Genomic DNA, 121,896 nt, shown 5'->3' with positions numbered 1-121,896 from the left:
GTTTGTGCTTGCTTGTCTGGCAAGTTCTAAGTATTATGAACTAAAATTAAACATCTAATTATATGTCTGTCAAGTTGGTGAAATCAAATTTTTCACTAGTAACGTGAATACAGAAAATAACTAACTTCCTTTGTAAGCTGTAACAATGCCAATTTTCCACAGTCCAATCTTCACATCAGCATCAATGAACCAGAAACAGCCTTCAAGGCAACTTTTTTTATTTTTTGGACCTAAAAGCATCTAAAGAAAGTAGAAAGAGGAAAATACCATGTCACTAGTTACAAAAAAGTTAGGACACAATTCTGTACAGATAGAAAACAATTAAATACCACTGCTATTTATAGTTCATTTGTACTGATTTAACATTAGTAAGGGGTCTTAGGAACTATAACTAATCCCAGTTTCAGATTTTCAGATGAAAAGTGCCATATAAGTACAAAATATTTCTTTCTATGAACCACCAAATCTGCTGGATAAAACTAAACTACAGAGTCATTAGTAAATCCCAGAGCTTTCATTGAGCCCTTGCTTGCCAAAATCTAATTTGTGTCCGAATCAGTAGATATATAAAGAGATCCAACATATTTATTAAAAAAAAAATACAAAGCATAAAAATTAGCCACACTCTTTGTCTTGCACAAATTGTGTGTCCATTGAAAAATATAGTCAGCTTTCAATTCACATGCCAGGTCCTAGTCTTCTGCAATACTACTATTTTAAACTATGTAATTTCATATAATTGTAATTAACTCTTTTGTTAGATGTTTGCTTTGAGATTGACTGCATGGCCATAATCATAATGGAAGTGTCAATGTACTCAAACTGACAAAGGGAGGTGTGGCTTCCATTTGCACTAGACTGCACCACAGACTGTCAGCAGAGATAGGACTAAGGAAGTTGCCATAAGGATCTCTGGAATACATCCAGAGGACTTCCAGGATTCGAGTCAGACCAAGGCTATGTGCATACAGGAAAGCAATAGGGTTCGGACACTAGATCTCAGCTTAACATAGGCTCAGACCCTCCAGCCCTGCAGAGTCCTGGGACACTAGGTTTGAGCCCTAGGTTAACACAATTAGTGTGTGGATGCAAGGGGGTGAGACTTAAGCTCGGGCTTACATTGCTGTGTAGACATAGCCTTACTGTCAGACATTCAGCATGCCCAATTTATATGCAAGGTATAAGTATGTTTTTTGGGGTCTATATAAAGCTAATGTTTGCATTGTTAATGCTGTATATTAATAATGTAGATAACAGTCTAGTGTAAATGGAAGCTGGATCTCTATTAAAATACAGAGGGTCACGTTCCACACACATCCATACTGTATTTGAAAAGTAGAAACTGTTCCAAAACAAAGTGATACGGTGAATGCATGGGGTATGCAATGTTATACACTTCACTCAATTTTAACTATAATCCTTTATTAGGTATTAAAATAAAGTAATAAATTAATCCTAATGATTCTCTTTAGTATTTCAGAATCCCTGGAAAAAAACATAAAAAGAAATTATAATCAATAGAAGATGGGCCACCTGGTGGTCTAGTTACAGTGCAATACACAGTCATGCAGGGATCTGAGCTGGATGCTGAATTGAAGCCTGAGCTCTTGGACCAGCAGAGGCCACACATATACAGGTCTTGAAAAGAGTGTGTGGGATAGGGGATAAGAAAGAACTGCCATCTTCATAACGCATCCACGCTGGAAGAAAAACAGAAGGCAATGGATATTGTTTCATTAGGTTGCAACTTTATTCACTTAATATATCTGGCAGTACCTGGTAACAATTTGTACAGTCCAGGTCATCATTTCCATATAACCTTCAACCTTGTCCCAGTATTCCCATTGCTGGAACCCTTCCACCCTCCCCTTATGAGGTGAAAGTGGGGGGGTGGGGGAGAGAGGCTAGAAAACAGTGGTTCTCAAACATTTGTACTGGTGACCCCTTTCACATAGCAAGACTCTGAGTGCAACCCCCCCGCCCATAAAATTAAAAACACTTTTTATATATTTAACACTATTATAAATGCTGGAGGTGGACATCTCACAACCCCCCATGTAATAACCTCATGACTCCTTGAGGAGTCCTGACCCCCAGTTTGAGAAACCCTGCTATAAAAGAAGGGGAGTCAGCTTTTCACTGTTCCAGACGTAGGAGCCCCAAGCCCCCATTCCTTGGCTTCCTTAAAGAGGCCTAGGAAAAGGAGAAGCATCAGTTCCCCACTGTAGAAGACGTAGGAGTCCCCAAAACCCCTTTACAGGATGCTCTCCTTCCAATGTTTTTCCAAACCATTTTATCTGATAATAGTATCCGTTCCATAATGAGTACTTGCACAGCACATTCACAATTAGTTTTACATACTAAGTTGTGACATTATAACCTAACCCCTCCGCTTCCCCTCACTGGGAACCAGACCAGTTGTGGAAAGACAACCCCCACCACCACCTCACTTTAGCCAATCTAGTGGAGAGGGAAAAATTCCTTCCCAGGCCCCGAGGAAAGGGGCAACTACTGTAATGCTCACAGAGAGTTAAGAGGTTTGCTAAGCTCAAGGGTGGATGGGTGCTGTCAGCCATGGCTGTATAGGGAATAAATACCCCTCCCTCCAATGCCGCTCTTCCCATCAGCAGAAAGGACAGTGCAGTGTCCTTCTCCAAACCTGGCCCTGCTCTCTGCCCTTTTCCTGTCCATCCCTGTAAGCTTCCCCCCTCCACCACATCCATTATAAGGGATTCCTTAAAGGTGCAAGTCCCTTTTTTTCCCCAGTTAGCCAACTCCATATGGAAGGTTGTGATGAGCGCATTCTCCTGCAACTGCTTTGGCTCACCTAAAGCCAGGCTTTGACAAGTTCTAGAGGAAGCTATATCCAGTTTTTCGCAAGGCAAGACTCTTAGGCACTTTTCAAACTCTCATCCTTTGATACTTAGTGATAGACATCTAGAAAGGCTGTGGGGGATCAATAGATTAAAAAGAAATAAGTAAAATGGTGAAGAACACGAAGAGGACTCCTGGAAAACAGAAACTGAACAGAAGCATTTCTGATTTCTCCTAGGAAATGACATAAAAAGTTCCCAAAAGTTAAAGCACATCTTCAAGTGTTACTGTACTCTTGAGTTGACAGTCTTGTAGTGGGGGCTTGAATAAGTAATAATCAGATGAAAAACAGTTTTTTCCAATCTGATATTAGTGGATCTGTTACGGCACTCATAATAGATCAAGAATTTAACGCATTACCTTTGTTTTATTGCATTTTATACATTGATTTGTGTTATTAATATGCACAAGTAATGATTCTCATACCTTATCAGTTATATCTATTGCTGTTATGTTGAAATACAGCAGCATGCAAATGCACAGGTTAGAGTGTAAAGTTATTATTCTATATGTAGAAAAACTTACACTTAACTGTAAAGAGAACATGATCTGTAAGTGACATATACATACAGTCTAATTTGGTTTTATGCAGACGTTGCATAGTTCATTATTAGTTTCTAATGAAAGACTGGATGTGCCGAGTCAGTGACCTTGAAGCAGATCAAGTGACAGTGGCAAACAGGAAGATCTGAAGAAGAGGCATAACCTTCAAGGTTGAAAGGTCAGCAAGTACAGCCTGGGAAAAAGAACAAAAAGGATTTGCTAAAATTGAATCAAATTTCTCTAAAGTAGTACCTAAGAAATCAGAAAAAGCTGCAGCAAACTGCAGAATATGATATTGACAATAATTGACTGCTGAATATGATACTGACAATAATTACTTTCTAAACTTTGCTAAATCATAATAGTCTGTGGCGGTTCCTTTTCTCCAGATTTTTCAATTTAACCTTTCAATGAGCAAAAACAAACAAAAAAAAGTGCACCTATATGTACAGACAGCAAGTAAAGTCACTTTATTTTACCCTTTAGACTTACTTCAAATATAAACCCATGATACTATGCACAAGAGATCTAACATTTCAACTTGCTTCTAAAAATAATTGTACATTATGAATCTTTATCCTGCGTCTTGGGTAGCACTTGTAAGATAAGTCTGTAACTTTAATGATGACTTAAAGTGAATCATCATCTGATGGAAGTATATATTTTTTAAAAAATGTAACTAGTCATCACCAACATTCCATAATATATAACAGAATTTTATCAGCTTCTTGGGGGGGAAAAATGAACAAAAATACTAATTAGTAACAATAACCTTCGCTCTGGCCAGTTTTCACATATGTAGCATGATGACATTTATGAAGATGAAATTTCAAATTTATTATTTAATAAAAGCAACCTTTTAAAATCTATATAATATAAAAAGGCATAGAAGCAATTATCTTTTTACATTAATAAAAATGTGTGCAAACCTCCACAATTTTTAAGTGTAATATTCTTTAAATCATATGAGTAGAATAAATTTAGACCATATACTAAAATAGTGAAAAAGAACTCATTTCAGATACACAAAGAACAAGATGAAATAAAGAAAAAATAATGGATATATATCTATCTCCTAAAACTGGAAAGGACCCTGAATCACTATCTGATTTTGCCCCTGATCCCTAAATGGCTCCCTCAAGGATTGAACTCACAACCCTGGGTTTAGCAGGCCAATGCTCAAACCATTGAGCTATCCCTCCCCGCTACAGAGTACAATGAGAGTATGTTGTTTATAACATTTTATATGCTTTCGTCAAATGTACCAAAAAAGGAATTTTATGTACTATATTCTTGTAACTTCCTCTGAGTTTTTACCTAAGGTAAGAATTTAAGCAGAGAGCTTTGTATTGCATACCATGTACTTCCAAAGCTTAAATTGCTCTGGTTGGCAATGCATCAAGAACTATTTCAATCTCCTCTAACTGAAACTTATCCTTACTTCAGCTGCAGCCAGTGATGTCACCTCCATCAGGTTCACTGCTCGGAAAGCAAACACAGCAGCTGCCAGGACTGAAAAAGAATGCACAATAATTAAACTGCTGACCTATTAATTAATTGTTAGAATTAATCTTGATCTAAAATTATTGATACTCTCTCTTTCTTTAGCAATCATCCTGTTTTTGAAGGATAGTAAGTAGTGGATTTCAGTGCTCTAGTTCTTGCCATGTGGCTACTCCTTCATAAAAATGAATAAGTATGTTACTGTGTTCTTTGGAAAAAGTTGAGTAATAATATGTTCAAGGTGACTGGGCTTTAACTATGTGAAAGACATGATTAAAAATAACATTTTAAATTGGTTCTTTAACTTAATTAATGATGTTACTAAAAAAAAGTAAATAAAGTTCACATTTCTGAAGAGCAGGGGTATAGAGTAGTAGAAAATAAGGAGAATTTTTAGGACTCCTATTGTTAGTAAAGGAGTCATCTTTCCCGGGGTGGGGGGCAAGGAGAACAACATCTTTTGTATAGCAGTGACAAACTAACGTAAACTAGACTATGCACTATGCTATCTTTGGGGCAGGGAACATACAGGCCTTCTTTTATGTTCACGAAGCAGCTAGCATTTTATCAATGCTATCAAAAGAAACTACTACTACTACTAATATTGAGAAGTAGTCACAATAAAAACCAGTTTAACTCTCTGACAATTCCTGTAAGAACTGAAAAATGCATGAATTACTGCTTTACCTATTTAATATATATTGACTTTCAACAAATCTGTTTTCAGCAGTCAGATAAAAGGAATTGAATTTTCCTCTCTTGGTAACATCTATTTTAATTTGGCATATGTTATCCTTAAAATTATTGACAAATATAATTTTCCATTACCAGCGAGAATTTCTAGAGAATTGTATCCTAGGATTCTGTCCCACAAAAGCAGAAGCTGGTCTGTAGCTAAGTAACCAGAGAATGCTCGTACCATCCATTTAAACGATATTCGCAGTCTGTAAACAAATGGAAAACAAGAAAGTATTATATTTCTCACAAATTAAAGACACACCATTTCAAAAGGAATTCCATGACCTGCAAGTCTTCGTATTTATTATTATTATTATTAATATTTATGCTCCAGTAGTGTCCTGAAACCCTAATCAAGACTTGTAGAGAAATACAGCAAAGAATCCTGTGGCACCTTATAGACTAACAGACGTTTTGGAGCATGAGCTTTCGTGGGTGAATACCCACTTCGTCAGATGCATGTAGTGGAAATGTCCAGCGGCAGGTATATATATGCAGGCAAGCTAGAGATAATGAGGTAGTTCAATCAGGGAGGATGAGGCCCTGTTCTAGCAGTTGAGATGTGAAAACCAAGGGAGGAGAAACTGGTTTTGTAATTGGTAAGCCATTCACAGTCTTTGTTTAATCCTGAGCTGATGGTGTCAAATTTGCAGATGAACTGAAGCTCAGCAATTTCTCTTTGAAGTCTGGTCCTGAAGTGTTTTTGCTGCAGGATGGCCACCTTAAGGTCTGCTATAGTGTGGCCAGGGAGGTTGAAGTGGACAGTCATGCGTTCTGCATGACTTAGGTTATGAGGCAAGCGATGTTGTTTTTCCACAATTTCTGCCTGTGCAGACTACCAAAAAGGAGGCTGCCAGACAACTCTCCAACACCAAATTCTACAGGCCACTTCCCTCAGATCCCACTGAGGAATACACTAAGAAACTGCAACATCTACTCAGGACACTCCCTACACTAACACTGGAACAAATCAACATACCCTTAGAGCCCCGACCAGGGTTATTCTATCTACTACCCAAGATCCACAAACCCGGAAATCCTGGACGCCCCATCATCTCGGGCATTGGCACTCTCACTGAAGGACTGTCTGGATATGTGGACTCTCTACTCAGACCCTATGCCACCAGCACTCCCAGCTATCTCCGTGACACCATTGATTTCCTGAGGAAACTACAATGCACTGGTGACCTTCCAGAAAACACCATCCTAGCCACCATGGATGTAGAGGCTCTCTATATGAACATCCCACACACAGATGCAATACAAGCTGTCAGGAACAGTATCCCTGATGATGCCACAGCATAATTGGCTGCTGAGCTCTGTGCCTTTATCCTCACACACAACTATTTCAAATTTGATGACAATATATATCTCCAGATCAGTGGCACAGCTATCGGCACCCGCATGCCAATATTTTTATGGCTGACCTGGAACAAGGCTTCCTCAGCTCTCGTCCACTCACGCCCCTTCTCTACCTACGCTACATTGATGACATCTTCATCATCTGGACCCATGGGAAGGAGACTCTGGAAAAATTCCACCACGAGTTCAACAGCTTCCACCCCACCATCAACCTCAGCCTGGACCCATCTACATGGGAGGTCCACTTCTTAGACACCACAGTGCAAATAAGTGATGGTCACATTACCACCACCCTATACCGAAAACCTACCGACCGCTGTGCCTATCTTCATGCCTCCAGCTTCCATCCCGGGCACATCACACGATCCATTGTCTATAGCCAAACACTGAGGTACAACCGCATCTGCTCTAACCCCTCAGACAAAGACCAACACCTACAAAATCTCCACCAAGCATTCTCAAAACTACAATAAGGAAACAGATCAACAGAGCCAGACGTATACCCAGAAGCCTCCTACTGCAAGACAAACCCGAGAAAGAAACCAACAGGACTCCACTGGCCATCACATACAGTCCCCAGCTAAAACCTCTCCGACGCATCATCAGGGATCTACAACCCATCCTGGACAATGATCCCACACTTTCACAGGCCTTGGGTGGCAGGCCAGTCCTCGCCCACAGGCAACCTGCCAACCTGAAACATATTCTCACCAGTAACTGCATATCGCACCATAGTAACTCTAGCTCAGGAACCAATCCATGCAACAAACCTCAATGCCAACTCTGCCCACACATCTACACCAGCGACACCCTCACAAGACCTGACCAGATCAGCCACACCATCACCGGTTCATTCACCTGCCCGTCCACCAATGTAATATATGCCATCATATGTCAGCAATGCCCCTCTGCTATGTACATCGGCCAAACTGGACAGTCGCTACGGAAAAGGATAAACGGACACAAATCAGATATTAGGAATGACATTATACAGAAACCTGTAGGAGAACACTTCAACCTCCCTGGCCACACTATAGCAGACCTTAAGGTGGCCATCCTGCAGCAAAAAAATTTCAGGACCAGACTTCAAAGAGAAACTGATGAGCTTCAGTTCATCTGCAAATTTGACACCATCAGCTATAAGCAGCCCTCGCTGTGGAAAAACAGGTTAAGGACTATTTAGAAAAGCTGGACATGCACAAGTTCATGGGGCCAGATGCAATGCATCCAAGGCTGCTGAGGGAGTTGGCTGATGTGATTGCAGAGCCATTGGCCATTATCTTTGAAAACGCATGGCAATCTGGGGAGGTCCCAGACAATTGGAAAAAGGCAAATATAGTGCCCATCTTTTAAAAAGGGAAGAAGGAGAATCCGGGGAAGCCTCACCTGAGTCCCCTGAAAAATCATGTAGCAGGTCCTCAAGAAATCCATTTTGAAGTACTTGGAGGGGAGGAAGGTGATCAGGAACAGTCAACATGGATTCACCAAGGGCAAGTCATGCCTGACCAACCTGAAGTACTTACGGTTGCGCCCCAATTTCTCGAAGATGATAGAAGAGTTGAGGGAGATGGGTTTGAAGAAGTGTCTCAAACAGCAAACATAGTGACACAATGCCCTAGCAAAAACAACAACACCACACCCTGAAAACATATATTCACTATTACTCATATATTCAAATTTAAATATGAATATAGTTTTAATTTAAGCATTAAGACAAACTATTAATACACCAGTGATACACAACTAGAGTAACGTGAGCAAACCAGATACCTTCAACCTCTCAGGCCTTGATCCTACAAGCACCTCCATCCTGAGTAACTGTATATATAATGAGTAATCACATTCAACTCCATGTCACTCACATGTAGTATCTGCAGAGTTAAGGTCTAAAGACCAGATTTTTATACGTATATGGGCACTGAAAGATACAGATAGGTGCCTAAGTAGGATTTTCAAAAGCACTTAAATGACTAAGTTCCATTGCCTTCAATAGTAGTCAGGTGACTAGGTACTTTTGAAAATCCCACCTAGGCACTTATCTATATTTTAGGTGCCTAAATCTCTTTTAAAAATCTGTCTTTAAGTCTATTAAAGGCCCAGTAGTACACAACCTACGTGGTCTTAGTTTTAGTCTGATAAATTAGACTACACCTGATCACTGACAAAAACATGGCTTTTTGAATTATCTTTTGTAATCAGAAAAAGCGACAAATTGAATTATTACAAACAAGGACAAGTTAAGTGATCTAAACTGTGGAAATAACATTTAAAAATTTTCTCCTTTTTAAAAATTCCTTTTAAAAATCATGAAACCAGCATACATTCCCGCACACTGGGGTACTATGCTGCTAATATCCCAAAGCATAGGCCCAATCCTGTAAATGTTTGTTACCAAACAGAATATTTACCACTGTGGTGTTTGTTTATTTATTTGAACATCAATGTGACTATTCACAGTACTAAGTGGTATTCCCAAGCATTTGCAGGATCAGCTCTAAGTCACTTTTTAACAAAATCTGTATTACAATGGACTCTTAATGGCCCTCATATTTTAATTTTATAGGACATTCTTCTGTGCTGTTCACATAATTCATAATACATTGTTACATAACTGGAAATATGATTGCGTTCTTCATTTATAAAACCTCTTAATGGAAAAAACACCTGTCAGTTTAAAACATTTTCTATAGCTTATGTAGGGCAAGAAGAACTTGTAATCATGGGAATTTTCAAAATCGTATGCTTAAATAAATGAAAACCATTTTCTTTTAAATAAAAGTATTTTATCAAAATGCAATTAACAACCAGATTTTATAAGAAAAAAAGAAAAATGTTATACTTTAATACTGTTAATACTGTGAACAGCATAAACAAAAAATAAGGCAACCAAAACTTTATACAAATGCAAGTCAATTTTTGAAACAACTCTGCATGCACAAACACTTGCATATGCAAGTGATGGAATTTGTGTGAATTCTATCACCTGCATATGACAGTGGTTAAAAAAGTGCATTCAAATAAGTTTATACATGAAAATACAGGAGTAAATAGGGGCTAAGCTGAGACTCCTTTTAAAATGACTAGTAATGACTAAACCTATAAATTATAGTGCTCAAGTCTCATAAGAGTCTTAATAATAGAGGTATCCAAAGTAATTCTAGAATAGAGTAACTCAAAGAACACTGAAGTCCATCCTCTACTACCTCTGTATCACACACACAACTAACTGGCCTCCTTCAGGAAGGCACTTAAAACATGCATAAATGCTGTTTGGAATTGAGGCTTATATTATATAAAAGCTCTGGCTCCTCCCAAAGCCTGACAGCATGACCACTGTATTATTAAATATGTCTTTGCCAGAGAAATTTACTATTATTGAGGTATAAATTATAGGATTTCAAATACAGCTATATAATGTTACTTCAGCCGTGTGACATTTTTCTCACAGTTAAAAGGGACATAACTCAGCCATGTATACTTAAGAAAACAAAATCATGCTACTATGCATTATTGTTCAATAACAAATAGAAATATAGACTGATTAGGTGTTATTTCCTAATGAACTTACAGAAGGATGAGAAGAGATGGAATGGAGTCTGAAGAAAAAACGCACATACATCTCACGGAATATCTGATACAATTTGGAAGGTTCATGGTACAGAAAACAAAGTGGAGCAACTGAAATGATAAAAGAATTTAATTGACCCAATGCTGTAAACTGTTAAAATAGTTCAATGAGCAAGCGCATGAAGTAAGAGGAAAAACAAGCCAATAATCTCTTTAGAATAATAAATTTATAAATTAGTTCTGATTTATGTAGAAAGGTATATTTATTTTTAAATATTAGATCCTATAATTAAAAGAAATGACAAGCAAAGGTGAATGTTGTAGTCCATGTTACAACCCTATAGATTTCAAGAGGCAGAACGAACTGGATCCAGCCTATTCCATAGACCTAGCCCTGCACTTAGCATCAAAAATATGTTTTGAGGATGGATAGTCCAGTGGTTTGGGTGCTAGACTTAGACTCAGGAGACCTGGATTCAATTTCGTACTCCATTACAGACTTCCTGTGTACGCTGGAAAGTTACTTTGTCTCTCTCGGACTCAGTTCCCCATCTGTAAAACGGGAATAATAGCACTGCCCTACCTCACAGGGGTGCTGTGAGGGTAAATGCACAAAAGACAATGAGGTACTCAGGTATTTCAGTAATGGAGACCGTAAAAGTATGATCAGTCAAAGGATACATAGACAATTGTATACTCACTCTAAGATATGGATGAAAAATTTACATTTACTGGGCAATCATTATGAAGTCCTTTAAATACCAGCTGATTCAAAAAATTGCTACCTAATTAAACTAAGATTTCTAAAGGGTAGCTTCAACTCTAAACATTAAGTCATTTTAAGAGCCAGTTTTAAAAACAAACCTCCAGTTTGGTAGAGAAAGTGAAGGACTCCTGGCTGTGACTTCAACATTATCAACTGTGAGGAGGTTAGGAGGAGTTTGTAACCCAGCAGTTCAGTACTTAGAAGACCCAGATTCTCTATGCCAACCAGGGTTCAAACTGGATTCCATACTCAAGTGACACTCCATCTTTTGTAGCTCAAACAGTGGAGAGAATAATGATTAAATCTGTATTGTTAATGGTAGGGAATGCAAGTTACTAAGCAGGAGTGGTACTTCTTGTGGCTTTCTCCTATTCTGACTGCCCAGGCTACCTATACTCTTCACAAAAGAAAAGCTATTGAAAGTTATCAGAAAAAGCAGAAACTTAACCAAACAAAAACATTCCATCATCATCTGAGGCAGGACTAGTTTTAAGTAGTACATTTGTACCAGCTGCCTTGTCAGTTCTGAGTGTTAAAGAATTTTTCACAAAATACAGAATTCATTTGTTTCTGGAATTCTTGTTGGCATAATGACGTTCATTTAATCTAAACTTTTTTTTTTAAATCAGGATTTCCAGAGAAGACATACTAATGCAGTAAAGGTAAAGAGCCCAAACCATCCAGTATGAACAAGCTGCTAATATTTTGTGAATTATTCATTGTATTCACAAAAGACATTTTTGTAATTTTCCTCTTAGCAGTAAGTGATCAACATTCTATTCTATGATGCCACTCACTACCTGTCCCAGCCACGTGCTTATGCCAGTGGGCCTTTTACATACAATTCATTTTTATAAGAAACACTCTTCACACACATTTCCTGCCTATTTGCAGCACAAAGATAACGCAGTCTGGCAAGACATCCTCTCTCCCCATTTGTGTACACTGAAATTCAATTACCATGAATGAAGCTAGCTTCCGACCTAGAGATTAGCTGCTCCAATAATAGTTCTCTGTATAGGAACTCCCATGTTAGCAAGTTACAACAAGAGCAAATGAGATCAGTCTGGACATTTTTCTAATTATGCATACACACCTTGGATACACAAACACGTGGAATACATAAATATTTAAAATGCATAAAAGAATAGTTTACAGTTTACCAAAAATATGTGGATGGTGTGATATAAACTGTGGTTTATTTACAAAAACTATGTGGAATTATTACTTAAAATAGTAATATTTGAAAGTCATACTTACCATACATTGAAAAGCCATGAAAAGGAATTACACCTACAAAATAAGGAAGGTTCTTTTATCCTTTTATTTTTATCTATTTATCCATATAAGTATTAATATTTATTGCTTTTACAAATTCCTAAACTGAGCTTCGTGCTTCACAGTAACAACTAAAGGCATATTCCATATCCTGAGGACATTAGAGTCTTAGACCCTGATCCTGCAAACACACACATGCTTAATTTAAACAGGGGTATTGCCACTGATTTCAGTGGAACTACTCACATGGTTAAAGTTAAGCATGTCCTTACACACCTGTAAAATCAGATTAAGGACCTGATTTAGCAAAGAACATAAGCACATATTTAACTTTAAGCATGTGTTTATGTGCTTTCATGAAATCAGGACCCAACTACAGATAAGACACAACCAGCAAGGACCATACACTGACAAGGATAGAACAGGGAAAGAAAGAAAGAGAGAGGGTTACAGTGAGTTCATGCAGTACCCAGTAAAGACATGCAGACATCTTGGCAGTTCTGTTGTCTGTTTTTCTCTCTTTACCAAATCATCTCACTTCCCATAGGTGACATGGCTGAAATGAGTGTTCAGAGAGGATTTGAATGAGGAGAGGGGAGTGTTTGGCAAATGGTCTAAGGAGGATGCTTCATTCTTAGGGGACTGCCTAAAAGAATACATGGAGACAGAGGTGGGAGAATGGGACAGAGGATGTGCTAAGACTGGCATCATTGCTGGAATGGAGAAGACGCAAAAGGAGACAAGGTTAGAGATACAGACCCAAGATCAGTGACGTAGGACCTTGAAAGCAATCACAAAGAGCATGAACTTGATATAAAAGGGCAATGAAAAGCCAGCAGCAGGGGTCAAAAGAGAGGGCAGTTGATATGGACAAAATGACCAATAAGAAAAAAAGATTATAACAGCAGCAATAAGGGGAACATTAATGCTATTAATGTGATAAATATATTCATACATTCGTGCCTAAAAATCAAGACTAAATGTTCAAAAGCGGAAGCCTAAAATTGGCATCTCAATAGCATGCTTTCTAGAGGTGCTGAGCAGCTGGGGAGTAGCTGGATTAAGCGGTGTTCCAGTCTGGTCCCCTAAGCAAGAATCAAGAATACTGAAATATGAGCTGCTATCCCGACCCTACGCCATTAGAATATTCCTTCACATAGAGAATGCTCAAGTGGCTAATAAAGCTGGAATTAACCTGGTTTTGCAGTGGTGCAAAGCAACATAACCCAGTATGAGGTTCTAGCCCAATAACTCTAATTTCATTACACTACTGGCTAAGGTTCACTCTTATTCTGCTTATTTGTTAAGTTTAGCTTATTTTTGCATTGCAAAAAGTAGTAATTTTCCCATCTTCCACTAGAGGAGGCAATAGTATAACTCATACCATTTGGTGGATAAAAAACTGCATATTCTTCCATGCCAAGTTTTCCTGTGAATGAGCAGACATGGGTTTAAACACACTCAAATGGTAAAAAGTCTATTTAGAAACATGAACTTAACTTACTTTTCAGTAATATCATAAAAAACGTTCATTAATGATGATTTTTTTTTATTATTTTCTATTGACCACAAGCATGCAAATCTTTTCACACGAGTCAAAGAGTAAAAGAAGATAAAAAGTGTTCCTCAGATGTAAAACGTAGACGTGACACAACAAAGGAGATTGACAAACAATAGAAGGGAGATGAGGGAGAAGGAGGAGTTCAATAATAGGACTGTTACATTTTGTTTCGTTACATAAAAATTAATAAAAGAGTATAACTGACTCACTCATTGTGGGCCTTGCAGACAAAAGTGAGTTTTCAGAAGGGATTTAAATGAAAAGGAGAGTGCCTCGGCAGACCAGAAGAGGGAGAATGTTCTATGCATAGGAACAGCACTTAGTAAGGTGCAGAAATGTTAGTGAGAGGAAAAGGAAATTGTTGCATTAAGGCTGAATCACTGGAAGAGTGGAGGGCCACCATAACTGATTTACCTATTTTTCTTTCAAATCTTAAAATCCCTATTGCTCCAACAAACCCTTTTTTCAAATCTAATATCAGTGCCAACAACAAAAAAATGAACACACTTTCTTCTATTTCTTTGAAAATGAGCATGTGCTAATACTATATAAAATTATTTGTAGACCCACAATAAAAATATCTACCATCAATTTTGAGGCATATTTCAGTGCTTTTCTTAAACACAACTGCACCTATTTTAAAAGATGTTTTTAATTTCTTTTCTATAGTTTTAAGATAACAGAGAACATTCAACTAGAACAGATATTTAAATTCATGGTTTAAAAATCTTAATAAATGATTACTTGTTATGATAAGAAAAAGGATCTCTTTGAATATTATAAGTTTTCATCTCTTGTTCTTCGCATTTTGCAAATGTTATAAAGTAGGATCCTCTGTAGCGAGAGAGAGAGAGATTGCCAAATCCAGCAGGAAACCAAGAAAATCTGTATCACATTATATACTTTCCTGTACAGTAGAACCTCAGAATTACGAACACCTTGAGAAAGGAGGTTGTTCATAACTCTGAAACGCTTGTAACTCTGAACAAAATGTTATGGTTGTTCTTTCAAAAGTTTACAACTGAACATTGATTTAATACAACTTTGAAACTTTACTATGCAGAAGAAAAATGCTGCTTTTAGCCATCTTAATTCAAATGAAACAAGCACAGAAACAGTTTCCTTACTTTGTCAAAAAAATGTTTTTAAACTTTCCCTTTATTTTTTTAGTTGTTTACGTTTAACACAGTGTATGTACTGTATTTTCTTTTCTTTTCTTTTTTTTTTTTTGGTGGTCTCTGCTACTGCCTGATTGCATAGTTCCAGTTCCAAATGAGGTGCGCGGTTAACCTGTCAGTTTGTAACTCTGGTGTTCGTAATTCTGAGATTCTAATGTACAAGGGAACCAATAGAACTGGATCAAAAACTTCCCTGTTTATCTGTGGCCAACTGTATATACACACGCATAAACCTTGTGGGAAGAGAAAGTTTGTCTACTTAATGGAGGACTTAGTAACAATTAATCTGATTTTTAGATTTAATACTATCATATGAAGAGGAAATTTAAACACAAATACATTAAAATATGGCTATTTGAATATACTGAGATTATATACACATATATATAAAATATACAATCATACATAACACATACATAGTGGTGATATACATGGGATAACTTTCAGGGATTTATTATAAGCTGCAGTATCATGAACATTCTGTCCACTAATTCACTGGAACCAGAACCTGTTCTAAACTTTTAAGTAGGTTCAAACAAATGCCATTTTTTAAAATGACTCTGCTAAGAAACTATCTCATCCTTTACCAAACTGTGGAGTTTCTCAATAAAATTACACTGAATGGAAATCCAAAATGGTCAACATTCAGTTTTGCTCCAATGGTAACTTTAATCTAGTATCTCATGAATTTACTAGCCATGAGAGTATACGATTGTAAAGGGAAGAGTCCCAGCTTTCCAAGACTACATACACCACTTGCTCCGGGCCCTCCTGGCACGTGATGGCCTAGAGATATTTGGACTAAAGTTTCATAGGTTTATAAAATTTATTTGTTATATTCTTCTGTCCTTTCAAGTACCATGCAGTTAAACTCAAGCGGTGAAATCATGGCTCTATTAAAGTCAATGGGAGTTTTTCTTTTATAAAGTAAGCAGCATATACAGAATACATGATAGTTTCATAGGGTAGGATTTTATTGGCACTCATTCAGAGTATCTAAAGTAACTTGCTCATGACTTCTCCATTCATGAGTAATATAGCTAATTATCCCAAACGTATGTCAATAAAACTTTACACCATTTATTGTCTGTATACAGTAAAAGCTTTTTTATCTGGCATGTTGGAGGAATGGGGGGAGGGGGCGACAGTAAGAGAAAAATTCTGGTTAACTAACAGGGAGGGAGTTTGGGTGTGGCAGGGGGTGCCAGCCCACCCCACACCAAGTGCTGGCTCTGAGCTCCCATTGGCAAAGAGGCAGCATACAGAGCTGCCTAACTGCACCTCCACCTAGGAACAGCAGGGACAGGTCCCTGCTTGCAGGGAGCCGCTAGAGGGGAGCGCCCCCCATATCCGGCACCCCAAAATCCTCATGCACCCCAACCCCCTGCCCTGAGCCCCCTCCCACACCCAAACTCCCTGCCAGAGCCCACACCCCACATATTAGATGAAGAGCTGGACAAGAGACTGAGTGGGACAGAAAGTGCAGAAAGTAAGGGTAGGATATGATGGACTAAGAGATTGGGACAGGGACAAGAAGCCAGGGGTGGGGAAGAGATAGGCTGGAGGGGATGAGGCAAGGGGTCAAGTGTGGGGTGGGGAAACGGATAGAAGAACACACTCCTCTCCAGAGCCTGGAATGGGCTCTGTTGTCAGCAAATATTTGTGAAAACGCTGACAAAATGTCCCATCTCCTATAGTATTTGTCCACACAGAGGATGACAACCTGCTACTACAATCAGTTACTCCATTAGCTCAAGTGGCAGAGGTCTGTATAGTGAATCTCAAGGTTCCAACCCTGCTGATGGCCCCTGTAAGTGTCAATATGACGACACATGATGGAATTTGTTTTTTCAGTTTGCTTTTTAAAAGAACCTAGGAAATTACACATAAAAAAAACCCTAAGTTAAAATAATATTAAGGTCAAGAACTCCCAAATCAGAAAACACGAGAATTAAGATTGCCCGTGCATATGTGTATTCATTATTAGATAATCTTCAATTACACGATCATATATTTCATGCTTTCTCTAATTTCTCACGCCTGGGAAGAATTCCCTGTAAACATCTTCAAAACTAACATGAGCTTCCTCCAGAACCCTCCATAAAACTCTCCTTTGTTAATAGGCCTATGTAAAATTGACAAAAGCTACACTGCTGGTATGCTGAGACTGCAGACTATCCTGCTGACCAATATTGTCTCACTAGAAATCTTTGTACTCACCCTTTGGTCTGCCTGTAGCCATCTGTTGTCTGTCAGACAGTAAACTCATTGGGACAGAGACTGTCTTTTCGTTCTGTGTTCGTACAGCACCTAGCACAATGGTGTCATGGTCCACAACTGGGGACCCTCTGTGCTAATACCAGTAAAATAAACAAACAAATACCCCGATATAAAACGCGACCTGATATAACTTGGGTTCACATATAACATGCTAAAGCTCTGACACACTGCTCTGAGCAGCGTGCTAAGGGTGCCGGACCAGGCCGGGGATGAAGGGTTTGATAAGGGGCAGAGGGTCTCAGGGGCAGTCAGGGCTTCCGGGCGGAGTCTGGGGGTCAGGAGCTGTGGGAGGGCACTTTTGGGGACCCCGCAGTCCCAGAGTGGCCCAGGGGATTAGCAAGGGGCTGGGAGCAGCCCGCTCTGCTTCCCTCTCCCCGGCCCCAGCCATGTTGCTTGGGGGAGGAGGCTTGGGGGAAGGGATCCCCCCACACTCACCAGCAGCAGCAGAAGCAGAGCAGCCTGGCCCCAGCCCACTCCGCTCCACTTCCTGACGCAGGTGAGTAAGGGGGGGGGGCGTGTCCTTTCCCCAACCTATTCGCACTCACCTGCCCGGCAGGAAGTGGAGCACCACGGCTGGGAGCTAGCGGAGTGGAGCTGGCTGAGGCTGGGCTGCTCCACTTCCCACCGCCAGTGAGTGAGGGGAGGTTAGGGAAAGGACGCCCCCCGACACTCACTGACGGCGGGAAGTGGAGCACCCCAGCCCTAGCCAGCTCCACTCCGCCAGCTCCCAGCTGTGGCGCTCCACTTCCTGCCAGGCAGGTGAGTGCAGGACCTTTCTCCATCCACCCCCACACAGCGACACAGCTGGGGCCGGGGCAAGGAAAGCGGAGCGGATTGGGGCCACGTCGCTCAGCTTCCCGCCGCAGGTGAGTGTGAGGGGCATCCTTTCCCCAATCTCCCTTCACTCACCGACGGCAGGAAATGGAGCGCTGCGGCTGGGATCTGGCGGAGTGGAGCGGACTAGGGCTGCACCGCTCTGCTTCCCGCCACTGCCGGTGAGTGGCTATCAGGGGGCAGGAGGGTGGATAAGGGTCAGAGCAGTCAGGGGACAGGGGGGTTGGGTAGGAGGTCCTGGGGATGATTACGGAGGGGGATCTCTGGAGGGGGCAGTCAGAGAATAAGGAACGGGGGGGCAAAGCAAGTTTGATATAACGTGGTCTCACCTATAACACGGTGAGATTTTTTGTCTCCCAAGGACTGTGTTTTATCGGGGTAGAGGTATAATTATAGTATTTTCCCTGCCTCAGTTGGCTCATTCTGTGCACTGAATAAGGCAGGGCTTCTGTGGAAAAAACAGTATATGATCATGTAATTAAAGACTGTTTCATAATGCACATACATAGGCAACTTTAATTCTGGCATTTCCTAACTTTTGAGTTAACTTTGTGATCTTAACTATGTTCATCTAATGTACTTTGTGTGTGCATATGTAATATATATAAATTAAGTCCATAGAGAGATTTGCTTTTTTGGTATACTACATGCAGCAATCAACACTACTCTTCATATTATGTTACACAATACTTTTTCTTTACCTCGTATGTATGATTTGGGTGGAGTAGCGCTATTGTAAGAAAAGTGCTCCAGTACTGATGTATCTCGGGAAAAACAGAGCAGCACCTGCAGAAAGCAAAGTAAAAAAACATCAGCTGACTTGCTCGATGAACAAAAAACAGTGTCAAACACAAAATTATGCACTGCCTGTTTCAATTTAAGATCTTCCGTATCAAATGCTATAGAGTTAATAGCGAAAAAACTCTTATGAGACTATTTTAATTATTGAAACACATTATGGTCCAAGATTTCTAGGTTAGTATTTTCAGACCAGTGTATGCCGAGGTGTGTGTGTAAACTATTTGTGTATGCAGTTATATGTATGCATGTAACTGACCACTTACATGTCCAGCAGGCCATTTCAATACCCCATTACCATGATTGACGGCCATTATACTAACTGCATAAACAAATGAAGCATGTGCATTTTTGTGTACGTGCAGTTCCTAACATTCTCTATCAGATACAGAGCCTTTACAGAACATCTTAATATTGTATATTCTCAACATTCACTTTATTATGAAACAGTACAATGAGAAAATACCAGATTAGGAAGACAGCACTATACCAGCCACTGTCAAAAAGCATATTTAGTGTTTAATAGTTGAGGATAAGAACACAAATATATCTGTACATGGGAAATTATTCTAGATTCTGAAGAAGGAAATCCTGGAAAAGTATAACTAAGGTGACAAAATGTCCTGATTTTATAGGAACAGTCCTGATATTTGGGGCTTTTTATTATATAGTCAATTGCCCCCTACCCCCATCCTGATTTTTCACACTTGCTCTCTGGTCACCCTAGGTATAACAATAATAAAAGATGAAATATATGAATCTGAAGTTACAGAAAAATTGTGTCACATTGTTATATATTTCAAGATCTGAATGTTATCATGCAATCAAAGATTGAACCATCATAAACATACACAAGGTGGCAGAGTTAAAGTTGAGTCTGCTGTTTCCCGACTTGAGTGTTTCTCTCTGCAACTTTAAACATTCTTTAATATAGTTTCTAATAGGGGAATATATTTAATCTGGACTACAATTTTAAAAAAAGGTCAAAAATGTTTTAAATGTTGTAGTGCTGTTTCATTACATATTTTCTGTTTAACAAAATAAATTGTTTTTTTCTTTGAAAAAATTATTGTGACTAGTTTTCAAATAATAAATTGGTTAAAAATAAAATATGCAAAATTGTGACTTTTGTAAACCCCTTGCACTTCTATTTGAAAACAGATAATATTCTTTTTGTGATAACGTTTTACCTTTTTTGAATCTCAAACTATTTCTCATATTTAAACATCTTTTTAAAAATAAACAATCTATCTTAAATACTCTAAATTAAATATTATTATTGAATAATTCACAATCATCTTCAAACTGTAACCATACACAGGCAAAATTAATACTCAGTATATGTTAATTGCTGTGGGAGAGACTAATCGAAAAAAGAAATAAACAATGTTCCCCAGTAGGAAAAAGAATCTAACATTTATCTACAGCCTTGTCTTAGGAATTCTCGTGTCTGGAAATTTTTAAATCAAGACTGGATATCTTTCAAAAAAGTATGCAATAGCTCAAACAAAGTTATGGCTTGATATGGAAATTACTAGGTGGGGTACTTTGGGCTCTGTTCTGCAGGGAGTTAGACCAGATGATCATAATGGCCCCTTCTGGCCTTAAAATCTATTAATAGAAATAAAGCCAAAAGAAAACCATGATAACACAAGCTCTTTTTAAAGTATACAAATATTTGAAAAACTAATGAGGGGTGTTTAATTTTCTTCTTAATTTTGGACTGATAGTATAACCACTGAATTCAAAAGGATAAACCTAAAGCAATAAAATCATAGGGCATGGGATAAAGAGGAATTTTACAATGGATGTCAATGGAGCTGAATTATAATGTAGGAGAGTTATAAAGTGGTAAAAATGTAATACAGAAATCACACTAATGCAAACAACTGAAAATGATCAACTTTATCTCACTGTATTCTTCACACAAAGGATTATTTATGACTAGGGGGTCTACCAAATTCGTGGCTGTGAAAATCAGGTCATGGACTGTGAAATCTGGTCTCCCTTGTGAAACTGGTATCTGGCCACCCAGTTCTGAAGGCAGAGTGGAGAGCGATGGCTGCTGGCCAGGCACCCAGCTCTGAAGGCAGCACCACTGCCAACAGCTGCACAGAAGTAATATGCAATCCTACACTTCTGTGCTGCTGCTGCTGCTGGTGGTGAGCTGGGCACCTGGCCAGCAGCCTCCACTCTCCGGCCACCCCGCTCTGAAAACAGAGCGGATAGCAGCTTCTCCCATGGCCCAGCTTGAGGCAGTGCCAGCGTCAGCAACAGCAGAAAAGGAAGGATGGCAATACCACGACCCCAAATAGTCTTGCCATCCCCTTTTGGGTCAGGGTCCCCAGTCTGAGAAATGCTGCAGAGAATTCACACATTTTTTGTAGGCTGGTCACAGCATAAATAGCAAATGCCTGTTTATACTGTTACCAACCTGCGAAAAATATGTGATTGCACCACAATTTAAGTAGACCCCTATTTATGACTAAATGAGAACCAATGGTACAACTCAATATTATAAAGTATGATGATGATGATGATTATTATTACACCTGTACCCCAATAGAACGCGACCTGATAGAACACGAATTCGGATATAACGTGGTAAAGCAGCGGTGAGCCCCAGGCTCTTTAAAGCGCCACCTGAGCCCCACTGCTTTACCACGTTATATCCAAATTCATGTGGAGCCCTAGGCCCTTTAAATCAACACCTGAGCCCCACTGCCAGAGCTCTGGTGGTGATTTAAAGGGCCAGAAGTGCCAGCTGCTGCGGGGAGCCCAGGACCCTTTAAATCCACATCCGAGCCCTGCTGCCGGAGCTCTGGCGGTGATTTCAAGAGCCTGGGGCTCCTCGCAGTGGCTGGAGCACCAGGCCCTTTAAATCACTGCCGGGGAAGCCGGTCCAGTCCGGCACGCCATACCGGACCAAACCCGATATAATATGGTTTCACCTACACCTCTACCTCGATATAAAGCTGTCTGCGGGAGCCAAAAGTATCTTACCACCTTATAGGTGAAACTGTGTTATACTGAAGTTGCTTTGATCTACCGGAGTGTGCAGCTCCGCCCCTCCGAGCACGGCTTTACTATTATATCCGAATTCGTGTTATATCGGGTTGCGTTATATCGAGGTAGAGGTGGATAAAGTGGTGAGATTTCTTGGCTCCTGAGGACAGTGTATCGGGGTAGAGGTGTATTTAATCTTAATATTATCATAAGCCCAGATGCTCCAGACAGGATCAGGGTCCCACTTTGAGTGTTGCACAAACCTAAGCAGTAGACGGCATCCTTTTCCCAAAGAGTCTGCAATCTCAGAATAACTAATTCTGCCAAAAAATGAAGTACTAGACAGACAACTGATTCCTATATCCCTTTTAAGCTGTAATTTTCAGTGTTCAAATTCTCTTATTTAACCACTTATCCCTCTCACTTATTTGGAATCAGCAAATAATATGCCACAGCAGAGTGATTCTTAAACTGTGGACCATGGAGCCCCTTCTTGGTGGTCCACAGAATGAAACAATTTGAGAACTTGTTGAAGCTGAAGATTAGGTAGGAAATGAAGGCTGTCTTTAGGAGATATACTTCTTTTACAAACCATTTTGCAGAATGGAATAAAGTACTAAATGGAATTAGACAGAAGAAAGAGTGATCAGAAGTTTAGCGTTGTTTTTCGAATCTTAGAATCAAATTTAGCTCTGCACTTTTCAAAAGAGCACACATGGATTTAGCTAGGTGACTGTTGTTGAAGTCACTGGAGATTGTGCGGCTAAAATCAAATACTTAAGAGGTTTTTGTTTCTTTGAATTCCTACAGTCCCATTCATCTTTATTACTCAAGACTTAAATGTTGAAAGGGAAACCTTCAAATGTGATGATATACTGAGAAATGACTATGCAAAAATGTCATCAGATTTAGCATATCTGCTGTCCTATGTCACTGAGTGACAAACTTCCCAGCACTGATAGAGACAAGTTTTTATGTCTGTCATCACTGTAGAGCCAATATAAAAAATTATTCTTTCTTCATGACTGTCAGATAACTACTAACTGTAACATATTTATTGAGCCAAACGAACAGTTTGATTTCAGCTCCCAACCTGAGATGCTAAGACTGACAGAAAAATTATCTTCTATGTATATTTTTCTCTGTTTAGGAGTCAGAAGTATTTGAGACTGAATAAATAAGGATACCTGGGATGTCATTTTTATGAAGTCTCTTTTCAGAGTATAAATCACATTTTAATTCAGATATATTTTTATTTGAAAACTGTAATTGTACTTTTAATTGAGATGAAATAGAGATATAATTTCAAATGGACACGTAAAAGAAATGTGTAAAGTTGTATATATACAGATATATTTAAATAAATATATTTAATGACAAACGTATATATTTTCTACAAGCAGCACAGTTTCTTGGTTAATTTTTCCTCCAAACCCTAAGCACAGATTTATATAGGGCACACACTTCAAAAAGGCACATATTTAGTTTCATGTAACTATAAAAAACAAAATTAAACAAGCCCACCCTAACAACTGTGACTAATCAAGCTGAAAGTGCTGTGAAAATGGTAAGTTTGCTCCATGACATTTATGTTGACACTGCAATCAAATACACATTAGGAAATTCATGAATGTAATCTCTTTCCATTTAAAAAGATTTAAAGGGAAGTAATGTAGATAATTCCATGTAAATTAACTAGAAATTATTTGCTAGAAATAAATAATGTTAGATATGATGAAAATGACATTGCTACACCCACACAATACTATATTTATAATTACTGTTTTTTATTTTTTAAATATTTTACCATTTCATTACCCATTACAGTAGGCCATTGTCAAGCAACATTTTTATTTTTAAACTAAGATTTTGACTATTCTTCTCAAGACTTAGTCAATTTGTGTGTCCTTCAACTCTACTTAAAAAAAAACAACCACTAACTTATAACTACTGGAAAAATAAAGAACAGGCTGACTTCATCCCTTTTATGTTATTATATTGTAAAAACAAAAGGTAGAATCATTTCTAATTTGGGGGCTTCTCAATAAGTCTTTGTCTCCTCCAACACACTCCCATCCAAGTGTCTTGCTCAGCTTCTAAACTAGTCTTGTTCAAATTCAGAAATATTCTATTTGATAATACAAGGGACTTAAAAAAGTCAAGGGCATTGACACAGGAGAGTGAGTGACCCTGGTCTTTCAACAGCATAAAGGTTACTTTATATAACTTATATCCAGAAAGTGATATTATTTATTCTTTGTATTGCAATAGCATCTACAGCCCTCAGTTAGGGGCCCCATTATGCTAGGTGCAGTTCAAACGTGCAAAAACACAGTTTGTTCCTCCTCCAAAGATGTTATAGTCCAACAAATACATACTTTCATCTTTTCTAAAGCTGAACTACCCACTTACCTGATATAAATAATCCTCAAATACAAAATAGTAGTCATCATTGCTTGCTGTCAGCTTTACATCCTAAAATTAAAAAAACATAGCAGTTTGGCACTGAAAGATAATTTTTTCATTCGGGTGATGCCTGCAGAATCTAGACCCAGCATAGCGGTTAAGGACATTGTTTCAGCATTAGTGAGTTTCCTGTCACTTATCAGCTGACGTCATCCTCAGACACAGACTTCATATTTATAATTACAACACAAAAACACTACAATGGTTTAATTACAGTCATATTCTGGACTAAAATTCGGAGACCAAAAGCTCTGCCCTTGGTGTTTATTCAGACCAGCAGCAAACAAAAAGCATCCTTGAGTCATCATTAACTACCCACCCCAAACACCAGCAGTTTAGGGCTCAATCCTGCAGACAAATCCTCTGTGTTCTTCAAATAACGACTGGATTCTACAACTGTCATTCATGCAAAAAGGAGGTTACTTACTTATAACGGGAATACCTGAAGATGGACTTCACACATTCACACTCATGGGATGCATTGGCTGGTGCAGCTTGGACTGTGGAAACTTCTCACACCAGTGCCTGTTAGGGGGCTCACCCATCCCTACTGCTGCTCCTGCTCCTACCCCTCCTCTCAATGTTTGTGAACATTCTGAGAGCAAGGCTATAAAAGGGGGCATGGTGTACCGTCTCAGTTCCTTCTAGCCTGCCGCAGAGTCAATATTTCTTTAGCACTCTGAAGAAGAGGGGAAGGTGGGCAGGGAGTGGGAATGTGCAGCGTCCCTCTCAAAGAATTCCAGTTACAAGTAAGTAATCACCATTTCTTCTTCAAGTGTCCTCTGCATATCCTGAGTCATGGGATAGTTTGGCAAGCAGCACCCCATGACTGGATGGTGGGATTCAGTGTCCTAACTGAATAAGGATTGTATGGCCCTGCTGAACTGAGCATCCAATCTAGGTGCTGGATCTAATGAATAGTATTCTGGAAAGGCGTGACTAGAGCCTAAAAGTAGCAACCTTACATATTTCACTAATCAGAACATTTCTGGACATGCTAGAGAAGTAACCACTGTGCAAGTCAAGTACGTCTATAAAAGATGTGTGCCATGCCTGTGTGGCTCCTTGTGTCCAGGCGCAGCAGTGCAGGTGCACCCTGCCTTAATTTCCCAGATTAGGTTATCAATAAATTAATTAGGTTCACAGTGCCTCCATCCACCCCTGTCCCCGCACACCTTCTGAGGGTCTGATTTAGTAATAGAAAGTTCAGCAAACACACAAAATAGACTTTCACTCAAGCTTCTTAGCAGGGAGGCAAACTCCATCTGAGTTTATTAGTCCCACCTGAGTCTAGCAAACCCATGCTCAGGCTCATTACCCACAAGGCACTCTAGATGATGCCTTCCCTGTAACTAAGTCCTCTGCAGAGCTTTTGTATTCAATACAAATCCTCACCTGGCAGCATGCAGCTCATCACAGGCTGGGCCTTCTGCAGCTATCTAGGAAGTGCCTCCATAAATTCCTTTTCCTGAGGATTCTATTGCTGTGTTCCCTGGGAGCACCTCTCCCTTAAAAGCCTCCTAGCAGCACCCTCCTCCAGCTGAGCATTGGTAGCTCTGCCAGAGCTGGCAGACTAAAAATAACAGCATGATTATGGAGGAAGGTCAGCAGCTTGTGCTAGCTTCCCAAATAAGTATCCAGGGGGTCAGGCAGGATAGTCATATCTAAAACTGGGAGACACACCTTACTCTGAATTAGAACTAAAAATATCAAAAACTAGGTGAGAAGTCTCCTCTAAAACAACTGACAGAAGCATTAATATTGTAACCATTCTACTCATGAGATAATTAAATTGCAAATCCTCCAAAGGTGAAGAGACTGCAGCATTACGAACATTTGCATCAGGAGAAGAATCATTCTCAAGCTCTGGTTATAACTGCTGATGTTTCATTTGAATTACAGGCTTCTCTTCTTCAGATAAAGCATCCAGTACTATAGTGGGAAAGTGCTCTCTGTAAGTAGATACAAAAACTGGATCCAAGAGTCTCGGATCTGAGGTCTGAACCTTTTCCTATCTCTAGTCTGAGATGAGTGCCTATGCTGGTAAGGCGGAAGAAGGTCTCTGTGATGCCTAGGCAATGGGCAATATGGCCACACAGCACCAGGTGGCACTTGCCAATCCTGCCACTAACCCAAATGTGGCAACATCTCATAGGACAAGATTATCCACACAGATCATATCTAGTTGTATAGTCAGGTTTTTATGACCGAAAGCTCAGTGGAACATCAGTAACCCTAATGTGATCCAATTCTTCTTTGGATTGTGGATCTGATCTCAGATGTGACAATCACACTATTGGCAAAATAACTGATCCTGGCATCTATTCTAAACAATGGAGTACAATGGTGCGGAGGGGAACCTGGCTAACTCTTAGGGAAGCAGCCAGGGAATACCAAGATAGATCCCTCCATCTCTTCCTCTCATCTGGTGTAGAAGGATGACTCACAATAGCTTTCTTCTTCCCTCCCATAAGAGATGAATCATTCAGATCTGGGAAACACTCCAACTGCAGCTCTGTGCGCACCTGAGCCACAGGAACCAGATGTACTGGCAACAAGAGTTGCAGAGTTGTTTTCAGACCCGATTCAACTCTCTGAACTGAGGAGAGATCCTTTGGGAGAGGTTTTCTCTGTTATGGATCGTTTGTTCTCTTTGGCTTCAGAACAGTTAGGTTCTGATATTGCTCAGGTGGATCTGAGGAATCCCCAGCATGTGGCTCTGATCTCAGCCTTTGGAACATGCTTAGCCTTGATATTTCTTTCTTGGAACCAAGGTTTATTGGATCTAACGTGGCTTGGCTCTCATGTCAGAGGCCACAACCAATCAAGGTTTTAAATGCTTCAAAGCTAGATACCGATAATGCCTTGGAACCAGAGCCCAGCTCAGAGACCAGTGCCTTTTGCACTGCAAGGTCTGGACGGTTCCAGGCATTATATCAGTTTCCTGTCCTTAAGCTTGGATTCTTTAGCAGAGCTGGAGCAGACAGGCTTCGCAGCCAGTGCTTCTTGTGACAATAAGGCTTGTAGCCTATTCTGCTGCTCCTTCCGTGCTCACAGGGTAAAGGTGCTGAAGTTTGAGCATCTTGAAGAAGAGTGGCCTTCATCCAGGCATGCTATCTAAACATCTAGTGTGAGCATCTGATGCTGGAAAGACCACACACACAGACACACACGGACCATTTAAAATCTGGTTATTTCAACTTTGGATCCACCATGGGACCAGAAGTCAGAATCAAAGAGCTAACAACTATTAACTAAATATATCCCATAACTAATACTAACTGTACTAATGCTAAAGCTAGACTAGACTAAGGTACTAAAATCTTATCGAGACAAGCATCTGGATTCAAAGCATCCGCAGAGGTTCACATCTTCCCGCTCCTGCAGTTGGAAGGAAATGAGGCAGCACAAAACACCACACCTCCTTTCAGAGCCTTACCCTTAGAACATTCAGAAACACTGAGGGAGGGATAAGAGGGAGATGTGAACACTCCACAGAGCACTGCTACAAGAAGTTTCCACCATCCAATTTGCAGCAGCCAGCACATCCCATGAATGGGAATATGCAGAGGACATGCAAAGATGAACACACTTTATTCCCATGCTCCATATAACCAGAAAATTTGTGTTTTCTTTATACAGAGTTATTGCTTTGATCAGTAAATACTCACTAATTCATGAATTACTCACTTTGTAAATCAGGCTGTCCACTAAAAGATCATGCTGAATCACATTGGACTTCAGCTGTTCGTAGTACAAAATGTCCTAAAATGAAATAAATATTATTAATCATTCCTCAGTCTGATATAAAGCCCCGATTTATACTTATATAAGTAAAATAAATGCTGATAGCTACAAAGGAGGGCATATTACTGAAATGAAGGAAAAATTATAAAAAGAGATCCATATTGCCTGTAAATACCATTTGAAATATCCTCCCGCTACTGTCAAGAGATGCATTCCATTGTTCATCCTAAATTTCCTCCATAAAACAAGTAAAAAAAACTAGGGAAGATGCATGAGGATCCACATAATACAATATTATTGCTTAGTTGTATGTTAGAGGACACACAAAAAATGAGAATGAAGAGAAGAGTTTGGACAAAATTGGAATATCTCAGTCTTCCAAACTTTTGCTCTCTCTAGAGCCAAGCCTGCTTGAAAGTTCTGAAAGAACCGTTCTGATTCTTCTCTCCATCACCTTTCATTTTCATGCACTTCTGTTTTTATGGGTCCCATCAAATCCTGTTTAATATTAGTAATGTTAATATCAGTTAGAACTAAGTCAGGCATTTGATACAATATGAATATCTAAATATTTAAACCCACAAAGCGCCAGTCTAAATAGTACAAATGTCAAAACAAGATCATATGAAGAAAGGTTTAGACTTTTCCATGTTCATCTTAAATCACCTGGTTACTCTCTAAAGTCTGTGGAGAATATACTGGGATGCACCAAAGAGGAAGTGTCCAGGAAGGAAACACTCTTCTGCTTTTTCCCACGTTGCCCGTTACGAGTGGGAGGAGCTCCCTGCAAAAATCTACAAAGCCACTTTCTCCTCTTTTAATTCCCTCCTTAAAACTTACCTCTGCCATGATGTCACCAAGTGAATATGGCTTTACAAGGATTATGGGTTTACAAGGATTTTAAATAATCTAGTTGCCCTCAGCTCCTTCCCTTGCACAGAACCCTTCTAGCTTCAGTGGGACTCCAGAGGACACATTCATACAGCTTGAATGATAAAGGCCCTAGACAACATTCGCTGGCTGATTTCTTGTAAGTGCTGCAGCAGAAGTGGTTCGTTCAAGCAAGGGACCTGAAGAGTAAATGGGTAGTGGTCTTACGAGTAAGTCTGGGGAAAACATTTGCAAGGGGCAGCATGCAAGAAAATAAGAAGGTGGTGGGAAATAGTGGTTGTTCTTTTCATACGAGTATTAACATGAGGGTGGGAAGAATAGTATGCTCAATTAAACCAATTCCATAAACTTCATAAAATTAGGAAATTCTGAAACTAGGAAAAATACCGTGTCCATTTCATGTTAACTGAAAATAGCTCAAGAGAAAATATATTTTCATTTTTCTTCTCAATAAAGGGCAAATAAAAGTAATAAATCAGAATTTTGTTAAATATTTCCTTTAAACAAGTTCAGACATAAAATATCCACAAAATGTAAATGATTCAGGATATGTACTAACTGTGCTTCTTTTAAAAAAAAGCTTTGGACAAAAGTTTTACTATTCATGTTTAAAGCCACTATTTTGAAGCAGACACTGTAATCTAATTTAGGAACACAGTCAAATTAAAAATCACCGTCTGAAATTTTTGTTACTGCTATTATAAACAATGAACTACATTTCCCATAAAACAGAAGAATTTAAGAAAAAATATCCCTATCTTTTCAGTTTATTTTGTGCATTTGAAAGCAGTTTGTCTGTTTCACTGTTTCCCCTTGTACAGGCAGACACACTCTGTTAATGGGCCATAACCTTGTGGCCTGAGGTTGCCCTACAAACAAGCCTGCCTCAGATTCCCCTTAAATGGGCGTCTCAAATAAACTTCAAAGGCTTTTTTGTTCAATAATGCCTTTTCTCCCAGCATGCAATTTATTGACATAAGACAAAAAGCAAAATTCAGTCCTGGGGCTTCTCTTCTCTCCGTGAGTCTGCTCTTTACAGCTCTTCCCTGCTTTGGCAAGCTATTCTCAGCCCTGCCTGGCTGCAGTCTTTTTTTACTCCCGTGGAGTCTGCTTTCTTTCCAGCCAATTCCACCCCTCCTTGGAGGTCTGGTTTTATCAAAAACAAATAAAAATAAAGTCTCTTCAAGTCCGTCAATTTACCCTCTTATCAGGGATCCTCCTAGGCTTTTCCTGTCTACAGACTCACTCCCAAATCCCAGGTCTCTCTCTTCAAGCCTACTCACTCCTAAGGGCCTCTGTATTCCACTCTGGCTTCCCTGAGCATCCCCACTTCTCTGCGGCTTCCTGCTACTCTTTATAGGGGAAATCACCTGATTCCTGCTCAGATGTACTTCCTTGGTAACTAGAGTTGGCTGGCCCCAGGCCTCTAGCTCTTAAAGGGGCAAGCCACCCTGTTACAGGCCCCAATCTTACAAATATTTATGCATGCGCTAAGCACAAAAATAGTCCTGTTTAAAATCAGTGGGACCATTCACATACTTGAAGTCAAGCATGTGAATAACTGTTTGCAGGACTCAGGCTTTTTGCTAGTTAGTCAATTTCTCTTGTCTGCGTGGGTCTTTCACAAAGCAAAAAGAAAAATTTTAAAATACAAAAATGTGATTAAAATCCACTAAAACAGGCCAGAAGGACTCAGGCTGATTTCAAGTTAAAATTTTTCTTTAAACAAAATCAAGTTCTCATAGAATTGTACTGTCTGTACAATGTGTTACCACAGCAATCTGATGTGGTTGTCAAAAGATTGTGCACTAGTAGATGTCTACCAGCCCTAACTGCAATGATTGCCTAGGGAAGTTGTGGAATAGATTGCCTAGGGAAGTTGTGGAATCTCCATCGCTGGAGATATTTAAGAGTAGGTTAGATAAATGTCTATCAGGGATGGTCTAGACAGTATTTGGTCCTGCCATGAGGGCAGGGGACTGGACTCGATGACCTCTCGAGGTCCCTTCCAGTCCTAGAGTCTATGATTCTATGATTCTATGAGAGCTCTATCATGCTACGCACAATGAGACAGGCTCTACTCCAAAGAGCTTGCAATCTAAAATAGACAAGACCAGCACAGATATAATACCTCCAGTTGTCCACTCTGTTTTACAGATGGAGAATGGAAAGATTCACTAACTTGCCCAAGGTCACACAAGAAGTCTGTGGCAGAAATAGGAACTGAACTCAGAACTATCGACTTCTAGTCTAGAGCTTTAACCAAAAGACTGATCCTTCCTCAGTTATATGTAATAATGAATATAATGAACATAACACAGCAGTTGGTCCAGAGATTACAGCACATGAATGGGAGTCAAGAGACAAGCTTTCTTCTCAGCTGTGCGCTCATGGGAAAGTCACTTAACTTTTCTGCCTTAGTTCCCTCACTTATAAAATGGGAATTATAATGTTTACTTAACACTCTCAGATCTGTGAAGCTTAATTTATTATTGTTTGTATGGCAGTTTGAGCTCCTAAATTGGAAGGCGATGTATATATAAAAACACTTTGCATTTCAAGTATGTGTATTTAATTATACTTAGAAGTAGCAATTTTGGCATATCTGAACCTCATCTGAAAGTCCTGAAACCTTTATCAGAACTATACTATGTCATTATTTGAAATGCAGTAGAGCCAACAGATAAGTCTGTATTTTCTGATGACTTCATGCAACATAGCATCTTCATACTTCATTATCTTAAAAACACTGATGCTAGGGACCACCACATTTTCTTAACAAATTAAATTTGTTACACATAGCTTTTGATCTACCAAGTTCAAAGAATGTCTAAAGAATTAAAAATTTCTGCTGTCAGCGTAACCAAGAATCTGAAAATTGTACTGGAGGGCAGTGTGTTTCCTCAAAGAAGCCTATATTATAAATGTTTTCCTCCAGAACGGAAATACAATTAGACAATTAAGCAGAACCTCACTAATTTGTACTTTAGGTGCCTGGAAACCCAATAATTTACACTTCATAATTCAGTTGCTTTTGGAAGCTGGGTAACCACAGGTAAAGTTGTTGCTGTATTGGAATGGTCAAGATGTGAGAGGGTGCTTGGACATTTGGTCAATTATGAGTCACTGTCACAAACACCATACCCAGCACGGTATAATGATGTGAAACAGGAGTCCCATCAATTTTCCATTGCTGCTCCTTCCAGCAGGCCATCTCACATGTGTCCCTCAGAACAATTCTGGGTGCAGAAGTGGAGATAAAAAAAAAAGGACGGCCTCAGAAGAGTGATATTTTAGAAGGGCCACTGTCCCCTTATTTTCTTTTTCTTTTCAGCTGTGCCACTCATGAACTCATTCAGCTGGGCCAAATGTCAGGAGGAAGAGGTTAGCTGGAAAGCAGCCAGCATTTGGGCTACACTATGTTGTTTTGGGCATTCTCTAATATTAGTTTCATCCCACTCTCCCTCTTTCAGGTTTAATTTACAAAGAAGGGGAGGAGGCAGAGATGACATCAGGGACTGCTCCACAACAACACAGCAGGACTTCAGAGCTGCTGCTGCTCAGCAACTGAACTTACTCCTGCAACAAATACCACAGCTATGGGAGAACACAGACAACTGTGACATTCTTAGATAATGATTACCCTTGAAGAAAAAAAAAGCAGGAGTTCCTTATTAGACTCCAGTCTCGTTCCCAAGCTGCCTTCATACCAGTTTCCTCTTCATCAGAGGTGATGGAGCACTGCCCAGACAGTTTGCAGTGAAGAGGAACTAAGGGAGGAGAATCAGAAGCAACAACAATTGCAATAAACCCTGCAAGGTCACTGTCATGGTTACACAGATAACTGCACCTCTGTTCCCTTTTTGTCTCTCCAAGTGCACGCTGCTCAAGTGTCAGACCTTGTGCCTTTACCTCTACTGGGGTGGAATTCCTCAGCTCTCTCACTCTTAGACTGGACTGTAGGCTACAGCAGCCCGTGTATCAACAGTGCATACGCAGCAGGTCCATCTGGGTTTGGCACCTGTGGTTCTTCCTTTTGGGAGTCTGTGACCAGTGCTGTATATATTGCTCATGCTAACAGTAGAGCAAAGCACAAGAGTAAAAAGGATTTTGAAACAACAGCCTACAAGCACATCTATCTTACCTAAAGTCCTATCATCCCAGTGATAAGCTAGGCAGGCCTAACTTCTTTAGACATTCCTAGTAAGCATGTGTGCATCAGTCTTGTTCCCCTGAATAAGCATTTGATCAGCCATCTGAGAGAGAATCCCTTTTAATACAGCCAGAGAAGCTTTGTTCACGTCCGTTCCAAGACTTTGGCCCTGTTTGTCAAAACTAATTCTGTAAGATGGCTGAAGACAGGATGTGAAATCTTCAAAGTTAACACTTTTGGGGCATTGTCTCTTAATAGCCCTTAAGTCATAAACAAGGGGTGGCTTACTTTGAGCTACAGTTCCACTTCCTGCTTGTTTTTACTACAGGGCCCCTATTAAACTAAACCAAAATATGTATATACTAAACATCCCAATAACCACCTCACATACAGTATTAATAAATTATTACAGAGCAGCTCCACTCCTATCGCAATCACCATAACTATATCAAGCAGGATCAATGTAGACGGACTGTGTTCCTTGACTGGCTAATGAGGACCATCAACATCTCATATATAAACAGGCTCAGATTCACGCACACTTCACATGTGGTTTCTTGATCAGTGTGAATGAGTGTGGTTTTACCATATTAAACAGGTACACATTATTATTCATTATTTGATTGCATGGTACTCACAAACATGCTCCTCAGAAAACACTAAAAGACAGGTCCCTGTCACAAAGAGTTTACACTCCAGATTATTTTATGGCATTGCATCTCTGTTATGAAACTTTGGAGTATTTTTGTCAGGAAGGTGAAAAGGAAAACTTCAACAATGGTACACACTGTCTGAAGAATGCAGCTCATGAGAGCTTAAAGTGAGGCAATCCTAGTATGAGCCCCACATCTTTGAAATCTGCTACACCAGAAATATTCTTACATGTGAAAGAGTTGCAAAATGCATTGATCTGTTAACCATGGCTTTTTCAGGGGACTTTGCTAATTGGCCATATAATTCTTTAGCTAAAAAATAAGGCAGCAGGAGAACATGGTATTTTGCTCCTTTACAGGGAATGACTCAAATTTAGCCATGCAAGGTATATCCAGCAACTACCGTAATGGGTGCTCTACAAATATATGTAATAAAATCATAATCAAGCACTTAGGAAACTAAGGAAGCAGATATAATTAAGGGCCTAATTATTTGAAAGAAATGTTGTGTAGCAGTGGGCTACAATGTTCTTCTGCTTTGTGCAGAGCGGGGAGAGAGAGCGGCTGTGACACTTTTCTTTCACAATAAAGAACAAGCTGCAAGAGAGCGGTCCTAGGGGATATATGAGGTGAAAGAACCAGCAAAACATTTCTGATACAGCATACTGAAAGACAACAATCACTTTTTCCATAACTAAGCATATCACTTAGCTCTTCAGAAAAAATTATGTAAAAACATAGTATTAAGTAAAGTCTTCACAAACAAGTTTAAAATGAAATCTAGGTGAAAGCAGACTCAAGCCAAGCGAAACTTTTAGAGGCAATTTTAGAGCCAAAAATGGAGCTTATGTGGAACATGTCAAGAAAACAGATGCCATAGCTGTAAGAATAAAATTAATGACTTGGCATTCAAATGTCATGACAGCTAGCAACATTCTGTAGGTGGTCATTGTAGCTATTTCTGTGTAACATACAAATAAGGAAAAAATAGGACGAACAATATGATTCTCGTAACATGTTCTATTTTTTAAAATTGTACACGAAATTTAATAATTTATAAAATATAAATATTACGGTCCCTTTGTTTAGTGCTTCAAGGAATTTTGTCAGCTTTTTCCATGTTATAATTTTAAGAATATAATGTACTACATATATTAATCCACAAAGGATTCCCAGACATTTAAACAAAATTAAATCCAATCAAACGCAACAAAAGAGAAACATATGGCCACAGATTATTTACTGAACAAGAACTAGATAATTTAGAACATATAAATAGTCTGGTTGTAAAATATACACAGACTATGTAATATCCAATTAGGAAAAGATAGGTAAAAACTATTCAGACACTGAGAGTTGGAATTATATTTGAATATAGACTTCTGGGAAACGTTATCCTTTGCTACAATGCAGGCAGAGCACATTTTCAACTCATAATCAAAAACAAATTTTTCTTCTGAACACAATCACACTTTAGAGTCTCAAGTGGCTCCAGCTCACAGGTTAGACATCACTTATTTAGTTCTTTACTTTATATTTTCTTGTTTTATCCAACTAGCATTTTTTCCCTCCACATCTGTTGGGGAGTTTTGTTACAATTATTTTTATTAAAATATTATAAAAACTATAGCTAAAAAAGTAATAATTTAAAAATAAATTTTCTATTTAACTTCATAGTCTGAGCAATCTTACATTAAGCCATTTTACTAAAAAGGATATATATTCTTTATGCAAGAGAGAAAAAAATTGATTCACAATTTATACTCTAATTTAGAAGGCATCTTGAATTTTTTAGGACCATTTTGAGTTTTAAGCTTTGTTTATGGCATTATATTGCATCATGATCAGAATGTTAATGGTTTACTTTTAATTAAAATATTTATTAGCTTCCTATCTCTGGACTTGAAGGGCAGCTTGTATTAATTAAGCACAGCAAACTGCAGTTTTGAATAAATTACAGTTTAGCTACCATGAAGGTTTCTTAGTGTCTATTCTAAACAGTCTACGCTATAGAAAGCTGTAAAAATAAAACAATCTAAATGGAAGTTTCACTTAAACTAATGAACTATTCCTTAATCTTAAGCATAACAAATATCTTTAATACAATTTTGTAATGTTTCTGTTTTTATTGGTTTAAATGCGAAGAAAATCAGTAATGTCAGTTTAAAAAAAACACAGTCTTTTCTGATCATTTTAGAAAGCATCCTTCTTTTCAGAATATAATTAATTTTAACTAGGATTTAGACATTGTATACAAAAAGGAGGAGGATTTTAAACATCCTTTGAGAAAAGAAATAGATACTCTAATGAAAAATTGTATTAGACATTATCTGGTCCAGAACCAGGCATGCTCACTATTAAAACACTGGAGATTAAATTAAAAAAATAAACATTATGGGTTTTTTAAACAATTACATTTAAAAAATTAGATCTAAATTAAGAAACAAAGCATGTTTCCAGCCTGCTCAGTGCGAAGCAAAATCAAGTAAAAAAACTCTTATTTTACCCAATTCTTCCATAAATAGCTTTTCTGTAGCACTTTCCATTAAAGGATCTGCAAGAACTTTACACACATTAAATAACTTAATTTTCAACCTAAACAATTACACATTTTGGACCTAATGCTACAACCACAAGAATGTCACAAATACTAATGATTACTTAATTTTCAAGGTTTCAGAGTGGTAGCCATGTTAGTCTGTATCAGCAAAAACAATGAGGAGTCCTTGTGGTACCTTAGAGACTAACAAATGTATTTGGGCATAAGCTTTCATGGGCTAAAACCCACTTCAACAGATGCATGGAGTGGAAAATACAGTAGGGATAGATAGAGAAACAGTACATGAAAAGATGGGAGTTGCCTTACCGAGTGGGGGGATCAAGACAATTCAATTAAAGTCAGATATAAATGCAAAAACTGACTCATTGAAGTATTTCAACTATGAGTGTTTGCAATCAACTGTATATTTTATATTTTTCCTCCTGTGCAAGAAGATTCTATGCACTCTACGAATGGTAATTCTGATTTCTCATTGATCATGAATTCTCTATTCTGCAAGGGTGAGGTGCAAAATAAAGTCAGAGTTCTTTTGGTATCACTTATGTGCTTATCTGTTACTAGCTGTAATGTGACTGGAGCTGAAATTTCACTATGCCTCTCAGCAAGCAAGAACATTTCTGCTTTAGGCTATGGTGTTGCAGGCCAGTTCTTTACCAATTTATTCCCTTGACTTCTCGCAGTGCACTAGGTCATGTAGTTTTCATCTGCAATACTTGTTAGATTCCTTGTTCCCCAATATTTTAAGTGCCTGGCAAGATCTCAAATAGTTCCTTCTCTTCACTTACTGATCTCACTGTTTCCCAAGTAAGGTATGTCTATACTGCAGTTGAACACCTGTGGCTGGCCCATGTCAGCTGACTCAGGCTCGCAGGACTCGGGCTACGGGGCAGTTTAATTGTGGTGTAGATGTTTGGGCTCAGGCTGTAGTCCAGGCTCGGAGATCCTCTCACCTCATGGAGACCAGCTGCTGGTGTTTAATTGCAGCATAGACATACCCTTAGAGCTAGTCAACACTACAATGGCATTTCCAGTACAGCTATCCCGGTATAGCTATACTGGCAAAACCTCTTAGAGGAATCACAGAATATAAAAAAAAGTTCTGTTGATGTTCCTGTTAAACCAGCTTCCTGAGCTCTTTGGCCAGTATAGCTTGTGTCATTCAGAAAGGTGGTTTAAATACACTGGCAAAATACTTCTGCCATTATACACTGCGTCTACACAGGGGATTTTGCCCAGTTAGCTATGTTGGTTGGGGTATGGTTTTTCACACCCCTGACCAACATAACTATGCTGGCAAAACTTTGTAGTGTAGACTCAGTCTTAGGCTACATCTACCCTAGTACTTTTGTCAGTATAATTTATGTCACTCAGGGGGTTGAAAACAACAGCCCTCTGAACAATGTAAGTTACATCAACAGAAGCGTTGGTGTTGACAGCACTAGGTCAGCAGGAGACGCTCTCCCATCGGCATAGAGTGGCTACACAGGAGATATTACAATGGCGCAACTGCATCAGTACATCTGTACTGCTTTAAGGTCTCTACTATAGAATCTGTTTGTAACAGAGTCCCCGCACTCTTTTTCAAAATTAAAGTCATGTTTTCTCATTGAAGTCAACGGAAAAACTCCCACTGACATAAAGGGAAGCAGAATCAGGCCCACATCTTCTACATACACTTTTAAAAGCATTGTCAGACTTACAAAGGACTTAAATATTGCTCAAAGGTTCTAAGAATCTATGCAACTTGATTATAGGAATAAATTTGAAAATGTAATCTTTACAAATTGCTGTTTGTATGTATAGACTCAGTAGAAAAACAGAGAACTTATTAATTGAAAATAATGTAAAATAAGTGGGAGCAAAATAAAAAGTAAAGATTTTAGTCATTTTAAAAATTTACTGTTGTATATTCAAGTTATTTCTTTCAGCTTCCCTTTCGTTACATAATTTTAAGGACTTTCCAAACTGAATATTCCAAGATGTAACTACTTGCCCCCCTGAAATGGATTCCTACTACTTCCTGGTTTAATATAGTACAGGAAAAAATTCAAGAACCGTTCTGTGGTTTATCACTCCACTTTGGAATGATTCTTCTTATGGGACAATTAGCAACTTGCTATTCCTGAACTATGAAGATCCAAAGGAAACAGAAGTACTGTTCTCACAGAAGTAAAGTGCTACTTGAACTGTGCAAACAACAAATCTAATAGTTACATTTTCTTCTGGACATGTATTTATGCCAAAGAACATAATGAGCATTTTCATTTTCTATGCTACTAGAAGACTTGTAGTACAGCCAGCAGGTGTGTATGTATGAACTTCCTGATATAATTCTTCAAGATGTACAAAACATTCTGCTTACAATTTCAATGTCAGACATATTTCAAATAAGATGATTCAGACTTCATGAAATGGGAAGTGAAATATATTTATTACAAAAAGGGCTGGAAGCAGAGCCTATTATTAGGGTTGGCCTATACTTCTCATTTCAAGACCCTGCTTTCAGCTGTTTACAACTTTGCCAAATATTAACTGTTCAGGCTGAAGTTCTCTATGCCAGGTTGCTTCCTCAGACTGAATTCTTTTGAAAATTTCACCCAACATGATTCCACAATTTCCAAGAATTAGGTTAGAGTAAAATATGTTGTTTTCCCCATGTCAAAACTTACTGGCAACTTTTATTTGAAAAGTTCTATTTCTTCCATGCTTTGGAGCAGGAACGTGAAATTTGGAATGGTGGTGGCATTTGTATCAGCAAAGTGCACCAAATCTGGCCAACTCACAGGCATCTGAAAAAAAACAACAAAACACACACACATACACAGTCCAGACATGCTCAGTTGAGGCCTTCTTAGATTTTGGCCAATAAATTTCATGAAGAGGCTGTTTGCATTGAGGCTTAGCAGAACTTTCCCTGCAACTTTCCCTGCAACTGCAGGTCTGTGCTGCTGCAGGCCAGGCCAGGCCGAGACACCTGAGCTGAAAGCAGGGAACCTGTTCGTGTGCTCTCAATGACCTTCCCTCCCCCTGCCAGGCTTAGGTTACATTGAGGAGGAAGCTATCTGATTCTAATGCAGAAAAGTTAAGAGTCTGACCTATGGGAAGGGGGCAGAGAGAATAGATTGGGACAAAGAACTTGGGATGTATGGAAACAGACTGGTGGGGGAAGAAGAGGGAAACTGAAAATTGTGAAGGAATCTGGGAATAGGGCCAGAGACTGGGACTGGCTGGGCAAGGAGAGTAACACAGAGCTGGGGAGGAAAGAATAGGGTCTCACTAGACAAGGAGACAGGGACACAGAGTCGAGAGGGACGAGGTTGGGAGACACACAGAGACTGGACAAGGGTCCTGGGCAGAAGGATTTGGACTGGGAGCTATTGGGGACAGTGAGGTTATGGGCGACTGCAGTCCATGATGAGGGAAAAAGAGTCAGATCAGGTGAGGAGCAAAGAGGGTGGGTACTAGCACTGGCTGGGCAAGGACACTAGAGAAGAGAACCTGGGAATAGTTGGACAAGGAAACTGGGACTGCAAGTGGGGGAGCTTGAGGTGAGACTAGGACTTGATGGGTAAGGAAGCTGGAACTAGAATGAGATGTCTGAAGGGTGGAGACAGACTCGCTAGGTGAGGAGAATGAGAAAAACAAGGAGCTGGGGTGAAGAAGAAACAGGAATGAGACAAGAACAGGTAGGAGGGAACAGGGCAGAAGCTATTTTGGCTCTACTGATGATTAATATATAAGAGCTATGCATTAATGGAGGAGATGGGCACAAAAGCCTACAGTATATTCCCCATTAGAGCACACTCCTTTCCTGAGACTAGAATGGACTCAAGATTTTTGAGTCTCACCATTCCTCCCTCTGCTATCAGCAAATATCTGTAAAAACCATTGGTGCAAAGCATCCCAGTCCTCTCTTTCAGTGGTCCACAGAGGATGACAACACACTACTGCTATCAGTTACTCTGTCAGATCAAGTGGCAGAGGTCCATGTGGTGAATCTAACAGTTTCAATCCCGCTGATGATGCATGCGGGTGTCAATATGATGCCACGTCCGAAGTTTTGCATTTTCAGTTTTTCAGTTTTACTTTCTTAAAAACCTAGGAAATTATACATACAATAATACATTAAAAGAAGATTAAGGTTGCAAAGTCAAGCAGTCAAAAATTAGGAAATGCAGAATTGAGGCTCCTCATGCATCCTAAATTTGGCTCCTTGGGTCTATTCATTATGATACAGTCTGCTTCATTTGTTGCAGAAGTTGGAAGGTATATAGTGAACGAGGCAGAGGATTGCATGAAAACAAAGGAGGGTCTCATGGTTAAGATAGTTGAATGCTGCCTTAGAGAAGTGGATTCTATCCCGTTCTCTGCCATCTATGTGATGCTAGTCAAGTCACTTGTGATACTCATCCAGGAAGGGTTAAGCAACCAGCAAGTTAAAGTGACCAAAGATCAACCTTTAAAATCATATCAGGGAAATACTGAAATGGTAAACAGGGCCATTTCTTGTAGATAGTTATCAAAGCCAGGTAAGTAGACTAAATCCTTGGAAATGTAAGTCTGTATTGTCAGAGAATTAGAAGTAAATACTAATTGTATTTGTCTGTGCGTACCTATATGTTAGAAGCTTCACAATGTGATTTCATTAGCTTCTACATTATAAACTTCTGTTCCTGTCTGTTACTATAGCCTATTGATTCAGAGATCAAAAGGGAATATTAGCAATTAGATGAAACGTGTGGTGTAATATCATTGTCTTTAGTTCTCTTTGAAGTTTTTAGTATCTGGATTGTGAACCTTTGAATGGTTAATTGCCTTATGCCAATCAATGCAACTACTTACCTGTGTATACATAGGAAATAGGAGATTTACTTCAAAGCAACATGTATTACCTATTCTTCATCCAAGGAATGCCTATTGCGTTATCTGCTGTCAAGAGGTTATCATAGCCTGCCAGAGATCTATAAAAGAACTTTAGGACCTGATCCTGTTTATCTCAGATCTGCTTGAACTTTGTCAGGGAAGTTTAAATTGCAAGACTGAGGTCTCCAGCTCCATTCTGGACTACCCTGCATTTTCTCCTAGAAGAATTTAAACAGACTCTGCACATGGATTGCCTATTGGGCTATAATCTATGGAATGGATTCTGGAAGAACTTTTTACAGATCAGCAGTTCATCATCTCTGCTATTAAACTGACCTAAAAATTTTATTCATATATGCATGTATAATGATCTTTAACCACAGTACTTTTTTTCTTTTTCATCTTATTAACTAAATTAAGAATTAGCTGTAAGTGTGTATTTGGGTAAGATCTGAAGTATTCATTGACTAGATGGGTAATGTGTCTGACCTCTTGGGATTGGTAGAACTTCATATATGGTGAATAAGAATTCAAGTAATCCTCACCATACTTGATTTGGCTATAAACCAAGCCACATCCAAAACCTTTCTGTTTAAAGCAGAGCAGAGCGGACAGGGAGCTGCAGAAGGGAATTTGAGAGAGTTTGACACGAGGGAGGCTTACGATGGTGAGGAGGAGCCACAATACCTGTGGCAGCACTGCTTCTGTCCCCTCCACCTGCGCCTGTAGCCAGACAGAGCACCAAAGCATGGATGCTTTTACCCAGATTCTGGCGTGGGCTTGCAAAGACTGTAACTTGCAATTTCCACTGACTGATATCCAGGCTGGGGGTGGCATCCAATGTGAAAGGTGCCTACTGGTGGAATCTCTCAGGCAGCAGGTGGGAGAGCTATAGGAGGAGGTGGCTAGGCTGAGGAACATCCGTATCCATATGCAATTCCTGGACAGTATCCATGTGGAGACAGCTGACGTAGCTGTCCCAGTTCACAGGACTACTGACACACCAGTGGAGGAGGAGATGGCTCAGGGTGGACACTGGCAGCTGGTTACTTCTGGCAGCAGGCAGTGCTCCACCCCTGCTGCGAACCCTCCTGCTGTGGTAATAGATAACCCTTATGCTCTTCTTGATACAGGAGAGAAGGAATCACCCCCAACAGTTAAGGAGGCGAAGCCTCATACCCCTAAGGCTGGGAGGTCTGCTGCCACCACTGATAATAAGAAACATAGGGTAGTGGTGGTTGGAGACTCTCTGCTGAGGGGGACAGAGACACCCATCTGTCGCCCTGACCGTTCATCCCGGGAAGTATGCTGCCTGCCAGGGGCCCGTATCCGAGATGTTACAGAGGCATTGTCGAGGATTATCCGGCCTTCTGACTACTACCCCATGCTACTCATCCATGTGGGCACAAATGATACTGTGAGGTGTGACACTGAGCAGATCAAGAGTGACTACAGGGCTCAGGGAGTACGGGTTAAGGAGTTTGGAGCGCAGGTGGTATTCTCTTCGATTCTTCCTGTCGAAGGTAGGAGCCCGGGCAGAGACAGATGCATCGTGGAGGTGAATGCCTGGCTGCGAAGATGGTGTCGCCAGGAGGGCTTTGGCTTCCTCGACCACAGGATGCTATTCGAGGAAGGACTGCTAGGCACAGATGGCATTCACCTTTCAAGGAGGGGAAAGGCCTTATTTGTGCACAGACTGGCTAACCTAGTAAGGAGGGCTTTAAACTAGGTTCGACCGGGACAGGTGAGCAAACTCCACAGGTAAGTGGGGAACAAGACCTGGGAGATGGGTTGGAAACAGGAGGGAGCATGGGCTATAATGGCAGTGAGGAAGGAGGGTCAGGGCAAAGCTGGGAGGCAAGATCAAACCAGTATCTTAGATGCCTATATACAAATGCAAGAAGTATGGGTAATAAGCAGGAAGAACTGGAAGTGCTAATAAATAAAAACAACTATGACATAGTTAGCATTACTGAAACTTGGTGGGATAATACACACGACTGGAATGTTGGTGTGGATGGGTACAGTTTGCTCAGGAAGGATAGACAGGGGAAAAAGGAGGAGGTGTTGCCTTATATATTAAAAATGTACACACTTGGACTGAGGTGGAGATGGACATAGGAGATGGAAGTGTTGAGAGTCTCTGGGTTAGGCTAAAAGGGGAAAAAAACACGGGTGATGTCGTGCTGGGAGTCTACTACAGGCCACCTAATCAAGTGGAAGAGGTGGATGAGGCTTTTTTCAAACAACTAACAAAATCATCCAAAGCCCAAGATTTGGTGGTGATGGGGGACTTCAACTATCCAGATATATGTTGGGAAAATAACACCGCAGGGCACAGACTATCCAATAAGATCCTGGACTGCATTGCAGACAACTTTTTATTTCAGAAAGCTGAAAAAGCTACTGGGGGGGAAGCTGTTCTAGACTTGATTTTAACAAATAGGGAGGAACTCGTTGAGAATTTGAAAGTAGAAGGAAGCTTGGGTGAAAGTGATCATGAAATCATAGAGTTTGCAATTCTAAGGAAGGGTAGAAGGGAGTACAGCAAAATAGAGACAATGGATTTCAGGAAGGCGGATTTTGGTAAGCTCAGAGAGCTGATAGATAAGGTCCCATGGGAATCAAGACCGAGGGGAAAAACAACTGAGGAGAGTTGGCAGTTTTTCAAAGGGACACTATTAAGGGCCCAAAAGCAAGCTATTCCGATGGTTAGGAAAGATAGAAAATGTGGCAAAAGACCACCTTGGCTTAACCACGAGATCTTGCGTGACCTACAAAATAAAAAGGCGTCGTATAAAAAATGGAAACTAAGTCAGATTACAAAGGACGAATATAGGCAAATAACAGGAATGCAGAGGCAAGATTAGAAAGGCAAAGGCACAAAATGAGCTCAAACTAGCTATGGGAATAAAGGGAAACAAGAAGACTTTTTATCAATACATTAGAAGCAAGAGGAAGACTAAGGACAGGGTAGGCCCACTGCTCAGTGAGGAGGGGGAAACAGTAACGGGAGACTTGGAAATGGCAGAGATGCTTAATGACTTCTTTGTTTCGGTCTTCACTGAGAAGTCTGAAGGAATGTCCAATATAGTGAATGCTTACGGGAAGAGGGTAGGTTTAGAGGTTAAAATAAAAAAAGAGCAAGTAAAAAATCACTTAGAAAAGTTAGATGCCTGCAAGTCACCAGGGCCTGATGAAATGCATCCTAGAATACTCAAGGAGCTAACAGAGGAGGTATCTGAGCCTCTAGCTATTATCTTTGGGAAATCATGGGAGACGGGGGAGATTCCAGAAGACTGGAAAAGGGCAAATATAGTGCCCATCTATAAAAAGGGAAATAAAAACAACACAGGAAACTACAGACCAGTTAGTTTAACTTCTGTGCCAGGGAAGATAATGGAGCAGGTAATTAAAGAAATCATCTGCAAACACTTGGAAGGTGGTAAGGTGATAGGGAATAGCCGGCATGGATTTCTAAAGAACAAATCGTGTCAAACTAATCTGATAGCATTCTTTGATAGGATAACGAGCCTTGTGGATAAGGGAGAAGCGGTGGATGTGATATACCTAGACTTTAGTAAGGCATTTGATACGGTCTCGCATGATATTCTTATAGATAAACTAGGAAAGTACAACTTAGATGGGGCTACCATAAGGTGGGTGCATAACTGGCTGGATAACTGTACTCAGAGAGTAGTTATTAATGGCTCCCAATCCTGCTGGAAAGGTATAACAAGTGGAGTTCCGCAGGGGTCTGTTTTGGGACCGGCTCTGTTCAATATCTTCATCAACGATTTAGATGTTGGCATAGAAAGTACGCTTTTTAAGTTTGCAGACGATACCAAACTGGGAGGGATTGCAACTGCTTTGGAGGACAGGGTCAAAATTCAAAATGATCTAGACAAATTGGAGAAATGGTCTGAGGTAAACAGGATGAAGTTCAATAAAGATAAATGCAAAGTGCTCCACTTAGGAAGGAACAATCAGTTTCACGCATACAGAATGTGAAGAGACTGTCTAGGAAGGAGTATGGCAGAAAGAAATCTAGGGGTCATAGTAGACCCCAAGCTTAAAATGAGTCAACAGTGTGATACTGTTGCAAAAAAAGCAAACGTGATTCTGGGACGCATTAACAGGTGTGTTGTAAACAAGACACGAGAAGTCATTCTTCCGCTTTACTCTGCGCTGGTTAGGCCTCAACTGGAATATTGTGTCCAGTTCTGGGCACCGCATTTCAAGAAAGATGTGGAGAAATTGGAGAGGGTCCAGAGAAGAGCAACTAGAATGATTCAAGGTCTTGAGAATATGACCTATGAAGGAAGGCTGAAGGAATTGGGTTTGTTTAGTTTGGAAAAGAGAAGACTGAGAGGGGACATGATAGCAGTTTTCAGGTATCTAAAAGGGTGTCATCAGGAGGAGGGAGAAAACTTGTTCACCTTAGCCTCCAATGATATAACAAGAAGCAATGGGCTTAAACTGCAGCAAGGGAGATTTAGGTTGGACATTAGGAAAAAGTTCCTAACTGTCAGGGTAATTAAACACTGGAATAGATCGCCTAGGGAAGTTGTGGAATCTCCATCTCTGGAGATATTTAAGAGTAGGTTAGATAAATGTCTATTAGGGATGGTCTAGACAGTATTTGGTCCTGTCATGAGGGCAGGGGACTGGACTTGATGACCTCTCGAGGTCCCTTCCAGTCCTAGAGTCTATGAGTCTATGAGTCAGGGTGGGATGGGCTGAGTGGGCTGGATTGCTTTAGAGGAGCTACATTTTTGTCTTCTGGGTAACCAGTGATTAAGGTATTGTAGAAGCTCCTATGTTGCTGGCTTGGTAAATCTAATATTCAGAATAAACCACCAGTTTTGGGCATCGTTTGCCCAATTCTTTGCAGTTTTCCCTGACTGAGCAATCTCAGTGTGGTGACTGCAGCAACCATGGTCACATCACTTAAACCAAACCTTTCACTGATTGTCATTAAATTTTGCTTTCTTCATTTTCTGGATGCCCAGGCTGAGATCCTGGGGTTTGACATGCAAAAGTGCTGAGCACTTTCAACTGCAACTGAAGTCAACGGGAGCTGTGCTTTGAATATAGAATGGTCTACATAACACTTGAATCTCTGTAAAATCAAGTTCTTGGTGTTTCAAATTGAGTGAATCCTTAATCTTTAAAAATTAGCGGATCCTTAATCTTTCTGTGTCTCAGTTCCCAATTTGCAAAATGGGCATAAAAAGGGATGCTGTGAAAATAAATTCATTAACATTTGTGAAGCACTCATATACTACAGGGATGAGCACCATAGACAAAGCCCATCAGTAATTGTTTCTTCATACCAGGGTTTGACTAATGTGCAGTAAATAGTGCATGGGGCCACGCACTAGACAACAAAGAGAAAACAAAATATTGAATAGCTGCTCATTAAGTAAGCACCATCCATTCTGTGCACAGAACAGGCAGAGGTCCTATGGAAAAAACAGTATTTACTCATGTAAATTAGGAACATAAGAACAGCCATACCCTGGGTCAGACTAAAGGTCAGACTAAAGGTCCATCCAGCCAGGTATCCTATCTTCCGACAGTGACCAATGCCAGGTGCCCCAGAGGGAATGAACAAGTAATCATCAAGTAATCTATCCCCTGTCGCCCATTCCCAGCTTCTGGTAAACCGGGGCTAGTTTCTGTAAGTGCAGTTTTCTAAGTTTTTATAAAGCAAAACAAAAAAAAAACCAGAAATTTTATTATGTAACATCATACTGACACCCACCTGGGTCATCAGGGTCAGAAGCTTTGCCACCTTAATAACATTCTTTTAACAGTTGTGTGTGTGCGTGTGTGTAATCTCCTGTAAACTCAACATAAAAGACTAATAAGCAATTCATTGCCAGACATTATACTTATATATTCCTAAATAATTCTGCAGCATAGAGCCGACAGTTTATTATTCGGTGCCATCACGTAAGCACACTGCTTCTATCTTTGTGTATAACACTGTAGATTGGTTTTTTATATGAGCTTTATTGAACATAATCTCTCAAACTACCTTATCTTGATGCTCCCACACACACAACCCAACTCTACCTTTCAAAGGAAATTTACTGGCCTATATTAGATTCATATGCTTATACGGTCAGTTGTAAATCTGCAAGTCTAGAAAAGTGTAAACTCCCAGTGATATACATTAGAGAGGAAAAATTATTGCAACCATATAATTCAGTAACGAACATGGAGAGAATGAGAAAGTAGTGCTGGATAAACCATTAAAGCATATATAAAATATGCAGATATTATTTGTGATCTGTTACTTGAAAACTGCATAGTTTTACTAAACACTTTTTATTTCACCTTTGCACAATATATGCCTATGAGAGCCACAAAAACACTTTACAGTAATAAAGTCTCAGGGTATAAAGAGTCTCGGATTACCATAAGTCATTATACCATTAAGTCTGTGTTTATTAAAGATGACATATGATTAGTATTTCAGTTTATGGATATGCTCATCATAACATTGTGCTGTTGTAACACACTAGTCAGCATATGTTCCCTGTCACCGTGTGTGACCAACCGCAGATATGGATCTGTTACAACTCTGTTTGAGAGCCTGGTTCTTAAACCTCAAACTGTATACATTCATGCTTTCAGCTGTCCAGGTCCCTGGTTCAACTCTTGGTACACTAGTCAAGAAGGCAGCCATCACACTATGATACAAAAATGCTTACTATATACACAACAACAAAAAAATAAACCTCCAGAAAGCTATTTGATCATAAAGTAGTAATTTTCAGTTTAGTACACTAGAAAAATCATGATCTGGAATGCACACTATTTAGCACCACCAATAGTAAGATTAAGACTAAAGTATTTTGTTTTGTTCATTGATTTGATCATTTCAGTCCCATCTCTGAATACCTCCACTGGCTCACTATCGACACTGCATCAAATTTAAGATTCTTAGTCTACACCTATAAAGCTCTGCATAACTTTATGCCTCCCTACTTACCCTCTTTTCTCAAGATTCTTATCACCCTCTTCATAAACCCTGCCACCCACAGCTCCACCAGCACTGCCACCCACATTCAGCCATTTGTTAACTTCTTGCAGAGCAACTTCAATTGCACAGTGAATCAAATTATCTTGTATACCTATTGCCTATTGTTTCCTTTCCCCTAAACTTTGTCTACTAATATTTCTATCAATAGATTTTGTGTGCCTAAGGCAAGGGCCACCGCTTCCAGCATCCACCTTGCAGTTTCTGAATGCTACATAAAGAGATATTAATATTAATAATCAAATAAACTATGTCAAATTTTTGAGAAAAATACTATCATGGCTTTAAAAAGTTGTAATGACTGAAATAGTTGGTTATTTTATTTAAAGAGAAACATTTGATAAGTTTTTTTTAACTGGGTTGGAACTTCTTTTCTAAGGAGTCAGTTTTTTAAAAAAAAAAGTGTGTCGTGTCATACCTGAATGTCAAAATATGGAATATCTTATTGTTTCTTTTTAAAAAAAAATAAATGCCTTACCCTTCATTTATCAAAATAGAAGATTTGCTCTTTAATTTGTTTATTTTACTTTGCATATTAAGACAAACATACCTTTAAAATATGAATTGCTCTAGAGAATGTAGACAGATGTGCAATGAAGCCAACAAAATGAATTTTACATTTCTAATCTGTAACCGTCACAAAGAGAAACCTCAGACTTCAGCTGTCAGAATAATTTAGAAGAGCTCCAATCTAGCATTAAGCATCACAAATATGTTGTATAATATTTTCATTATTACTTTAGGAGAGCTTTTTTATCTAAAGGGAATTTAATCTGTTATTCCTTGTAAACAAATGCCTAAACTATTTCTTCATGAAGGTCTGAACGAAGTGTTTTTATCACTAGACCAAACATCTGTGTTTGGATTTTAAAAAGTCCATGTGTCAAGACTGTTTTTCTTAGCATTAATGTTCCTAAGATTTGCTGCCAATGTAAAACTTACAGTTCCTGAAAATATAAAAAGGTATACATTTCATTAAACAATGGCTAAGATGTCATAAATAAAGTAATTTTCTAATTGTCAGTTACCTATGGCCCTCAATTACAACCATATCACTGCATATCTTAAAAGATACAAAAGTGCAATATTATATTATTAAAAATTGTGAATGTCACCATAGGTATGCATGGTTCCTTTCCCAGTGAGTTTATAATATAAAGCTCCAATTCTGCAAAGACTTAGACAGCATCTTAACTTGAAGTCAATAGCCCTACTGACTTCAATGGGACTAGTCATGCTGCATAAGGCTAATAATGTGCATAACTATTTCCTGGTACCAGGGCCTACACGTTAAATAAGACAAATACAGGATGCTTTGGGAAATAAAGTTGGGCAAAGAGATGAGAGGACAGTACACATGTTGGTTCCTTAATTCATACATGTAAGGTGAATGCATAAACGTATATATTAATTCAGAATTACAGATACATAAATTTGTGTCATATTGTGTCTTACAAAGTGATTGCCACAAGACTACAGTGTCCACACTACCAATCAAACGAGAGCATTAATAAAGATATTTCGGTAATTCATAAATAAAATTAACACATCTATATTAATTTACAGTTAAGGTCACAAAGCCCTAGCCTAAATTTTGCAATCTTTGCTAATTATCAGTTAGGAAGTGTTTGTCTACATTGTGACTACTTAAAAACAAACATTCAAAATTCTTTTTGAACCTCAGCTCTGTATTTAAAAACTTATCTTTGCTTCACACCTGCAGTTTGCAAAACTCATGCAAGATCCCTAAAACTATTCTGTAATTCCTTCTCTCTTTATCAGCTAACTTCTCACCCCATGTCTTTTGTGCAGATTGAAAACACATGTTCCATGCCCGATCCTACTATTTTGAGGAAAAAAGATTTCAACATCTTCACACTGGACACAGCCTATAAACATAAACATTCTAATATCAACCACATGGATTAAACCAGATTATGGACTAGAACTTCCAATTTCTATAATACGCCACCTACTTTGTCTAAATAGACTGATTCACCACTATGCTTGGCTGGCTTCTTCTTCCCCACCAACCACAATTTTATAAAATGAGTAAGGAGAATTATACCATAGTTTTGTGGTTTACCCACGCACACGCTCATCAAAGCCGATTTATTTACTGCACAATAATTCTGTCCTGATTGGTCACACAATGAGTTTTGGTGGAAGTGGGAAAAGTGGAAGTGGGAAAACTTGTATCCATGCATGTAGGCTTTTGTTTTGCGGGCATGCTAAATGAACACACACACACACACACACACACACACACACACACACACACACACACACACACACACACACACACACACACACACACACACACACACACACACACACACACACACACACACCAACAAACATAATTCTTATAAAATGGCAAATTAACCTGACAAGTCTAAACATCTGAAAAAATCAGTATGGTAGTTTTAAAATGTTTACTCCTGTGACAAAACAGTAAAATTGGCAAAACGTTACTAGCAAACATACATCTATTTTTTCAGTAGCCAGGTGTATTTTACTCTGATTTTAACCTGGTTTGCCCCTTACCTCAGGCTGATTAGAAATATTCAGAATGAGTGCCCACAGTTCAGCTCGGAGTGCTGTTGGGCATCCCTGACGGACATACTGTTGGGCTGCAGCACTATCTTGTTCTGTTAAAACTGCAAAATATGTATATGTCATGAATTTACATAACATACATAAAATCATACATTTCCAGAAATTGTTGTGTCATTTTTAAAAGTTAATTACACACACTTTTTTAAATATTGAAAGCAATGGAGGAAAGACAAGCACAACCCAGGCCAAGTCCCTGCATCAAACAGAAATATTCTACCAATTGAACTTCAAGTCTATCTCCATCCACAAATGTGTACTTCTTGTAATGCATACAGATATCAAAGGGATATTATATAAAATATCAAAATATATTTCAAACATTTATAATCACTGTATTTATCGTATATACTCGTTCATACGCCAAATTTTTTTTAAGTAAAAAAAGGGAAGCACCAGAGAAGGGGGTTAGCTTATGAACAGGTATAGAGAGAGAGAGGCGGGACACAGCCCCTTCCCCCAACAGAGGTAGCAAGGAGGGGCAGCACAGCCAGCAGAGCCAGAAGTGAAGAGGTGAGGCCAGAGTCTCTCCATTTCTGGCCACACTGCTCTCCCTCCAGCCTCTGAAGCAGCTGCAGCTCTGGGGCTGGCAGGCTGCAGCCGTACCGCTCAGCCTCGCCCCCTAGAGCAAGCTGTTGCCGCGCCGCCTGGCCCGCCGGAGCACACTGAGGCTGTACCACCCAATCTGGCCAGCTGGAGCAGGCTTCAGCTGCGCTGGCCAGCCTGCCGGAGCAACTCAAGCTAGGCCAGAGACATCCTCCCCTAGCCCTTCCCAGATAAGGTGGATGGGATGGGGAGAGTGTGGGGGTTCTGAGCTAAGGGTGGTATCATGTTGGAGGTGATCACAGGGGTTACTCCCCTTACCCCCAGCTTCTCCCCCTCAAAAAATTTCCCCATCAGCGTAAGCAGCTGGTGCGCTGGGACACTTTGTTACTTAGGTTTACCTCCATGCCTGTGGACGCTCAAGGTAAACAAACCATCTTGGCCCACCAGCGACCTATCCTTATGGCCCTGGAGCCAAAGTTTGCTGACCCCTGAATTATAGGGTCTGCTTATGAACGAGTTATAAACATTTTCCATTTTTACTTATGCATCTTGGGAGGCGGGGCGACGGCTTATAAATGAACCAGCTCATGATCAAGTATATACGGTAGTTTGATATCAATTTATTTTAACCTTATTTCTTTCTCCTTGCACCAAGAATGCTAGTCCTTTATTATATGGCTGCTAATATTTGTTTGATGCAGTCTCTCTCATTTTATCTTGAAAAATATACACACAAATCAGGACGACTTTGTAAGCAGGACTGTGCTTCTTATTCTGAATTTACACATAGGTGATTCCTGGCCCCATTGTAGTCATGGGGCCAGGATTTCACCCAGGGTTTATTATCCATTTCCTTCTCTTCACGTCTTACCTTGCATCTTACTGGGCAATATTCAGCAGCTCAACCAATGGAGGGCTTCCACGTGAAGGGTGTGAAGTATCCTTTTCTATTCCTAAGTCTCAGTCAACAAGCTAATTAAGGAAGACCGATGCTGTGCATCTGCAATCCCCAACGCACCGCTCTAAAAACTGTCCCAAGAATGTAGTTCAGGGGTTCTCAAACTGGGGGTCGGGACCCCTCAGGGGGTCACAAGGTTATTACATGGGGGGTCGCAAGCTGTCAACCTCAACCCAAACCCCACTTTGCCTCCAGCATTTATAATAGTGTTAAATATATAACAAGTGTTTTTACTTTATAAGGTGGGTTGCACTCAGAGGCTTGCTGCGTGGAAGGGGTCACCAGTAAAAAAGTCTGAGAGCCACTGATGTAGTTCTAATATAAATAAAAGGACTAGCACTGTAGCCATTTGATTGGGATGGTGCTGTAATTTAGGCATGATGGCTTTACCATCCAGCATAAGTAGGGGCCTGAAGGGCAGTGTACATTCCCCTGATTTGCCCTAATGCAACAGTCAGCCAATGGGACGGTATCGCTAAGAGGAGGGCTCTCATTGGGAGGACAACTGATATTAGCAAGCAGAGCTAAACAGAGGTCTTCCTGCTCAACCCTCTAACGTACAGTCAATTCTTTGTTCTTCATGCTTTCCTTTAGTTTGACAGAAGCTATTACTGTATTATTGTCAGTTTTTAGCAGAATGAGTTGCATTGATGTTGGCAGACAAACTTCAGGCTTTGCTGTGAATCTCACAGCCTTCAGCTTCAACACATTAACATGCACACTTTGAACAGGTTATCACTCAGGCTTCCTAACTGTGCCTGGAATCAGTTGTTAGCTATTCTGCATCTTATAAAGGTAATCCCTATAGAAGTTATGCGTATAGTTGGACCTCCAGTCTAGGAATGTTTTTAATTGGACTAGTAGGAACTAAAGAGCATTTATGTCAGATCATCAGGCTGAATGCCTTTTGGAAAGCATCACACATCCTGGAAAGTCATCAATAACCTCAAGAAGCAAATAAGCAATCATGCTGATGAATGGTTTGGTTGCTACACTGCTTTTGCGAGGACTTCTCAACTGTGCTATTAGGTCTCTGATTAGATGATTAAACTGTAATATACTGTATTAATAGGCCAAAGTGTGCAAGCTTCTATGATAAATCTTAAAAGCATATTCACTCTATCACAGAAGACAAGTCAACTGCCTCTTTAACTTCTTAGTCTGGACCACTGAGCATAGAATTACACAAATATTACTGCTGAGTTCTGCCACCAATATCACAACAAATTTGATAATAGTATGCAAAAATCATAGCTAAGTCAAAAGGTAGAGACTGGTATTGAAGTGGACCAGACCAACATAAACCTGAAAGATCTTGATGGCTAGAAAAATGTGTATGTGGGAAACTTCCTTAATAATAAATGCTAAAATATCTTCAATAGATTGTGACTATAGTGGAATACAGGGGTTTCACACTGTATCCTTTGTACAGATGAATAAATAAGATGCAATTCTGGAGGGAGTTTCTTAGAAAAGTAAAATATCTTCTTGCTTTACTAAATTTTACAGACTCTGAAGTTCACAATAGGTAGGTCAGTATTCCCATACATCCTGAGTGATATGATGGGAGAAATCTGGAAGAAGATTTGGATACTAAACCTAAAGGATATGTCTCCTTTCCTCCTCAGTGAAGAGACCCAGGATGCTGGAACAGCCCAAGACTCCGAAAGTCCCCACTGAAGACCTAGGGAAAACAACTGTGCTTCATGAACTCAACAGGTGAAGTGATGAGACAAGAGAGGAGAAAAAGATACAATTCAAAAATCTTTGAATGAAGCTGAATAAGTCTAGTTCAGCTGCAGTCACCTCAGGAGTCAGAGAATCAGACCTACCAGACTTTCACATTCGCTGGCTGGCCTGTTTCCCAATCTTCTTCAAACTCTTGCTTAGATGAACAAGATATTTTAAGAAGAGGGCACATCATGTGGCCAGCTGGTCTGAAGTGAACAAAGAGCCATCTGTTCCAGAATTGCTGGAAGTCTCTGTTTTATCAAATATTTTCTTGGCCTGTACAGTTCTATCACAGATGGTGCACTCATGGCTTTGCATTTTTTATTTTCCACCTTTTTTGGCTTCCTAAACGCTTAGACAGAAAAGGAAAAATAAAATACTGCCACACTACATGCAAAAACTTAGGAAGAGAAGACAGCCTCAGCAGAGAGCAGAACAACATACATGACTGAGGTGTTTCCATCTTACTGCTTCTTGCAGAGGCAAGAAACAACCTTGCTAACAAATTGGGATGCGTTATGCTGGCTGTAGAAGAGAAAAATCCTCAGCACATCAGTACAACTGACATGAAGGTAAGGACTATCCATCAACGGCAACCAAGTCATAGATGGCGACAAAAAGCCTGATCCACTGGAGTCCATAAAAAGACTCCCATTGAATTCAATGAGATTTGAATCTGTGCCCAAATACATAGTGCAGTATTGGTGGCAAACAAGCCTTTTTTCAAGAAGCCTACTGTAATAAGCGAGAAAAAATATAAAAACAGAAACACAGAACTTGACAAGTATAGGCTGCATATAAAGCAGATCTGCCTAATTTTCTCTCTCAGCTAGAGGCACAAGCCTTCTTCAGTCCTGCTGTATACTCCAAGGTTTCTGGCCAACTGCCATATGTTGCTGAGCTTTTTTTTATTGTTTTTATAATAAAGAAGGCTTCACCTCCCACATAGCCCACTAGAAAGCAAGCAGGTCAGTGGCCCAGACTCTTCTTCACAGCTGATCAAGACCCTGTTTCATGGCTTCATGTCACTCTATGCCATATCCTGTAGAAACAAGGTGTAGAAGAAGAGTTGGGAGGTAGAGGCTGCTCTGAACGTTTAAGAGAGAGGAAGCCATGAATACACTGACAAGATACAGAGTTGACTAAAAGTGGGGACAGGAATTCATTGAGTAAGTATAGGGAAAAGGGGGATGAGAGGGATGATACCTCAGCTGGTTATACAAAAAGACAGAATGAGTGGGTAAGGAAAAGAGAGATGAAGGACCTCAGAAAAAGAGAGATGGGAGAGATGCCGCTGTCACCTTAGCCCCAGCAGCAGAAGGGGGAATTGGACATGTTTCCTGAAAATGCTATAACAGTGCACCAGACCTGCTGTCTGCCCCTTAAAGATGCTGGCTGGAGGAAATAACAATGAGCAGTTATCGTCTACCCCTAAGACAATAGTAAGAGACACTGTGTGTTTCTTCTCTAGCAAGGTTTGATCTAATGAAGGACTTTTTAATCTGTTTTAAAATCAAGGAGAACTTCTCATCCTACAGATACAAGAAGAAGCTATAACTCAGAAAGCAGTACATGTGTGGGGAAATGAGCGAAAATCATCCATAATGGCTTAGAGTTGCAGTATTTATCAGGTTCTGCAATTATGAATAACCATAAAAAAGAATTAGGGTTATATTCTCATCTGATGCATGAGCATAAATCCCATTAACACTAATGAGAATTGTGTGTGCACAGATGGAAGAACAAGCTCTCTTGATTTTAAAATGAAATTCAGAAGTCGCATGGGTTAAGCTATTGCCATAAAGGTGTGTGTCTATGCTTGCTATTTTGCTTTTAGCGAACCAGCTGCAGAGTTATTTATCTGGCACCTAATGGTAGATGTAAAATGCTAGGTTTTCTACTTTTATATGAACATCCATGGCATTATCCACTGGGCTTTGTGTTACCATGGCTGAAATACTAAAATTCTCAGGAATCAGTATTTGAAGAATACGCTTATTTAGGATATTCTTAATTCCTCACAGTTTATTACAACTGAAATCAAATCCTTACCTGTTTGCCCAACACGTATATGTTCATTTTCAAAGAGTTCTAAAAAAAAAATGAAGTATGAATAAAACACAAAAATAAAGAAGAAAGAATTGACAAAAATACTTCAGCTATTAGTGTGGCAACATTTTGTATTTTTGACTAACAGAAGATTATTTTGATGCCTGCAAAACATACATGTCTGCAGGTTAATATACATATTTAACTCCTTTTTTTACAGTTAATGTTACTATAATTAAAACAGCTTCAGCAGCAATATTCTTCTATAGTTTAGACTCAAGGATAGAAATACAAAAAAGTACACAACACCTTTAAACGGAATATTTTTCACTTGAAAAGTCTCTCTATACCCTATAGTTTTCCATTCTTTGAGACCCTAGAGATTTTTCTACAAAAATAATAGTGTGTATACAAGAAATAAAACACCACTATGTATTATTTAAACCACAGAGTATTAACAGACATTTTTTTCTGTAATATTTTCTAGAGCATGGACATCAAAAAGGTGCCTCTATATTTTCCCAATAATCCTGTGGCATCACAGCTGCACAACTATGTTAGTCAAAGTTATTTTGATTTAAAACTTGTTGAGACTTTCAAAAAAATAATAATAATAATTTCTGAGAAACAGGCCCGATCCTGAAAAGGGTTTAAACACCTGTCGCTCCATCTGAAATTAACAGGAATTGCAAGCACTCCACATCTTTCAAATCAAGCCTTTCACATTTGCAATGTTATCCATTATCAGTTCAAATATGTTCCACTTTATTTATATGAGAATCATTCGAGTTACAGCTGTAGGACAAATACTTATGAATATTATGGAAAAATTATATAAGTTTATTTCCAATTACACAGTATTCCATGAAAACATATACTTTAATCATTACTGTTCTAATTAAACTATTAAAGCACAGCACACACTAACCTGGAGGCACTTCTGTAGAATCATCAATACCCAGCTGTCCTGTATTCAAGCCTAGCTCACTGAAATAGTCTTTCTGAAAAAAAAAATACAAATAGGGAATTAAAAGCACATTATTAAAAGCTAGCAGAAAGAGATTCCTTCTTTAAAAGTTTAGGTTTTATTTAACAAGCCTTGAAAGAAATGTGTCTTTATATCTTAAAATTTTATACACATACAAATTATTTTAAAAGAGAAAGAAAAATCTTGTACTGATTCTTAGTCTTATTCTAAGACAGAAAAACAGTTTGACTTACAGGCACTGATTCTCACCTACATGTGAGCTTAACTTGGACAAAATAGACAGAAGCTGCAGGGAGCCAATTATGACTCCTTGATTCACTGGTGCACTGCTCTGGGACTCAAAAACCTTGTGTGTGTGTGAAGAATCAGGTGCAGCACAGAACTGACCAACCACATCCCCTTTCTTCCCTGTCTGGCCTATATCCTGTCCCCAGAATGCACCTGACACACGCTATCCTTCCTAGGGTTGCCAGGCATCCAGTTTTCAATTGGGACGCCCGGCATAAAAAGACCCTGGCGATTCGGGTCAGCACTGTTAAAAGTCCAGTCGGCAGTGCAGCAGGGTTAAGGCAAGCTCTGTGTAGCTCCCGGAAGCAGTTGGCATGTCCCTGCAGCCCCCTAGGCACAGGGGCGGCCAGGGAGGCTCTGTGCACAGTCCCCGCCCTGAGCATCAGCTCTGCAGCTCCCACTGGCCGGGAGCCACTTGAGGTAAGCACCCCCCGAGCCCTCTCCCACACCCCAACCCCTTGCATCAGCCCTGATTCCCCCTCCTGGAGTCCACACCACACATCCCCACCCACACCCCCAACCTCATCCCAGCCCCGAGCCCCCTTCTGCACCCAAACTCCCTCCCAGATCTTGTACCCTGCACCCACTCCTGCACTCCAAATCCTGAAGCCCCAGCCCAAAGCCCCCTCCTGTACCCCAAGCCCCTCAGCTCCAGCCCCATACCAGAGCCTGCACTCCCAGACAGAGCCTGCCCTTCCCTCCCACACCCTAAACCTCTGTCCCAGCCTAGTGAAAATGAGCAAGTGACCAAGGGTGAGCGACGGAGGGAGGGGAGTTGGAGTGAGTGGAGGGCAGGGCCTTGGATAAGGGGCAGGGTAGGGTGGGGCCTCAGAGAAGGGGCTGGACATGGGTGTTTGGTTTTCTGCAATCAGAAAGTTGGCAACCCTAATCCTTCCCCATGGGGATGGCGGGAAGAAACAGGGAATTAGGGCCAGCTCTAGGCACCAGCATTCCAAGCATGTGCTTGGGGCAGCACTTTTCAAGGGGAGGCATTCCGGCCCTCTAGGGGCAGCACCCTGGTTTTTGCTTTGGCGGTGGCACTCTGGTTAGTTTGGGTTTTTTTGCTTTGGCAGTGGCACTCCGCCCCCCCCCCCTTTTTTTTTTTTCGCTTCGGGGGGCAAAAAACCTGGAGCCAGCCCTTCAGGGAATGGCCTGTATAGTTGGTGTCAGAGCCACTTCCACTAGCTGAATGCTAGCAGAGAGTTCTCCTGCACAAACTGACTATGTCTGGTCACAGTAACATAGGCACCAACTCTGTGGGTGCTGCAGGGCTGGAGCACCTACGGGGAAAAATTAGCGGCTTAATCCTCAGTTGGTAACCATTAAAGCACAACTAAATATAACAACTTTATACTAAATTTGTGGCTTCTTTTTGCTAAGCAGGAGACTCACTACACCTATACACATTTATTAAAGCAATTGATTTAAGCAGTTTAACTTTTTACTAGATGATTAATTTTTTCTTTGTGTCTTGTATCAAGCTCTATAGGACTGGAAATTCAAATCAATTAAAAATATACAGAAGCAGCATTTTCGTTTCTTTTATTAAATAAAACTATCTGACATGCTGGATACATAAACTTTTTTCTCATCAAAAGATGTTTTGCATTTCAAACAAACATACATTTATTAAACAAAAGGAAGCAATAATTGTATTGGAATTGAACTAATTGTTGTTCCTGGTCAGCAGGTCCTTCAAGATTTTAGAACTAGAAGATCTCATCCTCCTCTCACACATGTACTATTTAATATTATTTGTGTATTTAAATTAAATTATTTGATAGATATAAGTAATTTAGGCCTTAACATAGATTGTCAATTGAAAATTAAATTTTAAATAGGCTTTTTTAAATTAACCTATATTTAAATTTAGATGTAAATAAAAAAAATCTGATTTTTTTTAATTTAAAAAAGAAGATCACTGATTTTTGGCCACCTGGTGTGGAACTCATTGCCACAAGGTGTAACTGAGGGTAAAAGTGTAGAGAGGATCAGGAAAGGAGTAGTCGTTTAACAGATAATATAAACATTCAGTTACATTAGGTAGGAAAATTATATAAAGAAAATATACTGCCGTGTTTCAAGGTGCAAATCAACCACTAACTAACTGGGGTAGGAGGAAACATCCCTTTTTCAGTTCTGTATTTCTTTTTCATTAAGAAGTTCTTTTAATAAATCTTTTCCACATTACATTTTACTGACCTATGGTACATCCTTATTCACTTCTTTTTAAAACAAACCTATTAACTAATTAAGATTCCTTTTTATTGTCTAGTATATTATAGATTAGTCAGCCAAAATAATTCTCAGAGAAACTTTTCTTTTTTTCTCCTCCAAACAGAGACTTTTTTTAATAGACCATAAGAACAAATACAACTATACTTACCAGTTCAGGGATGTCTTTAACTTTTAGAGGAACCTGAATTAGACCCAGATGATTTCTGAAACTAGGCTGATCCCCATTTTCATAATTTGGGTTGCGAAGATTCATCAGTACCTTTTAAAAAAAGAATACAATCTGGTCATTCTCTGTGTATATACACCTAAACTTACAACATGAGATTGTGGCACCAACAGTATCAGTGTCACAAATTGTGCTTAGACACAAACGTAGTGCTATTTCCTGCAGCACTGCAACTCCCAGGTGAAGGCCTACATTTTTGGGCAGCCAACTTCAAAATCCATAAAAGGGTCTGATTTTGAGAAAGTGCTTAACTCCCACTCTGAAAATCAAAATTGAGGCACTGAAAAATCATGCTACATCTCACACCACTGCAAAAGACATTCCTTTAAATTTACATTAAATCATTTTAAATACTACATTTGCTGATTATGATTCATATTGCTGTGTTTGCATTTTAAATTTAATTTTGTAAATTAACAGACTCACTTATTTCTTGCTCCCTACCTACATTATCTAAGGTTCTAGACAAATTTGTTTCATCAACAGCTGACAGAGTATTATACAGTCATTAATTTTTTTATTGTATTTTCATAAGCAATAGCATTCTACATATTGTCATTATGAACAAGTTACCAGCGATCTCTATTGTGCAACAGACTCTGGACATAATTTTAATTACAGCCTTCAGTATTATGAATTATGAAAAAAACAAGTAAAACTGAGCAATTCTGGCCTTCGCAGTGAGCTAGTTTTATTTTTCAACTTTTTGCTTTGGTCACAAACAAAAGCCTCAAGTTTTTCCAGCTATCAGGAGACTCCTCATCTTCCATCTTTGGTTCTGTATTGCTTTCAGTTTTATAAATGAGTTGAATAATCTGTGTAGATAGTCCAAAAATTCATCTTCACATGACACTATTATTTACCACAGTGAACCTACTTCAAATAATATTACACCCCAATCTGCAACTGGAAATTAGTAACAAAGCAATGTAACTGTTCATGTTAATAAAGCAAGCAGGAGTCAGTCCCACAGGATTCTTTGTGTAATGTTTCAGAGAATTTGAGGCTTTCCATTATAGGCACAATAAAAAGGATTTTTTTTCAAAGGATGAACCAGCAATCTCTCCTCCACAATAAGTGCAATTCAGAATGATTCCCCATCCATGCATCCATAAGGCTAGGTTGTCAAAGCAACAGACACTGTGTTCACATTCGAAAGGCCACTTCACAATAGAAAAGGGTTAGAAATTTATTTATTTTAATACAAGCTTAAATTCTCAGGCAAAGAGCACTAAAGTAATATACACCCTATTTCAGGGTCACCTGAATCTATCTGAAGTGCATGACTTCCTATTGCCTCAAAGTCTTGATTAGTAAGCCAAGTTAAACATTTTGAGCTAACGTTTTTCTACATAAGAAACTCCTTTGCTTAACAGGAATTGAAACAGTTTCAAGTTTTAAGAAAGTTTTCAATGACCAGTATGAGGTTAAATGTAATTCACTGGCAGTTAAAAGTTAATCTTATCAATCCATTAGATATGATAATTTCTTATAGATTTAGAAAAAGATATATATGTACCATCAATTCTTTAAAGCAGCTTTGTAACAGATTATTTAATGGACAATCATTTGTGTGTTGATTCAGTTTACCTTATTTAGAAGAAAATTAATTTCTATTTCCTATCCATCTGTTGAAGACTTACCATGCACAGGTCCCACTTTAAATAGCTAACTATAAAGGATGTAACTCAATGACTGGTTGGTTACTTCACTAATGCTTACCTCAAGAAAATCTTTAGGTGCATAAACAGGTCGGAAGAGAGTTAGATCTGAAATTAACAGGATTTAAAGAATGCTTTATTTAAATTAAAATTTTATAAAGATTGGCAATACATATGAAGTTTTTTCCAATTCTGACACAATGTAACTGTCCCTATAATACATCATGACAATGAGATTTTATGAACAGTTATATTTAAAAAGTTCACATCAGCATATAAAACAATCACTAGTTGATACCTGATGATGGTTGCTGTGCATGACATTTCATAAAATTGCTATTTAATGATCACTGAATTACAAAAGGACAAACTGGTGCAATATAAAACACATCCCAGTTATTCAGCCAACTTCAGAGTAAAATTAAAGCACAAAGGATATACTTTGAATGTTCTTAAATTATAGAAGCATAATCAGCTTCAAAGCCAATGTGAAGTAAAAATATACCATCACTTTATTTTCTTCTCCCCCCGGGCAGTACATCTATACATTAACGTGTCATGAAACTGCAGTTCAGACCATGAAAGTCATTATCCAGTTTCATTCACAGTGAAAGACAATACATGTATTTGGGGTTTGCTAGCTTGCTTCAAGCCCTGGTGGATCCGAACAAGATCATTAGCTATGAAACTGTACAGAAAGTAATTCCTATATATTGATTAGCTGTTTCATTTTTAGCTGTTGAAAAAATACATTATGTGAGTAAGAGAAAATTGTTAAGAATTAAATGACACAAAAAGTAAGCAATATAATTTTTTTCTTTCAGTTAGTGCACTGCTCCCATTACTACTACTAACTTAAGCTACCTGTCCAAATTCTCTAGGTATCAGTATGTAAGAGAATTTATCTACAGACTGCAGGTGTAGATTCAAAAATCCAAACAGTAACTCTTCAAATAAATAAATAATACAGTGAATAGGTATTTGTGAGCTACCAAGCACTGCAAACTAGGGAAAAAATAAAAAACAGGAACTAGTTGCCTTTACAATGGATACTATTTTAATCCCTGACTGATAAATAAGCAGATAAATATGCATTTGCTTTGCTGCTACATAAAAAGACACATTTTATTCAGAATACCTGGCTCATCAGTTCCCATTTCATTCCATTTATTAAGAAGTTCTTTTTGCTCTCCTATAGGTCTCTGTAAGTCATAAGAAAAGAAATTATCTTTTTAAATTAACCAGCTAAAAATCTAAACTACATTAATCTCCAGTATGGATGAAAATTAGTCTTTTAAAAAATAGCATGCACTAGACTTTATAAGTTAGCATTAGCCTTAGGCCATATTCTCTCTACTGCACCAAATCCAAGTAAGGATTGGAATCTCCCTCCTCATGCCAGGGGGTAGTTCTGAAAACACTGTATCTGCTATTGAACCCTTTGCTGTGTTTGGTTGGCAGTTCCATGTATCTGAGGATTCACCCTGCACCACCCATGTGCTGCCACCAAATTCCCTCTTCACGGTGCCAGAAACCCTAAGGAGTATAGCTCAGTTGCACAAAAGGAGTGTAGATCCTCTGCATTTCTTTCTCTGTTCCTCCCCACAGCTTTGTCCTCTGCCTTGTACAATAAACCACAGCAGTTCTGCCAGCTACCAGGCTTTAGGGGAGAGGGACAGAGAAGATTTGCCCTATAATACATACTGGCCAATTCTGCTCTGTTTATTAATTTACAGAGATTTGAAACATAAAGATGTCAGTGAGGAATGGATGACAAAGGGAAGTGATGATAGTGGAATTCTGAGCCTTTCACTCCAAGGTCACAAGTTCAACTCCGGCCCCAATCAGCAAAGAAAGAATGTCAATGTAGTTATTGGTTGTTCAGTGTCTGATTTGAAGTTAGTCAGTGGTCTCAATCCTGTCTGTGTGTACTACTGTCCATATCGTACAAAAAAACAAACCAACCATCAATTGGCTCCCCAATACAGAGGGGTAGCCATGTTAGTCTGGATCTGTAAAAGCAGCAAAGAGTCCTGTGGCACCTTATAGACTAACAGACATTTTGGAGCATGAGCTTTCGTGGGTGAATACCCACTTCGTCGGATGCAACGACAAAGTGGGTATTCACCCACTAAAGTTCATGCTCCAAAACGTCTGTTAGTCTATAAGGTGCCACAGGACTCTTTGCTGCTTCCCAATACAGTATTCCCAGCAGAGGCCAACAATTGCAACAGCAAGAGAAAGACTCACCAACACCCTTCATTCCCAAGGTGGTCCTTCCAGAGTACAATGGAAGCACACTGGTGGGAATACTCTCACACTCCCACTATCTCTGCTATCTGTTTGTCCCAGAAGACTTTAGGCCTTAATCCTGCAATTCCTGACATCAATGGAACTACTTATGTATAAAGTTTGCGTAAGATAAGTTTTCACTGTATCAGGACCACAGTTTCCAAAGATGTGAAGGTGGCACAAGCTCTACATTCACTTAAAAAAGGTGAGTTTATAAACACATTACCTTTCGTGCTAATGGGATACTGAGTTCTGTGCACATGCTATTTAGACTCTTCAGAATTCGCTTCTCCCAGCTTCCCTGTAACAAACATTTTAATCAATGTAAAACTTCCTTCCTCCCACTCATATTTATAAGCATACCACAGCCTAGCCAATGAATAACTTCAAAAGAAAAGATGACTAGTGTCACTGACATCTGCCAAAAGTTTACATGATTACTTAAAAATGTGAACAAAGGAATGATTTGTTCATTATACAATGAAAAACTTCTTTATACGACAAAAGTAACAAACCACCAGCAAAATAAGGTTGCTCACCATACTGTATGTTCTCCAAAATGCCTCTGCTTTACAGGTACTCATTCAGGGAAGGAAGGCTAGTGCCCAAGCTACCTTTCACATTGGTAGCCATGAATTTTACATTTTAACCACAATACTGGACAAGAATGCTCAGGGAGGTGAACTGTGTAAAAATAATGCCCCGTCCACCCTTTAAGACATGGAGAGAAAGTAAGTAAATATCTTCTCTAAAGATATTGCACTAGCTACCCATTTTTAGAGAGACTAAACAGTTCCAGGGATTTGGAATTATTGTAAGGCATAGATAGGTTTGGCAGAATTTGATTTTTTTTTAAATATTATTTCAGCAGATTATATTATGTTTATTCTTAAGCATTTTTTAAGATGTTTTATCTATTTAAATTTTCACAATTGTGGGAAATTATCCAGGGGTCAAACAATAATTCCTTAATGACAGTAGATGCTGAGATTCAAAAAGTTAAAAGTTTATAACCGTTAAAATATAAATTGTCAACATCACATACCAAAATATACAAAATAAACACCCTTAAATCAAACTCTAACAAGTTCTCTAGCAGCATTTTTCTTACTTTGCACATCAGTAAATTTCGATTATTGATGGAAATATTTTTTAATCCGTTTGTGTGTGAACCGTGAAATCAGTTTATCAACATTTACCAAAAAAAAAATCCAGTCTTTTCTCAAATGAGAGATTAAAAATAAAAGCAGTTCTCAAATGAGAGATTAAAAATAAAAGCAGGCAATACCTTAATAACAGAGAGAACAAAAAAGACGCTTTCGGAGGAATCAGATTCCTATAAAAAAATGTGGCATATTTTCAAATTTTCCATACTAGACCAGACCCTCAGTAGGTGTAGAACTGCATACTTCCACGGAAATCAATAGATCAGTGCTCATTTACATCAGCTGAGGATCTAGACAATAAGGTTCAGTAATACCGCGACAACACTGAATTTATTTATATTTTATTTATATTAGTTTATTAGCAAATTAGTTATTCTCTTTCTTGTTTGCCCCTACTGTATTTCAAATGTTGTTTAAATAGTTTTATCTTGATAATGTTATAGCGATACTGTATATGAAAAATTTCACTGAGGATATACCCAAATTAGGGATTTTAACAATCCCTGTATTCTCCTGGAAGCTGATTCAAACCCTATTCCAGTAAATGGAAAGATTCCCATTAATTTCACTGGGGTCTGATTTCCATTTTGAATAATATATTTAATTATTGTTTATTATTTGTATTTTGCAGCATCCATAACATTTCTAGCTTTTGTCCTCACACATGAAAACAAAGGCCCTGCTTTCCATTTAAAATGACAAGCAACACATGAAGGATGGGGGGAAATGGATAAAACATACACACATAAAATCAAAGTTTTATTTTGTTTTTGTTTTTTAAATCCATAATCTAGTGATAACAGTATATGTGTACAAGAAATGAGTACAAGAAATGAATCAGCTATGTAAATGAACACCAATAAACCCCTCCAAATTAAACACTAGAAAACAATGTTTTTAAACAGTAAAATACCTCAATCCCAAAACTGACTAAATTCATAGGCTTTAAGGACAGAAGGAGCCATTATGATAATCTAGTCTGACCTCAGGAATAACACAGGACTTAGAACCTCACCCAGTAACTAATGCAGGGATCGACAATGTTTGGCACCTGGCCTGCCAAGTTTGTTTACCTGCTGCATCCTCGGGTTTGGCCAAACGCGGCTCCCACTGGCCACGGTTCGCCACTCAGGCCAATGGCGGCTGCAGGAAGCGGTGCGGGACGAGGGATGTTGCTGATCCCTGAACTCGTGCATCAAGCCCATATCTTTTGTTGTTGTTCCCAATAATTAATTACCAGCACTATTAACAATTCTCACTTTATTTCTAGTCTAAATTTGTTTAGACTCAGCTTCTAACCACTGGAATTCATTATGACTTTTTCTGCTGTCTTAAAGAGATATCTACTATCAGAAATCTTTTCCCTGGGTGGGTACTTATAGACCATGATTGAGCCACCTTTTAACATTCTCTTGGATAAACTACATAGACTGAGTTTCTTAAGTCTCTCACTCTAACACATGTTTTGCCAAACTGAAATCATTCTTGTAACTCTTTTATGAATGATTCCCAATTTGTCAACATTCTTTTTGAAGTGTGGCTACCAGAACTAGAAAATGTATTCCAGTAATGATGTCATTAAAGTCAACTGCAGAGGTAATACTACTTCCCTCTAAACTGCAGAACTGCACTGGGAATTCATGCTCAAGTATATATCTACCACAATTCCTATGTCCATTTCAGCATCCATGCATGCATTCCATGATACACTTACAAGACGGAATGCATGGTGACATACATTCTTTGTTACTAGATGTAAGGTCTTGAGCTTTGTTGCATTTCTTACTGAAAACCTGAAATTCACATCTATGCAAGCCTACGTGTTACTTAAGGACACAGACACTCTCACATGCAGCAAAGGCTGTCCTTACACAATGCCTTCAAGTTTCTCTCCTCTAGGAATCTGAATCTGCTAGGTGCTGTTGTAACTTTCACCTTTCATCTTGGCCAACACCATAGATTGAACAAGGACCTCCAGAGCTAAAAAGCATGAGTCTACAGCTTGAGCTAAAGAGTTAAACTGCGTAGCTGGGGGCTATACAGACCCACATTGTCTGTTCATCACTACGTTCACTAACCAGTGGGACTTTCTACTGTTGGAATTATGGGAGTTGATTGCTAAGGCAAATAGCTTATCAGACTGAGCCTTAACAATGGCAGAAATTCACGGGCAGTTGGGGAGAAAAGAAGAGGAGATGGCTTCTCTTAGCTCTTATTTTCTCACCATTAGTTTCTTTCTCAGGTCGGTATGCAGAAGGGTCTGGTTTGTACTAACATATAAATCAATATCAATATCATTTCTACTTCTGAAGAAGGTCTCAAAACCATTGATGATACAGCATCAACAAAGCTGAAATGAAGAACAGCTATCTGTGACAATGCAGCCATTATAACTAGAATGTTTAGAATCCTAAGTAAACTTTCCTGGCTCAAAACACACTGCACCAAGATCATCAGAACCACCCATCCTGTCTTTTGGAATTGATTCCTCAAAACCCACATGCCATGCGGGTTTTCTCCTACACCCACAGGTAGTTCGGCTCATCAGATATGTTGTCTGTAAAAGGCTCAGGAACATTCCAAAGTAAGGGGGAGGAAGACAGAGTAGAAAGACAACAAGGAGCCCAGTGGCACCTTGAAGAATAACAGATTTATTTGGGCATAAGCTTTTGTGGGTAAAAAAACCCCACTTCCTCAGATGCAAACAAGAAAGAAAACTGATCACCTTTTCTGTACACATTACTGTTTCCAAGAGGCTCCACTGTGTCTGACCAGTGCATTGGCACCAGAGTAGAAATATAGTGATGCTCCACAGCTCTCTTCAGTGTCTCAGTGCTACATTTCAGCTCTGCCATTTCAATTCTTCAGCATATTCAAAGAAGTAATTTAAATTAGTTGATCAAGCTGAAACTGAGAACTTTTAAATGGTTTCAGAGAATAGTCACCCTGCAAAAATGAAAATTTCACTCCTTGGAAGCCCTTCTGTACTCATTAGAGACCTATCACACATACTTTGTTTCAGACCTATAGAAAGTATTAAGGATATCAAGAGCAGCAAAAAAGTGCTCTTCTTAGCTCAATGAATTATCCTTAAATAGATTTTTTAGCTAATTAAGTCAGGATCTTCCCCCAGGCAGAAGAGAACAGCAATCATGTTTGTTGTTTATAGACACCGCTGGATATATCACAACTCTGCTTAAAGCTGCTTCGACTGAGTTCTTGACATTTTCTTGTCTCCAACTACACACTTAGAATAAAAGACAGGAACATTAAAAGTAAATCTCTCAGACAGAAAAAAGATCAGGAGGAGAAAAAAAACCCTCTTTTGTGAACATTTTGTCATAACAAAGGGTATGTTTTCACTGCAGAGTTACTCAGATGTTCAGCATCGGAGTTAGCCTAGCTCAGGTGCAAGGAGCCACACTGAAAAGCCATACTCAAGTTACTGTGTTCTCACTGATGCCACACACACCCAGATTAGATGGTGTTCCTAAGACTTCTGGGGCATATCCCAAGGTTCTTAGTGCTACCATAAGCTGAACTGCTATATGGTTCTTTCCCAGTGAATTGTGGGAGAACCAGTCTGTCCTTCTGGGCACCGGGACATTGTGGGAAGGCACTGGAGGGACTACCAGCTCTCAAGTGGTTTATCCTACAACCTCACTGCAGCCTGAGTGAAAGCAGCATGTGAGCTCTAGCTCAGTGGCTCTCAGTCTTTTCCAGACAACTGTACCCCTTTCAGGAGCCTGATTTGTCTTGCATACACCAAGTTTCACCTCACTTAAAAAATACTTGCTTATAAAATCAGACATAAAAATACAAAGAAGTGTCACAGCTCACTATTACTGAAAAATTGCTTACTTTCTCATTTTTACCATATAATTATAAAATAAAGCCATTGGAATATAAATATTGTACTTACATTTCAGTGTATAGTATACAGAGCAGTATAAACAAGTCATTATCTATATGAAATTTTAATTTGTGCTGACTTCACTAGTTCTTTTTATGTAACCTGTTGTAAGACTAGGCAAATATCTAAATGAGCTGATGTACCCCTGGAAGACATCTATGTACCCCTGCTTGAGAACCACTGCTCTAGCCTATACCCTTAGCTGAACCAGCTAGCCCACTTTAAAGCACCACCAAACTTGGATTGGTGCGTTTTGTGTGTGGATTGGAGCCAGGTTAGGGACAACACCCAAGTAAGTGCCTCAGTTAGATGTGAATTGAAGATTTACTCACAGACATCCACCAGTTAGGGAAAGCGATGGGCAAGCACTGTCAAAGCAGCAAGTTCTGGAGCCATCCGCAGTAATTAGAAATAGAACGCAAAATACTTTACCCCACTAAAAAAATCTCTTTCAAAGCAGCAGATAGGGCTTCAAAAATCATTTTGTTGAAGCGCAGCAAGAATCTCAGATGAGTTCCATCAATCTTTCCAAAAATTTAGTTTTAATTTAAAAAAAATTCTAGTAATTATGACTGCAAAGATAATCTTTAAAATGTGAACTGAATGTACACCAATGTAGTGCTGTCTTCATCAGGATGCAGACAACTCTCAGTGGCTCTGCTGCAACTCAAACTCCCTGTACATGTTATTTTCATAATTGCCCATTAGTAGGAAGCATCCAGTACTAGCCACGGTAGGAGACTAAATATTCGACTAGATGGAACACTGGTCTGAGCCTGTATGGCAACTCCTATATTTCTTTCACTCTATTGATGAGAGAAAATAATGTTGAGAATTGTTTAAAATTAATGTTCCATCCTGAATCTTAGCTAGTAAAGAGTTACTATTTTTTGCTTTTAGAACTGTCTTTCAGCAGAAAGAGAAAGTCAACTTTAGGAACAAAGGAAAAGTTGTTAGATTTCCCTTTACGAATCCTAAGCAACTTTGAGAGATTATGTTGTTTTTCTTTTTCTTTCAGATTCTGTTTTTCAAAGAGATTCTGAAGAAGAAAAGGCAGATTGACTTTTATGCAGATCTGCAGGTGCAGCATCAGAATCTTTAATATCTAGGGCTATCATTTTAGCTTTCTTTAGTCAGTGAGTGAAGAGTTACTCTCAGTAGTAAACACAGGCACCAACTCCGTCCGTGCTCCAGGCTGGCCCACGGTCAGAGGTGCCACCGCATCCCACCGCTCCCACTGGCAATGGTTCCTGGCCAATGGGAACTGCGGAGCCAGTGCTGAGGACAGGGACAGAGCACACAGCTTCCCTAATCACCCCTCTACCTAAGGGCTGCAGGGATAGGCTTGGGGTTACCAGCTCACAATGCAGAGACTGCCACAGGCTGGATGAAATGAAGTAGCAGGCCAGATCCAGCCAACAGGCCATAGGTTCCCCACCCCGGTTTACAATTTAAAGCTCTGATTCTGCAAAAATAAATTACTGTATTTAACTTTCCACACATAAATAGGCCCAATGAGTGCATAAACATTTGCAGGATTAGGTATTAAGGCCCTAATCCTACAAAACAGTAAACATCCTGCAAAGTGGTCAGAGCCCTGAACTACTATTTAAATCAGCGGGAACTGATGACATTGAACAACTCACAAAAGGGTTGATCCAAAACCCATTTAAGTCAATGAAAAGATTCCCATTGACATCTGTAGTCTTTGAATCAACCCTGAAGATACTCCCCACATTGCAGGACGGGGCCCTAAATGAATCACATAACAATGAGAGGTAGTGGATGGGATGCAGTAAAAAATATATATGTATATGAAAAAGCAATGATGAGTAGCATGTGTATTGCTGATTCCATGATTTGTAGTTGGTTCTATTTGGTTACTGTCACCACCCAGTAACACTTTCCCCTAAGAGGACTAGAGTTCATAGGGCTTTGTCATAAATTGCTACCTTCCTGAAGAACCCTCCTTTGGCAGTTAGCAGTACAACAAGTGTACCAGCCTCAGTTTCCCTTACAGAGTCCATAAAAATCATCCAAATAGTTCTTCTGAATTTGTATATACATCTTGTGAGGTTAAATTATTCCAAAAATTCTACACATATAAATCGTAAGTCTCACAAATATAGTCCAGAATTCCCCAAAACAGTCCAAACAATGTATACAACGAACTAAGTATACCTCTGGCATCTGGCATCATGCTCCAGCTCTCCACTCCATCTCCAGCATCTCTTGCCACACTTTACTCCCAGTCTTCAACGCTCTCGAACCCTCTGGCTTCAGCTTTCCATCTCCGAGAGCCAGCAGGCATCTCTCTCTGCTCATCTCAGCCTTCAACCCTCTCCAGCCTTCTATAGCCATGGCTCTCTGCCTCAGGAAGGTCATCAGGCATCTCCCTCTGCTGGCTTCCTGGCAATTCCTCATGCCTTCCAGGAAGGAGCTGCAGAGAATTTTCTCTTGCAGCTTTCCCCAGAGACCTCTTCCAGTTTCCTGATTCCCAGGCAGCTCTCCCTGCCCTTTCCTCACTGAACCAACTGTGATGGGTTTCCCCCTCTTCAGGGTTCCACCTGGAACTGGGATAAAACTGAGCCTGCCTGACCCACCAGTCTGGGCTCCCTTTCACCTTGTAATGCTGTGACAAAGTGCAGACATGCTCCTAGTCTCACACTTTCCCTACCTGTGTGTTGGTGACACACTCAGCTCCAGAAACGCACAGACACTGAAATCAGATCTGCATGGAAGGCTCAGCTAAGGAATTGCCCAGTACTCAAGTGCATACCCCCCTCGAGAGGATAAACCTAAAATTGTACCGTCTTGCGCTGCACCGAGAACTGTACGGCGTAAGCTCATGAAATTCGCCCCCTCCCTCAATGTGGAGAGGGATATATAGAGCTTTCTGCCCCAAGTTGTGATTTCCGCACACATTGGTTTTAGATAAAGCCAAACAAGTTTAACCACAAAAGTTAGAGTTTACGTGATTATAAGGGATAGCAAACAGATCAAAGCAGATTACCTAGCAAATAAACCAAACACACAATCTAAGCTTAATATACTAAAAGAACTGGTTATAAGTAGCAAATCCTCACCCTAAATGTTTTTAGGCAGACTGCAGAGATTATTGAAGGCAAGCTGCACTTGCTTGCAGCTTAAAACTCCAGATATTCCTTTCACAGGCCAGACTACTCTCTAGCCTGGGCTCAGCTCTTCTCCCCTACTCCAGTTTTTTTGTTCTCAGGCGTTTCCAACAGTCTTCTTTCTTGAGCGGGGAATCAGTGAAAAACAAACCACAATTATGTCATTCCGCTGCCTTAAATAGTTTTTGCATATGGCTGGAATCCTTTGTCTCCCAATTTGATTCTCACCACTAGTCAGTGGAAAAACACTAGTAGTATCATGGAATCCAGTACCACAACTGCAGCCATAACTCAGAAGCTGTTTGCAGCGTCTCCAAGAAGGCTTCTCAGGAAAGCTCCCCGATGGGTGATTAGCATCTTCTAAGACCTACTGTTCTCCCTAATGGGCCTTCCCAGCCAGCCGTCTAGACTGACTGCAATCTGTCTAGTGGGCATTCCCCAGTGTAAACACATTTGTAATAGATACATAGACAATATACTTAACTTCGGACATAAAAATGATCCATGCATACAAATAGGATAAAACATATTCTGTAAATCATAACCCTTTCAAAAACACTTCACATGACCTACCTGACATAAAACACATCATAGTTATGCCGTAATCATATCATAACCGTATCTCTGTGAAGAATATGGGGCATAATGCCACACCAATTAGCTCTCACTTGCCCCTTTTCGTGACTGACTCAAACTCTGTCCTCAGGCACTCCCTCATTTATATTGCCCAGGTGCCCTCTCTTAAAAGCCAATTAGGAGGTAACTGCAAGTTATGGGTGTACTGGCCCTTCTCCCTCTTAAAGGACCAGCGTCACCCTGTGACTGGCTTGTTGAAGAAGTGTATTTTAAGGAAGGATTTGAAGGGGATTAACTCAGGAAAGGTGTTCCAGGCACAGGTGTTCACATGAAAAAAAATGAACACAACTTTTCCCATGCATACTCATTTTAGAAGAGAAGCTGCCATTTCATAAGCAGAACTAAGACATATAAAATACTAATATTTGTTATATATGCTTTCATAACAGTAACTACATTATATACACATTTATCTAATTTACAGAATTTAGTCCATACCAGGAAAAACTATTATTTTCAATATAAGTAAATGAATGTGACAGCTTATTAATTATTTGTTAAGTGCTGGCAGTATGCTATGTATTACACAATACACAGTCTCTGTCCCAAAGACCTAACAAACAATCTAAAATACAAGGCATCAAGTTAATACACACTGGAATGAACAACAGTTTGATTGAATAGGCAGAACAATTTACTGAATGACTTTTGAACAATACATTTTAAGATGGAGTGAGTTAAACATACTGTGGAATCCTTCCAAATCACAGACCTTCAGAGGTAAGAAGGGCGGTTGTCTTCGCACAGTCTTTAATGTGGAGTTTGTGTAATTTATCATTACAGATAAAAGCATGTAGTTGTCTCATTGGGTTTGACACTATTCAGAGCTATACGCACAAGAAAGAAATATCACCAGCAAATCATTGGACAAATACCAACTCTACAGGTCATGCCAGAGCTAGATGTGGAGCCCACTACAGAAGAGCTAAGCAAGGCCACTGTTTTGTTATCGAGTTGCAAAGCTTCTGGAAGAGATGGCATCCCAGAAGAAAACCTCAAGTGCAGGAAACACAGCCTATTACCATATTTTCATCAGCTGCTACTTAAATGTTGGAAAGAGGGTTAGGTACCACAAGAGATGTGTGACACAAACATCACCACTTTGTATAAAAATAAAGGCAAAAAGGGTGACTGAGACAACTATAGGGGCATCTCGCTACTAAGTGTAGTGGGAAAAGCTTTTGCAAAAGTCATCTTAGTGCACCTACAACAGCTGGCAAATTGTGTTTATCCTGAATCACAGTGCAAATTCAGGGCTGGAAGATCAACAATAGACATAATATTCTCTCTGCGTCAACTCCAGGAAAAGTGTAGAGTAAAACCAACCATTGTACATTGCTTTTGTGGACCTAACCAAAGCATTCGACACAGTCAGTAGAGCAGGTCTCTTTGCAATACTAGAAAAGACAGAATGCCCACCAACCCTGTCATGTCTTATAAATTCATTCCCCAACAACATGAGAGCAACCGTCCAGTTGACAGGTCCACTTCAGACAGCACTGAAATGAAAATCATCATGAAGCAAGGATGTGTTCTTGCCCCTACACTCTTTGGCATCTTCTTCTCGGTACTTTTGAACTGTGAGTTTAAGGACATGAAAGATGGAGTGTATCTCCATGCAAGATCAGATAGGAAACTATTCGACCTGTCTTGATTTAAGTCAAAGACTGAAGTAAAAAAGGTGCTAATCAGGGAACTTCTATTGGCTAATGATGCTGCCCTCATAGTCCACAATGAAAATCTACTACAAGAACTCATGGACCACCTTTCAAATGCCTGCGAGGCACTTGCGCCCATCATCAGAATCAAGAAAATGGTAATATTAGGACAAGGGGTTCCACATGATCCTTCTATTACCTTAAGTGCAAACCAGCTAAATGTAGTCCAGAAGTTCAGCTATTTAGGTTCTACAGTGACCACCAATCTCTCACTGGATAAAGAGCCAAACGTTCGCATTGGGAAGGCTGCCACCACCTTTAGTAAACTAACTAAAAGAGCATAGAACAACTCAAAGCTTACCATCAAGACCAAAATGGTAGTATACCAAACTTGGGTCCTCAGCACTCTGATGTATGGTGGGGAAACATGAACAACTTATATTCATCAGGATAAACAGTTAAACAGTTTCCTTCCACCTACATTGTTTATGCCGCATACTCAACACCAAATGGCAGGATAAAGTCACCAATGCAGAGGTTCTTCAAAGGGCAAAATTACCAAGTGTGACAGCCCTGCTCAAGCAAAAATGACTGTGCTGGCTGGGTCATCTGAATAGGTTGCAAGACAGACGCATACCCAAGGACATGCTATACGGGGAGCTATCAGAGGGAAAAAGAACAACAGGACATCCCAAGCTTTGCTATAAAGACACATGCAAGCAAGATATGAAGGAATTTGGAATTGATCCTGACCAATGGGAAATCTTGACAAGTGATCGTAACAAGTGGCACCATCATCTCCATCAGGGTATCAAAGTTCATGACAGAAGCCGGCTCCTACAGCTTGAACAGAAAAGAGCCCATAGAAAGCAAGCAGTTTCCAACCAAAATACATACATTGCAACAGCCAAAGATCATGCAAAGCTTGGATTGGACTATTCAAGTCACATGAGACACTGCAAACAATCTACATCATACACTGCAATTCTCACATCTCTCGCAGATGAGAGGATGCCAATTTGATGTGGAATTTACTTTTAAAGCATCATGAATAAATCGAACAAGGAAAGTAAAATATTCTCTCTGTGTTCAAGATCCTCTTTTGAGCTGTCTACCTATATTCCTCTTAGGGTACGTCCAGACTACCCCGCCGTATCGGCGGGTTAAAATCGATTGCTCGGGGATCGATATATCGCGTCTAATCTAGATGCGATATATCGATCCCCGAGCGCGCTTATATCGATTCCGGAACTCCATCAACCCCAACGGAGTTCCGGAATCGACACGGAGAGCCGCGGACATCGATCCCGCACCGTCTGGACGGGTGAGTAATTCGATCTTAGATATTCGACTTCAGCTACGTTATTCACGTAGCTGAAGTTGCGTATCTAAGATCGATTTCCCCCCCCTAGTCTGGACGAGCCCTTATTCTCCTGCATGTTCACTTAGTTCCTTCAGCTCTAGACTTCTGCCTACTCCTTTCACCATCCCTTCAGTTTTCTCCATGCTGGATAATAAACCTTTCTTGTCTGGAAACATAATCTGGGACAGCATCTTTATCCTTTTGCACCCATCCCACTACTTGACTCTTCAAAATCCCATTTCATTAACCATAAATAAAATGACAAATACTTCCTAAGCTTTTTTTCTAAATCATATTCTATTCTGTGAACCATTCTATTTTCCACATCTCTCTGTAACACTCATTGATTGACCATTGCACCCTATTTCAACTATATTCTACTTTATCTATGGATGCTGCCATTATGAAATACAACATACATTCATTTTTATACCTAAACACTTTTAATTTAAAGTTACAATTTTAAATGTACAAAGATTTTTAAAAATTGCATGGTAGACATATACGGCATAAACTAAAATGCTCTTGTTGAAAACAGACAGATAGACGGATGACAACCAACCTGTGCTTTCCTCATGTAAACTAAGGGTTCCTTTATGTGCTCAGGGGGTGCTGCAGGATGACAGGGTGAAGGGAACCTTAAGAAAACAAAATTATGTTTTGAATGTTCAGATTATTATTAAATACATTGATGCCTTTTGCTCTTCAGAGTCATCTTTGAACAAATTTTCTCAACTCTATAATTATTCTTAGAAGCAGTAAAATATATGCAGTAATAATTCTAAACCCATGATCAAACCTCAACCTTTAAAAAAAAAAGTATCAATAAGTGAAATCCCAGTTCCTATCTTTGCATTATAGGTATTCACACTCTTAATTAGAGAAGTAATGGCAAAAGGTACTGTAAATCTGGCATGGATGAAATGTGCACATTCATAAACTCTGTCTTTGGATAAGACAACGAACAATAATTTTGTGGATGGTAATCTAAACTTAAAAGATGGGATTTCTCATAAAAAGCAGTCTCTTCTAATCATCTTACTATGCATGTAGAATATTTCAAGGGCGCAAAATAAATATTCAAGGTTGTAGACAAGATTTTTAACATAAATAAAATGTTTTGTAAAAACAACAGTTAATGACATCACAAATATTCATGAAAGAAATCAAATAGTGTTTCATAAAATTTTTAAAGCACTATTACAGAATAAGAATGTCTAAACAAAATTATTTTTTCTTTCCAGGAAATGGTATTTCTCAAAAAAATAAGTTCAGTCTGTAACTTGATTAGTTTTCACAACTGAACGTGTCCAAAGTAACTACTGAATTTTGGCGCGCCAATCTCAGCAAGCTTGAATCTCTAGCCATAAACACATGAAAGCCGCAGGAAGAGAAGTAGCTAGTGGAATGAAGAGCTGTCTAGACAAAATGCAAAATATGAACACCAAGAGATGCACTTCGGAAGACAGACAGACAAGCAAAGTCCTGCAAAAATATTAGTAAAGAAATAGAAGATAAAGTGTAGGGGGTCTAGAGAAATACCTTCTGTAAGTAAGAAAAAAAATGTCTGTGCTTTATATGGTGGAAAAATTTCAGTGACTGAATGTAACCCTGGGACCCCTTAGTTCAAACGGGCAGAGGGCATATGAGATGCACAGTGTTTTACAGAGATCCTCTGGACTGGATACATGCATGATTGTTCACCAAACGCTAGCATGTGAGGTCTCCACTGAGAGCCATTAGCCCACTGGTTGTCATAATCATTGCAAAATGTATGTAAAGATAATATTTAAAGAATTATGTATCTAAAATTACGCTCTTAAGATCTTGGAGTTAAGACGGATAACCAGGCGACTCTATACCTCAGAAGTTTTCCTTTCAAGCAGAAGCTAACAGACATCTATCTCCTTGTCTGAACATTTGTGTATTGGAGGGGTCAGCAATCTTTCAGAAATGGTGTGCCGAGTCTTTATTTATTCACTCTAATTTAAGGTTTTGCGTGCTGGTAATACATTTTAATGTTTTTTAGAAGGTCTCTCTCTATAAGTCTATATATTATATAACTAAACTAGTGTTGTATTATAAAATAAACAAGGTTTTCAAAATGTTTAAGAAGCTTTATTTAAAATGAAATTAAAATGTTGATCTTATGCAGCCGGCCCGCTCAGCCCGCTGCTGGTCTGGGGTTCTGTTCACTTAGGCCGGCAGTGGGCTGAGCGAGGCCTGCGGCCGGGACCCCGGCTGGCAAGGGTCTGGCAGCCAGAACCCCAGACCAGCAGCAGGCCGTGTGGGGCCGGAGGCCGGGACCCAGAAGGCTGGGGGCAGAGGGCTTGAGTCAGGGCTGGGAGCTGGGTATGTGGGGGGGTGCAGGTGTCAGGGCAGAGGGGAGCCTGGGTATGTGAGGGGGTGCCAGAGTCAGGGCTAAAGTTGTTGGGGGGTGGAGGGAAATGCAATCAAGCAGAGGGCTGGGTGTGTATGGGGGAGGTACAGGGCTCAGGGCAGGGGTCTGGGGTGTGTGTGGGCAGAGGGCAGTGTGGGGGGGACCTCAGGGCAGAGTGATGGGTGACTGCCCCCCTAAGAACTCTCAACCCCCTTGCTCCTTGTCTCCTGACTACCCCCTCCTGGAAACCCTGCCCCCAACTGCCCCCCAGGACACCACCCCCTATCTAAGCCTCCCTGTTCCTTGTCCCCGGACTGGACCCTACTCCCTACGTATCCCCTGACTGCCCTGACCCTTATCCACACCCACATCCCAGCCAGACCCTCAGGACTCCCATGCTCCATCCAACCGCTCCCTGACAGGACCCCCAGAACTCCCAACCCATCCAACCCCCCCGATCCCTGTCTGCCCCAACCCCTCTCCACATCCCTGCTTCCTGACAGGACCCCCAGAACTCCCAACTCATCCAACCCCCACAACTCTTTGTCCCCTGACCATCCCCTCCAGAGACCCCCCATCCTAACTTCCCCCCCCAGGACCCTCCTTGCTGCCAATCCCCTGACTGCCCTGACCCCTATCCACCCCCAGCCCCCTGACAGACCCTGGGACTCCCATGCCCCATCCAACCCCCTCTGCTCCCTTAGTGCCCCCTCCAGAGACCCCCGCCCCTAACCACCCAACCCCCCCATCCAACCCACCCTGTCCCCTGACTGCCCCTACCCCTTATCCAACACCCTCAGCCCTGGGCCCTTTACCTTGAAGCTCCACCCAGAGCCAGACACGCTGCCCAGCGAGAGAGCACAGCCCCACCCCTCAAAGCGCTGCGCACGGCGGCGGCAGAGCTCCAGTTGAGCGGGAAGCGTGTCTGCCTCCCCATGGAGCCAAACGCTGCCCCGTGGGAGTGCGCAGCCCAGACCCCCAGAGCGCTGCGCACGGCGGTAGGGCTCCAGGGAAGGGGAGAAGGTGGGGGAGGTGCCGGCAGCTTGCTGCACTTGGCCCAGTGCTCCAGCCCGGGAGCGCAGACCCCGTGGCTTGCCGTGACGGGAGAGTGAGGCCATTTTCCACCCCGTGCGCATGGCTATGCTTCTGCTCCCTGCCCCTGCAGAGGGAGTGGAGGACAGAGGACAGCTGGCCGGGCTGGGCAGGATTTTTTAATGGCATGCTGGAGTACCAGCAGGCTCCAGCGTGCCACTAAAAATTGGCTCGCATGCCATCTTTGGCACGCGTGCCACAGGTTGCCGACCCCAGTGTATTGTATGCCTCCCAATGTATGCCTATTGATTTACTAAACCACAGGTAAAAGATGAGATTATAAAACCTACAAGAGAGGAAATCTACAGGAATAAGCAAACAACAGAGTGGGTATCTTGTCTGTGAATAAAGATTAAGGATTGTTCTGCTATATTTTGAAGTGAAAAGTGACAAACAGAACCCTTCATCAAGGGAGGCAAATTGACAGCATGCTTGTGTCTCATGAAAGAAGGGTCACAGCTAACTTGGCTGTAAAGTGCTGTAAGGATCTGGGGTGAGCAATACTCTACAAAACATGAGAATACATTGTTAATTAAGTCTAGGCTGTAGAATGCATGTTATGATTTTATTTTATATGTACCCATTGGTTTCCTATACTACTTCCTGCTACTACTACCACTTGAATCTCTATACTTTATTAAACTAATATTTGATTTCACTATAAACATATCTAAGGGCAGTGTGTCAAGTGAAGCAGTAATCTGAGATAGAACTGGTAAGCTGGGATGTATTGTTTCTTTGGAAACAGCGAATCTGTGAATATTGAGTGTGTTCAGTAGACCAGAATCTGAATGCTCCAGGGAGACACTTGGAAGGCTTGAGCGTTTGAAGTGTGGCAATCGCTAACCTGCAAAGTGACAGCACAGCCTGCGAGGCCTAGACAGGAATGTTTGTGGTACCCGTGGCTAGTGGAGTTGGGATCTGACCAACGGCAGGCATAGTCAAAGCTTCTTGATGCTAAGGCCAGGTAGTAGTGAGGCACCTCACAGTCCTGGGTACCTCCAGGAATCCTCGCATTGAAACAAGAACAAGTCAGCTGAACAGAAGTTCAGATGTTTTTAAGTGTGATATAAGTAACAACCATCAAATTAGAGACTGACCTTGTACACTTGGAGAAATATCCACATCTTAATACTAGAGCTTTTATCAGGGTTCTAGAAGATGCAGGGGGAAAAAGAAAATCAAAACAAGCATGTCCTTTTTCTGCTGCTTTGTCCCTAAGTGAATGTAATCACAATTTGTATTACAGAAGTGTCTTGAGGTGCCCCAAACATCAGAGGGTGCGAGTGTTCTAGGTAATGTAAATGCACTTAAAGAGCCAGTCCTTGCTCCAAAAAACATACAATCTAAACGCAGACAAATGGTCTAAGAAAGGAAGTAATATTACCCCATTTTACAGATGGGGAGCTGAAGCACAGAAAGATTAAGTGACTTGTCCAAGGGTAGAGCTAGGAATTGAACCAAGGTCTCCTGAGTCAGTGCCATAAGCAAAAGACTATTCTTGTTTTTCCAACATTTTGAGTACACTTACGGAAATAAACCCAACATCTCTTCATAAAAGCAAAACTAAAAAGCAAATGACAAAAAAAAAAAAGAAAAAAGAAAAAGAAACTCTAGAAAACAAATCCAAAAATTTTATCTACCTCCTTGTTTGCTCACCTGCATCTTCAATGGCATCAGTATAGATCTTGAAGATGATGATCTTGGTGAGGTTTTTAAGAGCCTAAGTGACTCAGGCACCTACATCCCATTTTTAAAAGTAGCTTATGCACTTGGCAGCCTAAGTCTCATTGAAAGTCATCCATTATGAAATAGAAAAAGAAATCTGTGATGTACTAAAAATATAGGAACATAATTATACCTCCCTAGTGTGAGACATACATAATAGTCTTGCAAATAATGCATACGTATCATACAGACAGCTATAAATGTACATAAAAATATATAATAAAAATACTGAATAAAAACTCACACATTGAGTTCACTATAAACAGCATTCTGAAGCCTCTTTTCCCATCCTGTTTAAATTAAAAAAAAAGAAAGAAATTGGCAATCATTTCATAAACAAGTAAACCTTTAAATATCGGAAGTACGACTCAAGGGAATCTTTCAGATTCACCAAAGTTTGTGGTCTTCAATTCAATTTCACATCTACCTAAGTTCTCTCTCTTTCAGACTCTCCCTAAAAGGCACAGGACGCAAGAAGTAACTACACTAATGGAAGGTTAAAACACAAAAGGCTAAAGTTAAAAAGTCGCATGTGCTCCCTTATCTCTGCCCCTTGTTCAATGCTTTACAATAGCATCTTCAGTTATAGAATCACATTTATTCTCATATAATATCATATACATTTTTAAATGCAACCTCAGATATAATAATACTTGTTTAATATGTTGATTATTGTATTCTTCAGGGCAAATGAATTCAAGCTCTTAGCATATGTAGGAGACAATTTTCAGATTCAGAAAGTCGACATAACAACTAAGTGGTCATCCATTCTGGATCTGGTGTTGACCAACACAGATGAATTAGTTGCAAACACAAAGGTGGTTGAGAACTTGGGAAGAAGTGATCATGCTGCGAAGATGGTGTCGCCAGGAGGGCTTTGGCTTCCTAGACCACGGGATGCTATTCGAGGAAGGACTGCTAGGCACAGATGGCGATCACCTTTCGAGGAGGGGAAAGGCCTTATTTGCGCACAGACTGGCTAACCTAGTAAGGAGGGCTTTAAACTAAGTTCGACCGGGACAGGTGAGCAAACCCCACAAGTAAGTGGGGAACAAGACCTGGGAGATGGTTTGGAAACAGGAGGGAGCACGGGCTATAATGGCAGACAGAAAGGAGGGTCAGGGCAAAGCTCAGAGGCAAGATCAAACCAGCATCTTAGATGCCTATATACAAATGCAAGAAGTGTGGGTAATAAGCAGGAAGAACTAGAAGAGCTAATAAATAAATACAACTATGACATTGTTGGCATTACTGAAACTTGGTGGGATAATACACACGACTGGAATGTGGGTGTGGATGGGTATAGTTTGCTCAGGAAGGATAGACAGGGGAAAAAGGGAGGAGGTGTTGCCTTATATATTAAAAATGTACACACTTGGACTGAGATGGAGATGGACATAGGAGATGGAAGTGTTGAGAGTCTCTGGGTTAGGCTAAAAGGGGTAAAAAACACGGGTGATGTCGTGCTGGGAATCTACTACAGGCCACCTAATCAGGTGGAAGAGGTGGATGAGGCTTTTTTCAAACAACTAACAAAATCATCCAAAGCCCAAGATTTGGTGGTGATGGGGGACTTCAACTATCCAGATATATGTTGGGAAAATAACTCCGCGGGACACAGACTATCCAATAAGTTCCTGGACTGCATTGCAGACAACTTTTTATTTCAGAAAGCTGAAAAAGCTACTGGGGGGGAAGCTGTTCTAGACTTGATTTTAACAAATAGGGAGGAACTCGTTGAGAATTTGAAAGTAGAAGGAAGCTTGGGTGAAAGTGATCATGAAATCATAGAGTTTGCAATTCTAAGGAAGGGTAGAAGGGAGTACAGCAAAATAGAGACAATGGATTTCAGGAAGGCGGATTTTGGTAAGCTCAGAGAGCTGATAGGTAAGGTCCCATGGGAACCAAGACTGAGGGGAAAAACAACTGAGGAGAGTTGGCAGTTTTTCAAAGGGACACTATTAAGGGCCCAAAAGCAAGCTATTCCGATGGTTAGGAAAGATAGAAAATGTGGCAAAAGACCACCTTGGCTTAACCACGAGATCTTGCGTGACCTGCAAAATAAAAAGGCATCATATAAAAAATGGAAACTAGGTCAGATTACAAAGGACGAATATAGGCAAATAACACAGGAATGCAGAGGCAAGATTAGAAAGGCAAAGGCACATAATGAGCTCAAACTAGCTATGGGAATAAAGGGAAACAAGAAGACTTTTTATCAATACATTAGAAGCAAGAGGAAGACTAAGGACAGGGGAGGCCCACTGCTCAGTGAGAAGGGGGAAACAGTAATGGGAGACTTGGAAATGGCAGAGATGCTTAATGACTTCTTTGTTTCAGTCTTCACTGAGAAGTCTGAAGGAATGTCTAACAAAGTGAATGCTTACGGGAAGAGGGTAGGTTTAGAAGAGAAAATAAAAAAAGAGCAAGTAAAAAATCACTTGGAAAAGTTAGATGCCTGCAAGTCACCAAGGCCTGATGAAATGCATCCTAGAATACTCAAGGAGTTAATAGAGGAGGTATCTGAGACTCTAGCTATTATCTTTGGGAAATCATGGGAGACGGGGGAGATTCCAGAAGACTGGAAAAGGGCAAATATAGTGCCCATCTATAAAAAGGGAAATAAAAACAACCCAGGAAACTACAGACCAGTTACTTTAACTTCTGTGCCAGGGAAGATAATGGAACAAGTAATTCAAGAAATCATCTGTAAACACTTGGAAGGTGGTAAGGTGATAGGGAATAGCCAGCATGGATTTGTAAAGAACAAATCGTGTCAAACTAATCTGATAGCGTTCTTTGATAGGATAACGAGCCTTGTGGATAAGAGAGAAGCGGTGGATGTGATATACCTAGACTTTAGTAAGGCATTTGATACGGTCTTGCATGATATTCTTATAGATAAACTAGGAAAGTACAATTTAGATGGGGCTACTATAGGGTAGGCGATTAACTGGCTGGATAACCTTACTCAGAGAGTAGTTATTAATGGCTCCCAATCCTGCTGGAAAGATATAACAAGTGGGGTTCCGCAGGGGTCTGTTTTGGGACCGGATCTGTTCAATATCTTCATCAATGATTTAGATGTTGGCATAGAAAGTACGCTTATTAAGTTTGCAGACGATACCAAACTGGGAAGGATTGCAACTGCTTTGAAGGACAGGGTCATAATTCAAAATGATCTGAACAAATTGGAGAAATGGTCTGAGGTAAACAGGATGAAGTTCAATAAAGATAAATGCAAAGTGCTCCATTTAGGAAGGAACAATCAGTTTTACGCATATAGAATGGGAAGAGACTGTCTAGGAAGGAGTATGGCAGAAAGAGATCTAGGGGTCATAGTGGACCACACGCTTAATATGAGTCAACAGTGTGATACTGTTACAAAAAAAGCAAACGTGATTCTGGGATGCATTAACAGGTGTGTTGTAAACAAGACACGATAAGTCATTCTTCCGCTTTACTCTGCGCTGGTTAGGCCTCAACTGGAGTATTGTGTCCAGTTCTGGGCACCGCATTTCAAGAAAGATGTGGAGAAATTGGAGAGGGTCCAGAGAAGAGCAACAAGAATGATTAAAGGTCTTGAGAACATGACCTGTGAAGGAAGGCTGAAGGAATTGGGTTTGTTAATTTGGAAAAGAGAAGACTGAGAGGGGACATGATAGCAGTTTTCAGGTATCTAAAAGGGTATCATCAGGAGGAGGGAGAAAACTTGTTCACCTTAGCCTCCAATGATAGAACAAGCAGCAATGGGCTAAAACTGCAGCAAGGGAGATTTAGGTTGGACATTAGGAAAAAGTTCCTAACTGTCAGGGTAGTTAAACACTGGAATAGATTGCCTAGGGAAGTTGTGGAATCTCCATCTCTGGAGATATTTAAGAGTAGGTTAGATAAATGTCTATTAGGGATGGTCTAGACAGTATTTGGTCCTGCCATGAGGGCAGGGGACTGGACTCGATGACCTCTCGAGGTCCCTTCCAGTTCTAGAGTCTATGAGTTTATGATCTGATAGAATTCAAGAACCTAAGGAAAGGAGGACATGAGAACAGTAAAACAAGAACACAGGACTTCAAACAGGCAGATTTCAATCAGCTCAGAGAAATAGCAGGCAAGGTCTCATGGAAAGACCAATTAGGAAGAAAAGGAGTTGAAGGAGACTGGCAGTTCCTAAAACATGTAATATTAGAGGCTCAATATCAAGCTATTCCAATGCAGGGGAAAGAAAAGAAGAGCCATATGAGGCCAGTGCAGCTGCAAAGGAGCTTTTTAGCCATCCAAAAAGTTAAAAGGGATACATATAGGAAATTGAAGGAGGGACATGTCACCAAGGAAATATACCTGGGAATAGTAGTACAAAAATCAGAAAAGCTAAGGCAAAGACTGAGTGACAGCTGGCAAACAATGTTAGAGACAACAAGAAGGCGGTCCTCAAATATGTCAGACAAAACAAAGATCAGATTGGTGTGAGCCCACTGCTCAGTGGAGAAAGTGAGCTGGTTTCGGAAGACAACAGGAAGGCAGAGCTGCTCACTGCCTACTTTGCTTCACTCTTCACACGAAAAGTAAGTGACTGGACAATAAGAAAAGTTATCACAGACAATAAAGGGGAAGGGATGCAGATCGAGATAAGTAAAGAACATGTCAGAGATCTTCTGAATTAATTCAAGTCAGTGGGGCCTGATGCTGTTCACCCCAGGATGCTAGAAGAATTAGCTGAAGAAATCTCAGAGCCACTGTGTCACACAGCAAGTGCGCCACATCCCCTCTTGGGGCGGGGTGAGGGTAATTACTTCCCCGCGGCCGCATCTTTACTATCACCCCTTAGCTTGGGGTGGGGTGGCCTTGTCTTGGCGTAGTGGTAAAAGTCAATATGGCCACTCTCTCTCTCAGGCTTGTATGGCCTGATGGCCAGGGTCAGGATGACAGCCCCTTCCCACAGGTCCCCCTATCTGGCCGCTCCCTTCCTTCTCCCCCCTCAGGTGATGGTCCATTTTCCTGATTGGCCGCCAGGCCAAACAGCCCTACTGAAGAGGGCCCTTATACTGACTCTGGCCATTGGGCCACAAAGCCCTCAGACAGGGCAGCTATACAGACTCTGGTTACTAGGCCACACAGTGCTGCTGAACAGGGCAGCCTACCAACTCTGATTGCTGAGCCACACAGCCCTATGGAAGCAGAGCCAGCTCTAGCAATTTTGCCACCCCAAGCACAGCAGCACGCCATGGGGGGCGCTCTGCCGCTCGCCGGTCCCGCGGCTCCGGTGGACCTCCCGCAGGCTTCCCTGTGGGGGGTCCGGTGGTCCCGCAGCTCCGGTGTACCTCCCGAAGGCATGCCTGCGGATGCTCCACCTGAGCCACGGGACCAGTGGAGCCTCCACAGGGACGCCTGCAGGAGATCCACCAGAGCCGCCTGCCGCCCGCCAGGCAAATCGGCAGAGCGCCCCCCACAGCATGCCGCCCCAAGCACACGCTTAGGCACACTGTGGCCTGGAGCCGGCCCTGTACTTAAGTGGACAGTTATCCTGACTCTGGCCATTGGGCCACGCAGCCCTAAGAGGGGACAACTCTACTGATTCTTGCCACCAGGCCACACGGTCTTGCTGAGACAGGAGGCCACACTGACTCTGACCACTAGGCCATACACCTTGGCCAAACTGAGTAATCATACTGGCTTGAATTAATTCAGAAGATCTCTGACATGTACAAATACAAAGTGCAGGATAACTGGCTTGGCAGCAACACTGCTGAGAAGGATCTGGGAGTTGTGGTGGATCACAACTTCAACATGAGTCAGCAATGTGATGCTCTTGCAAAAAAACCAAATGCAATTTTGGGTTGCATTAACAGAGGCATAGCATGCAAGTCATAGGAGGCGACAGTAGCGCTCTACTCAGCGCTGGTTAGGCCTCAGCCAGAGTATTGTATCTAGTTTAGGTCACCAATGTATAGACAGGATGTAGAGAAACTAGAAAGGATCCAGAAACAAGCAACAAAGATGATAAAAGGGATGGAATGCAAGCCACATGAGCAAAGGCAGAAGAAACTGGGTATGTTTAAAAGATGCCATAAAAAAAGATGGAGAAAAGTTGTTCTCTCTTGCCACAGAGAGCAGGATAAAGGCCTATAAATGCCTAAATGTCACTCCATTTTCCAAAGTGAGTTAGGTGCCTAAGTCATTTAGGCACTTTTGAAAAATTTATATCTAGACTTCAAAAATGGTAAGATCCCTTCTCTATAAGGTATGTATTTAAATATTACTGAATATGCAAGGATTTTTTCCTTTTGCAGTCAGACTTCTGAAAAGTATTATACAATGTCAAATTGTTTCTTAGAAAAATTATCAGGCATTGTGCATATTAACAGTGTATATTACCTTTTCTTATGTGAACTATTTTATATATTATGCAATTACCCTTAAATCTTAATAAAATTCAGATATTACTTTCTCCAATTACTGAATGTATTTTTTAAAAAATATTGTTAAAAGTGTTTCTTTAAATGTATTTAGAGGTACAAAATCTCAATAAATCATTCCATGATTTAGTAGTTTTACAGAACTTAAACTACAAAACATTCAAAAATTAAATTCTACAGTATGGGCTTCCCATCCAGCTTTAGTAAATGAATAAGTTTAATAACTACATTTAATAAGTTCCCCACCAACATTTTTATTTACGACTATTATCTATTGAATCCCTACAACGGTGCCTTACATAACACAAAACAGACACAGTGCCTGCCTTGCAGAGTTTACAATGTACTTCAGCAGGGTACTTAAGCATGTGACTAACTTCAGTGGGAGTATTCACATGCTTAAAATTCACCATATGCTTAAGTTCCTTGCTGAATGAGAGACTAGAATGCCTTACACATGCTGGATGTCTTAACGACTTTAGTGGGGCTCCACTCAGACATAAGATTCTGCCCCTGCCCCTTTGCAGTATCAGAACCTAAATGACCTGACATGGCAAGCAAAGACATGGCATGACAAATGTAGACAAATACTGAGGGTAAGGTAGTGTAACAGAAGTTACAGACACAAGTTTGTAAGGTTCTTCAATGTATGACATAATGATCCTTTTCTTCTCCACCCCTGCACACCCAAAGACGTTAATAAAACCACATCAATGTTTTTTAGAGACTTTATGATTGGAAAGCAGTGATATGAGGTTGCATCTGCACAGCTTTAACTTTGGCCATTTCTTCACTGGAGTAATTAATCATGCTGTCTTAACATGAGAAACAAAAATAGGACATTTAATTTTTGTTTTTAAAAGAAGATAGTACGAGCCTTAGTCTACAATGCTTCCAAGCTCTGCTGGTTTGATTTTTTTTTTAAATAGAGCATGTAAACTCAGTAATCTGGAATTACAGAATATTATGTCTATATTTATTCACAGAAGTGTTTATACTTCTACAGATTCATCAACTGAATTGAATGAACTATTACAAACCTGAGGTCTTCAGAAATTCCTTAATATCTTCCTTTAGTGATTCAAGTTTAATTTCTGGTTTGTGTAGACTACCCTAATAAATAAAAATAAATAAAAGCAGACAGGAGAGTAAGCTTTCTATTTTTTAATTATGACATTAGAAACATTCTTAGGACTACACAGGTAGAAGTAATATGCACTAGAAGAATGAGTTTCAACTGTTGTGGAAACCTTGATCTTAAATTTTCTGAGTTCAGGGCATATGGAATCTCACATGGAAAAGTTGTTCTTTTTTTTGTTTGTTTGTTTGTTTGTTTTTTGTTAAACTGTTGATTTTAAACCAGTTTATCCTGAAGGAAATTTTGTTGAAATTGCATTTGGAAGATAATAATGGGAAAGTCTGTCAAACAAAGATTTAACACATGGGAACTGTGAGTTGTAGACTTGGATATCATAAAAGAGAAAGGAGCATAAAAAGATGCAAGAACGTTAAAACACAGGAGTGAGATAAATTTGTTTTTTGGATCCAGAGGAACTGAAATAGCTTATTATAAAAATTCCCACAGCAACTCCATAACATAGCTCCCTTAAAAGAAAAAAAATCCAGAGTTTGAATAAGATTTCTCCAGACTAAACAAATCCTTTAGAGGCTGGAGCAAACCACTACCAAACTTCCAGGCTAAACTCAAGCCTGGTCTACACACAAAGTTGTACCTGTACAACTAATGGTGTAATTTTATATCAATGTAATTAAACCAATGCAACTTTTTGTGAGGATTCTCTTTTATATCAGTTTAAACTTGACATATTGATATAACTGGAACCTATAAATTTGGTGCTGGCTAAACTGATATAAGCAGTTTTAACTTAATATAAAGGAGTCCAAAACAAAAGTTGCATTGGTTTAATTAAATCAATTTAAGTTACACCATTACAAGGTGATGTAGACAAAACTTCGATCTTAAAGATGAAACAAGCCTCTACCTGAGCCAGTCTAACTTCAGTCCCAACCTAAGCCCCCAAAAGCTAGAGCTGGCTTCTATCTAAATGAAGTTTACAAACACAGGTGGATTATTCCATGGGCTGACAGGGCCCAGGGCTAAAACTAATTTGGGGGCCCTGCAGAAGCGCCAGAACTCTGGCCCCGACCCCTGCTTCTCCTCTCACTCCTCCCTTCCCCTCAGCCCTGCTCCCCCTATTCCCTGAGGCCCTGCTCCCAGCCAGTTGCAAGACAAAGCTTGAGGTAGGGTAAGCCTATTCCCTCTGCCCCCACACAGAGCCGGCCAAGCCACTGGCCCTGCCCCACACGAAGCTGGTCCAAGAGGGGTCCCCTCCCCCCATACAGCGCAGAGCTGACCCAATCCTCTCTCATTTCCCCCCCTACACAGGGCTGGCCCAAGCCCCATTTCTCACCACCCCACAAACTCTATCACTCACCCCCCAGACCCTTTTTGGCAAAACTGAGCATTTGTCCCATTTGCTCTTGCCAGCTGGCAACAATAAACAGGACAAAGGCCCCGTTTTGCCAAAAAAGTCAGAACATCTGAGGCCAAAATGGGACACATGATCACCCTAGGCCGGGATCCCCAAACTTTTTTGGGTGTGCCCTCTCTGACCCAGATCCACACCCCTCCCCCGGGAGCCAGGGCCAGGAGTGGTGCCGGATTTGGGGACCTGGAGCAGCAGCAAGGGGCTGGGAGCGGGGCCATGATTGCAGCTGGGAGCAAAGCCAAAGCTTGGGCTACGGGCAGGGCAGAGCTGGGCCCCACAGCACCCCTGAACATTGCCCCATGCCCCCTAGGGCGACATGCCCCACAGTTTGGGGACCACTGCCCTAGGCTGTGGTAAGAGCCACCCAGGGAGCCTGGGTAACTGTGAGGAGCCCCAGACCCTCCACCTGCTGTGGGCAGGCGGTTATGGTGTCCGAGAGCACCCCTAGAACATGTCCCTACCCTCAGGGCACGCTATCCAGGGCAGGCGGAGGGTCCAGGGCTCCCCACAGTGACCAGGGCTTTCTGGGAAGCTCTTACCACAGCCCAGCTTCCAGCCAGGATGTGGGCGGGGCCTTGGAGGGCCCTAATGTTCTTTGTACCTAGAGCCCGAGTAAATCTTAATCTGCCTCTGTTTACAAACTAACAATCTTCCAAGACCAGAGGAAACTTTACAATGTGTTAGCTCCAGCCCTAGTAGGATCTACCTAATCACCGCTGCATCTGAGTTTCTCAGTTGGCAGCAAACACTCCTGTGCAGTTTTTCAATGTAAATGTATTAGTTCAGTGGAAAGGAGAAACCAGCCCTAAAGACATACAGACACTCCCCGACTTACGCAAGCATTCCGTTCCAGAACGCCTTGTGTAACTTGAATTTTGCGCAAGTCGGAAACATATACCCGACGATAACACACAAAAAACCAACCCCAAAACAAAAACAAAAACCTCCTATTTCTAGCTTACGGGACTTTTTCCGTAAGTACGGATTTGCATAAATTGGGCTTGTGTAACAGTACCCTGCAGTTGGTTTATACCTTAAATACCAAGAGAAATGTGAAAGTAAACTAGTTCCAATTACCTACTAAGTCTTGCACCAATCAATCCCCCACTCCCTGTACCAGTCAATTTTTTTGCAGTAGATATCTTCTTCTATACATAATGGAATGATTTCACTCTATGGCTATTTGGACGTATATTTAATTATATGTATTACTTAACTGGAATAGCTATATACATTTAGAACACTTGTAATCTTAAATGCACGGAAAACTTAAACATTACTTTAATTTACTTGAGGTTACTTTAATAGGAAACACATGGACCAATAAAATAAGGAATATGAAGTACAAAACATTTCTTAATCTTCATCTTACTTTGAATTAGTATTAAATTTGAATCTCAAAGCACAATTTGACAATTAATACAATAGTGACAATTACTAATTACTGGAAGAACAAATTCTGAATAATATTGTGTACTAGGTTCATTGATTAGTTCTTGAGTGATATGGGGGCAAGGAGGTCTTTCATTTTCTTAAATTTTCATTTCTGTCCCTTAGCAAAGCCTTCGGACTGTTCAGAAAACTATGGTTTGGAGTATATACACACTTCATCCTAATAGCTCACATTTTTTTAGTCCTGGGATCAACCTGCTTCTGTGTTTCAGGAGTGGATATCATACTCTCCTCACTCACAACCTTTTTCAGCTGTATATTCAACTGCTTTGACTATATAAAGTAATAATGTGTTGACCATATAATAGTTTTACACACTGTCTAAATATTTTCAGACTTCCATTTAAAGTCTTTTCTTCTTAGATAAGTGCCATGACTTTTGTATATGTTTATTACTGTTCATCTGGCTAGTTTCACACAAGTGCCAAATGTTTTAGCTTTAATTGCTGATATCTCCCTAATCATAACACTTTCTCAAAATGGTCATAAGAAAATGTTCACAGTTTTGCTTGCTAGGTAATTTATACTGTATTGCTAAAACCCAAAGAAGTCCAAGTGCTAATTTCAGTTGGATTTTAATGTATACTCCCTTTTCAGAAAAAAAGTTATGAACATGTTTGAGCAAATTTTAGAGTATAGAAACCTGACTGACATTGACATCAATAGCCCTGTTTACATTTGGGCATTTCTACATTAAATTATGTTTGATAGCTAGGGAACAGCATAGCGGTAAAGTGAAGCAGTGTTCATATACAAGTACAAATAATATAGCAATTGAAAAGGAAAACAATTGAGAGCAAGTAACAATTAGTCTCCGCTTTTAGGCAGAAGTAGGTAATTTTAAATTTGCTGGATAGGTTTTGTAAATTATAATATTTGCAGTTTTAACCAACTTCCTTGGTTTCATTTGAAGATACAAATTTGCTGCAAATAAGGTACACATCTGCAAGGTAATTCATCTGTACCTACATTGCTAATAAAGATCTTCTGTGAATCAAACTTAAGTTGTTTCTGAACTCCTTAATCTGTTTCATGTATTCATAACTGTATTCAATATAAGATTCTTCATACTGCGAAGGTCACTGCTGAACATATAGACAAGAAGATTATAATCTCTATTAATATGAGAACAGGTCAGTAAGTTGTCTGTTAAATATGATACATGAAAAGAAATTTATTATCTATAATGAATCACGTGCCTATTATTGTTTGATATATTTTGGTATATAATGTTGCATATAACAGAGCTGATCACTTTCTAAATGTGAACTTTCATATCAGCGAAGTTCAGTATCAATAATTCTTTTAGTACCGAAGAAAAGATCAAAATACTTTCCTTGATTATCTGATCTCACAGTCTGTCCACGCAAGCTAAGCTACTATAATGTCTATCTGCCCTTCCTTTAGCCACACCCATCCAGGTAGTGTCAATATCTTGACACTTACTCCTCCAAAACTTTTCCAGAAACAGACATCACTCTCTACCAGCACCACTAATACTCTTGTCCAGACCCTTATTTCCCATTTTAATTATGCAACCTTCTTCTTTGACCTTCCTGACACCTACCTCAGGTCCATCAAAAAGCTGCTGATAAGGTTATCTTCCTGGGCAGCCATTCCAATCATGTTACCCTCTTCCCCTTCTTTAATTACCACAAACGACTCCCCTTTCACAACCATATCAGATATACCTTCTTATCCACACTTTAAGATCCCTTTTGATCCTTTATATCTTATCTGCCTTCTCCATTGGCCAATCTCTATCACCCAGAAGTCCGCTTCTTCAACAAGCACCTTCACATGTTCATATTTGATGCTGATTCTTAGACATGAAACTCCCTCTCATAACTTATCTATAAAGCCACAACCCTGTCTTCTTACAGATCCCTCCTCAAGACCCACTTCTGCTGAGATACCAACAATAAATTGCAATCTGAAAATGGTCATGCAGGTGGCAATAGGGATTACTGGTATCATGAATATCACATATGTTTATGTTTTTAAAAAATTACTCTGCTTCAGTTTTCATCTCTTCTTTCACTCCACTTCTCCCCATTGTATATCTAATGACTGGATAGGTTTTTACTACATGTCAGAAGGACAGTTTATGAATCTTCTGCCCCAATAAAATACTGGGGCCTATTTTTTAAAAATTATCTATCAGTCCATCCAGCCAGATATTTTTATGGTTACAACAGGTTCTGAGTGACTCACAATCATTAACAGATTTTTATGAGAGCTCAATGGAGGTGGAAATTCTATTTCACAAAAATTTACAAGATTTCAATATTTGGCTCCATTTCAAATCAGAATGAAACCAGAAAATGTCAATTTTCCACAAAAGAAAAGTCTGACAAATTATTTCAGATCAAAACATTTAATTTTGATTTTGACTTTATTATAATATAATACAAAAATGCAAAAGTCATTTCAAAATGAAATATCAAAACATTTCATTCCAAAAATGTCAAAACAGGGCATTTCAACATTGTAGGAACTTTTTTCCCCCATAATTTTTCTCCTAAACAATTTTTTTGCAAACTCGACACAATGTCACAAAGTATTTTATTTCAATGGAACCATATTTTTCAGTGGATTAAGACCCTTGTCAAAAGACAACAGGAGCAAGTGTGTCCGTCCCCTGTCTATTCAATAGTCCACTGGTTGGGACACTTACCTGGGATGTGGGAGACCCCAGTCTGAATCTCTGCTCTGCCTAATTTGGAGCATTGACTTGAAGCCATGTCTCTCAAATCACAGGTAAGTGCCCTAATCCCCAGAATATAGGGTGTTTCTCTCTCTCTCTCTCTCTCTCTCTGATCCAATGAATATTTGATTTATTTATATACAGTGGAACAGTTCTAACAGAAGAGATTGAGAGAGACCCCCACTCCATTACAGCCAATAGACTGGTGGTCAGGCACTCATTAGAGATGTGGTAAATCTGTGTCCACATCCCTGCTCCAAATCAGGTAAAGCACGGATTTGAATATGGGTCTCCCACATTCCAAGTGAATATCCTGACCACCAGTCTATTGGCTATAGTGTGTGTGGGGGCTGGGGAGGGGGAGATGTCTACCTCTCATTTGTTGTGAAGAGGCTGACCTGGCTTAGGCACTTAACTCCAGGAAAATCTGAAGTAGTGCTCTCCAGCCTTTCAGTCAGGCACCTAAGCCTCTTTGAGGATCTGAGCCTTTAGGCTTGTCCCTTTCCTTTGCATTTCACTTGTGGCTGGCACAGGCAGCTGCCTGCTCAGTTTGCTGGCTTCTGAGAATCCCTTTCTTAAGTGTCTAACTCTCCCTATGCACTGTATGGGAAGGCTGGGTACCAAACTGTGGGCTACGGATTCCAGGGGGCAGGAGGAGCACTTAGGAGTTCATTTAAGTCCCCTGTGTGAATCAAGCCTTTGGTCCCTACCTTCTAGTTACTATGGCTCAGAGCTATATTCAAACCTTCTTAATACTCTTGGGTTAGAGCTAATCTGCCATCAGAGTGAATTATCAAAGATAACTCCGAATTTTTATGCAGGGTTCTAGCATCTCACATCAACTTGATGCCAAAGAATCCTGTAAAATAAGTTACTGTTTCCACTATGTACTTGACAACTTAATTATCCTAAATACTGTAAGTAACGTATCATACATGAAAAATTTAAGAAATAAAGAAGAAGTCTTGTCTCTTCTTTACAATCCCCTTTTCCTTCTTGTACCCAAAAACATAACCAACTGGTATTTCTACTCAGTATCCAAAGACTCAACATTCATAAACATCATTCTTAAGAAACCCAGTTTTTTCAAAAGTTCTGTAAGCTGACAACAGAAATTGTTCTTTTTGAGTTCTGCCTGCTAGAACTAAAAAAACAAACAAACACACACACACATTAATGAGTATAGCAAGAATTTTGTTGTTATTTTAAATTAGTTCCCCAATGTTTTAATTAGGCTCGGTAAATATCACAAACTCTAAAAAAACCCTGGACACTCATTTTAAGGGGGCATTATATGGACACACAAATCTTGACTTACATCCTGACATTTTTCAGATATTGGACATGCACACGCACATGCATACAAAATTTTGAAGAAAGGATTTTGAGTGATTTGAGGGTTTACAATGTTATTTACAGAGCACTCTCAAAGTGATTTTTTATATTTTTTTAAAAACAAATAAGAGCTAAAAGTTAAGTTTTCTCTTGGAAGAATTTAGATCAGCAACAAAACAGAGCTTAATATCACTGAAATTTATCTAAAATTGGCTTCATGTAGAGAGGTTCAATTCTGCAGTTAGTACAGATTTATTTATACCACAACATTCAGGTCAGAAACAGAACGTAACTAACAAGCAGACCAGAACATAGTCCATGTTTCAGAGATAAATAGGAGTTAAGGTGTCTTGCATAAGAATAGCAAGACTTTGTACATAATCTGCAGCTTCAAAGTTAGCCAATTTAATGGCCTGATCAGGCAGTAATTTGAGACTAACAATAACAAAATTCAACAAGTCACAAAAACAGAACAGAGAAGGCCTGGATCCCTCCCAAAAAAACCCAATTACAACAATCCAGTACGGAGAAAACTTGAACATGGATCAGAGTTTTGGCAGAAAAGATAAAACAAGTGAGATCTATATTGTTTGTAAGTGGAGAATAATTGTGAAGTTCATAAATTAACTCAGAATCAAAGAGAAATGCACATATTCCTGAAACAACCCAGATCCAAAGGTAACCTCTTAAAAAGCAAGAATAAATGAAGGAACAATAGCAATTAGGGCCAACTTCCTCAACGTTGTCAATATTCATTTAAACTATAAATCCCCAAAAACGGCTAATCACATTTAGAAATGCTTTTGTAGGTACACATCAAATAATGTCAAGATCAAGCTACTCTCTTCATCTTTACAAAGCTTCATCCTACTCTATATCTCTCTAATCTCATCTCCTAAGTATTCGCAATATTTAAACTCTGGCCAATCTGCCTTCTTCTTGCCCTATTTATTCCAGTCATATGGAGAAGGTAAAGGAGACAATCTCCCTAATAATATACTAAGCTCCTTCCTTCTCCTTCTACAAACTTCTAAAATCCACCTGCTCTGTGAAGTTTTTAAGAGAGACTGGGCTGTGGCCATTATGTACTGTTCTGTGTGTATTGTTGATTTTCACTTATATATTTAGATTATAAATCTTCTTTTGTGTTTGGTAGTGACCTACATAGCACTTACAGCACTACATTCATTTACTTATCTATATAAACAAGAGAGCAGAAGATACAGACCTGGAACAGCAGACAAATTATATTTAACAATTGTATATAATTATGATGGATAATATAGATTTTTATTTTTAAGTTTTTTAATTTTTATCTATTTAAATTTAACAATTGTGGGAAATTAAGGAGGAGGCTAGACAATGGCTAGTCAGACAATAATTACTTAATGACAGTAAATGTTGAGATTCAAAAAGTTAAAGCTTTATAACCGTTAGTACACAAATTGTCAAAATCGTATGTCAAAATATATGAAGTAAATATCATTAAATCAAATTCCAAAAAGTTTGCAAGCAGCATTTTTCTTACTTTGGCTATCATTAATAAAAAATTTTTTTGTCAGTTTGTGTGTACACATTGAAATGGACATTTATCAATAAAAATTGAATCATTTCAAGACTATTTAATAACAATGAAAGTCAGGGACAGCACTAATAGATATAAAGAAAAATAATACAGGGTCCAACGCAGAAGGAAGCCTACACTGACATAAAAGTGAAATAGCATGATACCACACAGAACCCAAACAATCTGAGAGCTATAAATTAAGTCAACAGAGAACTGGATCATGGAAGTCAAAAGTGGACAGCCACGGAACATAGCCTTGTCTAATACAGGAATACCAACAAAAGTAAGGCAAATAACCATGTGTTTTATCCACTAAAACATCATTTGTACAACATAAGGGACACTGTCAATTTAAATATTGTCCAAATTTGTAAAAAAAAACAAAAAACAAAAACAAAAACAAACCCAAGATTTTATAAAATGAAACACCAAAATAGATGTTTTCATGTTTTTAAAGTTTGAAACCCAGAAGTAAGAACCTGAAAATAAAACTGATAAACTAGACAAAAGTTACATTGACTTAATTGATTTATTACCAAGCCAAGAGAAAGGTATAAAGAAAAAATATATAGTAACAAAAACTGGAGTTTCAAAAGAAACTACAGAGAATAGGATCAGGCAAACAGACATTGTCATCCACAAGAAAAAGTGGTTGCGGGTGGAAATACATGAAGACAGAGTTTTAGGCTACAAATTGCTTTGCCTTTAAGAACACCTAAAAAACCTAAAAGTTGATGTAGAGTGCAGCGAGAAGAGCAGTGAGAACAAAGGATCGCAATTATTACAGCATCATTTTCTGGTGCATATTTCATTTATTTTCCTTCCTTTTCACCAAAACCTTGTGTGATTTGGAGGAGGGGAGGGAGTTAAAAAAAAAACGCATCCCAAATTAAGGATTAAAAAACGACCCAATTCATTTGGTGGAGCAATTTGAATGGAGTGAGACTTGAACGATATTATTAATATACAATGCGAAATCCTCCCCCCCGGAGGGCGCGGATATAAATACTGCCCGGACAGTCAAGCAGTGAGTCTCCTGGCCCTGCAGAAGAGTGAACGGTTTAGGGCAGGTCTGACTCCCTCTTCTCTGAACGGGCACAGGGTCCCTCCCCGCCCTGCGGCATCCGCCCCGCAGTGTCCGTGGGGGAAGGGAGGACAAGTGGCGGGATGGAGAGAGGGACACGGAGAAAGGCCGGGGAGGGGGAAGCAGAAACGGAGACAGGTGCATGGAAGGAAGGACGGACGGGGATGGAGCGGGTCAGGCAGGCGGCGGGGGGAGGGCAGCCGCGGGCCGGGGACTGGGCTCACCCGGGCCTGCCGCTCCAGCTGGGAATGAAGGCTGGAGCCCTTCAGCCGCTGCACGATCTGCGCGATGGCCAAGGAGAGGCCGGTGTCCTGCTCCAGCATCATCCCAGCGCAGACCGGCGGGGTACGTGCCCGGCCAGCGCTCCTCGCCGCCGCAGCGGGGCCAATTTCAGGGGGACGTGCTCGCTCCCTTCTGCTACTTCACGGACGGCGTTACCAGGCAACTAAGGGAGCGGAAAGCGGCGCTCTGCTGCAGATTCCGTCCGAAAACCGGATCCCCCACAGCAGAGTTCCGGGCTCCGGCCCTTCCCCAGCCTGTTCTGCGCTAGCCCAGGGCACCATAGACACAGGGTGACGTGAATGCTGGCCCTGTCGATACCAAAGGCAAAACTAGCCTTCACTGCAAAAGTCCAGTATTTCACCCTCGGCCCCTGAGCAGGAGACTGGCTCCCAGCCCTAAGAGACACCCCCCACTCCCAGCACCGACCGCAGCATTCACTAGTGTCACCACCACTGTGTTCCACCTATAGAGCCAGTCCCCATGACAGGGCACTCTCCACCCCACCTGCACTGCCCTGCTGCCTCACACACTGTTCCTATGCCTCGTGTTACACTTTCCTGGGGCTGACCCCTACAAGCCTACTGCCTCACCATAGCACCCCATGGCAAAGCCATGACATGTCATCCCAGGGCTTTACATGCCATTCCGGGCTGGGAACACACTGTAATTAAAGCATTGGTGTGGTTAGAATTGGGAGGCCTAGGCTGTACTCTTAGCTCTGCCACTGACTTTCTCTGAGTCTTTGGCAAGACATTTAGGCCTGGCATAAAAAATGAGATTGACCTAGCTATGGCACTCAGAGCTCTGAAAATATTTCTGCCCTGAGTGCCAGGTCTAGGAAGAATTATTCTGTCACTGTAGCTACAGCCTATTTCTGGAAAACCTCCACCGTTTATATAGGTAGAGTCTATACTATAGCAGCATAGCTGCAGCTATGGTCACCTCTCACATATTCCTGAAATACGAGACTGTGACGTTGCACTCTATATGATTTTATGAAAATATGGTAATGTAACTGGAATATGCTTCATGCAAAAGGTCTCTTGTAAGGTATCATTACCAAACATATAATCTACTGAGTGTGATCATCCTATTTGTATAAAGGTATCACTAGAAATATGAAATATAACTCTGAGGGCCCATTGTAATTATGCTAAGTGTGGGCCATGGTGTTTGGAATCTTGATGACGCTGATTAACCAGGACAATTGTCTTCAGCAGGCTCTGTTTTACTTGTAAGTCTCCCTGAATACATATGTGCTGGCAAGTGGGTAATGAAGACTTACAGTAACATGTGATCATGTCACCTGAACCGGACTCCATCTTTAACCTGGTGCTTTTCCATTGAAAAGGTGGGGGTGGGAACCCAGAGGGACAAAGAATTCCAGCCTTATGCAAAAGATATATAAATGAGTGGAACAGAATAAAGGGGAGCCATTATGAGAAATCCTCTAGCTACCACCTGAGCTGGAACAAGGGCTGTACCCATGGAGTGGACTGTGTCCAGATTAGGAAGGTGTCCAGTCTGTGAAAGAGACTTATTGAAACATCTTTCAGGGTGAGATTTTATCTGTACTCGATTGTATTACTATATTAGGCTTAGATTTGCTTGTTTTATTTTATCTTGCTTGGTAATTTACTTTGTTCTGTCTGTTACTACTTGGAACCACTTATATCCTACTTTGTTTTTAATGAAATCACTTTTTACTTATTAATTAACTCAGAGTATGTATTAATACTGGAGCAGGGGAAGAGGGCAAACAGCTATGCATCTCTCTCTATCAATGTATTAGAGGGCAAACAATTTATGAGTTTACTTTGTATAAGCTTTATACAGGGTAAAACAGATTTATTTGGACCCCACTGGGAGTTGAGCATCTGCGTGTTAAAGACAAGCTGCTTTCAGTTAAGTCTGCAGCTGTGGGGCAAGTAATTCAGACCCTGGGTCTGTGTTGAAGCAGTCAGGCAGGTGGCAGCTCCCAAGGGGGTTTCTGTGATTCTAACCTATAACAGGGACATTCCAGTACTTCTGGCATGACCTTGGACACAATCATGGACCTTTGTTCATATTTCAAAAATCCGCCCAAAAGGAGATCAGAGGACCAAAAAGGAGGCCATATCTGGGAAAATCCGGACGTATGGTATCCTTCCACTTGATATGTCTGCAATCGTGCTGTACAGGGGACATCATTGTTAAAAGCATGCCACTTCACCCCCCTCCCCTACCCCCTCATGATTTTGCATGCAAGGTCACACCGGTCACACCAGCAGGGAGGGGAGCAGCACACTCTTCAAAAGAGTGTCCCCCCAGCCGATACTGGACCACATCTGCTTTTCGTCTGAGTATCAGATAGAGGACAAACCGTAGAAAAGCAGGACTGTCCGGTTTAATACCAGATGAATGGCCTGCTAAGCTGTAGCTCTGAGTTTGTAGTTCTTGTAATGTAGACAGAGCCTTAGCCTCAGTTTCCTGCTAAAACTTTGTGGTGTTTGGATGCTGCTATAATTATTAGAACTGGGAGCACTGGCTGTTGAGAGTCTGAAAGGACAGGAAACAGGAAGGAGGGGGGAGGAGTTGAGAAGGCTGAGTGAGAGTTACAGAGGGTGCAGCAGTAGCTTGATACAGAGGTTTCCACTGTAAAAATAAAGTCCTGTTGAAGTTGTTAGTACCTTGCCTGGTTGATACGACAAACTTGCTAAAATATCACACTATATAACAAATAAGAAGTAAGTGTTGGGAAAGCCAGAGGAGGTGGCTTCAAGATTGAAATTCAATAATCTTTAACAAACCAAAATTTGACTTTAAAAAGATAGCAATCAGCACTACCCAGAATCCTTAACAAGCAGTCTAATCTAAACAGGATAGTTATTCTGTTTTCCTATGAGCCTTAATCATAGGAACAAGTTTTTTCATTACTTTTTCACAGTCTCTCTCTCTCTCTTTCTCTCTCTCTGTTTTGGAATTAGATATGTCCCCATCTCTGCTACCAAATGTTGTTTTCAAGTGAGATAATCTGAGATTATAAAGTGATCAATGGGAATAATGGTCCAACCAGGCTGAATCCTCCCTAACTGTCTTAAAAATAAAATGTTTGTCAAGCAAAGTAACCCTTATTTTGCACTCCAGACATTTGTCACTGCTGCGTACATCTTGCCTGTCCATTAAAAATGGATGCAAACATCTTTAGAAGATACAGGCAAAGGTAACATATGAAGTGCCAAGATGAAGTCTCAAATACTGGTGGAAATACTGTTTGAAAGAAGGTTTCCTTTAGAAAATAGATGTTTGATTCAATGAGGTGATGTCTGAGCACCTTCTACTCCCATAGAGCTTAGTAGACATGGCATATACTCAACCTGTCATTGGAGGTGTTCAATATTTCACAGTACTATAGCAAAATTATTCCTAACAATCTCATTTATGGCCCAATCATGCAAGTATATCATTGTCGTTATTTTCTCCAATAGGATTACTTGTGTTAGTAAGGATTGATGAGGCCCACAATGTTTTGATGTAGCTGACAACATATCAGGTCTTACAAAAATTACAAAATAGAAAAAAGGGCAATTTCTGTCAATGATTCACCTTCATCAACTTTAAGAAATACTAAAATCACTGCAAAGAAACATGGCACCATATCTTCACAAGTTTTCATATTTTATTTTAAATAACCAATTCCTGGTGTGTAATGAGATTTTTTTTTCCTAATACCATAGATGCAATCTGCAGAACGTAGGAAAGATTGCATAATATATTTTGAATTAAGGCAGAAAAGATCTCTTATTACAAAGGCTATTTTTCATGAAAAGTAATATATTTTATCTAATATATGTCTGAACATGGAAGCTAGATTTCCCTATGAATAACTACAAGACTTAATACTCTAGCTTAGAGAATCTGAAAATGCTTCTGTTCTTGATTTTAGATATATTATTTGTCTTCACAGATCTTGGCTTTACATAAATTGAAGCCTTCTGTTGACAATAACTTGTTTTTCTATTGAGAAGACATGGCTTGGGAACTTATGTCAACTACTTTTTCATATTCATTTTAAATAGTATGTAGCAACTCTGAGTTACCAAGCTTGTAAAACAGATATGTGCACAGAGGTCCTGATTCTCCAGTCATCTTAGTTTTATAAACATATTGGACTAACATCAATATTGTATTCTCTGTCTAAGATGGGGGAAGTTTCTTTTATGGAATGTTTAATCAAAGTTTAAAATAATTTGGCATATATTTGTTCAGTGCCTGGAATACATATATTCTATTATAAAGCAGCATCAGCATGAGCATCAAGCCTTCAGATACAGTAGTCCTTATGCAGGGCCCGTTGCTCATTAATCAAACAAAATTCCCATTGACTTCAGTTTAGTCATTGATTTTAATGGGAATCTATAGAGTAACTATACCTGGAAGAATTCTGCACCAAAAAATTAAAAATTCTGCACACATTTTAAAATTCTGCATATTTTATTTGTCAAACTAATACAATATAAACATGCCAGTTTCAATTATTTTGGTAATTTATTTCAAAATACTTGTTAGCAAGTATGTCTATAACAATAGAGACACAAAAAAAGATTTCTTACTCAGCATATTAATACAGAACTTTGAGTAATTCATTTAAACTATAATACAGAAATGTATATTCACATCCCCTCAGAAGCAGTGCAAAGGCTTGGGGGAGTCAAGCATAATGGAGGAGCTGGGGGAGAGGGAAGGAGCTTGGGCGTGAACCTGGAGAGTTGTTGGGTGTGGGTGGGAGAAGTACTGAAGTTTCTTATACTGACACATGAAGAGAAGGGAGTTACCTCACAAGTGGAATCGGACATCAAGAATGGTAACATACGAAAGCCAGTAGGAGAACACTTCAATCTTCCTGGACATTCTATAAAAAATTTAAAAGTAGCCATACTTGAACAAAAAAACTTCAAAAACAAAACTTCAAAGAGAAACTGCAGAACTAAAATTCATTTGCAAATTTAATCCATTAATTTGGGCTTGAATAGGGACTGGGAGTGGTTGGCTCACTACAAAAGCAACTTTCCCTCTCTTGGTATTGACACCTCCTCATCAATTATTGAGAGTGGACCACATCCAACCTGATTGAATTGGCCCTGCCAACACTGGTTCTCCACTTGCAAGGTAACTCCCTTCTCTTCATGTGTCAGTATAATAATGCCTGCATCTGTAATTCTCACTCCATGTATCTGAAGAAGTGGGGTTTTTATCCACGAAAGCTTATGCCAAAATAAACATTAGTCTTTAAGGTGCCACCGGACTCCTTGTTGTTTTTACAGAAAATCTAAGCTAACCGGGGCTTAAATTCAGCCAGAGCTGTCCAGAGCAGAGCTCTGGCAAATATTTTCAGACCCTGGGGTAGCCCACAAGACGGTTTCAGGGAGGTCCTCAGAGCCCTGCAACTGAAACCTGGAGCCCTCTCCCCCACACGGAGCTGAAGCCCCAAGCCCTGGCGCCATCCCTCTTTCCACCGTGGGACAGAAGCCGTGAGACCCTCCGCCACAGCTGAAGCCCCAGATGTGGGGGGGAGCCCGCCAGAAAATTATGATAATTTAAGCCCTGAAGGTAACAAGGTGTAATAATAGTAAGAGAAGTACTACACCAACTTAAGTTTGTGTCACTTTTCCCAGTTGTCAGGACTGCAAAATAAGCATCTGACAGGATGAAAGAAGGAGAACATTAAAAAGGAAAAGGTTTTTCAGGGTACATCTACACTTCAATAAAAACCCTGCAGCACTGAGTCTGAGTCTGGGTCAGTTGACTCAGGCTCATGGAGCTTGGACTGCAGAGCTAAAAATTTTACTGTAGATGTTTCATGGATCAAAAAATAAATAAGGAAAGAGAAGTCTAGAAAAAATATCTGTTTTTGTCAAATGCTTGTTAAAGAAAAATTGGCAGTAAGTGATTTCAGCCACAGGACTTTATATAACATGTTTCAAAATGTTTTTATGCCTTACTTATAAACCTATTGAAATATTGTTATAAGGAAATATTTAGAAAACCCTAATTTAAGAGCCTAATGAGAACTGCTATAATAAGAAGTGAACTGCAAAGCACTTTGTTCCTGGACTTTGCCTTTCTTTTCCGCCCCCCCCCCCCCCCCGAATGTTGAGTGTTCTCCTTCGCAGCTTTAAAAAATTCTGTGATATAAATAAAGACTGAATAATGAAAATGAATTTATATCTTACATCCTTTCAATCACATTAACTATCTGCACTATATAATTGTGTATAAATACTGGCAAACTACCTACAGTAATTCTTCCTCAGAATGTATTTTCTCAGTGATCAGCTAGACAAAAGCATCACCCCTAAGACTCATAGTAATAGCTTTTAAAATCCTATCCATGGTAAAACTCTGGAAATTCTTACTCTTTGTTAGTGTTTGGATAATATTTTGGAATAACTTTATATGGAAATTATTTGAAGTTTAAGTTTATTGTGACTGTGTGGTCATTCAGATGGTGATATTCAGTATTGGCAACACTGTCTATGGGCTTGACCTTGCCTCTCTTAGTCACAAAAGTAATCCCATTGACTATAATTGCCCTCCATTTTGACATCCAAATTACTGGAGACCATAAGATTTATCAAGGAAGTCCATAAGAACCAAATACAAGGGATTTTGTCCAGTTTGACAAGGAAATGAACAGCTTAGGCACAGCCCATCAAACCTTCCAGAAACAGAGGGCTGGAGGGCAGATCTTCAGGTGGTGTAAATTGTCACACTTCCCGAAGTCAATTGAACTATGACAGCTTACGCTAGCTGAAGATATGCCCCATATTCTGATTTCAGTTAGTTCAATTTCACTGCTCTACAGCCAAAATGCTTCTGAAATAAATGTAGTCCAACTTTACTAATTCTGGGTCACTGAGAACGAAAATGATGCTTAAAATTGTTGATTGGCTCTAGTTTTCAAGATATGCTATTGGGTCAGTATATACGACCCTTGACTTGGGAATGGCGGAGGATAAGTGAGTTATAAAGGGAAGGGATCTCAATTTAAACCAGAAATGACTAAAATACATCTTTGACTGAATCTATGAATAAATCTATGACTGGGTTTGGACAGTACTTGCTTTTTAGGCAAAACAATGAATGACGCAATCTGAAGATGGTATTGCATCATACATGATATGAATTGCATCATGTTATTCCTAGAAGTCATGCATGATGCAATCATAACGAAGCTTACATTACTCTGCTGAACAAATTGCCCTATATCAGCTCTAGAAATCATACAGTGTCCTGGTCTCTTATTTGTCAGTGTTTGATTTTGCAAAGGGACACATTTCTGTTTAGCCAAAGTGAGCAGAGATGCCTCGTACTTGTGTGAAGAGTGCAGATAACTTCTGATATGTTTGTGGTGAAGTGACTTTTGCATAACAAAAGCGCAGTATAATCACTATGATTAAGAAAGCCTATCACCTTTCTTTTGGCTGCAAAATTGAAGATCAGGGCAAGAGGTGGGCCCCACACATATGCTGCAACACTTGCGCAAGAAATCTTCGCCAGTGGTTGAACAGGAAAAGGAAATCTATGCCTTTTGCAGTGCCAATGATTTGGAGAGAGCCAACAGATCATACCAGCAATTGTTACTTCTGCATGGTGCCTCCAGTTGGGAAAGGTGTGTCAAAGAAGAAAAAGTGGACTGTGTATTATCCAAACATTCCATCAGCTATACGCCCAGTACCCCACGGAGAAGGACTGCCGGTTCCTGATGCACCAGAATCATTCTCACTTGAGTCAGACGAGGAAGAGGATGAAACTTCTGGTCCTGAACCATCAATGTCACAGGACCCACATTTTCCCCCATCCTCCTCCTCTGAACCACGCCTCATAACACAAGGTGAACTGAATGACCTTGTCAGAGATTTGGAACTACCCAAGAGTAAGGCAGAGCTGTTGGGCTCCAGACTACAGCAGTGGAATCTCCTGGCAGGCTCTCAGGGCAAATGGAGCCCATCAATGCTTGCAGACTATTGCTGGACAGTGACAAGAGATGCTCCATTTAATGAATGCAAGAGACAAGCCAAGAAGCACCGAGTAGACACTGAATAGGACTAAACTATGTACATAATAGTTTTTTGCCTTTTGTTTCATAATAAATTTTATTTATATAACCCTTTTGCTGATTTTTAAAGTGTTACATAAAGAGGACAGGTGAAATATTATCATGTAAAGCAACCATAAACACATGAAAAGACCTAGGTTTACAATTTATGATTAAAACTCTACTATCTACACAATATACATAGACATAAAATGTAAAAACTTAAATATCTTAGAAACAGTAGCCAATCAGTTGTTTTAATTGTCATATTTGAATTCAGCACATCAAAATACATAATAAATATCACATTTTATCTCTGAAGCAGACGACTTCTCAAAAATTGTAGACCAGTGTAATTAGTCCAGATTTACAGTGGTGTAACTAAATATCAGAATATTGCCCTAAAATTGTCATTAAAAAAGAACAAGACTCAGGCCCCAATACAGCAAGAGTCTTAATAATGTGTCTAACTTGAAGCATCTGAATAGTCCCAATGAAGTCACCTGATCTCTTTGGAAAGGTTGTTCCAGAACCAGAGCCCCTGGATTGAGAAAGCTTTGACCCCAGCTCTCATGTGCTTCATGCTGGGCTTCGTGATCAGCATGGTCTCAGAGGATCAAAATTCAGTCTTTGATGTACGTGGGGCTTGATCCATTATTTGTTTTAAAAATGAAGAACAAGGCCCAGGTCAAAGGTATTTAAGGGCCTAATTGCCATTGAAATCAATCAGAGTTAGGCCCCTAAATACCTTTGAGGACCTGGGTCCAAGGTTTTAAACGGACATTGAAAGCTGACTAGGACCTTAGGGAGGGATTTGAGCATGGGCCTGACAAGACTATTCATATGCTTAAGCTTAGGCATGTGTTGAGTACCTCAAGGCCTCAAAAGGAAAATGGGCATTTTTCTGCTCATCCTCTACAGGACAAGGGCTCATTACATTTCTGGAGGTCTCATGGTTAACTTTTTTAGATGACACCACAAGTTTGATATGGAACCCATTGTGCTATGAGAAACTGAGGTAGTTATGTGAGGGGACATACTCTCGCTCTTAGGCTAACAAGAAAGAGAATCTCCAAAAGTAAAGACAATCAGAATGTTCAATTTCTTACATGGACAACTTACAACAAACAACATAACACCGACAGTCAGATGAAAGTTTGAGACTGACACTGGAACTGAACCTTTTAATAAATACTAATATGGATTTAAACATATGCACTTCTATAAATTCTTCTACCAGAGCCAAAACTTTTCTAGCTACTTCACAGCTGGTTCTTCTCAACCAAGGGTTATACTTATATTTAGGAATTCAACTGGTAGCCTAGCTAATGAAAACAGTAGAATTGTGAAGGAATTGGCTACCTTTTATGCAAATTAATATTTCTCTGATGCTTCAGACCTACATAATAAAATTGGAATAATTTCTAATTCTGAAGAAAAATTAGTGCCAACTTGATCTGACTGCTTCTCTTCAGAGCAGTGTGGCTTGCCCAAATGACTAGACCACAGACTGGGACTCAGGAGACCTGGTTCTTTTCCTAGCTTGGCCATGAGCATATTGGGTGATCTTTTGCACATCACTTTACCCCTGTGCCTCAGGTTTCTCACCTGTAAATGGATATTCATAATGATAGTGACCCCTTCTGTAAAGCTTTTTGGCATCTATGGATAAAAAGCACTACAGAACAGTGAGGTATTGTTGTTATCTAATTTTCTTACTGGCCAGTGTCACTTAAATGAGGCTATAAACATTCTAACAAACCAAATGACATTTGTGGTGATTTCTGTTGCTTATAAGGGACCGGACATATTTCATACTTGGTAGATCTGCTTCACACTTCAGAAGCCTGCTTCAGAAGCCACACTTCAGAAGCCCATTTTCCTGGGAATCACGGACTGGGTTACCTAATGAAGAATGAGCATTTAATCAGATGGGATGGGCCCAGGTGACATAAATTCTGACCAAGTTTTTCTTTCTTCATAATGTTCTTAGATTCTTATTTTGAGTAAAGAACAGCACCTCAGATTCTCAAAGATATATAGGCACCTCATTCCCATTGAAATCAGTGCTGTTTTCAAAATGATTTTGTTTCCCAAAATGTCTTGCATTTTACAAATTTATGAACCTGATTTAGATCACGCACCAATATATTTTAGAAGTGACTCCACCAAAGTGTCAGAGCAGTTTGTGAAACTGGCATATAAGTGGAATCAGATCTGGGGCCAGTTCTGTATTTCCATACAAATTTCCTATAAATAAGCTCTCTCATTTTATTTGGTATAACAAAAAAACCTAAAGTCAAAACTTATGTTTTCACATTGAAAGAAGGAATTGCTTTTCCAGATTTATTAATCTGAAAGTGGAGTTGCTATTTAAATTTATATGAGGAATGGGATCTTTAAGCACTGGTTTCAGACCAGTGAATGAATGAAACAAAACAAAACAAACAAGATAGAGCCTCACTCTTAAAGAAAAATTATTAGGCCTGCATAAACATGTGACTTTGTTAAACATAATTCTCTTTATTTTGTGGTCTAGAATACTGATATAATTGCTACAATTTATCATTTCATAACATTTCTGCTATTAAACTAGTGTTTCCCATGTTTGACAGCAGCACTGGAATGACATCATCTGGAGAGAAAAGGGATTAAAGTTAATAATATATTATCTTTACTTTAACAGCACATTCTGCTCATTTAGAGATTTGGGCAAAAGTGAGAGGAATTACTATATACACTTTTTTAAAATGTCTGAAAAGCCATAACATTGTCTAAATTCTTAGGCTTAACATAGTTAAGGCCAAGAAGAAACGTATTTCAGTTATTATTTTTTATGTTGTTAAGAAGAATAGAGATACTCAAGAATGATTCTTGCCTGAAGCTTAAAAAGTCCATTCCCAACTAGTGTACACTAATTGTAATGAGGTCTTCCCTTGCCCTCGCACAAATAAGTCAGAGACCTCCTGGGAGGGAAAGGAATTATTTAAGCTTAGTACCAATGTAGACACAAGAACAAATGGGTATAAACTGGATACTAGGAAGTTTAGACTTGAAATTAGACGAAGGCTTCTAACCATTAGAGGAGTGAAGTTCTGGAACAGCCTTCCAAGGGGAGTAGTGTGGGCAAAAGACATATTTGGCTTTAAGACTAAGCTTGATACATTTATGGAAGGGATGGTATGATGGGATAGCTTAATTTTGGCAATTGATCTTTGATATCAGCAGATAAGTATGCCCAGTGTTCTGTGATGGGATGTTGGATGGGATGGGATCTGAGTTACTGCAGAGAATTCTTTCCTGAGTGCTGGCTGGTGAGTCTTGCCCACATGCTCAGGGTTTAGCTGATTGCCATATTTGGGGTTGGGAAGGAATTTTCCTCTGGGGCAAATTGGCAGAGGCCCTGGAGGTTTTTCACCTTCCTCTGCAGCATGGGGCACGGGTCACTTGCTGGTGGATTCTCTGCATCTTGAGGTCTTCAAACCACAATTTGAAGACTTCAATAACTCGGATGTAGGTTAGGGGTTTGTTATAGAAGTGGAGGGGTAGGGTTCTGTGGCCTGCTTTGTGCAGGAGGTCAGACTAGATGATCACATTGGTCCCTTCTGACCTTGGAGTCTAGGAGTCCTCCAAGTGCAATCACCAGTTCTTCTTTTATTAACAGTGTCAGTTCCCACCACCTTCCATTTACAGACAGTTGTAAACCAGGAACCTGGGGGCAACCAGCTCCTCCAACTATCAGGGATGCACAGCCTGTAGCTCCTCCCTTTCCTTGCTTTGGCTCCTCCCCCTCTTCCTTCCTTCCTGCCAGCTTTATATAGCCTTCTTGCAAATAAGGCCCGCAGGTGCTTCTGTTTCACCAATTAGGTGTGGCATACTCCCTTAATTGGAGCTGGACCTCCTGGCCAGCACTCTGTTACACTGATGGTAACGTTAATTAAATCCAGGTGGGAGAGAGATATTCAGATTATTATTTCTCCTAAACAATGAGAACATACTATGGGAACTATGACACTCAATAGCTTTATAGAAAAGTCTTCTTTTCTTTTCTTTTTTTCATTAAATCATGAGGTAAATGGCTCTTGTGTGTGTATTTCTCCTTAAATCAGTGTCAAATTATATTATCCACTCACTCTACATTGCCTGTGCATAAGCAACGTGTAGGGGAGGAATGCCCCCAGCCCAGATTTCTGCTTGATTTGCCTCAGCCCCACAGGACCTGGCGGTATTGTCTACCCTGGCCAAGGGAGGTGGGGCTGGAAATTCCTCCCAGAAGAGACATGTGGGGAGGTCACATGTCTTCTCCTTTATATTATGTCCCCCAAGTATCAGAAGGCACGTGTTGTCTGTGGCTATGTGTTTAATTTGATGCTGTACAATGTGTACCATATGCTACGTGATTTTCTACACAATTTCAAGTACTGGAGCCTGATCCAACATCTAGTGAAGTCAATGGAATTACTCCTATTGACCTCAGTGGGTTCTGGATTGTGTCTTAGGCCTGCTATTTTATAGTAAGTGTATGGAGCATTTAAAAAGGTGCTTATGAATTTTGACACTTGGACTATATAATTTTTATTATTATTTATTTGTGTGGTGGTAGCATTTAGGAGAGTCATACAGCAGAACCCCATTGTGCTAGGTGCTGTACACAGAACAAAAAGGCAGACCCTACTTCAAAGAGCTTACAATCTAAGTAAAAGACAAGGGACGCATTATGTGGATACAAATTGACAGACCAGGGAGTACAAGGAAAAAAGGAGACAGTACTGCTCAGCTGATAGGTAGTGGTCTACCATGAAATTAGTCAGTTATGTATACAGTAAAGAGCGAAACAACTTAAAAGGGCAGACATTCAAACTTTACCAAATAGAGCGTGGTTATTGGCTCTGTATTACAGACCATCAGATATTAAATCTTAGCAAGAAACATTTTCAGTGGTATATAAAATGCTTAGACCTTGCAGCATTTCATATAAAAACCTTGGCGGGTTTTTTTCAAAATGAGAAGATAAGGGTTCTTTGTAAGTTTTAACTCAGCTATTCTGTCAGCTTGTTCCGTAGACGTCAAAACTAAAAATTAACTTTAAGTAGTAAAACCACACAATTTATCTTTCACTCCCCACCTCAAAAACCCTCCAAACCCTCTGCTAGCACCAATTTTTTTGCCAATTCTTCCTTGAGAAGCCTACATCTTTGCCCTGTCTCTTGTGATTTCCTGGCCACTTCAGGATTACAGAGTCCTCCTGTCTGAGTGACCCTAACACCATCTGCCTGACAGCACTTCATTTTTTGGAGTGGTCCCAAATGGTCCTCAATCAATTCTCTTCTCTTCTGCCCTGAAGTTATTTCCAGGCTCGCTCTCTCATTGACTAAGGGGAAGTATCTCTGAAGCTCCACCCACATCCCAACTCAGGCTGCTCATTGAGAGAGAAGAGGAAGAGACATCTACCCCCATCGCTACTTACTGCATTCCATTGCTTTTATTTCAGGCCAGAACTTCTGGGGACTTCATGCCAGGGGACTGCTCAGCACATGCTATATTGGTAAATCTGGAAGCTAGACAGCCAGAGATAATACAGGCACCAGACTGTGTCCCGCAGTCTCAATAAAAGTTGCCTTTGTATTTATTACACCGTGGTCTGCTTACCTTTTCATGTTACGTTAATGACAAGGACACAATACACACATCAGGACACTAGCTACTAACCCAGAAACAAATATTAAGATGTAAGCAATATCAAAGCTGCAGGAAAAAAGAGTCTGAGAGAAAATCCAACCTCAAGCAGCAACATATACAAAGTGAAAAACGACATATGATTTATTGCAAACCCCAGCCAACCAATGCAACTGGAACTGAAAACACGGCAAATCATTCCACTACTACAAATCTTTGCCAAGCAGGAAAATATTTTCTGGTGGAGTGTGTAGCATGGAGGAGAGCCCCTCCTTCATCAAGGATGACTCATCTTGACTAGCTAGCTAGAGAAACAGTCTGAAATCTTTTTAAAAGAAAAGCTGTAATTCCACCACAAGTTATTGGATGCAGGAATTACTTGACAAAATTCTATAGTCTGTATTACAAAGGAGGTCAGACTAGATTATCATAATGGTCCTGCGTGACACCTAAATCTATTACATTTATGAATTTGCAGATCCTAAGCACTCATTTTGTATACTACTTTTTCACAGCAGAAAAGAGGCTAAAACCAAAGAAACTCTCATTGAAGTGAGTGGAATGCAAAGAAAGAGCACAGGATCAGAGGAGGACTCAGAAGAAAGTTGTAAAATGATGTTTTATTTTGGTCTGATGACTCTCAGGTCACTTACAACAAAGTAAATGCTTAATAGTAACGTTTGGTAGCTCAACATATTTCCTGTTTCATCTCACTGTCTTTCCAATATTATCACCCATCAGGAAAAGAAAAAAACCAAGTGCAGTGTCTTTTCAAAAGAGTTTTTTTTTTGTTTTTGTTGTGCATCCTATGCATTGACTCAATACATCTGCAAGATGCCCTTTTAAATATGCAGGAGCTGGGAATCAGCTCTAATGGTAGTTCCCACTTGGCCCATCTGAAATTAACAGTGAACATGTTCAGTAAATACTGAAATAACCCAAAATTCACTCCTGCATTTAAATAACAAACAATCTGTCTGTCATTTCATGTAAGAGTTGGTTAGTACCATCTCTGTGAATTATGTAAAATAAGAATTTAAAGGTGAACTGGAAAGCTAGAGATCAAACTCAGTTACTCAAAGATTGATGTAACTAATGTTCAAATTAACCTGGCTGTAAAAATTGAAACAAGTTGTAGTTAAAGCTATTTCTCTCAGGTAAAATTCTAGATTAAAAACATATCCCAGAATGTATAATTCTATAATGTCACAGATAGAAAAAGGCTCCTAGGTTTGTATCATATATGACTTATTCCTGGAAAGAGGAAAGGAGTGTTGCCTGCTGAACTTAATGTAACTTCATCAGAATGAAATAAACTAAGTACATTATATACGAATCAAAAATTTGACTCTGTTTTACCTCAGATTAGAAAATTTTACAAGATTCTGTACAACAAATTGATAAGGATCATAATAAATCTTTTTAAGGCATGAGAGCAATTCAGACTTTATCTGCAGTGTTACTGTATATTCCCCCACATAAATGTTCCAGACAATGTGACTGTGCATCAGAGGTTGGAGGAGCTGGAAAATAAGTCCAGGCCCTCCAATCTTCTTATATTAAGTTTAAAGAAGGGATCTGAAGGACTTAATTCTGTTATTGCTGTCCTTTTTTAAAATAAATTTGACTTCAATGGAGTAACTGCAGGGATGAATTTATTCCCTTATTATTCAGTAATTTTTTGTAATGAATTATGCCTATAATTTTTCCTTGGCTTACACCCAGCTTTGGGTTTACACACTTTGTGGAAATAGGAGAGTGAAGACAGTGTTTTGAGAAAAACATTATCAGAAGTAGATGTTGTTTATTCATTGTTGCTATCTTTGTAGTCTAATTACAGATAATGCAAGTGCAATGGACATTTATAAAGCTTTCGTATAAGCCCATGCTCAGAGAAAATGAGCAATATTAGCAAAAAATATTCATATTTTATTTTTATACAGCCTGATCCAAAGCCCATTGAAGTGGATGGAAAGACTCCCAATGATTTCAGTGGGATTTGACTCAGGCCTCCATAGTGCTTTCCATATGAAGATCCCAAAGTGCTTTCCAAAGGAATATAAGTCTCATTATCCCCATTTTACAGGAACCTGAGTAATAAATTATTCCATTTGATACTTAGACAGTCTTCCAGTTGTACTTAGAGATGTTACTGCATTTTTTCCAAACTTAAAAGAAATGAAAATGTTTTTAAATAAAGAAATAAAAATGTAGACATACAAAGCTCTAACTTTGTTTCTTCTTTTCTGCATCCTTTTGTTCAAGTATTTTCTATTACCTTGTTAAATATTGTTAGCTGGAAGAGTGATTTGTTATATCATTTATTGCTCATGATTTATTATCTGTGGCAATAACAGATCCACATAGAGAGGCTTAGTAGATGTGTGAGCTGAAACAATCTTGCAAGGGGTTAATTTTGTAATTGCTATCTAGTATGTTTATAATCCCAACACTAACCCAATAATAGAAGGGGGGCGGATCTAGAAGGTACAGGAGAAGATGTGTGTCTTTATGCTTTTCTCTCATGCATCTAAACTGCTTTATATGCTCCTAGAATAAATCTTTTTCATTCCGAACAGAATTCCTTGTACTGGATATTCCTTATGGCTAGCTGAAAAAAGACTTACTCGGAAAACCTTTGTCAAATCTTTTCACTGCAGACTTCATTCAGGAATATTTTTGCTCATAGAAAGAATGGGCAGATAGTTGCAAATCTGCCTTTTGCCACATATAAGCTAGCCTGTGGAGACTGAAGAATGGAACTAGTTGATGACATCCTACTTGAGAATGGAACCAATATTTCTGCGTTCCTGTGTGATATTGTCATGGAAAATGATACGTTTTTCTGTGTGGATGATTCACCTCCTCTTGCTAAAGGTATGTGGAGGAAAATAGATTTTTCAGACATCACCAGTTCCAGATGAAGACAAACTCATGGATATTTCAAGAAAAACAGGTACACAAAGGTTTGTAGGTGAGGCAGTGTGAAAATAACCAGTTGTTGCTAAATTAGGATAAGAAACAGACCATCAAGAACTTCATATGTCCTGTTTTTCCAGATTATAAATACATCTAGAGAGTAATACTCAGTTAGAATGGAATGTAAACAGTACTGATAATTGTTTAATGAAAGATAATTTTATATTGCTCTTGAATAATTCTATAACAACGAAGTTATCTGATCTAATGCAGTATGTGGAAGCAACTAACATGAAATTATAATACTGTATGTAGCTGGTAAAGAAAATTTGCTCATGTATTAAAATAATATAGATTGTCATAATGTTTCTTATGGTCTCAAAGAACAGTTCAGGTAGGTCAGAATCAGGATTTCTAACTTCCAGCAGTTTTACATTGGTGTAATGACATGACTTCAGTAGATTTGCATAAGTGAGATAAAAATCAAGTCTACTGCCTTGAATGATGAGCAGTCTTCGCCTTTTGGTTAATGAATGAAACCCCTGTGATACAAAAATCATTAATTTTATGATTTTCATATTTCATAACTGATTCTTCATTGTGACAATTTTCAGATTTACATCAAACAGTTCGAATTCTGCTATATTCGTTGATATTTTTGCTCAGTGTCGTGGGGAACACACTGGTAATTACAGTGTTGATAAGAAACAAAAGGATGAGGACCGTCACTAATATATTTTTGCTGTCGCTGGCAGTCAGTGACCTAATGCTTTGCCTTTTCTGCATGCCTTTCACCCTCATTCCCAACCTGCTGAAGGATTTTATATTTGGTAGTGCTGTTTGTAAAACTGCTACCTACTTCATGGGTAAGTCTCTGAATTTTATACCTACTCTAAAGCAAATAACCCATTACATTTGTGAAATACTAAACAAGGGCCTGATCCTTTAAAGTGCTAAGCACTCTCAGAAGCTACTAAGCAGGACTGATTGGGCAGTAACACCTTATTGGAAAGATCAGCACTAAGGCAAAAAAGTAGTCCAAGCTGTCACATGCAGATGGGAAAAAAGCCTATTATATAAAACCTTTTTTCTTTAATTAAAATTTGACTTACATTGCTATAAGAAGACAGGGTGCTGGAACAATTTGTATAGTGGGGGTGCTAAGAGCCATTGAATCGAACAGTAAACGCTGTATATAATGGAATCCACTTCAAGCCAGGGGGTGAGGCAGCAAACCCCAGTACCCATACTTCCAGCACCTATGTAAAAAGCAATTAGTAAAAGTGTCACCCCCTGTAATCAGCAAAAATTCTCCGTGTGCTGTATGCAGAGCCATATCTGATCATCTTGATAACAAAAGTTAATACTCTTATCAGAGCTGAAGAGAGAGCTCTGCACAGCTCTGGCGGCATAATCCTGCAAGATGCTGAGCTCTGTAGTCTCATCAAACATAACACTGAAGCATACACTTAAATTAAGCATATCCTTAAGTGTTCTGCTAGATCAGGCTCAGCACCTTGCAGGCTGAAGCCTGGTGAGAAGTTGGATTCTATTCCTTCTTGCATATCATCAGCAGAAACATTAGTGTTCTAATTACAGGGCAAATACAATAAGATTGTACAAGCATAACCATTACCAAGGGCAGAATCTGGCCCACAGAATATCTACTACTGGTAACAAATGAGAAAGAGAAAAACCCCAACATTCTGATTTTGCAAACCCAGGTGGAATTTGCAGGGTTGTTAGAACAAATATCCTTTTATTTGTTAACTGTTCAAATATAACCAGGAGTCACTGTGAGACAATAAATATGAAGCCTAATGATACTATTTTTATGGATTCATATTTTAAAGACCACCACCACCACATTCAATATGCTTTGGATTCAGCTGCCTCCCATTATAGAAGTGGATCCATGAAAGGGCCTGATTTATAAATTATCTGGATAAATATTACTGTCCCAACTTCTTAGATTTAGTTTTTAAAAAAGTAAAAAGAAAAGAGGGAATTCTGAAAAGTTTGTTATCTCAAAATGAGATTTAGCAATTAATTACAAGAACCTCTGTTTAACGTGTGCCCTTGAAAACTGTGATGTAATGTGAAAATGCATTTTGAAAGTGTGGGAATGGGAAGTCAACATGTTTCCTTAGATATGGTCAATAAAACTAAAGGTCGTATTTAAACATGTAATGAATTACTCACATAAACGTCATGAAAGTTACTGAAGCATTGCATTTTTTATATTTCAATTTAAGTGTTACCAATTACATATACAGATATATTCAAAGGGAATATATTCTAATATCAAGTTTTACAATTACAAAGTTAATTTTATTTTAAGACTCAGAAGGTGAATTGTCCCATAAGTCATACAGTAAACACATCAGAGGTCCGCAGTGGAAAAAAAAATAGCACATTGCACTGAAAGTTTGAAGTATTATATATAGTGAGGAGAAGAAATTAATGAATATTTTACAGAAAATGGGTCTGATTCCTACTGCATTACTTCAGTTTTATGCCAGTGTGACTCCACTAAAATCTATGAAAATGTAACTGTTTAGTTTTTTTTTTACTTAATTTTATCAAAACAGGAAGTTAGGTTGTCAGTTAAATAAGATACTTGCTTTATTTTAATTCAAACTAAAATTATACCTGATTCACTGCTTTGTTACTCCAGATGCACACCAGTGTAACCCCACTGATTCCAGAGTGCCTGGTTATGTTTCCGTGAAGTTATACTAGTGTGAAAACTGGAGTAATACAGAGATGAATCAGAACTAAAGTACTCTGATTATAGCTTCATGCTTTGATGGAACTAAGTCAAAAGATGTCAATTATTTTTTCATACACATCAGTAGTTACACAAGCATAAATCTGGAGCATCACAAAGGTGAATCAGGTCCACCTCTGTTAACTTAATAAGTTGTGAAAATATGAGTAATGCTATATTTTCATTGTTTTGCATATGTGCATGGAAACTTAGCAAGCTTATCTACAAAGAGCCAGCCTTTTAAAACAAGAACCCATTTCTTTGTTTTATATATTTAGGTGTCTCAGTAAGTGTATCTACGTTCAACCTGGTTGCCATATCTTTGGAGAGATACAGTGCTATTTGCAAACCCTTGCAGTCCAGGGTATGGCAGACAAAATCTCATGCCTTGAAGGTGATTGCTGCTACTTGGTGTCTCTCCTTTACCATCATGTCGCCATACCCAATTTACAGCAAACTGGTGCCTTTTACAAAATATAACAACAGCACAGCTAACATGTGTCGCCTCCTTTGGCCAAGCGATGTCATTCAGCAGTCCTGGTAAGATATAACTGACTGTTAAATAACATATAATTATCTGGCAGAAAATAGGATTACACGATAGCATTAAGCCTGTTGAAAATCAATTATTAACCATTAGTGTCTGTTTATAATTCTTTTATGCTTGTTTAAAAAGTCACAAGAATTTCTATTTTTAATTTCTGCGCTTTTTTGTTTTTAAATACATTTATTACTTTTGCTTCACAACTGGGGGATATATGTAAAGGGCCAGTGATTTTCAAACTGTAGTCTATGAAGCTGCCATTGTCCCTGAAATGAGGGCATCTCTCAGACTTCCAGCAGTGATGCTTCTTGTCAGTATAGCTCGGTCTGTTTTATTTTTTGTATGTCCAGAGGATTTGTTTACTTTTAACAATTAATCTTTTTAAAAGCCACACGTCTCTCAGTGTCCCTTACAGGACTGATTCATTTCTTTGTCTGCATTTCTTTGATGCAGTTTCAATTGTGAACAAATATGATGACATGAAAACTGGAGAAGTAGCAAACGTACCTGAGAACAGGACCAACCTAGTGACTAGAGAGATTAGTGCAAAAGGGGCAGCAGGCTATTAGGGTACAGTCAGTGTTAAATGTCTACACCCAAGGAATAAACGGCACAGAAACAACATAGGGACATAATCAAGGAGCTGCACTGTTGCATTAAACAAGCTCATATTTACTCTTTAATTCTTTCCTAATATTTCTTTTTCCTGTAACCAAGCACTTTAGTTGGTGCAGGGAAGATACAGGATTTTTCCTACTGTCTTTAATGGAAGGGAGACAGATCTATAGTTTGCACCACCTAAATATGGTGCATGCATATAAATATCTATTTGAAATTAACATTTTTAGTAGTTTAAGGTATAGTGCCATAATGAGGATGTATGAAGAGAAAAGTTAAAAGGCCAAATTCTGCTCTCAGTTATAACAATGTAAATCCAGAGCAATGCCAGTGAATCTGCAGTAATGTTCCTGCAAGGAGCAAGTGGTTAGGCTCAAAATATACAATTGATTTGTTAATAAAATACCTTAAAGCAAAATAATTTCCCTGGGTGTGGGTACCATTAGAGAAACTGCTTATGTTTTGTTATGTGGTATATTAACTCATATGCAATGTGTAATCAAATATTACAGGATTTGCTTTAAAGTGGAATCTCTCCTATGGAAGGGATTCAGCAGAAAAATAAGAGCCCAAACTGTACCATCTTTCCTTCAGAATCTGTATGGGGCTAGAGAGGAATGAAATGCATCTCCATCCCAGTGCATGCTTCTGGGGGGGGCCGCACTCCTTGGGGCGGGTGGAGGGAAAGAGACACAATCCCACTCCATGGATGTAATAATCTAGGTTGATGGGGGAAAGGAAAGGGGAAACTGTTGTACCAGGATCCCAAGCTCAGCACTCCTTCCTCCCCCAAGTCTGTAACATCTGTAATAAAGTGAAATGGGAGAGGCGGGGGACCCAGCAAACATGATGAACTGGGGCCCAAAATTCCTCTTGAAAGTTAATGGCTAATAACAGCATCTCTCTTAAGCGCAGGTAGCTGCTCATTTGAATTCCCACTGGACAAGCTTTTATATCATAAAAACCACCACCACCACCACCACCATGATTCTGGTTTTAGTAGAGGACAGGTATTGAATGGGCACAGAGACTGAAGCATCTTTTTTAGCCCTAAGTGCCTCTGGGGGTGAGACATATTGGATGGACAGTGTGGAGAAGCCTGCTGTTGTTCGCACTGTACTATTTCTGTGGAGGGAAAAAGGGCTGTCAATAGAGTACCTCTCATCAGCCCTAAAAACATTTCACCCAGATCTTTAGAAAACAAACAAAAATATTCAGCTGCTTCTCTGTATTTCTGCTGTTCCCTAATCTCAGTCTCTTTTGTGGCTTCCTCAGGTACATTTTCCTGTTGCTCATACTCTTTCTTATACCTGGTATTGTAATGATGATTGCATATGGCTTAATCTCTTTGGAACTGTACAGAGGAATAAAGTTTGATGTTAGCCAGAGAAAATCTTCACGAGGTAACAGCATGTTTGCATTTGTTTTTGTTTTGTTTTAAGTTCATCTTTGAAGATGTGAATAGTAGAGCTGAGTCAGTCATTTATTCTATAAATGCCACCTCTTTTTTGTTCACAAAACATCTATGAACAGATTGCAAAACTGCTGCATGTATTTGTTAATCAAAATTATTGGAAAATTTCTTCAGTGAATAATCCATCATCTGCAGATTATTTGAAAAGAGTTCAGACAGGATATTTGTGATCCAAATGTTTTAGTTAAATAAACCAAATGGATATTGTTTTTCATCATAGATTAGATTATTTTTGCTATTAAGCAATGTGACAGGAATTGTAAATTTAACCTAAAAAATACAATTCAAAAATTACTTCAAACATTCAATCTTAATGTTCCTTTTTTGCCAATTTTCACAGTAGTAGAGACATTTAGATGTTCATTGAAAGGGAACACCAAATGGTCACCAAAATGTCTGAATCAAAATTCACTTTAGAATTGGAATGACGGTTTTTACCACTAGTTGCTCATCATCCATGAAGGATTTTGTTTACTTCAAAATTTAGACTCCGCTAATTTGTTTATATTTTGAATCACTATTCAGAAATGTTCTGTGTTACATATTTATGTGAGTGTTGCTGATTTGTACATACAGAAAGGAAAGCCAGCACCAGTAGCAACAAATATGAGGATGGAGATGGCTGCTACCTGCAGAAAACCAAAAAGAAGAGAAAAATGCCACTGCAACAGCTTTCTGCCACCAGCAGCACCAAAATAGACAGGGTCAGAAGCAACAGCTCAACTGTCAACTTGATGGCCAAGAAGCTTGTCATCCGCATGCTGATGGTGATTGTGATTTTGTTTTTCCTTTGCTGGACTCCCATCTTCAGTGTAAATGCCTGGCGTGCATTTGACACCACATCAGCAGACCAACATCTCTCAGGAGCGCCTATCTCCTTTATTCATTTGCTCTCCTACACTTCTGCCTGTGTGAACCCCATCATCTACTGCTTCATGAACAAGCGCTTCCGCATGGGCTTTCTGGCCACTTTCACCTGCTGTCCCAAACAAAAGCCTCCAGTAGTAAGAGGAGAGATTGCAGATGAGGAGGAGGGGAAGACCACAGGGGCATCTCTCTCCAGGTACTCTTACACGCACATGAATGCGTCTGCTCCCCCATGAACTGCTACAGAAAAGGAGAGGCGACACATG

The 121,896-nt window shown here is 39.7% G+C and overlaps 2 protein-coding genes across 7 annotated transcripts in view; one reads left to right on the top strand and one right to left on the bottom strand.

Annotated features, from left to right (window-relative positions):
- Positions 1 to 228: 228 nt before the first annotated feature.
- On the bottom strand, positions 229 to 98,838 carry TBC1D19 (TBC1 domain family member 19). 6 transcript variants are annotated; one of them, XR_004000584.1, is made up of 23 exons: positions 98,628 to 98,838; positions 88,789 to 88,861; positions 81,580 to 81,625; positions 76,698 to 76,773; positions 64,492 to 64,566; positions 63,112 to 63,175; positions 62,035 to 62,081; positions 60,235 to 60,345; positions 57,501 to 57,573; positions 56,576 to 56,614; positions 51,220 to 51,332; positions 28,445 to 28,519; positions 24,701 to 24,763; positions 19,186 to 19,270; positions 14,016 to 14,060; positions 12,614 to 12,646; positions 10,589 to 10,698; positions 8,544 to 8,635; positions 5,749 to 5,864; positions 4,859 to 4,929; positions 2,828 to 3,610; positions 1,534 to 1,700; positions 229 to 240 (listed from the first exon to the last, which is right to left on the bottom strand). XR_004000584.1 is itself a non-coding variant. In XM_030564019.1 (21 exons), the coding sequence occupies exons 1-21, from the start codon at positions 98,727 to 98,729 to the stop codon at positions 3,536 to 3,538; spliced, it is 1,584 nt and encodes a 527-aa protein (XP_030419879.1). In that variant the 5' UTR covers positions 98,730 to 98,838; the 3' UTR covers positions 2,041 to 3,535. The 6 variants fall into 6 exon arrangements, 3 of the variants coding, with proteins under 3 accessions (XP_030419879.1, XP_030419880.1, XP_030419881.1); XR_004000586.1 differs by lacking the exon at positions 229 to 240 and having other exon boundaries at positions 257 to 1,700; positions 3,445 to 3,610; XR_004000585.1 differs by lacking the exons at positions 229 to 240; positions 1,534 to 1,700 and having other exon boundaries at positions 2,041 to 2,946; positions 3,445 to 3,610.
- Positions 98,839 to 115,194: 16,356 nt separating this feature from the next.
- CCKAR (cholecystokinin A receptor) overlaps positions 115,195 to 121,896 on the top strand; it is a 7,049-nt gene continuing 347 nt past the window's right edge. Inside the window, exons 1-5 of the mRNA XM_030564280.1 lie at positions 115,195 to 115,315; positions 115,972 to 116,223; positions 118,406 to 118,667; positions 120,565 to 120,692; positions 121,340 to 121,896. The exon at positions 121,340 to 121,896 is cut by the window's right edge and continues 347 nt beyond it. Coding sequence (XP_030420140.1) covers positions 115,195 to 115,315; positions 115,972 to 116,223; positions 118,406 to 118,667; positions 120,565 to 120,692; positions 121,340 to 121,866 — 1,290 coding nt within the window. The 3' untranslated portion in view covers positions 121,867 to 121,896. The remainder of the gene's footprint in view (positions 115,316 to 115,971; positions 116,224 to 118,405; positions 118,668 to 120,564; positions 120,693 to 121,339) is intronic.

The sequence above is a fragment of the Gopherus evgoodei genome, chromosome 5 (assembly GCF_007399415.2).
Source record: "Gopherus evgoodei ecotype Sinaloan lineage chromosome 5, rGopEvg1_v1.p, whole genome shotgun sequence".
In the NCBI taxonomy this organism is placed as follows: domain Eukaryota; kingdom Metazoa; phylum Chordata; order Testudines; family Testudinidae; genus Gopherus; species Gopherus evgoodei.
The sequence above is the reverse complement of the archived record's forward strand: the minus strand, read 5'-3'. Positions and strand labels throughout refer to the sequence as shown.

Excerpts from the sequence above, each read along its gene's own strand:
- TBC1D19 (XM_030564019.1), bottom strand. The coding sequence starts at position 98,729 with ATGATGCTGGAGCAGGACACCGGCCTCTCCTTGGCCATCGCGCAGATC. Across the intron at positions 64,567-76,697 it reads TTTACATGAGGAAAGCACAG|GGAAGCTGGGAGAAGCGAAT; the intron begins GTTGGTTGTCAT and ends TGTTTGTTACAG. Across the intron at positions 57,574-60,234 it reads TTAAAGACATCCCTGAACTG|AAAGACTATTTCAGTGAGCT; the intron begins GTAAGTATAGTT and ends TTTTTTTTTCAG.